The sequence below is a fragment of the Scophthalmus maximus genome, chromosome 21 (genome assembly GCF_022379125.1).
Source record: "Scophthalmus maximus strain ysfricsl-2021 chromosome 21, ASM2237912v1, whole genome shotgun sequence".
NCBI lineage: Eukaryota > Metazoa > Chordata > Actinopteri > Pleuronectiformes > Scophthalmidae > Scophthalmus > Scophthalmus maximus.
Window position 1 is genome coordinate 851,239 of NC_061535.1, and position 134,782 is coordinate 986,020.

At 40.6% G+C, this 134,782-nt stretch overlaps 5 protein-coding genes across 17 annotated transcripts; 2 read left to right on the forward strand and 3 right to left on the reverse strand.

Moving 5' to 3' along the window:
- Positions 1-25,061: 25,061 nt before the first annotated feature.
- shha (sonic hedgehog signaling molecule a) lies at positions 25,062-33,704 on the forward strand. Its single transcript, XM_035619771.2, has 3 exons — positions 25,062-25,626; positions 29,618-29,879; positions 31,927-33,704. Exons 1-3 carry the CDS (start codon positions 25,327-25,329, stop codon positions 32,613-32,615), a joined length of 1,251 nt encoding a protein of 416 aa, XP_035475664.1. The 5' UTR covers positions 25,062-25,326; the 3' UTR covers positions 32,616-33,704.
- Positions 33,705-36,589: 2,885 nt separating this feature from the next.
- rbm33a (RNA binding motif protein 33a) lies at positions 36,590-67,306 on the reverse strand. Of its 3 annotated transcripts, none has more exons than XM_035618823.2 (19): positions 67,089-67,306; positions 62,004-62,079; positions 59,654-59,702; positions 59,100-59,173; positions 58,642-58,948; positions 56,672-56,821; positions 55,969-56,113; positions 55,561-55,781; positions 54,431-54,743; positions 52,185-52,246; positions 49,576-49,705; positions 48,782-49,149; positions 47,667-47,948; positions 47,159-47,452; positions 46,021-46,800; positions 44,139-44,315; positions 43,106-43,285; positions 42,612-42,700; positions 36,590-42,414 (listed from the first exon to the last, which is right to left on the reverse strand). In XM_035618823.2, the coding sequence occupies exons 1-19, from the start codon at positions 67,105-67,107 to the stop codon at positions 42,366-42,368; spliced, it is 3,765 nt and encodes a 1,254-aa protein (XP_035474716.2). In that variant the 5' UTR covers positions 67,108-67,306; the 3' UTR covers positions 36,590-42,365. The 3 variants fall into 3 exon arrangements, with proteins under 3 accessions (XP_035474716.2, XP_035474717.2, XP_035474715.2); XM_035618824.2 differs by having other exon boundaries at positions 48,794-49,149; positions 54,431-54,746; XM_035618822.2 differs by having other exon boundaries at positions 54,431-54,746.
- A 474-nt stretch (positions 67,307-67,780) lies between these two features.
- On the forward strand, positions 67,781-91,723 carry LOC124849764. Of its 10 annotated transcripts, XR_007030301.1 has the most exons (9): positions 67,840-68,125; positions 69,896-70,332; positions 70,914-70,988; positions 72,748-72,809; positions 73,016-73,062; positions 73,700-73,755; positions 86,705-86,879; positions 90,785-90,866; positions 91,382-91,723. XR_007030301.1 is itself a non-coding variant. In XM_047329971.1 (4 exons), exons 1-4 carry the CDS (start codon positions 67,999-68,001, stop codon positions 72,763-72,765), a joined length of 657 nt encoding a protein of 218 aa, XP_047185927.1. In that variant the 5' UTR covers positions 67,781-67,998; the 3' UTR covers positions 72,766-73,003. The 10 variants fall into 10 exon arrangements, 1 of the variants encoding a protein (XP_047185927.1); XR_007030303.1 differs by lacking the exon at positions 72,748-72,809 and having other exon boundaries at positions 91,390-91,723; XR_007030302.1 differs by lacking the exon at positions 72,748-72,809 and having other exon boundaries at positions 67,841-68,125; positions 91,385-91,723.
- A 190-nt stretch (positions 91,724-91,913) lies between these two features.
- On the reverse strand, positions 91,914-96,543 carry en2a (engrailed homeobox 2a). Its single transcript, XM_035619768.2, has 2 exons — positions 95,699-96,543; positions 91,914-94,220 (listed from the first exon to the last, which is right to left on the reverse strand). Exons 1-2 carry the CDS (start codon positions 96,186-96,188, stop codon positions 93,898-93,900), a joined length of 813 nt encoding a protein of 270 aa, XP_035475661.1. The 5' UTR covers positions 96,189-96,543; the 3' UTR covers positions 91,914-93,897.
- A 12,162-nt stretch (positions 96,544-108,705) lies between these two features.
- Positions 108,706-116,781, reverse strand: insig1 (insulin induced gene 1). Of its 2 annotated transcripts, none has more exons than XM_035619337.2 (7): positions 116,625-116,781; positions 115,984-116,339; positions 115,463-115,813; positions 113,766-113,890; positions 113,361-113,527; positions 112,454-112,553; positions 108,706-110,808 (listed from the first exon to the last, which is right to left on the reverse strand). In XM_035619337.2, exons 3-7 carry the CDS (start codon positions 115,797-115,799, stop codon positions 110,779-110,781), a joined length of 759 nt encoding a protein of 252 aa, XP_035475230.1. In that variant the 5' UTR covers positions 115,800-115,813; positions 115,984-116,339; positions 116,625-116,781; the 3' UTR covers positions 108,706-110,778. The 2 variants fall into 2 exon arrangements, with proteins under 2 accessions (XP_035475230.1, XP_035475229.1); XM_035619336.2 differs by having other exon boundaries at positions 115,463-115,838.
- Between the last annotated feature and the right edge of the window lie 18,001 nt (positions 116,782-134,782).

Below are 134,782 nucleotides of genomic sequence, written 5' to 3' on the forward strand. Positions count from 1 at the left end.
TGGTCAGGAATTTCTGGATGTATAAATATACGAGGATCTAAGTATATGGTTTGATCTGTGTGACATTGAAGTTTGCAGTGTTTGTTTAAGGTTAAGCTCCTGGAGGCCAGTCCAAAAGTTCGTATCCCATCACTCAGGAAGCTTGTTATGTCTGCATTTGGAGGACTGGGCGGAGTGATCGCAGCACAGCTGGCAGGTACAATGCGTCTGGATCTATAAATTCCCTTTGGCTGCAATGCATGACATCCCTCACCTTTACCCAACCCCTCTGACAGAGCTGCCACAGGTAACAAACCTAACAAGATGCTTTTTTATCGCAGGAAAATGCTCCTGCTCACCTGCCGCTTGTCCTGATTTACATACTGATACTTGCTGCACATGTTTAACAGCATATATAACCAGCCTATAGCAGAGCACATTGTGCTTTCTTGTAGGGAAATCACAGGTGCTCCAAATCACTCTCTTGGTTTGAGGGAGTGTCATTTACACTTCTCCCACAGTCGGTTTCTTCTATGATGTGTTCAGCCTTTTGAAAAACACTCACCCTGGACCCGATCATGTGCACACATGCTGCTCCTGCAAGTTTATATTTGTCCCTCTTTTCACTTGTAAGAGTTGATATAAGAGGAGAAAAAAAAACAGTTGAATTTCATGACAATCTTGAAAAAGAGCACAAGTTTCTCTACATTGCTACGGCTTACTGGACAAAAGAGTGAGGGGATCCGTTTTTCCACAGGGTGAGCAGGGAAGAACTAGAAGCCTCTGCCACTTAATTTGGCGGCTGAGACTTACCCTGCGAAGTTTTGTTTTTCTAAGCCCTCCAACATAACAGAGTGTGCCTTGCCGTCAGCACCTTAAGCAAGTAAAAGCGCTTCCTTTATGGACTAAACCCGCCAGATATTTGCTTTGCGAAGCCCAGCAAGAAGAAAAGAGGAGGGTTTGCAGTGAATAACTTTTAAAACACAGTGTACGAAAGCGCAAAAAGCAGCAGGCGACATGAAAGAGAAGGAGAAATGAATTGAATGTTGTTTTTTTCCCCCAACTCTATGAAAAAGAGGGCGATGGGATCTGAAGGCTTCTTTTCCAAAAGCCGTAGCCAGGTGATTCATCACAGCGCTCTGTCAAAAGAACTTTCCACAACATGAGACGAACAATGACACTGTGATTGCAAGGACAGGAGAGCTCTTGATTGAAAGATATCAGCTATATGTTCAGCTTCCCAGAGAGAGAAGGCCAAATGCAAGACGATGGTTGAAGGAGGAGAGGGGTGGGGGGGGAATCAAAAATCTTAACCCTTCGACATGGGTGTCAAGAGAGCTTTTTAGGGAGATCTGCGTAACGAGACCTTCCAGATATAAATTAACCAAAACAATTTAACAGCTGCTTAACCATGAACAGAGGAGCTGCCAGGCAGATTGATTGGAGATGTAGCAAAGGAGAGTGACTTTCAGATTTGCAGTCTGCTGTTGTGTGACGGTGAGTCCTCAGCTGTGGAGCGATGCTGAACAGATCGTGGACCACTGCCAGATCTTAAGATCACACATTCAGCTGAACAGGAGACTCCAAACCAGGTTTGTGGTGAGTTTGTTGGACCAACACGCACATAAAAATATATTTCATTCTATTTTGCAGTTGCACATGCACAGTTCAACACCTTACTCAAATATTAACGATTGATAAACCAAAAAAAAGGCTGTGAGCCAATAACAGCATCTGCAGCCCCATGTCAAATTGTTAAAATGGAGAGTTATTATATGTACATAAAAAATATTTTTTTTGTGTGTAAGTCTTTTTTTGTGTGAATTTGTTTTTTCATAAGGGTTACCCAATAAACTTTATTATAATTATCTATACACATTGTAAAAAAATGACATTTGTGAAATGTTTAACAAACACTTAAAACAGATCAAAGATAGAAAATATACCAGAAAACAAGTTCAAATAAAGTATAAATTTGTTGTTAGCTAAATGTACTCAAAGTACATTATCCCAATAGGTGTTATTGGAATTTTTTAGGCAGCATTCTACTGCAGTGTTGAATTATGTGCATCCTGCTGCAGTTTCAGTTATAATAATGCATCATATATTACAACCCAGTCATATGTTTTGTAGATAAAATCATAAACTGTCAATCAACTCCAGGCCTCAAGGGAAAGAATGAAGCACCAGAAGCATGCTTACATACAGTACATGAATAAATATTACTTTTCACTGCCAGATATCGATGACACTAAATTTCATAATAAGCATTACTGATATACAGAAAATGATGTCCTTTCTTACGGCGAAGGAATATAATAAATACTAACAATGAAAGTGAAAATAATAAAAAATATATATTACAATTTTAGTTAATCATTTATTAATGTAAATTTCATCTGTTTAATTTCTCCTGTTAACTGACATCTTATCTGCACATTATATAACACAATAATGTTAGTTAATCGTAATGTTTCAATCACAGACCGAATCTGGCAACTAATAAAGTTGAAAAGATCAGGGTGAAACTAAACCAGCATTTCTTTCCTCAGATGTTGCCCTCTGTGTTAGATCTCACATTAGTTCCTTCCCCTGACTGCGTCTCCACCTTCACCCCCTCATGATAAAAGAGTAATCACCTTAGATACTATTTACACTCAGGGCCGAGCACTACCATTACCCTTCCATCAATATCAGCATTTAAAGTTCATAAATCTGTGAGGCAGACCTCTAGCCTGTAATTTTCGCACTCCCTAATTCACGGTGAGAAGAATAATATTACAGGGTATTCAGCTAAATAGTGATGACACTCAACACGTAATTGTGAGAGGCAACGAGAACTCTCACTCGTTACAAAAGCCACGATACATTGATGCCCATGCTGTATGAGGAAGTTTACGCGTCACAACAATATTGTTATGAAATTCCTCCTTAAGGAAAATACAGACGGGCTTTCCCTCTGTGCATTTACACACTGTGGCCACTTTATTAGGAACATCTTGCTGTTTGCACACACAGCTTGATCCTGCAGACAGTGAGTCAGCAGTTACTTTCTATTGGACTAAATGTGAGAATGTGAAAAGCATGTGATTTAGGCAGTTTTGAACATGATGTGATTGCTGATGGCAGACTGTCATGGTAGTTTGAATTTTGAAGACCTTTGGTTTCGCTGATGAGTGGACAGCAGCAGCACGGCGATGTGCAGAAGATCCACTTCAGGAAACACACTGGCGGGAATTACACTTCTACATAAGCAGAGGGAGAATTTGGCTGAAACAACACACACACACACACACACACACACACACACACATGAACACACGCATTCTTTGCCAAATAAATATTTCCATTGAATTAAAACTGTCATGTTTAATCCACTACCCTGTATCCGTTTTTCTTTTTTGGTATGGAACTAAATGTCTTTGAATGCTGAAGGCAATATTCTTATTACTATATCTAACGATTCTAAAAAATAACTTTGTCAGTGGAAATATCTCACTCAATACAGGTTCACCTACAAGATAAAGGGAGTCCAATAAATGTGTTGCATCTTGTTAGGTCCATCCATATTACTGTAAGATGTGCCAACTATCACAATTTGGACTCAAATTTTTCAGTTTGTAAACAGAGAAGGAGCTTTGATGCATACAGATGCGCAGCTCCTCTTCTTTCTAGCATCTGTTGGACACATTCTTACGTCTTACGGGTCTGAAATAAACTGGGGTGAAAAATGAATATGTTGCAGGCTCTGACAAATCTCACAGGAATGTGTCACTGATCTCAAAACTTGATGTGCTAATTAATAACAGCTCAGGTTACGCGGCATGCACTTTATGCAATATATTTTGATTTATGTTGTCCTATTGTATTTCAACTGCAACAGAAGTGGAGAGGAAGCTCCAGGAGGAAGCTGGCCGCGGGTGTGTGACCTGAGGCGATTCAAATCGTGCAAGGAAATGCTTTCTGCTCACTCACTGATCTGACTGATGTAATCCTAACATAATTTATAGCTTCTTCTAAATGTTATAGATTTATTCCTCAAGTGTGAATGGACTTTAGATCTAATTTTAACACATAGTACAGTTGTATTTGGTATTCTATAGTCACCATGTAAATTCATGCGTTTTGACATAAATATTGGCACAAATTTGTAAGGTCACAAAAACATTATACTTTGGATATTTTGGCTATTTTTGAATGCTTTTGATTTTTCTTTTATATACCACAGTTAAAAAGATTAACCTTGCCAATGTTTGGTATCTTTTTTCAGCACAACATTGCCTATATGACCATACAAATAATTTATCACTTTGACATAGCATATCAATATAGTGGACCCAAAAACACACAAGTCACATCACATGATTTGATCATGCGCTTGTGATTATAGACTTAAATATATGCAGGCAATTAGTATTGTTTAAAAACAAATTGAGTGACATTTTTTATTGATTTTAATCCCATCTCCTTGGGATACTCTAACACTGAGGTTCATCGTCAGATATGGGTTAAAAGCAATTTCTTGGAAGTCATAGAGTGTAATTGTACCTTGGCAGGCTCGTTAGCAGGGAGGAGTAAATATTTGCTGTCAGGGATGGCAGTATCTGGAAATTCATCCTTATCACTTGTGTAACCAAACCACATATGGCCATGCCTTTCCTCCTTCAGCTTCGGACCAGAAAAGATAAGCGCAGAGGAAACAAAGGCCAAGATTAAATATGACAGCAGACAAAAGCTGTTGTGCAGTGCTGCATGAGTCAACTTAGTTCAGATTTTATTGATATGTTATATCTTACCACAATGCGAAATCTCATTCTGGGTGACTGGAAATCTGAGAAACCTTATCCTCCATTTATTGATCCTTTTCTGTTTGTTGTCAAGTTTTTATGATTACAGACTTGACGTTACAGTATCTAATTATGAAAACACTTTGACATTTGAGCACTGACAGTGTTTAAAATGATTTTTTCGCACATCACAAGTAGCATTTATGTCTGTCAGCCTCTCACAGTTAACATGTAAGAACATGTCCAGAACATTTAATACCTTTAAGCAGATCATGAGAATAGAGGTTGATACTTTCTTCAGGCCAGTGTGAAAACAATCGTCCAACTGCAGCATTTCTCTCCACCATATTCAGTGATTTTCCAAAACATAACATTAATTATTGAGATGTGCTTTAGAGTAACTAATGGAACTCTTTTCCCCAGACAGATGTTGATATGGAGGATAGAGAAAATATATGTTGCACTATAAAACTGTCAAACAACTCTTCAGAGGATATAATTGCTTCTTCCTGCACCCTGGTCTTGTCAGTCCCACCCTGAGTGTAGACACATTGAAAGCTTCCTCATTTCCCCCAAAATCCACAAACTTACCAAACTCCTCCAGACTATCCTGAAATGCCCATTTCCCCCCACAGCGTTGCATGTGATTGAAAAGCATCTGCGAAATGATAAAAAGGCACTGTCGTTGCCAAATTAGCACCACATTCAAAAGTTCTGAAAGGCTGCTGAATGTCAACAATGCAGGCTGAGCAGCACAAGCTTAATTATCCAAAACGTGTGCGTGGGTGTGTGTGTGGTTGTGTGTGTGTGTGTGTGTGTGTGTGGTTGTGTGTGTTTGTGTGTGTGTGTGTGTGTGTGTGTGTGTGTGTGTGTGTGTGCTCTTTACCTAGGTTTTGTGCCGATGATGTAATATCATATATCTGTTTTTGTCTCTGGGTGAGCATTACATCACTGACACCTCTGGCTGGCAGCGAGGCAGAGATGCTCAGGCTACACTCACACCAGAGGCTGAAACAGTGACGGCAGCAGGAGAAGCCGTTCAGGCTGCAGCTTACACAGGGACCCTGAGTTATGTTTGCATACTACTCATCTGCATCGGTACATTTTCTAAAATATTATTATTATTATTATTATTATTATTATTATTATTATTATTATTATTATTATTATTATTATTATTGTTGTTGTTGTTGTTATTATTGGTAAAGCAGGACATGAACATAAAGTAAGAACAGATCAGTCAGTTGGTACATGAGAACCACTGGGTTTATATTTTACCAAAGCCTGGATTTTTCCTTCCTTGCAACGATTACAAATAACAAAAAAATTTAATTAGAAAAATATAATAATTTCCATAAATAGTTTCTGGAGGACAAGGTCAGACACAGCCATGCCAGAGGATCTTATAGTGGGACACAGTTCACCTTCTGTTAATTGTACACATTTGTAGTGTCATTGAAGCTCTGGGAACATTTTCATGGCGTCTTCCATCAGTCTGCAAAGCCACAGAAGAATTTGTGTCCATCAACTTTCTGTGCAATCATATAGCATCTAAAATTTGCTCTGCATTTCTGTCTGAATTCACCTCAAAAGACATTCACCCTAAAATATTGAGACAAAAAAAAATGCTATTGGCAAATTGATAACAAAAACCATAAGCAAAAAATATTTGGTTTTATACTCCTATGTTTTTAAATGATACATAAATTGCAAACTGCATTTACAATTGAGAAAACATCAATAAAAATTAGTTGTACATGTTACAGCAGCAGGTAAACATTAGGCTTTTCCTCCCGACAGATGTATGACTTTTAAGTGAAGGCGCATATGTAGCTCAGTCTTTGATCAACACTGGTGGAAAGAGGAACTAAAATGAGAAGACAACACCTCGATCATTCACATTTTCCTTTTCTCTGAGTTAATGCACACACAAAAAACATTATGTCCTCTTATAGGTTAGTCCCCCCCACAAGCTCAATTGGCTAATAAAACCAAAGCCATTTGTGTTGGAGGATGACTATTGCCTGTAGAGTGAATGTTCGCAGCTTGCAGGGGGTCAGTGATTTGACCAAAACTTTTGAATATTTGGGAGCATAAAAGATTTTGGTTCTGTGTTAAGTGTTAGTTCACTTTTGCTAGAGTAAGTACGTAAAGTTTATTTAATACAACGCCTTTCCCAGAGCAAGTCAAAAAGTTCTTTGCAAAATTACAAAAGTATAGAATGATGAAATTAAACAATGAAAGAACCAGATAACAAGCACTTGCACACGTACAGAAAAAAGAAAGAAAAGCTACACAAAGGCCAGTTTGAAAAATCTTTTTTTATGTCAGCGGGAAGATCCTTCCATAGTGACGGCGCCATGGCTTCAAATGCACGATCAGCTTTTGTTTTTAATCGTGTGCAAGGGACTACTAGTAAGCCCTGATCTGAAGACCTACTGTTAGTGACCTGCTGGTGATGTTAGCAGCAGGTACATAGGAGCCAGGCCGTGGTGTGCTCCATATGTTATAACCAGAACCGTGAAGTAAATTCTGAAATTAATTGGGAGCCAATTTAGAGAATATAGAATTGGTCTGATGTGGGTCACCTTGAGCTAAGGTTTGGTGTTGGGGACTGTGTTAGTGGCTTGTGTTTTTTAAAGGAAGTTTAAGCTGATTGTTGGTCAGTACTTATTCAGTTCAATATTAACGTTGAGTATTATCATAGTATTTGTTATCTATTTATCAGTAGTGAAAGGATATATGACTTTAACATCATTAGGTTTCAATAATTCCACTATGATGTTAGTTCTAGAAACTTGTTTTGTGATCAAAGTCTGATCAGTTACATAATTAACAATGTTTTTGTCCTTTTTTTCCAGTTTATTTCCAGTCGACAGTGTGGATGTATGTCTCATTTGATTCCTTTTGGAACTTTTTGGAAAGAAAGATAGTGACATGGACAATTTGGGGGAAAGTGGAGGAAAGAAACTATGTTGAGAAGTTGAAAACGTTCTCTCCAGCTTCTGAGACAACTCAACAAAGTCACAGGATGACTTTGTCCATTGGGTGTGTGTGAGGGGGGCAGCAGGAGACATGTCCTGACTCCTCTTCCTTTTTCACAGCTGCATTGATCCTCTGTCATGCACTCAATCACATTTACTATGGAGACAGTAAAAAGTACATATTTCCAAACATGAACACACACATGCGCAGGCAACACACACACACACACACACACATACATTTACATACACACACACACACACACACACACACACACACACACACACACACACACACACACACAACACACACACACACACAGGCACACACAGCCTCACACTCAGACGTATTCCTTTGCAAAAACTGCCTTGTCATTTATTATTTCCACAATTTATAATCCTTAATATAATTTCCTCTTTGGAAATGCAGAGCAATGAGTTCAACTGAGGCATTTCTGAATTATGAGCGGAGCAAGAAAGGTTTTAGAACTTGGCTTGATATAAGTTTGCTTCGATGACATCATTACACAATTTAAGTAATCACTGCAACTGAGTCACACACGCATTTAGTATAATGCAACTGGGACTGCAAAGTATTGATCTTTCATTTTCGTTATTTGGTAATGTTCCCTCAACGCAGTTTGACAGAGTGTGGATGAAAATGGCTATGCCCCGAGTTAATTACTTGACTTGGAAACACATCCTGTGTTCAAAGGTTGGAGCAGAGAACATAAAAAAATCAGGCATGATCATCTATGTAAAACTTCACAGTGGCCCTTCATCTTCGGCAGCAACCAGCTCTACTTAGAAAGCCACAAGAAAGTGTGGCTGACAGTGTGCAGGAGCCCGCCGGTAATTCTTGCTGATACCTGTGCATTAAGTCACCTCTCCTGCGTGGAAGAAAACATCAAAAGCAGATTAAAATTAAAACATGGTGATCCAATGTATGGTTAAGTCTGCAGATGATAAGCTCTATCCGGAAATTCAAAACGAAAACTGAGACTTGAAAATTACCATAATGGAAATGTACAAAACCATACTTAGATGTAGTGTGTGGGGGGGGGGGGGGAGGGATATTCCCAGCTGTGGACGACCACGAAATATCAAGTGACCCTATTATTACAATGTAGATAAGGACCAATACAGCATTCAGATGTGATGTCTGTCTGTTGTACAATGCCAGTCACCCAAACCAAAAGATCAGAGAGAAACGAGAGGAGGAGGGTCAGCAACAACATGTCCATGTGGCAGAGTAAAGTGATCACTGTGCCAATGTCACATAGATGGTGTTATCCCCTTTGGAGCCACAGACAGGGTCATTGTTGAGATGTGAATAAATGAATACAGATGTATGGCTTTCTTCAGGGGTTTTCATTAGACCCTGAATGCATCAATTCAGACCGTAAACGTGCCTGGTCCTGCGTCTGAGCTCAACCATACAGGAATTGTGAAGGGCAAAACTTTAAATGTTCTGCCACGCCGATACCCCCAGACACTATTCAACCACACTGCCATAATTAATACTTTATTTTTCAGCAGTTGCCTTCATGAGGAGCAGATGCAGGGAAGATGACCTGAAATTGGGAAACCACATGTGAGGAGTCAGCAAGGTATCATGTTTACTTTACTTTCATGAATATGGCAACCCTCCTCAAACGCACACGCACACCCACGAATGCGCGCTCGAGCATGCGCGTGTGTGCACCTAGCAATTAAATCCAGTTAGACATTACTCTCTTCAGCATCCCTATTTTCACAGGAGTCTCAGCCTCCAGCCTGGATTGATAATAACTAAGGTCTGCAGTCTTTCAGCCATTCATTTGATAAAGTGCTTTTCACCTTGCAGCTTTCATTACCCACACACCAGACTGTGTGTGTGCGTGTGCGTGTGTGTGTGTGCCTGTGTGTGTAAGTTTATCTGCTTGGCCTCGAGTGAGCTGATTAAACAAGTGTCATGTCATTATTTTGTAATCAATTTTTCAATTATGATTTAGGCTCTATAGTTCCGTAATGGAATGTGAACTCGGATCTATACGGGAGCAGTGAGGTGATTAGATGTTGCTGGAAGCTTTCCAGAAAAGGAAGGGAAAAAAAGGAGGAGAGACGTTTTTTCCGGATCGATCCTGCTGACTGAAACGGCTTTGGTTCATAACAGACCATGTCTGCTAGCAACAGCTTAGCTGGTCCACTGAGGCGTCTGTCCACACATCTTTTGGGACGTTCTTTAAAGAAGGAGAGTAAAGCAGTCTCTCTGAGCAAGAGGTAAAAAAAAGATGTTTATTGTGATAACCCTGCTTGACACTGTCAGGCTGCTTCCATGGTGAAAAAACATGCTACACCAAGGCTTGACTTTCCGACTATCTGCAAGTAAAGACCTCTGAAAATATATCGACATGACATGGAGTACGTAATCGGATTTATTGATTTGAACTCGTGAATTTTTTTGAACATCCTAGAACCATGTAAAGTGGTTCTCTTTCATGCTACAGCCAAGGTTACATTTTTTTATTATATGAACAGATCCTTATATATATATATATATATATATATATATATTCTATGATCAGTAGTATTAGAAAGAAATTATACCCAACAAGTTGAAGGTATCCAGTTGTGTTTTTGACCACTAGCAGTGCTACAGAAGCAGTGAGTCCTTGTTTTGTTTATATCATGCATGTGACTGCGAGCAGCAAGACAACAAACATGGGCTTAAATATTGCAGGGTTTGAATTAAAAAGCAAATGTTTTATGAGGAAGGAACCACATGCACATTTGTTAAGCCTCAAGGACACATTTAGTACAACATCCACAGGGTAATTTCAATTGCTGTGATCTGGGACCATAGCAGTGTCACAAAGAAGAAATTCTATATAGCAAGAATTATACGCAGCCAACCTGACAGTCATACAGGTTTTAGACAAAACATCATGTCAGCCAGAATTATTTGAATGAGAAAACAGAGGCAAACTAAAATTACTGCACAAATGGTAAGTTCAACTTTGGCAGGACCTTCCACACTTGTGTTGTCCATGTAGTTTCCAGTTCATCAAGAAATTTCAGGTTTACTCACTTTCAATGTAAGCATCATCCTTCAATGCTAAACCCCAAGACTTATATTTTCTGCTTTTCTTAAAAATCATGGCCTACGAATCATCTTTAAACCACATAAACATTCATATAATCTGCCAATGAGTAAGTTGGTCGCGGAAAGTAAGGTAAGAGATTTAATCACGTAAGGATCTGAGTGAAGGATTAAAACAGTGATAAGGACAAACAATTAAAAGACAAATTGAACAATACAGCACACGTTTATTCAACCAAACTGCAATTTGATGCTTTTAAAAGGATCTGAATCATTCTAGAGACTAGAAAGTAGACAGGTGCAAGCACATGTCCACACATGTCCACACACACACACACACACACACACACACAGGCAAGTCAACAGTTAAAGTCCAGACAGCTCAATTCTTGTCAATGGTGCAGTTAAACTTGGAGAAGATAAGGGCACAATTAGATTTGGCCAGAGGAGGAGAGACCATTAGGTCCTGCTTCTCTGCCTCCCCCTCGGAATATACAGTGCAAAGTCAATCTTGAAAGGATGAGATGGTGACATCACCTCCAAATTGAGAATACGTACTGCAGGAAAGAATGAAAAAAAGGAGAGGAAACAGAAACCAATTTGTTAGATTAAACATTTCTCATGCAGCCGCATGATTTAGAAGGTCTGCTGACCGCAGTCGCACAAGGTTTTACCTCCCCTAAGACGCAGCATTCTGTCAATCTGGCCCAGCCAGAATTTCTAATTATAGGCTGCAGACGCAAGAAGGTCAAAGCTTATTAAAAGTCAAGATTAAAATTCCCAATGCATATTATAAGCTACCTCCTCCCCTGACTAGCAATTATTTACTAACTCACACCAGTATAGTGAGCAATATTTTATGAGTTTTGTAAGTGTGATGTGAATGGCCTGTGTGTGTGTGTGTGAGTGTGCGTGTGTGTGTCTGTGTGTGTGTGTGTGTGTGTGTGTGTGTGTGTTTTTGCACAGTTACATATCATATCAAATTGAACCGTGCTTCTTTATATCTCTGACAGCACACAGGTAATATGGTTTGAACCTGCACTGACAGCGGCAGTTGCTGTCTTCCTGTGACCAAGTTAATAAGATGGAACTCTCTCTTCTTCTTTGGGCTTTTGCATTCTGTCAGGAAGCACTAAATTTAGCAACTGGCGTTTATTTACCTTATGTCCTTGCTGGTGTGTCCTTGCTAAATGAAGGCAAACAGGACTGTCACCGTCCAGAGGACAGCACTGCTCAGCCCCACAGGAGTTGATGGATAACGTGGGGATGTGTGCGCCTGTGTGTGTGTGTGTGTGTGTGTGTTTGTGTGTGTGTGTGCATGAACAAGAATATACATGTGTGCAAATAATCTATGAATGCACACGTGCACACAAAAAAATACCTCCTTTTGCACAATTACTGTTTGCAGTAATCCACTCAGATTATACAGTACAGGAAGCGGGGTGCATGACCAGCCATCACAACAGGCGTGTGTGCCTGCAGGTATTTGAGATTGCAGCCTGCAAAGGTATTCAGGCCTCCATGTGGCATAGTGGTATTTGCACCTTTGCTGTTTCAGTGTGTCAGTGTTGAGCGCTACACAGTCCTATGGATCAGTGCCTCTGTATGGATCCCCTGGAGCAGCCTCTTGTTCCTTTAACATTCCAGGTACATCCACACCAGCTCCTTCCTGTCGCTCCCCTTGTGTGGCGCTGATTGACAAGCGTCCGCTTCTCTCAGGCGCGTAATCAATCTGCTAATTGGTGTCGGAGGGTCGGTTGCTGCTGAAGCGTCACCCGCTCTTTCTTTGGCTAATTTGTCTTTGTCACCACCAGACTCACAAGGTACATTAGTTGAGAAAGTTCAGTCTCTGCAGAGCCTTGTCTCCCTCCCTCTCTCTCACACACACACACACACACACACACACACACACACACACACACACACACACACACACACACACACACTGTATGCTACTGTGCTTTGTCCCATCTTTTTTTCTTTTTTTACTGCCATACATCACACAAAAGAGTGAGGGTAAATGTTAGTCTTATACTGTTTCCATTGGTAACGGCGGCTCAGGAGGTAGAGGAGGACAGCAGGTCAGTCTCTCCATGCAGGATAATTGGTAGCAACAATGGATTGTATCACAATTCACTACAGCAAATACATCACAGAAGCACAGTATGGATATAATTAGTGGGAAGGCTTCTCCAAAATTTTGGAATTGGGTAAATAAAGTCTGATAATGAGCAGATTTTCTTCCAATGTTAAAAAAGGGCACACATTGAGAGTATGTGTAGAGAGAGGAGTATTACATGCATGTGATTCCTGAAAGTAGGCACAAACGGCAGCAGAGAATCGCCTGAGCCCTTGAAGCAGCACTTGGCGTCTGATTGATTTACAGGCTGTTTCTTCCCAGGGTGCCAATCAAGCCCTGATTAGACATCACTAACTCGCTGGTGGTGGTTCAGACAGCAGCCGTGGCAACGGTCTCAGCGAGCTCAGAAGATTGATTGCACGAGTCCGCTTTAACCCAGATTAATCTCGGAAAATGAAAAAAAGAGTCGTGACGTTTTTCCTTCTTTCTCGATTTCACAGCTCAAACCAGGTTCGGTGTAGCAGACAGTGATGAAGTAATGGGGAAAAGCATGTGTGTTAAACTACTGCTTGTGGATTAGGCCCCCAGTGCCCCCTATTGGCCCCCAAATCACCTGTTGATCCTCTCACACTCTGATCCTCCACATTCATGAGGAAAAGCAAGACGTCACTCTGAGAATGAACTGTGAAAATAAATGATTCAACGTTCATCATGACATATAGGCTTACATGCCTCTATTTAGTATTTCTATATGAGACAAACTATTTGTATGTATTGTCATTGTCCTCTCCCTGTTTTCCCTCTCTTAGAGTCTGCTCTTGCTTGTTACCTCTTTCTTTCTCCCTTTTCTCTGATGTAGAGATACAAAGGTGCAGAACAGAGGCAAGGTGCTCTGGTGGGAGGAAATTATGTCCAACAGCAGGGAGAGAAGTCTATATTCTAACCCTGCAAGCTTTCTCCCTCGCTCCATGACAAGAACAGCAGTTTCACACTGATCATACCCTCATTAAAGTTGTTCACTTTGTCCTTTACACTCTTTTTTTCCTCTTTCATGCACTCACTGCTCTTTAAGTGCTTTAAGCGCTGCGGCTGTTGCCTCAGTAAGAGTCTATATCCGATGCTATTAACAACCACATTTTCAACAATGACAAGACTATCAGAGGACGATTTTATGCAAACTTCTCAGGAGATTGATCCATTACCTCCATTGCTACAATTATATTAAAGGCATATATGTATTTTTAATGTCAGATAAGGCTCTTAACACACATTATTATTATTATTCGTCAATGTTACGAGACAGCCTTGTTTCCAGTTTTGTTGATTTTCAAGTTTTAATTTACTTGTCAGTTTTTGACTTTCACTTGTCACTTTTTGTACTAATGGAACCTTTTAAAAAACAGTTAGATGAAGGTACTTTCAGCCATTAAGTCTAAAAATTATTTTACATGATTCATAAAACAAATTCTCATTTTGGAGACTTTTTGTGAAATGTAACATCCAGTGATTTCTATCCGCAAATTGCATACATCTGATATGAGACCATGCTTGTTCCTGTTAAGCTATTGACATTCAGAATAATGAGGAAGGGGGAAGACGACATGTTTGTTTTATGGGTTTTACAGCCAAAGCTGAAAGTACAGAGTACAATAAGATAAGGCGGAGAATGGCTGTGTTTATAAGAATGTACTATTTGATTTTGGGGCAGAATTTGTGTCATTTTAATAAGAATGGATTTCAGTAGGAGATCAAGGTGACTCTTGTTAAACATCAAAAGACGTAAACTACCACAGATCTTCAACGGGTCATGATCAATGATATGTGAAGCCAAACAGCCCCAAGACACCTTTTTTCAGCCTATCTGCAGTGTTGGTTGATATATCAGCCTGCTGTGCGTCACACTGCACGTTGTTTCAACTCCGACCTGCAGACGGAGAAACACTGACAGAGACAAGATCAGTAGATGAGACCAAAACAGCAAACCACGTTTTTTATTACTTTTATGCATTTCTAATGATTTTGGGATTTTTTTGTTGCCCAGTGTGGATTCACATAAACTAAATTATGATAAGAAAACGTGCAAATACTGAGCTCTCACTAGTAAGTCTAAGTCTTATTGCTCGCTTGGATAATAACTTTTCTCTTTGTGTCTTGGAGACTTTTTATTTGAAGAAAAAGCATTCAGGGCAGTAAATTCAACACATTTTTGAGCGGCGAGCTCCTGTCTGGTCGGCAGCATACTCGATAATGTAGCGAGTGGGTGAGTTTTTACACACTGCCCTGTCAGTTTTCAGGGAGCTACGCAAGTGGAGGATGTGGCAAAGTCTCATACCGGCCCCGACCTTCCCAAAAAACTCCAGCGGTGGAAGCGGGCCTCTGATAGTTGGGTGAGATGATAGAGGAACAGAAGAGGGTCTAAACTGAACAAAAACATTTAACAAGCGGCAAAAACAGCAACGGATCCGTGCAGCTACAGAAAATATCCTATAATGTGATGTGGAATTTCCGCATGCGAAATAGAGGTGAGGTGAGGTTATTAGGGAAACAAAGGAGGATTTGAGGTGGGGAAACACCTTTTCTGTGAGACAAGAGTGTAAACATCAATTTGAGCAGTGCTAAACAATAATCAATATGTGCTACTATTAAATAATAAGAGCCTTGAGCATGATAATCTCTGTGAGATTGGCTGCACTGCAAGGTGCAACCACCATCCCCACTGTGAGCAAGTCCCTCTTCTGTGCTTTTGATCTGCGGATAGAACACGTCTTCCCAAAGCTGAAAGATAACATATGATATGATGTTCGGTTCATATGTACACAGCACTAAAACAGCCTTCCTCAAACACCTGCACTGTCTGCTCTGTGATCCCCTCACCTGTGAACTAAGCCTTTTATAAACCCCTGCACCCTGCATTAGCACAGTCCAAAAAACTTTCAACCTGTAAACTCCTCCCTCTGCTTCTGACAAGGCAGCCGTTCTCTGAGGCAATAAAGATAAAGGATGTGGAGTTTCCCACCTGTAGACAGGAAATAGGGGGAAGGTCACTTGCAACCAGTGCAGTCAGACACCAGGCTTGATCGTACTTTCACCTCTTAGACCTTATCCTGTCCGATTCAGAATATAAAGCAACATCCAGAACAACTGTGCGGCTAACATAAGGTCTGACCTTCTGTGATAACACAAAGAAATATGATGTTCAGGGGCATGCTCTGACATGCCCATGCAGCCCCATCTTCTCGGTACAGTATATTCCACCTAAAGCAATGTTCCAGGTTCTTGTTTGTATTGTTGGAACGTATTTAGCTGCTGCAGTGGCACTACAGGATTAGCCCCAGCTTACCGACACAGACACATCGAGAAGGAGAAGCAGTCGCTCTTTAGACTGCTTGAACCCTGGTGGAATGTGAAAGAATGTAACCCGACAGGGATATATATATATATATATATATATATATATATATATATATATATATATATATATATACACATGTAAATATATATATATAAACAGAGAGGGCTCAATGTACTGCAATGTAAAGGTGCACCAATTGATATCTTTTGTATAAGACAAAGGATAAGTTTAGTACGTGTAATGAGAAAAGAGTCAATTGTAGTTACCAACAAACCAAGAATTATTACCCGACTGCAGTTCTCAGCTCTACAGAACATTTTAGGATCTTTCAGCTCTCTGCTTTTACAATCCGCTGTGTTAGTTCACTCTCGAATGGCATCAGTTTTGGCCACAGCAGGCAGCTGTTTTGAGAGGAAAATCTTTGATGAACCCACTGTACACTCCCCGCTCAACACCAAACAGCAGGGAGGCACACTTAGCAACTAGCTGGTAAACATAAGGAAGAATTTAACAGTCACAGAGACAGACATTTGCTCAAAGGTTGGTGGAGAACAAAACAGAGGTTAAAAGCACAATGAATATTAGAGTTTCGGGATCATCTCAGTGTGTTGTCACCCAACATCTCTTCTGTTGTTCTTCTCTCCAGTTTCCCTGGTGTGTCAGAACAGTCCTCGTGTGTCACACGAGTGCTGACCCTCCAAGATTTTCCGACACACCTTAATCTACCAAAGCCATGCAGTAAGAGGTGGTTCTGTATTGTCAATAGACACATTTATCACATCTACAGCAGTTATCTGTCTCACTGTCTGTCTCTCTATCTGCTTTATTGTATTGTCCGTCAGATGAATCTGTCTGTCACTGATCAGACATCAAAGGAGTTTGAACGCAGGTCAGTGCCCCACATTTCCTCTCATGGGACAAAAACAGAAGCTTCTGCTACGTAAGACAATTAACCCGGAGCCCACACTACCACGCTTGCTAAACAAATAATAAAAATAGTTATGACCGCCTGATTGTTTGGCAGCTTTTAAGCTGCCATAAAAAGATTTGGACCATCCATGATTCATTTGAAGATATCTTAAGGTGGATTTTGTTATTCAGGGTGTCACAGTGTAAGCGGAAGGGGTCATCGGCAAGGTGCGAGTGAGAGGTGCAGTGCAGTCTGGGTGCTACTCAGACTCATCCTCCAGAGCAGCATTTGAGATTTCCCATAAACACCCACTCCCAGCTCGCGCTCTCTCCTCACCTGGACTCTCAGTCGCTCGGCTCCCAACCACACTCTCAGGCTGCTCCGTCAGTCACTCGCCTCATTAACCACTGTTGGGCTGTTATTCCCACATAGATGCACATGCTCTCGCATATGTACACACATATACAACCACAAAGTCAAAGTTTCCCTCTCCGAGGCAGTGGAGGGTTTGTCAATTTGCACATTTTTACATGTTTTGACATTTTGCTTCTTGTGTGAATGACTAGCTGCAGGTTCACGTTCTTACTGTCACCATCTGATCAGATGAATTGAATTTGGAGTGTGCTGACAGGATATTGTAAGTGTGCACTTTTTTCCTCTTCTGTTTGGATTAGAACTCAACAGATACATCAGTTTTCACTCCCACTTATATAAGGGACTGCATGGAAATTACATATATATTTATTATATATATATAATATCTGTCTTTGGTCCTGTTTGCATTGTGGGTGATGTAGACTCCAGGTTTTGACAATGAAACAAATGGATAAAAAAAAGGCAATATCTCTAGTTCTACTGCATATATCATCTATTCTCTTTTTTTTGCCTGTACAGTGAGTCTGACAATCAACGGAGGCTAAACTGAAGCATACCATAAAAATGCTTTGGACACTCAAGAGTGCTTCATTACTTTGAGATATTTGGGAAGGGTATACCATTTTTAATCTAAGTCAGATGGGTCCAGAGAAAAGGGATGAGCTTTGGGGCTTATTGTGTGAAACGTAGTGCTCTGTCCCCCTCCCCAATTCAATAATTTTCATTCAGTCCCTAAGTGAACCCTGCGAAATAGATTGCTTAGACTGAGTTATTTTGGGCTGCATATTAATCAGCAAAACTAGGTGCATTTAGAGTAAACCCTTTGATTTAAGTAGCTCGATGTGAATGATCCACATATTTCTCAATAAATCAACAGATACAATATCAATGCCAGTGGGAATATTTGTATGATTGGGTTTCTTTTTTTAGCATTTCTGGTACCCACAAACAGCATTGATCATTCAGACCACAATAACTGTTTTACACAAAATGTATTGCCACTATCACTTTGAAACGCCATCAAATATCCAGCTGAAAAGATCTGTCCATCCAAAGCCACAAATCATAATAAGATATGAGGCAGTGTCCCTTTTGTTCAGCTTCCTTGTTCCCTCCAGGCAACAGCTTTGATCAGTGGCAGCAATTTCCTGCATTAGTAAAGTTTGAATGGGCGCACGAAGCAGGAAGGATGTCGGTTGCTGTGTTGTGATTTCACACAAGCCATGACACCGCAGCGCATGCTAGCACTTCCCTCTCTGATAAACTGGGATATCTGCCGCAAATCAACTTCAAATTGGTTTAAATCAAAGGGTGAACTGTAATGCCACAACACAGGAGATCATATTTAGTAATGTTTATTACTGTGAAAATGTAAAGAACTATGTTTAACCAAGCAAATAAACAACTGGGCGTAAATTTGATGACAAACAGTGTTTTGCATACATCATCAAGGCAGATGAGAAAGAGCTGATTGAGGAGAGGAATGCCTGAGCAGCATGTTAGCATATCATAACTGACTATCAGACACACAGGTGGTCTGTGTGGTTGGCATGGATAGTGTAGTAGCCTGCTAACGGGGCGTGATTAAGCTTTCCTGCTGTTTGCTGTGTTCCTAAAAATCATTTTAGTCAGAAGGGAATTATAACCTCCATTTCATAGCCAGGGGTGAAATAGCACACACTCGAAGCAGCCATGGCTCATTACAGAGATAGAATCTGTGTCCTCACTTTAATGACGGCGAACGCTGAAGAGTTCTTATTGAAGCAGATTGCTCATCTCTAAGAAGTGTGTTTGCATTGCCGATATTCTCACACCAGGGTGATCAAGTTTGATACTTTAGACATGGACGGTTTCACAACTTTATTTCTTCGATCAGCAGTGGTGTTTGGGTCTAAACAGTTTCCAGTAATCTTGTTGATGAACACGTTTTTCCAAGAGGCGCTTAAAGGGGCAGTGAGCGATTTTGGAGAAAGCTTGTTTCTCTCTTTGTTGTTGTTGTGATTTCCCTGCTCTGGCCGCGAAACCCGCGACCTCGGGTATGGGAGTCCGACAGACAAACCACTAGGCCAACACCGCAGACTCGCAGCACTACTCGCTACGTCGAGTGATGTTTACAAACTGCACTTGCATTTTTGTGTGGTGCGGCCCGCAACATTTTTATTTATTTTTTGAGTTACAGAGCCAGGGCTCAGACAAAAACACAGATTTTTTTTTGGCGCAAACAAAGAAGCGACAGCTAACAATTTTTACAAAATATGTAATGCTTTAGAATCACTTACTGCCCCTTTAACAACTTAACAACAGGCACACAAAAAATCACAAAGGCATCTGAGCTCATAATCAAACTTTTAATTCTTCCAATGGTATGACATGATTTAGACACAGGTTTTCTAGAAATGATTTGCAACTTGGCTTATTTTTCATCCCTAGCCTCTGGGTGTACTACACACCCACAACAGTTGTATTGTGGCCTTTTTATCTTCAAACTGAGGTGTCAGAAATCTATGAAAATGACCTTGATGATGTCATGGTGATGTCATCAAGGTAATCTCTGATTAGCCTTGAAATTTTAAACTATTATCAAAATTCCGACGTTTGATAGATTTGGGCATTTATGCAGGTATGTCTCACAAATAATGCTGTTGAGAAGCTTTATGGGAATTGTAGGATTCACTGTTCTTGGAACTAAGCCTATTCCAGGACAAAATATGAAGATATTGTGGCCACTGCACATTAATTTGGACCAATTGCTTTATTTTAATTGGTCTCCTTTGCAATATCACTTAAAAGAAAGAAAAACTAATTTTTTACATCAGGGAATTGCTTGACATGTTGGGTATGTCAAGCAATAACAGGGTAACATAATGTAATAATTTGTTTCCCTTTCTTGCTGAGAATTAGATGAGAAGATTATTATCTCTCATATCTGTTCATTCCGTATGAAGCTGGAGAAAGTTAGCTTAGCTTAGCATAAATACTGGAAGCAGGGGGAAACAGCTAGCCTGGCTCTGCTCAAAGGTTAAGAAAATGCACTTACCATACACCTTAAGCTCATTAATTTCATGTTAACCATAGTGTTAAAAAATTTTCCTTTTCACATGCAGGATATTTTTTGTCCAAGTGCCTCTCAACCTCACAGTGAAAACAAGATTTTAGACAGCCAGGCTAGCTGTTTCCCTTTGTTTCTATTACATAATTCTATGATAGAATCATTTTGCATCATAGCTTCAAAATATAGCGTCCAGACACAACTCTTGGATAAAAAGAAAGTAAGAGTTTATCCCAAAATGCTGGAGATAATTTTTTACAATTATGGACTGAAAGGGAACTGTCTACTGATTAAATAATCTCTAGTGTTGAAGACATTAAGGAAGGTTCCAGGGCTCAGAAACAGACCAAGCAACTTGTTTGGATGTACATTCTTTACAGCGTTCCTGCAGAAAGCCTCAACCCAGTTAGATCTAAAAGTAAACGGCTATGCATACTTGTCAATACCACTGAGCCCTTCCCTTCTGTCACCATTGCCTAAGACTGCGATGGTGTTGCATGACGACCAGCACTGACTCACCTGGTGGAGTATCACGCGCACACACACACACACACCGGCCCCCTGCTCTCCACTCACTCACCTCCTTCCCCTCCCACTGTGTTCACCCTGCACTGGAGTTCAAAGTGGTTTTGCCTGTCTAGCCTTGGCGTTTAATGTTTAAGTATTGGGAGCGGCTGGAGAGTGCAAATAAAATGCCTTTACAGACTCTGGGGCACACTGAGGGCTGTGATTCCAGATACTGTATTGTGAAATTTCCATTGTGCTTGATGGCGTATAGCCTCGGGGCACCCAAATGAGTTCAGCTAAGTTTTGACTCTTTAATTCTTGATGCGTGTGGCTTAGATAAACCATTATTCAGAGTTTATTAGGCCGGCAAAAGAGTACACATGTTCCTTGGTATGGACGGCAACGTGTCTGCACCCTCAACTCTTTTTCAAAAGTACAGAAGGGATGAAGGTTTGAATGCAGACCCCACCTGTGAGAGAAAACCACGGTGAATCGGCGGTGTAAGGCAGCCTTCTGTCAGGCTGAAAGAAAGGACAACCTATTCACAGCCAGGGAAAACAACACAAAAAGCCTGACACTACTTATATGTTTGTGCGTGATTATTCTGTAGTCCTAATCCGTCTAACAATGTTACAAAACATTCAGACAGGAGGAGGCTTTAAAGCAGTAATTGGGGGGACTTAGACTGCTAAAACTCCACTCAACCACATTTAGTTGCATCTCGCTTGTGCTTGATCGAGACTGTGGCACAAAAAAATCAAACATGGGTGTGGATTTAGTATGATTTGAAGCATATCTCTTAATTCCCTTGAATATCAGGCCAAAGATGGAGCTTTTCAAAGAAGTGTAACAGGGTCGATGTAGACATTTCAGAGGAGGTAGAAAGTAAAGTGAGCGGATGTGAGGTCCGTGTTTTGGGGGGTACGGGTCTTGATGGGACATTATAAAGCCGAAAACTGGTGACTCATAGGCTGTTTTCACGCCTCACACTGGATTAGCCATCACATGCAACAGGCTTCTTAATGTGAGTTGTGTAATTGCCCCAATCCCTCCAGAATTATTTCATAAAACCAGCTTCAGTTTTGCTGTGTCACCTTCGTATGCAAAGTGGAAACACACTGGTACATGTTTGACTTTTTGGAGGCTTTGTCATTGGTTCAAAGTTACATTTTTGCAACTTTAGCTGCAACAGACTGCAAAAAAACTTGGATAATACTGTCCCAGTTTGCTTGTTCTAACCTAAATGGCAGGATTATGTGCTCCTTTGTGGTTGAGCTGTTGGGTTTATAAAATCCTTTCAAACCCCTTTTAGCAAACTGAAAATGGCTATTTTGAAGCTGAAGGGGAAATTCTAAATTGTCCATAAAGTTGTTGATATATTACTATATTGATCATGTGTTAGCCCGACAACAGTCCGGTGAGATGTTCTTTACATCTCAGCATGCATTCACCCGAAAGATTAGAAACCCTGTTTCTGAATCTTGCAGTGCAGGAAGTATTTTGGTGTTTTTTTAAGGGTGTTGGACTTTTTCAGACACTATCAGACAAGATCTGAATCAAACGTCCACAGACTAAATTGAGCTTAGATACTTGGATTTATTGTCCAAACTGTCTGCGGTGATTTCCATTGCCTTCAGTTGCGAACTCCACCCATCTGGCACTGGAGGAGGCCAAAACCAAACAACGAAGTGTAATGTTTGCAAATACTATTTGCCCCAGGTCTGGCTGATAGATGGTTGGTTTCCTCTGTGAGAAACTCAAGCTCAAATCTATTCTGTCACATCAGCACACCTTGCTTTTTAGGCTGAATTATTCATCGCAATCTCTGCATTATTCATTTCACTTAGCATCACATTTTGTCACTTGGTACATTTACAAAGAATCCCTTACAGCCTCCATTATTGTTGTTATTATTATTATTGAATGCTTATATCATTTGGAATGTGAGCACAATGTATGACCTCTGAGGACTGTCACTGCCTTCTCTCCCTCTGTCTGCGGTTTCGTGTGGCATGCCAGGTCTTATCTCAGACCTGTGACACCTTAACCAAGACTCTGACCTGGGGCCAAACCTCCGGTGTCCCTCAGGGCACTACCACTGCTGTCAGCTCCGTGTTTGAACAGCACCTCTGCAGAGACAGCTGCTGAAAGTCCGACCAAGACACCTCGAGAATGTCCATGACATTCAGCAAAAGCAGAAGCGATTCTCCAATGTGCAGACTGAAAGCCATCACTGGTAGTCGAGTATTTTGGTCGGGGTTACACAGCAGTGTGCCGAGTGCGAAAGCCACATTTTGGCCAAGAGTTGATGTTCATGGTCTCGGCGAATGGCAGGGAGTCTCACCTGTCCTGGCTGTGGTACCACAAGCCTGGCACAGACTGCACAACACCAGACTGGAGGTCAGCCAGAGGGAGGTTCAATGAAAGCCACACCAAAGACTGGCATATCTGTCCTCACTTCAGAGCACCTGTGCCACACTCTCGGTGTGATGAGAGCTAAAGTTGCATCAAAACAGTCCTTCTTCCTGTAATTACTCTTTGTTATCACACAAATAATTTTCCCTTCCTGAAACATTGAAGATATTTGTTTTGTTCTGAACTGATGTGGATACAGCGCCGTTTCATGTGCGATGGTCCCATGCAGTTTTAATCAACAACACAAAAAAGTTTCTTGAATGGCTCTGATCATAACTGTGTGTGTGGGTGTGTGTGTTGTGTGTGTGTGTGTTGGGCTCAAAACAACTCAGGAAGGCTGATGATTGAAATACAAATGTATTTTAACATCTAAAGCAAAATCATAATACATGTGGAGAATTCAATGAAGAATCGGTGGTCATCAAGGAAAGCCCTCTTTGGCCCTGTCCTTTAAAAGAACGTTAGAGTTATGCACAAACACGTCCGTCACTACCGGTAAATACAGCGGTTACCAAGGTTAAACCTGCCAATGAGAAGGACTTTGGAAAGAAAAGGGCGAAGAGAGAGAAGGGCAGCCTGTGGGTGATATTTGGCCCATAACAGATGTTGCAGAATGTATGCAGAACATTTTAGGCATTAAAAAGGATTTCAATCAAATTTGGCCTATATGTATAAAGCCTTTTGGCTAGGTTATGTCTAGTATGGCTATCCCCTTCCCACCCTCATTCTTAAGGAGTCAACTTTACAATGTGAGTCAGAATTTGAAATAAGTCGGACAGAAGAATAATTGAAAGAATAAAATGCATTTTAATGCGTAAAGGTGGATGGTTCAACGAGGGCACACAGTGTGCACACTGAATGGATATTAGAGCAGTTTTATTTTCATGTTCACTGAGTAGTTTCAAACTACGAGGCTAATTCCGTTTCATTTCTTTAGACTTTGATTTAATGAAACGTCTCCAAACTAATTTCCGTGCGTATATTCACTCTGGCATGCGGCTGTTTTATAAAGGAAACGAGGTTAGAAACAATTAGGAGATCAAATCCACCAATCTAATAATTAGAGCAGAAAGCAAACTACTCGTTGGATTTATTTATTTATTTATGGATTTTGTGGATATGAGGTCTCAGCAATATCATCCGGCGCATGCGTGCGCAGTGCGCGTCCATGAGCAGCTCTATTCTCCTGGCAAACGCATTGTGCGGAAAGTTCCTCCAGACGCACGCCAATTGCCCCACACACATTGAAATCCCTTCAACTCCGCTGCTTCAGTTTGAGCTCAGCACTATGCAAGTGCTCCTGTCTATCTCGCCTTCCCTGCGAAATCTGAAAAAAAAAATGGGAGGGTGAAAAAGACTGTATATAGTTGATGTTTTCCCATGGAACTGCCCCTCCTCCCCGCAACACAGACTAATCCTCAGGTGGAAGAAATCTTTTAAGATTTTTTTTTTTTTTTTTTTGTGGGAAAACATCAGGAGGGTTTGTCTAGGCGAGCCAATCAAGTCCCTCCCCTGCTATAGATCGGCTGCTATAATACAAAGCAGTAAAAGCGGTCGCCTCACACAAGCGGCTGCAGCTCGACTAGAGATCCCGTGGCTTTTAATTCCCTCACTACTTTTTTTTTTTTGAACCCTCCTTCGATGTGCCCCGTTATTGCCATTTGTCTGAGGCGCTCGTTTCCGCACCTGCCACGGTAGAGACCAGGCGAAGGCGAAGTCGAGGAGGAGACAAGGACATTGCGAGAGCCAGTAGAGGCAGACGGTAGAGAAGGCAGCGGCGACTCGCTTGAGATCTTAAAGGACAAAATGCTGCTCTGGACCAGAATCGTATTGGTCGGTCTCATCTGCTTGTCCTTGGTGTCCTCTGGGATGGGATGCGGGCCGGGCAGGGGCTACGGCAGGAGAAGACACCCGAAGAAGCTGACACCTCTTGCGTACAAGCAGTTCATCCCCAACGTGGCGGAGAAGACCCTCGGGGCGAGCGGCAGATACGAAGGCAAGATCACGAGAAACTCCGAGCGATTTAAAGAACTGACTCCCAATTATAACACAGACATCATATTCAAGGATGAGGAGAACACCGGTGCCGACAGGCTAATGACTCAGGTAAGGAGACAGAATAACCCTTTTCCTCTACTGGCCGTCTCCTAACGCACCATCACTGCGCACTGCAACAACCTCCTTGTCAGACAGATTGCGCACCTTAAGTGAAGTGTGCTTTACCCGCTGCTGAACTCTTCACACTGAGCCTTTTAACTTCACCGTACAAGCAGATGCGCTTTGTGCAGCAGCTTGGGAGTCTTCAGAGGCTGCAGGCTGGAAGCAAATGTAAAAATCCAGCTGGAGAAGTAATGTGCAGACACACAGTCAGGCCACTCGGCCTTCATGATTGTGACAGTGTATTTGAAATATTAATGTGCCCCTCTCTCCTCATATCTATATTTGTATCTCGGTGAAACAGTATTTGTTGCCTTATAGACGCACATCCATGCTGCCTTATATTTCATGAAGACATTCAGTATATGTTGCATATTTCAGATTTACATTACAGCTTGTTTAAAGCCCCGTCTCTTTATTCCAGCCCTGGGGATGCGCACATCCTCAAACAGCCGGGCTTATTCCGAAATGGCGTTGCTGATTCAGACATTTTTTCGCACAGGCTGCTTTAATTTTGCTTTTCGCGTGGTGCGCATCAGTGCATGGAAACAGTGACATTTCTTTGAGAGTGTTCGGGACTTCATAAATGGGTGGGACTCGGTCAATTGTAGGGGCAAGGCGCACAGGGGTGGTGGTGCCATTTACAGATGCACTTGCATGGATGGTGACATCCTTTTTAAATACACCTTCCTCAAGGAGGCAGTTAGTGTCCAAATCTCACGGCTCGTTCGGTACAGATATGAGGAGGCTCGCAATACATCAGAGAGATGTAACCTTGATTCCTCTCCAGGCTGCAGGATGCCGCGTCTCCTCTGCACTGACTTTTAGCACTCAGATGCTGGTGAATTATTAAAAGCGCTTGGGTGATATTGGCTCAGTAATAATAAAATGCCGGTGGTGATGGTGGTGGTGGTGCTGCTGGTGGTGATGATGCCGGGCGCGCGCCGGAGTCCCTGAACCCGTGCGTCGCACCATGCACGAGCACGAGCTTCGATGAAATATTCACAGTGCGTGCGGTCTCGGCGTCCCTCTCAGCCCTCCCCACGTCTCATGTGCCATAAACCTATAGGTTCTCATACACACAGATATTGAAATTACAGGTGCGTGGGGTGCGATGCGCAAAGTCGGGTGCGGGGACCCCGTTCGGGTTTCCTGTCGGAGGTTCCAGGATCGCCGGGGGTGGGGGGAAGAGGAACGGCTTACTGTTACTTTTACTTCATACATTTCGGAGAATGTAGAAGAACGCGTCTTCATTAAGCCTTTCAATCTGAGTAGAATGCCCCACCTGCTGTATAAACCGCTATGTTTGCAGGTCTGTAAATTATATCATATAGACAAGGTGGCAAAAGATTGAACTGATTTTGGGTAGCCTTAAAATAATATTTCAGGAGTAGCTTTCCATCATTTTATTTTTTACAGATTTCAATTTAAAACGATCTCAGTCGCTGTGGCTTCTGGTTCATCGTCCGTTTTCCTACAGCATCACAGCGTTTATAGAAAACACAACAACCTAAGTGTCAAATGTACATGAAAGGGCTTTTAAGCGCCCCTGACTGTGCTAGAGACGCAATTTGAATTTACGACCTATGGTCAGCGGGAGGCCATAGTAAGTTGAAACAGGTGAGATTGTCCTTATCGTTCATGCCCTTTGCAAAAACCATCAAATTAAGGCAAGCGCATTGAGAGGAATGACTGCAGTTGTTTTGTAGACTTCTCTGACAAAGGCATAAGCATTATCACATGGGGATTTACGCTGTGCCAACAGTCTAAGCGCTGTTTCACGGCTTTGCGCATGAACCCAGTGGGCTTTTACGCACGGACTTTCACGCACGACTGTAGCGAATGATGAGTGAAAATAGATGTATTCGTACACACAACACGGCACGTGCCAGCTGCAGAGCCCTAGGTATGTGCAATAAATGAATTAATCAATCAATCAATTCACTGATACTTGAAGGAGCACTTGAGCAAACTATTAAGACAGAGCTAAATCCTAGGATAGTTGCCAATAGAGGCGTTTTACAGACATTTACAGTCAGTGTTCTCTTGAGTGACGGGGCCTTAATTAAATGAGCGGGATCATCAGTTTGGAGGCTGAGCAGCCAAACTGCCCAACTTATCCACAAATCATTGATGCACTTTCAGTAGTAGAATGATATTTGAGTCTTGAAATGAGCGGGAATGTTCTCTTGTGGAGCAGTAGGGTTGCTCCATATCCTAAACTCCCTTTATTTCCAACAAGGATTTACTTGTTTCTCCAATTTTCCAGACCACTTGTAAAGCAGATTAAAGTGTTGAGTAGATTATGACACTGGATTATGATACATGACTTAAGATTCAAGGAAATCATTTATGTGACTTATGCAATCGTGCTACCTACAGTTGCAAATGTCACTTTGAACTTTTAAGAAAAGTTCCAACACTAGATTAAATGGCTTTTCAAAAGCTGATTCCTTTGGCAGTGTAGCAGGAGCCTGCAGTCTCTGCCCGCAGAGTCGGAAAAGAGAGATGAGCTGGCGGCTTGTTTGCACTGACAGGTAGCTGATAAGTGTTTCCTCTAACCAAATCATTTGTGAAAAGATTAATAGGGAGGCTGTTGAACAACTTTACCCCGAGCACAAAGCGCCGGGTCGGGGGCGCCCTGCTGGGCTTCACGGTAGCTGAGCAGAATTTGGCTTGATTTGCGGCACACGACCTAATGAATTAATAAATAGGTTAAGCTTTACGGCTCTTGACTCCGACAAACCCATTCAGAATGTGGGAGTTTTATGGAGATGTTATTTTATTCAACGCACTCTACAAGTGTGATATCCTCATAAAACAGCCACTGATATTCGAGGATCCCCCTTATTTTGTTATAAGAGTTTTGTGGCTCCGTGTGAACATTCTTGCTTTAGGACACACAGTCTGTCCATAAGGGGGAAAGGACAGTGGGTCGCACATAGACGCTCCTCTGTGCTGCTGCCGTACCATCCCTGCAATTTCACAAGTCTGTCAGTCAGCAGGCGGAACACAACGACTTAAGGAGGCATGTCACGTTTCCAAGACTTTGCAGGGGGAGAATAATGAAACTTTCCCTCCGTGGTCGGACTGAAAAGACCCTTTGTGATGTTTTATTTGACATATTGGTTGAGGGTTGAGAATAGTTGTCTTGGAGAAGGCCAAGCATCTTGATTGGGAGAGCGCGGAGAGGCTGGGGCACAACGATTTATATATAGGACAAACTGCAGATATTTTAGGGCTCCAGCTGCTCTTGGAGATCGTCTTCATATCATCTGCATATCAATTATTTATTTAAAGAAAACAGACAAGTTGCAATCAACAAACGACTCGCTCATTCCACGGCCCTAATATAACTCATGAATGTGTAATGTGCGCATGTTGCGTTCAATGCGACACTTATTTTTGATAGAAAGGGGCGCTACTTGCACCTCTCCAAGACCAAAGACCCATATGTTATAGGCCAGTGAAGCGAATGCGGTGCCTCATCAATATTTCATCAGCAGCTTTCTTATCCGACATGTGCCCTCTGACGCTGCTGCTCACACTGAGAAATGCAAGCCCACATTCAGGATCAGAGCTGCAGTTCAGTCCCAGTGTTTCAGGGGCGAAATGAGGGGGAATCGGGGGCGTCAGGTTTGGCTCGGTACAGCAGGGATCAAGCAAATATGGATCTGAGGTATATTCGTGGAGACGAACAGTGTGTGGCGCAGACGGTGTAGCCTAATATCTCTGACCGAGAGATGACATGTTTCAGACAGTTATAACCACCTGCTTCTTGGCAACATAAATGTGTGAATGAAAAAAGCTTTGGTGGCAGATGCTCTTCCAAACTCAGATTATCGCACACCTTACGCCTGGGGTCCGTTTATATCTGCGCGCTACGACCCAATCTAATGACACAACATGTGACTAATTGAATGATTTCTCCCTCCCGCAGAGATGTAAAGACAAGCTGAACTCTCTGGCCATCTCCGTGATGAACCAGTGGCCCGGGGTAAAGCTGCGGGTCACCGAGGGCTGGGACGAGGACGGACACCACTTTGAGGAGTCTCTCCACTACGAGGGCAGGGCCGTGGACATCACCACCTCAGACAGAGACAAGAGCAAATACGGCACCCTGTCCAGGCTGGCGGTGGAAGCCGGATTCGACTGGGTCTATTATGAATCCAAAGCCCACATCCACTGCTCTGTGAAAGCAGGTATGACTGGAGGCAGGGAGGGAGGGGGGGCACATTTGTTGTACCCTTTGAAAATCTGTCATGCGCACCGTGATGCTGGCTGGAGAAGTCTATCACCTGTGCTCATTCTCCATCGGGTGCGATTGTAATCGTCTGACAGGGCAGGTGCAGGTCGGGGAGACTGCAGCCCTGCTGTATCCTCTACAAAATGTTCCTACAAAAATCAGTGTTGCGCCAGTTGTCTGTAAGTGAAAGGTAGATTAGATGGAGTGAAGTTAACAGGGTCCAAAAAGAGAGAAACAAAGGTGATGCTTGTGTTATTTTAAAAGAATTCACATTCATTTCAGCGACCGCTCAGCCGACATCTGATTCATTAATAACGGGGGACTACATTTTACGCATGTTATGATCAGTAAGAAAAAGTATCATCTAAATGAATGATTGATAACAATATATGTCTATTTGATGAGGTGATAAGTCCAAAAACATATTCATTATGACGAGTTTTTTTTGTTATTTTTAGAACTGTATGAACTAGTAAAAGTCATATTTCCATGGTTGACATATGGTGGCGTTATGAGCGTTTCCCATGCAGCTTATTTCTTGATCTTAGATCGCCCCACACTGTCTCCTGGTGGGAACCACGGCCACAGTGTCACAAGTCTGCTCGCTGTGTATTCATGCACACCATGCTGCAACCAAACCAAGATACTGGAAGTTGTGCTATTGGTTCCAAACTACATCGTTTTGGATTTGGTCATAAAGGGGATGAAAAGAAAAAAAATGCCTGTTAAGCTCTCATATATGGATCTCATTTGTCCTGTTTAAGTTTTCATTTTTATTTTAAGACCTTAATTTGTGGGTTGGGGTAAATGATCTTCCTCTCGGGCCTTCACTTGGCGATTAAAATATTTCTTCACACTGATTGATGAAGCATGGCTCTTTCTCTCTCTGTCTCAGCTCAGACCTTATTGATAAATCCCTTATTTATCATTCAGAACACACGTTTTGAGATCACAGCAGGGCCAGGTCGACGTGTCAGTGGGGGTCATGCGACTTTACCAAAAGGATTTGGCTGAACAATGTTGAATTGCTCGGGGTAAATCTGGTTCTCAGTTGTCACCTTATTTCATGCTCGGGAATCTTGAAAGAAGATTAAAAGCCCCCAACTTCTGAAACCGCCTTTTCCTGCGTGTGTAGGACAGTGTGATCCCAGAGACTGGTATGTGGAGAGCTCCACCAAGGCCAAAATTATTGTTATCAGGACTGACAACAAGGCGGAGACGTGGTGGAAAGAGGGGACATTGGTGTTGCGCAACACAAAGCATTTAAGAGTCCGGGCCCTCATTTAAATTCAAATCTACAACTCGAGAGGCTTGGAAAAGTGGCTCCGCTGGGTAAATAGTAGTTGTGAGTCGCCTGTTTGTGTGAATTGTCACATGGAGGTTTCTGCACCTGAGTAAATATGGGACGAGTCGCTGGGAAAGGCGTGAGTGTTCTTTACCGAGAGCAGCTCGATCCACAAGCTGATTTAGAATATCAATGGCTGCTCTTTATTGTTGTTGTTTCGTTTTTTTTTTAATTAAGAAAAGATGAGCCAAGGCTTTGGGTTTTATCGCCTCAGACAACGTGGGCCGAGCCAATACGCATTTGGCACGGAGGAGCCGACAGGCATCATTATGCAAAATGCATATGTCCCACCATGGTGTGTGGAGGGTGTGGAGGCAGTGAAAAAAATACAAATACGAGCAAAATTCCTTGGGGGGGAAGCTTCTTTAATGGTCTTTTGAATGGACCAGTGGTTCTCAGCTGTAATGAGTCAAAGCACGTACGTCATTATCATTTTTTAAGCCATAAACTGCTTGAAAGTTTTAAATGTTTCCTCTTTAGGACACTGTGAGTGTTTTGAAGACGTATGTTTAATATTCTTGCAGTGCCACAATGCGTTCTGTTACGATGGATGACTAAACAATGATTTTCTGAGGGTATATATTTTGGCGAGATTTTATTTATTTTTTTAACATGATCTTTTTCCTTTTATTCTTCTTCTTCTTTTTTTTTTTTACAGAAAACTCAGTGGCAGCAAAATCCGGCGGCTGTTTCCCGGGCTCCTCCACCGTCACCATTCAGGATGGAACCAAGAAGGCGGTCAAAGACCTGCAAACAGGCGACAGAGTGCTGGCGGCGGACGCGGATGGACAGCCGGTTTACACCGACTTCATCATGTTCATAGACCAAGACCTGGCGACCAGGAGGCTCTTCTACGTCATCGAAACCGACTCGGGACAGAAGATCGCCCTCACCGCCGCGCACCTCCTCTTCGTCGGCCACAGCAACTCCACAGAAGAGTCGGACGGGCGGATGTCGGCGGTCTTCGCCAGCCACGTCCGATCTGGACAGAAGGTGTTCGTCTTTGACGCAGAGCGACGTCAACTCCAACCGGTGACCGTGAAACGGATTTACACGCAAGAGCACGAGGGCTCCTTCGCGCCGGTGACCGTGCAGGGAACCGTCGTGGTGGACCAGGTCCTTGCGTCTTGTTACGCAGTGATCGAAGACCACGACCTGGCGCACTGGGCCCTGGCACCTGTCAGGCTTGCCCACTGGGTGTCCTCGTTTCTTTTCAGTTCCCACCCTCAGGCCAGTGCGCAGAACGACGGAGTGCACTGGTACTCCAAGATTCTTTATCAATTAGGAACATGGCTCTTGGACAGCCACTCGATCCACCCACTGGGGATGTCAGTATACCCGAGTTGAAACCTCTACTGCAGGAGTAGAGTGGGACTAAAATGTAGGACACACAAACTATTCAGTAGATTAATAAATAAAAAAAATAATAATAATTGAAAAAGAAATAACGAACAAGCATACAAACAAGACAAACAGGCCCCAGCGGAGTTGGGATATTTATTTCAGTGACTTTTCCAAGATTTGTCCCCTTTCAAAGAATGAATGGAGCCTTAAAAAGTTTCTCTTTGAATAATTTATTCTCATGTGAACTCGCTGCTGTCTCACAAATGGATTCTGAAACGGCGTGAGCAGCAAACTGTGCATAATCTATTTTTGTATATCTCAAATGCAAAAAAAAAGGAGAAAAAAATGAAGAAAAAGAAAAAGAAAAAGAAACAAATAGCGCAAAGAGACAGAAGAACATGTAGAGAGGAGCTAACGTTGACAGGTTGTAATGTTCATATGTGCATATATGTGCAACTGACTGTTATATTTTGGGAGAACAAACTTCGCGGGGTTCCATAAATTATATTTTTATACACAGAATTGTAAATTAGATTTTGACAGATCGCTACCGAATCACATTTCGTTATTTGAAATAGTGTAAGATATGAGAATATATTTTAATTTAAATACTGTAGCTGGGAAAGTATTGGAAAAAATCTTGTACTGCTTGGTTAATTAAGAATTGTATTATTTTGGAAAACTGTTCGTTTAAGTTGTCGGAGAGGGACAGATATTCTGCCTCATGTCTGCATTCTCTTGCATTTTTCTTTTGTGTGTTTCCATTTTCTTTTATCCTGTTTTCTTCTGAGAAAAATATTAAATGCAGATTCTGACAATTCAGTGACAGTTCAAGTAGTACTGAGACGGCCTCGTTGAATAAATTAATAAGTAACTCCTGTAAATGTACTAAAATGTATTTTTTCTTTTCATATTTTGTAATAGGGAAATAGTTTTATAGAGATGACCTGCGGCAGATGCACAGTTTGGATAGTCTATATAGCCAGACCATACCAGTTAACTTTCATAACAGGGCGATGTGTCAAAAAAATGTCTAGAGTTTATTATTTATATGTTTATTACAAAATGAGATAAAGAAAATCTTCAAACTTGCAGTTGTTACATTTCTTTGTCTGACCGAGATCCACAGGAAACACAGGGGAGCAGGCCAAGGATATTATGAGATATTTTACAGCCACGTTAAGGCCTTAACTTAGATCTTAGGAAGATCTTATTTTCCACCGGTCCAGTTTTCTTTCACATCAAACAAATCCTGAATCGAAGGCGGTTTTAATTCAACTTCGACACAGTACGGTTGAGTTGATCCTGCCGGGAGAGAAAGCAAACAACGTTGCCCTCTTTGCTATATAGCTTTTCCAAAATGGCGAAAAAATATTGCGCTTTGAACTCCCTTTTGCGTGCTTGCGAAATGTTGAGAGTCGATGTCAAATTTAACGAGGTTTGCCCTCTGCAAATAACTTCCAACTTGCAGACAAATTAAACAGAAGCGTGTTTGTTGGCCCCTAAATCTGCTCCTCGGTGTCTGCTGGTTGGGGCCAGATTGCTCCGTCAGTGACTTGACAGTCGGGTCCGACAGGGGAAACAGACCCACTGTGGTCTGAATCACAGCTGAATAAAACATTTATTATTAATCTTGGCAAATCGCTATAATCCTCCAGTATTTTCACAGGGACTTATAGCGGGCATGTAGCACTTAATCGTGAGGTTTTAATCATCGTGAATCTTTGTCTTTTTGAGGAGTGCTACATACCTCTCAGAAGGAGTCTCCCCCCGGTGCCATTTAAAAAATGGTGCAAGCGCGACACCGTGTGGCGAATCACAGACAGTGCTGCCTAGAAATGCCTCCACGTCCTTCAGCTGGGACTTATAAATACATTCGTTGTAGATGTATAAATTAAGGGAAACTGACTATAACCAAAAGGAGGAAAGCAGCAAAACTTGCTATTTAAGTTCACTAGTACAGGCACTCAGTAGGACGATTACTTCCGCAGAGGCCGAACAATCCTACACATGATTGTCTAATTGTCATAAAACACAGTCCTCAACAGTGGAAACTCAAGTTCTGTGCATTATTCCCAGGAAATTGAACAGAAATCTTGAAAAAAAAACACCCCTATGTTGCAATGTTAAAGAAAGTTGAAAAATTCCTGGATCTGCACCACAATGTAATGGGTTCTTTACAGGTCCAGGTCCAATGTCTCGACCAAGTCTGCTAGAAGTTGGTTTAGCAATTTAGTTCATGCATAATCCTGCTAACAAATAAACCAACAATTCTAATGTTAATGTAGGCCCTGGGAGGTCGGGGTGGTTGTGGAACATCTTGCTTTGGTCGTTTAAAGGATTCAGCTGAGATGCTTCAAATAAACTATACAGGTCTAGAAAGAAGCATTCATTCATTTAAGAAATAAATGAAAATGCAAAATTCATTATGTGAAACTTTTTTCGAAATTTAAAATCACAACAAAAAAAAGACGATAAAGGCCAACCTTCACGCAGACTTATCAAAGGTAATAAAGGGGCCATTGAACCAGAGTTTCTGAACACTGTTGCAACACGAACAGGAATTCCATTTCCCCTCTCCCACATTGTGTTTTGTTGTTGATATTGTGAGGTGGAAACTTTGAGGAGGGACTCTCCCGGCGCTGTGACCTTGGGTCCCTGACAGATACAAAAGCGTCCGCGCAGGGCAGCATTCCTCAGAGCAGGTAAACAGAGCCCCCTCTAATCCCTCAGTCTGCCGGAGCTCAACGACGGCTTTTACAAATGTTGACATTTGCAAACATGAACAGTCTGGCATTCTGCATAACAAAATTCCCCTTAGTGTTTCCAAGAGCGTTGCAGCATGTGGCAGCGCTCGATTCCTCCAGGTAACATTGAGTCGACAGCAATCGGCGTTTAAGACGTAACTGGTTCACTTGGATGGAAGAGAAAACCCACAGGGGTCTGGTCCTCAACTAGCCGTCACATTTTCACTTCTGCCTCCACCTTAACTGTCAATAGGAAGACTAATAACACCGTTTTCAGATATTCATGATGGATAGACAAACGGTTCGATTAATGATACGATAAATGGGCAGACGAAGGATCCTGAGAGACGTACTCTGTACCTTATGCTTTTCTTTTTTTTTACCTAAATAAAGTTTTGTTTTAAATCAGGGTTGCCAGCAGGAGTCAATATAGAGCAAATGGAATCAATTTCGTCTTATTTTGGAATGCTCTCAAGACTTTCCCTGTTGTATCTGGATCTGAAAATGTGGTGGGTGCTCAAGTGAACATGGCGGGAAATCGCTGCTTCTGCATCACTGCTTCAACCTTTATGAAAGCATCACAGCCCTTTCTATTTCATTCACTCCTCTGTAAATTATGTCTCAGACATTAGCCTCCATTTGAATGTGAAGAAAACACACGACTAACATATAGTGAGCCACTTCAGCTTTTAGAAGATTAGAGATGTAGTATTATTGTGGTATTATTATTAGAATTAAACTACATTGCATGTCTACAAACCTGTATGCTAGTCATTTTTGTGATTTAGATGACTTTCCTTCAGATCAGTGGTTCCCACTCTGAGTCGGGACACCTTTAAAAAGTTTGTGAACTTATTAATAGGACAGGAAAGAAAAAAGTTTTCTTTTGTTCTGTTACTTGAGCAGAGATTTTTCTCCAATTAGAGTTTCTAAAAAAATGATCTTGTACAGGGTAGTTTGCCCTCTTCTGAAGTGTCACCGTCACTGACCTGCCAACAGATGATAAATAAAATTGACATGGGGACGAGAGTTCACGAGTAGGCAGTCCTTCATCTTTGAGGATTCATAAGCCATAAAAGTTTGGGAACAACTCCTTCAGCTGACGCCCATTCTAGTCTAGGAATTTACTCCTGACTTAACTACCTTGTTTGTTTTGGTCTGAAATTGAGTAAATTGATTATAAAATGCCAACCACTGCCCAATCCACAATGAAAACAAAAGCGGCCAAAGTGTGTGTCATAGAGTTTATTTCCCTTTAGTTTCTGGTATCAAATGTAAACAATTTCCACATCTTCAAAAAATACTTAGTTTCTTATAAAAATAATTTTGCCTTTTTACAAAAACCACAGTTTACAGTATCATGAATACTTTCATAGAGACTTTTTGAATATTCCAACATAAAACATGTTTACTTCATATGATACATCAGTGTGAAGGGTGGCAACACACGTTTGTCAACAGTTTCAGGCAAAGCTCAACAGGTTGGACTTTCAGTCATCACTTGCTGCACCATACTGTTCAAAGACGAGGAAACCACTGTAGCGTCTGTTTTGTTTTGTTTTGTTTTTTTAATCCAACCAAACAAAGAATGTCATGGAGCTGGGATGACCTTTGGTGCAGTGAACGCCATAAAGCGGCTTTAGAGTTACAGGGTCAGCTCTGTGAACCCGGCAGTCGTCACAGAGAGGGAAACCTCCAGCCACTGGGCTAACAAACAACGGTAATCCAGGTAGGCCACCCTGCTTGATACAGAAGTATTAAGTCTTAAGTTCAACAATGGCAGCATCAGGGAAAAGATGAGCGACTGTAAAAAAAAAAATATATATATGTATATATATATGCAAGCTGGAAGAAGAGCGATGGCGGGAAAAGCAGTAATGAGAGGGAATGTGATAGGCCCAAGAACTCTGAATGTAGCAACATCTGTTTAGTGAGGAAAGTAAGTTCAAGCAAAGTCTTCATCCCAGGGCCGCAGGCTGGGTCTCTGTGGAAGAGTCCAGAATGTGAAGTGAGTGAGTTAAAAGCAGGAAAACTGACAGAGCAGTTTAATGGATAAAGTGCTCTTCCCACCAGTGTGCTGCTGAAAAAGAAATCCGTTAAAACCAAGAGATCATTGTTTTGATGATGTGGTCACATTAAAGTGCGTTTTCATGAGACAAATCTCAATAGTGTCATCCAAACAAAACGTCTGTGCAGCTACAACCTTCAACAGCCCACAGTGCAGCACCACAAGTGGTTTAGCTTTCTGCTCAACCTATTTATACCTCTCATGTAATCAATACCTCTTTTATATAAAGATAAGATATTCCTTTGATGGTTACATTAATATTAACCGATTCAAATCACTGATTTCCTAAAATATTAATAAATGGCAAATTAGGGGGTGAAAAACTCTGTCATTTGACAACACATTATGCCAAATTTTGCTGGTACAAAGAATATTTTATCAACTATAATCTTAAATTAAAAGACAAAAGCACGATTGGAGTTGGAGTAAATAAAACAGATCAGCACCCTTTGAAAGTTTTGGTGATGTGTTGTATAATCATGCATCAGATTGAATATTTTCTATACCAACAGGATAGAAAAGTTAAGGTGGCCATCTGGAAATGTCTTAAAAACAGCAGTCAGTAATGTTGAATGACCTGCCATGGACGATTACATTAGAGGTAGAAACTGGAGCTAGTTTTAGCAAATCAACAATATACTGGCCAAATCAAATATCACGTGAAGTACAAGCATTATCATGAAATATGCATGAGTTTTAAGTGCTGGAAAAAAATGTTTCTCAAATTGTATTATTTGTAATACGGTCAGTAGCAAATCATTACTCATTTACAACCCACCTTGTTGATTTGCTAAAACATGCCAAGCACTTGGTGAAGCCGTTTGACTTCTACTACACTGATCACTGTTTGTGAAACCACTCTGTAGACATGGATGTGACCTGGAGGAAAAAGAAAGAATGAAATGATTATTAATTCAGCCACAGCCTGCGAGATCTCAGTGCCCGTTAATCACCAAATGGACCTGTTGAAGAAAAAGTTTGAAGTTAGTGTTGGGCAGATCTCAAACGAGCTGCATATTTGACCCCAAACCAGTAAAACATTTGGATACTAGTCTTCAGCAGCATTTATAAAGGTCCCTTATGCAGACACAAAGAAGCCCCGTACACATCTGACAGTGAGCACAGAAAACGGCATCATATCTAAAATCTCAAGGTGTATATATATATATATATAAAAATATATATATGTAAGAAAATTCTTAGCATTAAGTACAAATAGATTCAATATGAATCTGTTCTGGCATTACAAGACCGGATGTCTTATAACAATATCACTATGACTGGCATTGCCGATACGATTTCAAATCCACAGGATTTACCACAAGACTGAAAATCACGCATAACCCACAACATGGAAGACAGAAAATACATTTCATGAGAACAAAAAATTTCCACATCAGTTGAACTCAAAACAAAAGGATTAAAACATAAAGAAGTCAGTTTAGAACAACTGTACAACATAGAAAATACTCAAAACCCAACCAACCTTTTACAAGAAGAAAGAAAGAATTTTATGGCTTGAACATTTAGACACCGCGTCCGTCCAAATCCCTTTGGTAATTAAAAGCAAAGTGAGAATCTAGTGACCTTTACTGGCAAGGATCCCCAAGAGCAACTTCATAGATTTGGTATTATTTCAAGTATTAACTAACTCAGGGGAAATACCACTAAATTTATGAATTTGATTTACACATGCAGAAAACACAGGCAAATATAACTACTTGAGAACCACTGATGAACCATTACTTCATGAATCTCAAAACTAGCGAACTTAATCTGTGATGTCATCCAGATGCATAGCCAGGAGTTCATTTTTCGACGATAAATTAAAAACTTTAGGATTTCAACGTGTTGTGTGTCCAATTTTTCTTATGATATAATTTGCTCTAACCCCCAAACTCAAGTGAAGTCATAATTAACCAAACCTGTTCCTATATCTTCCTCATTCTCAGGAGCTGCACATCAGTATTAGCCTGGCGGAGCCACACTAATACTCAAATGCATATTAGTCTGGAAACTCTCGGTTCATTTTCGATTTCCAAGAGGCGTTACCAATGGACGAAGACGAATCGTGTGACGTCCGTTGAGCGATGCGAAAGTGTCAACAGAATAGAGAAGAGAGGAGATGTCTGTGATGATGATTCCACAACGTCTGTAAACCAGTGTTGCCATTTTTGTGGGAGAAATTTGAAGATATTGGGGACTTTTGGTCAAATGCTCGTTCATCAACGGCAGCCTTGGTTGTTTAGAAAAGTTGTTTCTCTCCACGTGTCAACCCCGCAAATTATCAGATAATTGGTTGTGATTGGACCGGCAAGTTTTCTGCCGGGGGAAATCACCTCCCAATGGAGGGGATCCAGACCGTATCCTGGCAGAGCAAATTTAAATGGGCTCCCAGAATTCGTCTGGGTCCCAGGCTACATCAGTATGACATCAAGGTTAAATTCGCAGGGCAAAATTTCTCGTTTATGATTAAAGCATAATTCAGTGGCATCCCCCTTAATTTTCATGAGGTAGCATTTCTTGCCATATTATTTATACAGTCTATAAATAAATAAATAAAATTAATTAGAATTAATCGTAAAAAAGAGTTGGGCATTGATCCCAGGTTGGTGAATAGTTTCAAAAGTATATATGAGATACGTCTCAAGGTGAATACCCAAGAACTAGAATATGGTAAAGTAGAAATTATTAAAATGTGGCACAAATTAGAAAGATACTTCATCATAAAGGCACCAGACACATGGACATCACACACAACCACACATCTTTGGGCTGTAGTTTGACCGGATTTACATACCTGCATGTTCACGGTATATTGGCCATGTTTTTATTTTCTTGTTTTTGCTTAAACTTAGTCAGATATCTTATAAACAGAAATGTGGTCCAGTCATTTAGGCTCTAAATTCAAAACAAAACACTTGTAAAATGACTTATGTCTGGACACATCAGCATATCCTACATATAAAAATGTTTTAACTCGATACAACATGAGTGAAGAAGAACTCAAAAAAAAAAAGATTAACAGGATAAATATTAGATTAAAGCTGGTCTACTTATGTACATGATCACTACACAGATAATGGTTGCCCCCTCACGTTCCTGCGTCAGATCCCGATCAAAAAAGTCACCACTGAACTTCAGTTATTAGTAAACAAGGATGTTTGAATATTTAGAGGACCAGCTTCAGTTTGACAAATATTAAACCGGGGAATAGGCAAATGTGGTGGGATTAAGAAAAAAAAAATCATGGAATTATGGAAAAGTTTAATTTCTAAGAGTCTAATTTACTACATCTAAACAAAAATGCCAGACATGGAAATTAGGTATTTAGGGAATTAAAGGTTTTCAGTGTTGTGGTAGCATTCCCTAAACAAGGACACGCTCAGAGAAAATCAAGAGTTGCATTAGTGATTGTACAACTTCCTGTATATTCTTTCTCCCACGTTTGGAAATATTTTTTTTTACCTTTATATAGTAATATTATTATTTTTACTATTATTATCATCATCATTCTACTTTAAAGCCGAGAATTTATAGCGAATGCCTACTATAAAAGGGAACATTCAACATGCGGGGTAGTTTCTTTTGGTGAATTTCTTTTACTTTTCTACTATTGTGCCAAACATCTGCGTTACCAATTGCTAAGTGCCAAGTGCTATTCCAGGTACCCAATTCAGCTCACTGATAAAGAATCAAATTATCAACAGACACAGATTCAGAACAGTTATGTCTGAAAGCGGGTCAAATGTATTTTTAGCTCAAATAATTTAAACAACCGTGTGTATATACTGAGAAAACTGTATGCAAGTCTTTCTGGTCTACCAAATAAGACAAATATTAAATTCCCAACAATATACATTCAACTCGTAATCATATAAAACCTAAAAAAACACACCGCCTCAAAGCACACTCAGCACATATTAGAAAGCTCACTCTAACTCAATAATCAGACATACAACTAAAATACGCACCCAAAACACATTCCAGGTGTTAATAGTTAAAAGATCCCTTAACATTCGGAACAAAGAGCAAAGCCAAACGACCAATGTTAATTAACTTTAGCTAGAGATTTGATCTGAACAGTTTGTCTGAGAAGCGGCACTGGAACTTAACACATCAGAAAATCTACACAGCCACAATTCCCAGAACTGCTGGGAATTAAGAAAAAACGAAACATTATTCATGTTACATCCTGTATTCATTTGGCTTTAGTCAATGCTACATGTCCATTGTTTCATCATCCACCTAGGCCGCATCTGTGCCTGTATGCAGGTTCTCCACTAGGTTGTGCTATTCACCCCAAAACTGCTCTGAGACTCATTTCTAACTGAAAGCGGGTTTGGGTTGGAAGGGGGAAAAAATTTAGATCTGATAGTGATGAAATACTGCCATCTAGAGAAGGGGAGATACACTGCAACGTGAATAAACTGGCCACAATCTACCACAACCATTCCCTGCATGTAAACCAAACACAGAGACACAAATAATAAGAATAAAAATATGATTTGTCGCACCAGAATTACAACGTTCCAAGTGTCCTTTTGCATTTTGTTGTAATTAACGTTACTGAGGAGGGGAGCAACCATTATCTCATGATATGTTTTACTAAGTGTCCGTGTAAGATGCACAAAAAGGTTCATCACAAACTACATCAAAGTAGGATTAACGGTCTAGTGTCTCTCCAGTGCCACGTTACAACAATAGACAATCGGTGGACATACATGTCATATACGGGCGGGCTCGCAGCACATGTCTGTGTTCATTGTTCCGAGTTGATAAGAGATGAATGATGCTTCCGTGCTGACGTTGATCGTGAGTGACCCCGAAATGGGTTGAGGAAATACTCCAATGCCAAGTTGGAGCCGTACACATGAAGCGCCCACGTCAGGAGAGAGTGACTTCTTGTAACAGGACTCCTGGGCTCAATTGTGCTCCTCATCCATCAATCAGCAACACGTCAATGTGGGACAAATCAATCATGTGCCTGTGTGGTAATTGCGATAATAATATTTGAGCCACTGTCTCGGAGGCTGAGATGCTGATAAACACTTATGTCACAATCTGTTCAGAGGCTAAATTTCTACACCGTCATAATGGCAAAATGTAAACACCTACCACAATATGTAATGATTTAACTGGCATGTGTAAAAGATGATGAAAAGAGGAGGGATTATTGATTACCTATGGAAGCTCATTTGAAAACTTTCTGCGTGCTGGGGACTGGAAAATTTGGCAATTGCTTTCCTCTGCTGTGGCATCATTTTGAACATCTGCAATAGACAGAAAATAATTCATTTAATATAACTCGACACTCCTATCATCCACAAGGGGGAGTGAGGGTGGTGAAGGAAAATTGATCAACTCATTCACTCTCTCTCTCGAACTATCTAATCACTACAACAGAGGGCGCTGTGGGATCACACTAGTCAAATTTTATTCCTGCCAAGCTGGTGGGTGCAAATACATATCTGTTATATCTGCTTTCCTCACAAGTTACAATGCTCAAATATAAACATGACATGTGAGTACATTAGTTACAGTTTTAACTTCTGCATGACTGCCAAGAATATTATTACTCTTTCTACAAACTGGAACCTATTAAGTCATCGGAAAGGAACTGAAGCACAATAAGTTTGCACACTAAAGTATTAAGTTGCAGAGCGCTTGGTACTCACCTCGATGGGGCCGATGGATCTGAGAAGGTTCTTCAGCTGAGCGTCAGTTGTGGATGAGGAGAGGCCCTCTATGGACACAGTGCAGCGTTCGCTCTCTGTAACTTTTTGGCTCTGTCTGGTGGACATTGGACGACCTCGACCCACTGGACCACCCGCTCTACCTCGGGCCGACACCACAACCTGCACCAACGCCAAGTGTGAGGAAAATTGCCAACATGAGAGAAAAAAATTTGGAAGAAGGGGGTAAGAAGAAAAGTGGCGAAAAGACCAACTGCATCCTATCCTGCCTAAACAGGCCTGTTGATGTTTTAATCCTGCATCAAACTGTGTGGAGAGGAACTATTCTGTTTGTCAGCGCAAAGGAAAATTTAAAAACCACTGTGTTTTCCTCTCGCATGTCTAAGACATGCAATGCTTCCACATGATTGACTTATCAAATTTGTACATTGAACATCAAGATCGCAACATGATGCATGGCATATCGTCATATGCGCTCGTGAGTGAGGGGTATGTTTCTTCAGCTGCTGAGGAAGAGGAGGGAGACACCCCGAAAAGAGAGGATGTAGACGGAGTGTGTGTGTGTGCGTGCGTGCGTGCGTGCGTGCGTTCGTTCGTTCGTTCGTTGGGGGTGGGGGAACATTAAGGGAGAGGAGCCATGCAAGCGTTATGGTGGCAGCCTTACCCTGTCAGCATCAGTGAGTATGGTAACTGTGACAGCAGCCTGGTGGTGACAGGCGTGCAGAGAGGCCAGGGGACCTTCTGTAGCCCCCCGTGTTACACTGCTTTAAGCTTGTCAATACTCCCGCACATGGCATACTGTCCCGTCTTATTACCACTGCTGCTCGATTGGTATGTCTACTGAATGCATGGGTAGCGCCAGCGGCACAGGACAACTCTACAGCAGACATTTTGGATTATTTTATATCAGAGCTGCCGTTACCTTACAGTCTGCACTATTAATACACGTGTTTCAGGTGAAAGGGTTGTTTATGTCCTCATCATAGAAGGCCATGAGTGTTCATTTATGACATACTCTGTTTTGCTGTGGGTTTCCCATGCCCCCTCGACAAGCCTGCGGTGTTCCGGCTGGTCCCTGTAGCTGCTGTCCTGTCATGGTAACCTTCCTTTGGACACCCTGGTTGAGAGCAGTTGGTGGCCAGGTGCCTTGTTGCTGCACTGTGCCGCCGGTGGCCTCAGGCCCCTTTGCACTCTGGATGATGATGGAGGACAATACTAAATTAAAAACTAAAAACATTTGCAGCATATATCATAGTTCACAGGCTTCACAAACTTGTGCTAACATTACGCATTTTGGGAAGATGTCAAGTTTATGGACAAAAGGGGGATATACAAGGCAAACTGAAAATGTGCCATCATTGGACCTGGATCCCTATCACACACGGGCTGTGGGGAATAAAGATCAGCCCAACAAGGTGATGTTCTCATTATCAAATAAAGTCACAGCTCAACTCTGTTGACATGCGGGGAGGAATTGAAGGTCGTCTCTTCCCTGACTCTGCGAGAGATGTGACAGATCAATACAGGGGAAGAAAAGAGACGATATCTCTGACCTGTCCCCAGTTGAGAGTAAATGGATTAATCCCTCCTATAGAAATCACAGCTCCTGATTGCATCCATCAAATGCTAAGCTGCATTACACTGGAACGACAGCAGCTCGATGTGTACCCCATCCCCCTTGCACCCCCCTTCTCCCCAGCTTTTGTGTCTTGCACTGCTTTGTATTATCCCTGATGAAAATATAATTTGCCTCTTATCTGTGTGCCTAAGCCATACAAATCCAAATCCTCAAAAGTGGCAACTTTCTTACACAGGTATTATGTTGCTCCCCCTTCAACCAAGAAAGATTAATTACAAAGCACTTGTATTGGCATTCTTTTGTTGCCTTGCACCTGAGAGATGGGTTGATGGAAAAAAAAGCAACTGAGGGATGACACAAGAAGAGAGAGAGAGCAAGGGGGAAAAAAATGAGAGGAGATAACATTGTAAAGCTCCCGTTGATGACAGCAGAACAATGTGGAAGAGGGAACATCTAGAGAATCTTATTTTCACCATGGCTATAGGCCTTAGCTGTGTCCTTCTGTTTCCATCTCTCTTTCACCACCTCACATCCCAGTCCCCTTTCCTCTCCAAGATGCGGTACATCAGATAGCTCTGCGCAGGTTTCCATTAAGGCACTGACACCAAGTTATCTTCATCTGCAGCCAGCCCGCAATTTTGTCTCTGCAGCTTGATCCTCTGGGATGGAGCCGGAAAGCGGCTTATTCCAAATACTCTCACATCCCACCAACATGTCTCATCAGTGACAAGTATGAATGTTTAACATGCATGCTTTTGTGGTTTTTCAATAAAGATTAATGTGTAATTAAGGCCACAGCATTATCAAGTGAGTTTAAAATAGCAGGCATTGGTAATTTTGGACTTTGTTGGTTTTACTGTCATTCTTATTTTATCCTCTCCACTGCCTCTTTTGATCAAAAGAATACTCCCGTGCCCTTAAAAAGAGGATACCAACCTTTAAGAGCAGTGATGAGGTGTCCCCATCTCTACAGTTAAATGTCATACCACTCTCTTTAATGCCTACAGCCTTTCCCAGGGTAAAATGTATGTTAAGGCATTGTGGCTTAAATACCAGGTATCAAAGCTTAAGAGAGGAAACTCTTAACAGATCAATTTTGCCAAAATGACACAGACATCATCTTGTCATTCCCATAGGTTAGAGATCTTTTAGACTTCAAAATATGTAGTGTGAGGACAATCTGTGGCATTTAAAACACGTACATTTCAAAACTATGTAGCTTCCCCAGTGGGTAAAAGCCGGTTGCAGAAGATAAAATAATTGTCGAAACAAAACACAAAAGAAACGTGTCAGATAAAAATTAAATGATGCTGCTCACCGCTCCAAGTTTGACGACTCTGACTTTTTGCGGCACCTGCTGACCTTCCACAGCAGAATTCTTGGCTCGCTGCATCACAGTTCTTTTAGCCCCAGGTTTAGGTCCTTGACTCTGACTCTGACCCTGAGCCGGGCCAGGGCCCGCCAAAGGAATTAAGGGGTTCTTCTGGATCTGAGCCACGGGTCTGTTTACATTCTGCAGAGCACTGTTCCTTTGTTGTTGTTGTTGTTGTTGTTGTTGTTGTTGTTGCAGCTGCAGCAGATTTTGTTGAGGTGGTTTCCACTGCTGGTCTGGAACAGGCCCGGGTGCCAGTGGCTGTGGGGTGCTACCTTTCATCATCTGCAGGCGTGTCTTGACATTGGGACGTGGTGTAAGGGTCTGAGAGGCACCATGCAGAGGGATGGGGATGCCTTGATTAGAATTATTTAATGACTGATTTAATGATTGTGGCATTCTCTGAGGAAATTGTCTTTGCTGTTCGGGCTGTGACTGTTGTTGTTGTTGCTGCTGCTGCTGTTGTGGTGGTGGTGGCGGCGGCTGTTGTTGTTGTACAGGGTGTGGTATTTGTTGATTTTGCTGTGCCGGTTGAATCTGCATAGGAGTGGGGCCTTGGGTTTGAGTGTTTGTCTGGGAATTAAGCCTGTCCATCAGCTCCTTCTTTCTGACGCCAGCTTGCATCTGCCTTCGCATCTCCTTCCTCCTTAGGATCTCCTCTCTCAGGCGCTTCTGCTCCTCAATCTTTCTACGATACTGCCGTGTCTCCTCGTCCTCATCAGGGTCCTGTGGCGCAAAACAAGGGGTGACAATATGACCGTCTGTCTCCACTAATGTGAAGGGGCACCCCTAAGCCACTGTGTCCAATTTAAACCATATTACTTGGCCTAAAACTGAGATGTAATTAAAGTCAAAACCCAAGAGAACAATGCAATAGTATCGATCTGTTCTTTCCGATGAAAGGAGACTGTTGTCATTAACAGCCTTATGATTAAGTTTTAATAAATGGGAGTTATCGAAAATTACCAAGTTTTCAGTTAACAAACAGTTATGATTAGATAGATATGAAATCATTTGTGCATTATGCAAACAACCTCAATGTCAACATGTCTTGTTTTTCTCTCTTGAGTGTTAAAAAACTGACCTGTGGCAGGGTGCTGGATGGTGGGCTCATTTCCTTGCAAACCACTGTCCTGCCTGCTCCCCCAGGCTGCAACTTACTACTGGCAACAACTTGGCCTCTTCCTCTACCACGGTTAGGGACTGGCTGGGCGTTCTGCCCAGGACGCACCCCCTGTGTTGCCTTGGCAACAGGCCTGACGTTGGCGGCGGGGGAGGAGGCCGGGCGGGCACAATTCATGTTTGTGTTGCCAGGTGCTACAGGGAGCTCCCGAAGGTTGCTGTTGCGCTGCTGCATTTGCTTGGAGACAGGTGTGTTCTGAAGAAAGGGCAAAATGTAAACATTTCATGTCAAGTTCAATATACATTTAGTTCTATACATTTTCACCATGGAAAATTTTGTTTACGAAAAAAAAATGCTGACAGAGTACTTTAAATGACATATTACAGACCCAAGGAAAATGCTTTTTCAGTTTGAGCAGAAAAAGGATAATATGCTAATATGCTAATAAAGTAATATGCAAATCTCTCACCATCCTCTGCCTGTTGTTCATGTTGCGTTGTTGGGGGTTCTGAGGACGGGGAGTCATCTGCCTGGGGCTACCATGTGTCTGCTGTTGATGGAAGGGATTCTGGCCATGGTGCATCATGGGGCGAGGCTCACTGAGATTTAGCTGTTGCTGCTGCTGATGATGATGATGATGGGATACCTCCTGCCTATGATGTTGCTGCTGTTGGTGCTGGTGCATGGGCTGATGGGGTGACAGTGAGTCGTGATGTGGAAGCTGGGAGACGGGAGGACCATGCATTAAGCCCTGAAATTACAGAAAAGCAGATCAACTACAACATGAGTAAAAGGCAGAATCAGTCAGAACCTACTATCACAAATAATGAAGTTAAGATTTTATATATATGTATATTTTTAAAAAAGGATGAAATTGCCCCCATTCATGTATTTTTAGATGATATGGCCTGTGCAGTCACCAGATCTCAACCCATCTGGACACCTATGGGAGATTTTGGACTGATATATTCGACAGCACCTTCCGCCACCACCATTAAAACACCAAATGAGGATATATATTTTGTAAGCATTATATTCTGTATTAAAACACTGTGTAGGTGTTCCCCCATTCCTATTTATTTTTCTAAATAATGGTAACTGTATCAGTTCTTCTGGCAACTATGTCAAATGTAGGATCAAACAAATTCTGCATTTAATTAACCTCCAATGTGTGCCCTCATGTAGCCACATGGTTCTACTACAATAGTGATTCAGTCAGTAGAGGGAGCTCGTGTATGTCTCGACAAAATGCTGAGATGCCTGAGTCTTTTCCTGTAATGCTTCAGTAGCAGTGAATATGATAACTAGTCTAGCTTATTTACGTGTACAGTACTCTAGTCATCGCTCTTGGCACAACCATATTAATAATCTAGAGTGAAGTCAGCATAAATTCATACATTCATGGCAAAGAAAGCATGTGAAATGTATGCCAGGATCCTTTACAAAGACAAGATACCAAAGAAAAAAAATATGAACAAATTACCACAATCAGCATGCTAATTCAGAAAAACAGTATCCAACTTTTGCACAACATACAGACACAATTGCACAGAAAATCTATTAGTTATTTAAAAAATCACTTACTCTCAGTCGTACCTGCATCCCAAACTGAACTTGTGGAGGGGGAAAAATGTTCCCCTGCTGACCAAATGGCTGACGAGGGCCCATGAATGGTCTGGGCTGGTGAGGGGGGCCACCTTGTTGATTCAAGCCGATCATTCCTTGGTGACCTTGGTGGGGAGGGTGGTTGGGTCTTGGGGGATCTCTCAAAAACAGTCCAAGCGGGCCCTGGCTGGGTTGGTTGAAAGCTGGCCCTGGTGGACCAAAGCCCATGTGACCCTGTCCAGGCAGCTGCTGCTGGTGGTGGATGTTGTTACTGCTGTTCATCAGAGGGCTGGGGCCCTGGTGATCAAACATGTGCTGCCCGGGAAAACGTGTTGACTCTGTGCGCTCTGTGCCCACGCAAGGAAGACCAAACAACAACACCACAACAGAGATGTCAGTTTTTTGCGCTGTGAGACAATTTCAAAACATCAGTAACTCACTCCCCAGATGTAAGGTGGTATAGAAAGGGAAATGAAAACAGACAACTCTATCAAGGTGAAATGGTAAACAACCATGTTGGTTTGTATTTAATTCTGCATAAACACTGGATGAAAAATCTCAAATATATATGTTTAATGCATGTTTCAAGTTTCCAAGACTCATTCAGATGTATATATATACACATGCATTTAACATGAGTGCTGCTAATAGAGCAGCACCAGAGAGCTAGCAGCATACCCTGTAGGTATACCGCCAGGGCTGATGTCAAATTGGGTTAAACATTATGGTAAGAGAGCTTTGTAATGCTTGTCAAGGGTGGGTGTGAGACTCACCTGTCATAAAGAGGGGCTCTCTGTCCTGGGGGCCTTGAGGTGGCTGGTTCCTAAAGGGCTCCATGTGATGAGGGGGCCGCTGAGGCTGACCAAAATTACCAGGCATGTGCTGCTGGAAGTCTCCCGGTCCCTGGGAAAACACAAAACTCATGAATTATAGGCCTTACTGGGAACTCAATAATCGCAAACAAATTAAACTAATGAAGACTGGGAATTTGCTGTGGAGTACTGCATTGGGTAGGAAGCGCTTGTAATTGAAGGGCCAGGGTCATTAAAAAAAACACAGAATCGGGAGTTGTAAACATCAATATGTATGCCAATATTAAAAGAAACCCGTTAGCCTGAATTTGTGAGCAAACCTGAATTAATGTTTTACTTGAAACCCTTCTTCAAGCTTTTCTCTAACAAGGAAAGGGTATTGCATGAGGGGATAAGTGCCCTCATCTTTGTTTCAACTTTGTTTTCTGTTGGCATGTTCAACAGCTTCCACTGCATGCACATTATTCCCCATCTATCTCCCAAAGAAAAGCAGATAACAACCCTTTAATACCTCCTTGGAATTCAAATCCCCCTCATAACTGTCTCCTTTATTCTTTTAAATATCCATCTGTTGAAAAATTAACCTGCTATTCAACACGTGACACTTCCACAAATGGGCCGCTTGCCTCCTCCAAGTCTATTGTAAATTACTTAAGATGCTATCAAGGCTTAATCCATCTTTATTCCACTGCTGTGTGGCGGTATTTAGAGAGGAGAGGTGTTAGAAAGCTAGAATGTCCCAAAAACTTGCTTAACAGAAAGTTAATCAAAGGGGCTTACATAGACAGGGGATCACAATGGGGGCGCAATCATACTGCTCTAAAAGGTCAGACAGGCAGGTTTGCACAATGAGGACTCTGGTGTCCATATAATTCCTCTAAAATAACATGGCTCATCCTCTCACCATCTAATCCTTGATAAAAAGGCTGCAGGCTGATCAACATGTAACTGATGCAAGGAAATCTGTTAGCAGTGAGCGGATAACCATGACAGATATAATAGAGGGGCCAATGGCCACATAAAGAATGGGAAATGTAGCTTTGTTTTGGGGTTTCATTTTAACTTCTTACAAGACATATTTTCGGCACTTAAGCATATTCTTTGTTTTTACTATACAATAGTGCTCACAAGAGTCAAGGAGCTGTGACTGATACCAACTGCCACCAAGGAAGAATTTAATTATCAAAATGCTGAATTTCCAAAAAGGTAGTGTATATAAGAAATTACAGCCTGAACTGAGAATATTTTCAAATTGTGTAATTGGTAGTCTCTATTCCATGGTTAAACTGAATGTCATTATCCAAACGGATTAAATATTATAATAACTTTAATTGGCACTGATATTAATATTTAAAAACCAGACTCTACTCGCAAAAAATTTAATGCATTAATACCAGAGGCAATAACCCCCCCATTCGCCAGGTCTTTTAACAATTAAATTTGATGGGATGATAATGTATGATAATCATGAGTAAGTGGGTGCCCACTGGTAAATGGATTGTTGCCGCCTGGTATGTCTTCTGCATTTCAAATTGTGTCCTTGGCAACAGCAGCCTAAATGCAATTGACAGCTGGGGAATCCAACACTATGTTGCTCATCAGGCCAAACCCTTCCAACCCCACCTTCTACTGTCTGATAAGAGCCAAAACAGCCCCCCGCTACCACGCTATCAATATCTAGCACCATCATAGACCTCAGGGAAGAGGAATCGCCTTATACTGACACTGAAGGATGAAAAAGACAAAGATTGACTCCTATGTGAAAGCCTGGCACATTTTGCAAAAGGGCTGTAAATCCAAATGAATGCAATTGGATGCAGCTATTTTGCTATGGCTAATTTGAATAAATCCATACAAAATGTACTTTACAGGAAAATGTCAGTCAGTACCAGCACCACCTGATGCCTGGGAATCATTAACTTGAAGGACGGAGTAACTTCAGGCACTTTGGCTGACTCACTGGCGAGCCATTTCCCTCAATACAGTAATTACTTTAAAGGAATTTCTGTCATCTCTCGGATGGGTTCTTTGTGAGTGAAATAAAGGACCTTTTCTAACAGGAAATCACTGACTTAAGATCCCTTCTCTCTGACATGAAATTCAGTCTTCGGAATATATAGTGCAAAAAGGCAAGAGGCTCAGAGCCCAGCTCCATCAAACCACCGCGATGTTTCATTAATTCAAATACCATTCAAAAAGGGTCTCCATGCCTTCGGGACACAAACTTTTGGAAAGTGAATTTTAACTGGCAATATATCCTGGTTTCACAATTCCATTATGTGCCAAGCTGGCTAGTCTGAGCCCCAGCCCATCCATGAAGAGTTGCTAACTAAGTAAGCCACTGTAGCCTCGACCTCCAAAAGTCTACTTGCCTAAAGCCCCTATCACGCATTTCCAGTTGTGCAGCAAGACTCGTATCAGTGTTTACAGATTTGCTTTAACAGTATTTGGCCAGGGCAGGACAGTCTAATTGCCATAGTGATATTACCCTCACAAAAAAGGGATGCTAACCATGTGGAAAGGGAGAGAAAGTGAGGCAAAAGAGAGAGAGGGGAGCAGCTGCTACTCACAGGGAACCTCTGAGGACCTGCAGCAGATCTGGTCTGGCTCTGAGCAGGAGGCATCAAGGGCACTGCAATGAGAGAGAGAGAGAGGGGGTGGGGGGGGTGGGGGGGGGGGGGTGAAAATGAAGGGCAGTAGGTAGAGAGAGGGTAAAAGGAGAAAGGGAGGAGACCATTAGACATCTCCATGCTACATCGTAAATGTTGTCTCAGAGTTGCTTGTTGTGTCTTTACAGAGCTGGGAACAGAGCAGGGAGCTGACAGTAATAATAAATACATGAGAATTATTTGCCAAATTCAACAAATTAACATTAATAAAACATTTGACATTTGACACATCACAATTAAATATCTGCAGTTTTATATTGCCGGCATAGTGCTTTAAAATAAGGGTTCTTGTAATTGTATATCAGCATCCACCACCTGAAAACATTGAATTAAATAAATATGTAAACAAACAGACATATACACAAACACACACACATTTTAAACATAACCAGAGGTAATCTGTGATCTTCCCGAACACGTCTTACACTCAGGAGCAAAACCCAAACATGCGCAGTTTCGCACAATGAGACACACACACACACACACACACACACACACACACACACACACACACACACACACACACACACACACACACACACACACACACACACACACACACACACACACACACACACACACACACACACACACACACACACACACACACACACACACACACACACACACACACACACACAATTTGCTAACAAAATTTCAATCTTGGCCTGGACAGACAGGCCAGATAAACCCATCTCCAGGAACAAAATGGTTATGCCGCCAGTAGAAAGAAAAAACGAGGGTAAACCCATTACTGGCTGAGAGAGCTATTCACTTGTCATCAAGCAAACAACAAAATTACATTCTAATCCAAACACCTTTCGGGACAGTGTGAGGATAACTGCCAAAACATGCACCTCAACTGAGGATTTTGCTGATATACCAAGACTGCACAATTTTGGATAAAATTATAATTTGGATTGTCATACTCAGGATAGTGAATGAGATAATTAATCAAAACTCAGTTCAAAATAAAAAAAAGATTATTGCATTTTTGTCTCTCTTCATGCAGTCTGAGCATTTTTGAATGGTACAGGACTATCACATCAACTTCTCACAGACCGTCATCTCAATCATCTACTTAACTTTAATGCTGAAAACCAAATTAATAAACTTGAGACACTGTAGGGCTGCACAATGAATGTTTTTTTAAATGCAATTCACGCCCCTCTAAAGTCTGACTCTTCAAGTGCTCCCTTTTTCTCTCTGAGTCATTAAACGAAATGACATATCTGTGTCACAACATGTGTTGATCTACACAAGACAACGGGAAAGACTTGACAACAAATCCAACATGTGTGTCATGGTGAAATAAAATGCAAAATTAAGGAGATACGATTATGATATCCTGCTGTGGTGTGTAACTTATAAACAGTTTGTCACTCATGTTTTTCTGTTACCGGAATATTTGTTGGTGGCACCACCACATGTGTAGTCTGGAGGAGGAATAAATAAATGTTTCTGTTTGAAGCCTCTCAAAGTTGATTTAGACAGTTGGTTAGCTAAAAAGGATTTAGGTTTACAATGGACTTGATCTGTGATATAAGATCATTCAACAGAGTATATCATTTACAATTACATTGTAAGAATCAGGCATTCTGGCTGCGCAAAGTCACGCACATTTCAGTGATTATCATATTTTTTCCCTTATTCCGAAAGAAAATATGTAATGCAATCATAAGAGAGAAATCTCCATGCTCGAAAACAACATATGCCCAACATTTATCTACAATTGTGCAGCCCTAAGTCGCAGAACACTAAATTTTTGACTCTTTAATTGCATTCTATAAAAATGAGAACAAATATTTTAGTTATCAATTATTTTTAACATCATCAACCTTGAATATCATCTTTGAATCCAAAAAGGTCCATGCAGCAGATATGAGCCCTTTTCTCTCTCTCACACAAAATGGCTTTGTATTGTTCATCATGTGGTGTAAATTTAGTCTTGTTAAGACAAATAGTGGATTTACTTGAGGATTTGGTTTGTTCACCTTGCTAATGCAAAGGTAGCGGAAATTGTTGATTGAGATTGGGATTAAAAGATTAGTTTTAATATCAGAGTAATGTGGTAAATTCAGAAAAACTGATGTATAGTCATCGAAGTGAAATAAGAAAAGCATTTGAGTGATAGTTAATTAAGTTACCTTGTACAGAGGAGGATGTGGGCCCTCTGAAATGGGGATTAATGTGGATGTTTTTAGGTTGTGGAGGTTGCTGCGGGTGATGCTGGGGGAAGTTAGGTGGTGGGGAGTTCATCATACGTGGCGGCGGCTCCATTTGAGGCCGCATCGGTGGGGAGCGGTGATGAGCCATGTGTGGGGGGATGAGGGGCTGGAGGGGCTGCTGGGCCAGTGGGCGCCCATGCTCTTGGAAGAGAGGATGCCCTCTTGCACGCGAACTGTGGTGCTGCTGGGACTGCAGTTGCTGCTGATGAGGAGGAGGCATTCGGGAGGACTGCTGCTAATTGGAAGGAGATGGGGAAACAGAGAGGAGGGGAAAAACCCAAACAACCTGTAAAAACATATTTCTTTCTGGGAAGATATCATTGCTTTTGGAACCTATTATCATTAATAATATGACCTAAAATAATGAAGGAGAAGAATGTCATAAAGGATTCGCTTTGGTAAACTTTTTGTTTTTATGTACTTTCACATAATCTAGGTTTATTGAAATGAAAAATTTGATTCAGAGATCAAATAATAATAAAAAAATGTTTTTTAATGAAAGGTGGTATCAAAACTAGTCAGTCAACTATCAGCCATATCCATATCTGATAACGTTCCCCTGTGTTACTGAAGATCATCATTGCGTGTACTTTCTGTTGAAGTGACTTAGATGTTTAAAAGGTCTTGTATAAACTAATGAGCCTTGTAAATCAAAGGATTAAATGGATTAAGTGATATCAAATAATGGAAGCCAGCAAGAAACTAAATCCTTGGAAAAGAACAAATTAAATTTGTTTAATACTGCCTAAACGGACTACTGCCAGATGTTTTGCTATAATCCATATAACAACATTGATACAGGGAAGCAGAGTGTTCTGACTTTTTTCATGCATAAATGACCACTGCATCTGAGGTATTGGACAGTAACGAGATCAGCAGTGAACAGAATTAATTTAATGTAAGTGTGACATGGGTGCCTTTGTAAATCATCTTAACCGGTAAAACCCTTATGCTCGCTTTAGCTGTTCTTTCAGATGAACTTTACTCTGTTAAACAAAATAGATTATCCACTTCATTTTGTTCAGGTGGGTGAGTGTTAAGTAGTTTACCTGCATGCCCATGTTTCCCATTAAGGGAAGTCTATGGTCATTCATTCTTCCTCTGTGTCCTCTAAAATCTGCCATTCCAAAGCCAGGGAAGCCCCCTCTTCCTCTGCTTCCTCGCATTCCTCCTCCTCCTCCTCTTCCTCTGCCTCCATAACGGTTTTGTCTCTTCTGCCGTTCTTGTTCCTCAAACTCCTTCAGATCTTGCTTGGCTTTCTCTGACAGTTCTGAAGACGATGAACAGGAAAACAGAGAAGATTAACTGTCAGGTAAATCTTTACTTGGGTTAAAAAAAATTAATGCAAACCTATTATTTAAGATTAGTCAATATCAGAAAATATGCAAATATGTGAGGATTTATTATGTTTGTCGAAGAATCCCAGACAAATGATGCCAAGCAGGAAACATGACTACCTAGTGTTTCAGGGATATTCCTCCGATTACTGCCTGCGTCAGCCAACCGCACAACAGCGCCATCCTTTCTCTCAGATTTGAACCGTATGCGTCCAGACTCTTCATCTTCCTCATCCTCCTCATCTGATTCCTCCTTTGTTTCAACCTGAGGACATTTTCAGAGGTTTAAAACAAACATCTACCATTCAAACACAAACCTGTCACCACTTTTACTGTGAGCACATTTGTGTACAACTTCAGGTTAGAGGTGGCACAGTTCAGTTGCTTGTGTTGAACTTCATCATGGTATGAAGTGCATTGCAAAATCTCCTCTCCTGTACCGTTGTCTAAAGCCAAAACCATGGACCAATTAATCCATTACCTGAAAGTAAATGCCAAACAATCCAATGGTTTCATCTTCTAAAATGTGGTTTGATGATGACAAAATCTTGTCATCATCAAACCAAATATATTTGGTTTTCCACCGCGTGACAGATTTAAATTTCACATAAATTAAAAAATACCACCAAATTAGTAAGTAAACTTTGAATGCCCCATAGCACAGATGTATCTTCATACATTCAGCAATGATGTAGGGTAAAACAATTAATCAGTGGTTTACTGTCTGCACCACATATTCTTGGATTTAACAGCCAATTCTGAAAATAAAATCCCATTAATCTATGGCAAATAAAAGGTGTTGTGTTAATGGTCTTAGCATTACCTCCTCTTTATCAAAGACCTGAGAACCCACTGCAGTGTCTTCCTCCTCTTCCTGCTCCTCTTCTCCCCCCTCCTCCTCTGGGGCCGCCCCCTGTTGGACTCCATGTTCATCCAGAGGCTCATCATCATAGGAGGTTTGATATTCATTATCCTTTAAAAGATCACATGGATAATACGTATTGATTTTTCAAAGTAATAACAAGGCTCAGATAAGGATCAGCAATGGCCGACTGCATTTCAGTTCTTGCTGGAAAACAATATCTCAGTGTTTCGGTTGAAATTAAAAACATCCATTTCTGCCGAGCAATGCTGTTACAATGTGGGGCAAATATATACAAGCATACAGAAAACATTATGAGTTTAATCAAAATCAACCAGCACATGTTATGATATACATTAATTATGTGGAGAAAAATAGAAATGCAAGGACAAAAATTAAACCGAGCATAAAGGCAAACATTAAAATGTTATTGAGGGGATTTTGGGGAGGCATCGTGGCCCCCCCCAAACCAAATTACCATAACAGTGGGAGCAAGGCTTCATTACTATTCCTGACAGCATTTGAAATTCAATGAGATGTAAATGTTTGACACGATATACAGAAATGTGGGCACAGATAAAAACACTCCTCCCCGCTTCAATGATGGTGAAAATATCATTGACTTAACTCCTCGCAAATCACTTTGTTATTGGCTGCACTGGAAGTTCATGACTCCGTGGCAAAAACATGGCACAGATGCAAACATTCCAGGAAATGACAAACCATCTTTTTCCCACTACATAACAAGATTCTAGTTTGAGTCATGATACAATCACTTCATATGAACCCAAATGCACATCTCAGTCATTCCAGAAAACCAACAAACAACTGGCCACATAACTGGTGCAGCAGTAGCTAGTTAATCAAAAAACCAATCTGCTCAACACCCTCTGACAAAAATCCATTGCTAAATAAGGTCAGACTGTAGGTCACACAATGGTGTTTGGTGTTTCGCTCCATTAACCGGAAAAACAGCAGCACATATTAATGCAGAAAAGAAGAAAAAAAACCTCAGTAAACCTGATAGATGGACAGGCCGCCCCAGGGGAACACAACAGCTTAATCCTTTAAACTGTTCCACATAGTACTCATTGAATACCACGGTGAGCAAAATGTCAAGGCCAGGCAGTTTGTGACCTTGTAAACAGTTATTACACAAAACACAAATATGCATCCACACATGCAGACATTTTCCAAAATTCAAAATAGACACCCACTTGTGATTTGCACCCTCAGTAAGAAGGTCAACATCTTATCTTTGTTTGGAGAAAGGAGGTAGGCTAATATATCTCTGTCAAGTGCCAAACACCATCACACTTTGGTAAATGGACCATAACAGACATTTGCACATGTATCTCGCCTTATCTTGATCCTCTAAGTCTGTGCTAAGAGGGAAGGGAAACGAATAAAAGGGAAACTCGCATCAATCATTAGAAAACTGTATGAGGTGTCCCCAGGAAGGTCAATAATCTTTTCACCTGCATGAGACTTTATCAGATCCAGTCTAAAGCCCGAGATAAAAGCCCCCCACATTAACCTCCGCCGATTGGCAGCACATCTCCTTGACACAAAGCAGCTTCCTACTCCTCCAAAGATACAGGGCCCAAGGTCACAATGGCACAGGTATTTTGAGGCGACAGCAGAGAATTACTTCACACCAAACAAGCTGTCATCACAACACTATGTCAGCAAGATGGAGAAATTAACTGGCAGGAAGCGATAATGAATCTAACCCCCCCCCCCCCCCCCCCCCCCGCCCAAACCTACATCTCCTTCTCCTGAATAGATTTTCAGTCCTGATTGTCCCCTTACTGACACTGACATTATCTCTTGGATACGATAGAGCTGGACAGAGAAAGAAGTGGGAGGACGGGTGTGTTTGTGTGTGCATCCACAGGTTTACATGTGAGGAGGCAATTGTGAAAACTCACTTGAAATTCACCATCTAAGGGCTCATTGATTTGGATGTCTAGCACTTCATCCTGGTAGCCATCTTCCCCCTCAGCGAGCTCTCCAGTGTAATCCATCTGGTCTTCAGGCATCTCAGCGTTGTTGTCCTGGCTGTATTCCTCTGTGTACTCTTCTTGCTGGTACCCCTCCTCCTCTACATTCCCTTCTTCACAGCCCTCTGCACCCAGGTTCACAACGTCATCTGTGTATTCTGCTTCCTGCGAGTTGACCTGCTGGTTATAGGATGTGCCCAAGCTGTATGTGGCATTGAGGCTCACATCCTGACCACTAAACAGAACAAACAAAACATTATACTTTCTGGGAAAACAAATCTGGCTTATGATGGGAACATATGCAAAACGTGGAACTTTATTGTGTGAACTTTAACTGTATTAGCTTTACAACTGAAACACACACGGCGCTGATGGATTTATCTTACCTCATAATTACATCATCATCATCACTTTGAAGAAGGTCATCATTCAGCTCTTCATCTGACACTTCTGAGGGATTCTGGAAAAAATATATATATATATACTATATACACATCAACATTTCTTCTGCTCTTTTAAAATTGTATTCCACTCTTCTTCTGTGGGGTGTGTGTGTGTGTGTGTGTGTGTGCGTGTGTGTGTGCATGCGCACGTGTGTACGTATAAAGTGTGGGGGTAGGGCACCACTTCCAACCCCAAGTGATGCTTTATTCCCATGTGGTGAAGGCAATCTGGGCAGGTCAACACAGTTCTTTTTTGTCCACTATACTTCCTCCTGGTTCACATCAACAATTCCCCCTGTGGAGGAGCCACCTGCTAAAGGTCCACTCCTCACTTCTATTTTCTAAATGTTCTACAAACAATAACGCCCAATGATCTGGATGTTATTGTCCATTTCCTGCTTGTGAGCAGAAAATAGTTTGTTGGTGCCTCGCATTAAAATCAACAGAAAAAAACAAACAAAAAATGTGAGATTCAAAGAGATTTTGTTTGATCTTACCTTTTTACCTGAGAGCCAATCATCCTCCAACAAATCCTCTTCCAAATCACTTTTAAGGAGAAAAGAAAAGCAATAACTGGTTAGCAGAGTCAGTAACTGGACAGAGTGTTAGGTGTTCTTCCAAATGATTATATGTAGCATTATACAATATTGTTACTACGTTACTGCTGGATTACATTCGCAGGAGGTTATTTTCACCCCTGTCTGTTTGTTGTTGGTTTGTTTGTTTGTCAGCAGGTGGAAGGATGGAACATGGGCAAATAAAGAACCCAGTAATTTTTGGGGCGGATCCAGGATTTTTTTTCTTTCCACTTTGTTTAACATTGCAAGATAGAACATGTTAGTTGGTACTGACATTCATTTTTGCCCCTTTTTTATTGGACATTGCGTCTATCTTGATGAAAAAAAAAGTGGCATATTTGGGGGACTGATATCTATATATAAGTGTGTGCAATTTGGTGCAGCTTGATTGAATTTAAAGGGACTGTTTGGCCTTGGTGTAGGCATGCATTCCAGTTTCCAAATAATTTTTTTTTAAATATACCAAGATCATTAATTCTGATATCGATGCTGTTATTTTAAATCTGAGATTTACCTTCAGCTATGGGTGGACGGTGTAAACGATACGGTAAGTACACCGGCATACTTTTCCTACTATATGGATTTTGACGATACCATGCTGCCCTCACAGATCCAAAGTGGCAATGATGCAACTACACCAGTTGGAGGCAGTAATGCACTGAACCTTACAGAGTCTCCCATAAAGAAGAAGAAAAAGATCTGCCGCACCCCATTTCCCATACAGAGGCTCTACTTGAGCCAAGGAAGTTAAAATGACAAATTTTCTAAATTGTTACAATGTATAGGCCTGTCGCGATAATGACGTAATCGATTTATCGTACGACACATGAAAATGAACTTGATAATTTATATTGACCTCGATAATCGCCGTTTGTTGACAGCTAGCTAGCTGTTTCAATCCTCTCCTCTCCTCTGTGTCGCAGCTCACCAACTGTGTCAACACTTTAAGATAACATTTCTCTCAGCAGCCTTGCTTTCCTCTAAGTTCATTTTGCAAAAATATTCCTGCCGCTACTTCAGAATTGTATTGAATTGAGCTTGCACTTAGCATGCATACTGACGTCCGACTAACGTCGAGTGAAACATATGGAGTTATTTTACTATCTTTATTCAAGAGCGTGGTCTTTCGGTTTGAGCCCATCATTTACTGATTTCACGTCTGGATTTGTCATTCTTTCCTTCAAACTCTGACATCACACTCAAATAGCTCTTTCTTGTGCTCAAATAGTTTCTTCTTGCATTCACATTTATATTGGAGCAGGGAGTCTGTTAGCGAATGGCTGGCTAATATGGACCGTCAAAGTCAAGGACCTCGCGTAAGTTTTTATTTTAATGGTGCTATTACTGGACTGGATCTAGCTTTTTGTGATATTATTTTATTTTACCATTAATTGTACGCTGGCAGGGATGCCGTGAACCAACCACGTCAGAAGCACCCGCAAAGAGACAGCAATCATTTCCTTGGACTTGGAGGATTTTTGATAGGGTTGTCACACAAAGAAGCGCGCAGCAGAAATCCGCAAGCAGACCACGCTCTTGAATAAAGATAGTAAAATAATTCAAACAGAAACAAACAGTGAACGGTCAAACGTCAGACGACGAAAAGGAAAGTGCAGTAAATGCGGGTAGTTTATTAGCTGCAAGTCTGGTCGCACGTTGAATCTGGACAAACAGCTCTGTCTGAGTATGTTTTATATTTACCGCAGTGTCTCTCACAAGATGTCTTTCAAATATTAACTAAATTCTGCAACTATGATACCTCAAGACAGCCTTCAGCTAACCATTGACTGTCCCGGCATGTCGAGATAAGATGACCTCGCATAGCGAACGGACACTCATCTTCACTGTCTCTCTGAGAGGAGCGAAATTCCTCAACACTATATACTACAATTTTAAGGAAAAAGAACATACTGTGATATGCACCGTTACATCCTTTTTATTATGAAAATATACATTTTAGACAGTAACATCAACCTTATAGATAGAATACATTTCAACGCTGATGCCACTATCCAATGAAAACCAGGCATCTACAAATTTTGTTGCTTTTGTCATTCGTCATTTGAGGATTAAGTCTTCCTTTATGGGATGAGAGATTTCATTTAGAGATTAACACATTGTTCAACAAATTGCCTTATCTGAAAGAGCCATTTTTCTTAACTTAAGTTGTTTTGAAGATACACGTTTTTGTCTTACTACTGTAGCAGACAGTATTACATACAGTACAGTACCCTACCTGTAGACGTGAGAACATAATAAAATGGTTTACCTCTCTAGATCATCTTCACCTCTCCTCCTGCGTGACCGCTCAGCACCCGGTTTCTCATATTCATCAAAGTCATAATCTGCAACAGAAAGGAAATTTTGATTACATATTTGTTACAGATAGATGGGCTATGCTAGTAATATGCAACATCCTCACAAGCTGATATCATTGTACCCAAATACACAAACACCATATGGTACAACAATACACAGTAGAGACCACTAAACTAATAGAAAAAAATGTTTCAATTGTATTTCCCCGGTATTTAAAAGTTATCAAAAATATAATTTAAGATTGGCAAATGGACTTAATTATATAGCGCTTTTCTAGTCTTAGTAGTAGTATCTTGCCCAAGGACACATGCGGACTAGGGGAAGCTGGGATCGAACTGCCAACCTTTGGGTTAGTGGACGACTGACTCTACCTCCTGAGCCAAAGCCGTCCTGCATCATTGTCCTGCTTCATAGTTGTATACGTTTAAGTGTTTATAATGTTGCCTAGGGATGGGACGATACGGTTATCTTATGATTCGGTTCAATATACGATATAAGGTTTGTGATTCCATATCACCACGATTCAATATTAACAGTTCAGTGATGTATGAATCAGAACTGATATTTAATTTTCAGCCATTTCAAATACAAAATAAATTCTAAGCCTAAATTTAACTGGAAACACCGAATCCACTGCTTGAGGCCACAGACACAAACACTGCTATAAGAAGTTATCACATGTAGTGGCAGCTTTACTTCACATCCTTAGCATCACGCCTTTTTGTGTGTGTGTGTGGGGGGGGGGGGGCAGGACAGTTGAGTGTAAAAGGGACGAGAGAGTGTGGAAGACACACAGCAAAGGTCTGGTGTCAAACCCACGGCTATTGCAGGAGGACTCAAGCCTCCAGAGGAGGGGTGCCAGTGCTACTAAGTGAGCTAACCGATGCCCCAGCATTGCGCATAATTTTGTTGAGAAAAAAATCAAATAATCCACATTTTCTGGAGACAGCAGAGACCTTTGGGAAATAGCAATTTCATCTGCGGTTGAAAAGATGCGTTGCTAGGCACATGTGTTGCAGAGATCGAAAAGTATATATATTTAAAATTTCCTTAATGTTGACCAACTTGTATTCACGTGTTTCAAGTTACACCTGATTCTCAACAAGAATTTTGTATCACAGATTCAGCCATACACCGCTGTTGTTTAATCCTCAACTGCTAAATATCAACATCAAACCTCATGTCTCACATGCGCTCATTTTAACAGGTAACCTTGCCATTACATAACATTTGGCATAACTGCTCTTCCAAAGGAAGCACAGCTCCTGGGAAAAAATAACAGATCAGGCAAACAGTTTACAGTCAAACATCTTTGAGAAAGATACAGGAAGAGCAACCAGAACAGTTACACTATGGATATTGCCTAAAAAAGTAATTTATGTCAAACAAAATAAGTTTCTCTATATAATAAGTTGGAAATAATCAGAAACTGAAAATATTTGAATCCAGAATGCATCCAGTGATATCACAAAGTTGATGGTTGAGCACTGATTTTGTGTTTTAATTCCTCCGTTTAGTTCTTGAGTAGGACCCGACCAATTAATCAGTTGGCAAATTAAATCAGCTGATATGAGCCTTTCAAGGACATATAGCTATCAGCCTTTCTGTTGTCAATATGAAAACATTCATTTTATAGGGGAAAAACATACTTTTCTACACACATTTCACACCAAGTGCAAATATGCGCACCTACACACAAACCTCCACAATTATATCATTGCGGCATGCCGACCCAACAAATATCACTTTCACATGCCTCGTTCCAAAATACACTGATAATTCAGAATACGAAAGAGGAAAGCAACACACATGCTGTACAGCGGTGAAACAAAGCCACTGTAACAGTTTTAACAAGGAACAATCAGCTACACAGCATTCTTCTTCTCCTGTATGCTTGCTTTAGACTTGCACACAGTGCCTACTACAGTGTAAGGGAACAATGGCAACTCCTGCTCAGATGAGAACGTGGCTTGTGTGAGAATGTACCCAATTATTTTTGTGAGCAATGTGAACACACCCTCAAAGGAGGTGGCACCGGGTTTCAACAGGGTGAGAGCCTAAGCCAAGACAGTGTGACAGTGAGCCAGCATGTGTGAGAAAAACATGTTACTGGCTTTAATGACACTAAGGATTTGGCCAAGATTTAGTCAAAGATTTAGATTTAGTCAACAACATCCAGACATGAGCCAGTCTAGTATCCATTTTCACCATTGGAGATGGATGTATGGTTGGATGGAGTTTATTGATCCCAAACTGGGATCAAACTGCAGTGTTACAGCAGCAGGTATCAGGCACACAACACCATACAAATATAACAAATATAAGAAATAAAATGTATAAGAAAAGCAAAATTACACAATTATGTCAACAGAATGCATATTGTTACCAATAATGTGCATAACAAGATGGTAACAGGAAGGTGCAAGGTTGCCGGGAGTTGTGTTATACAGAGTCCAACTTGTACATAACAGGCTAATAAAGCTGCCACACAATTCATCATGCATAGTGCTGGACAATAAAACGACAACAAAAATCTATTGCGTGTGTGTGTGTGTGTGTGTGTGTGTGTGTGTGTGTGTAAATATGAAATCCCCCTCACCATGCTAACACAATGCATAAGAAGCATATATACTTCTGCATGGTGAGCAGGTATATAATTTGTTTTAACGTTCTGCCTAAGATTTGTAAAATGTTAAGCTGTTTTGTAGTGTTTGTCATTCTCTACCTATAAAGAAGAATTTAAAAACAAAAAATACACTAAGAAGCAAAAATGTGTTTTCAAACTCAAAAGAAATAACCTGAAATTGATAGTGATAATTATCGACATCGACTGATATGCACATTTTAAACTTGATTATATTTTTGACCATATAACAGCATTTGGCGAACATTACATGACAATGTCATATTTACCAAGTTATTGCAGTCAACATGTCAAAGTTCATTGTGTAAACTGAGGTGTATTTTAGGTGTTCCCAATCGTTTTGGAACAAGTTTGTGGTAACAAACAACACTAATTATAAAACACAATGGAACAAAAAACACTGATAGATACACTGGTCATATACTTACGGTGGCCCTGAGACCTCACAGCTTAACACAACTTAAGAAAACACATGCAAATAGACAAAACACAAGCACATTAAGAAAACTTCTTCATCAATTTGACAACACATGCGCAGCATTTAGAAAACGCGCTGCAAAGACCACAACACAACACATTAAGAAAAAGCGCTGCAAAGACCACAACACATTAAGAAAACGCGCTGCAAAGACTGCAACACAAAAACAATTAAGAAAAGGCGCTGCCAATAGACCGCAACACAACACATTAAGAAAAAGTGCTGCAAATAGGCCGCAACACAACGGAAGTGTTTCCAGAGGACACTTTTTTTTCTTTCTTTTTTTGTTTCCAGAGGACACTTAAAAGTGATGCACACATCTGGACACGCTTGTTGTTGACGCGGATTTTGACTCACAGCGCTATTAAGGTTCTCTTTCCCTTCGGTGGTGTTGGAAAATGACATAAAAGTGTTTTTGATTTATTTTAACATTGTGATCGCATGATTCAGATATTAGCCTATTGCAGATATTTGCTGTTAAACTAGCGTTAGCCTTTTGCTTGTAATTAGCCTGCCAATTCAAATAACCTGATGAAATAAATACACGGTTAATTCATTGTGAAAACATAGACTGTATATAGTGTGAAGCACGCAATGTTAGCTGGCAACAGTTACTTACTACAGTTACTCAGAACGGTCATCAAGTAACGTTCAAGGACGAAAACAAATTCCAAAGATTTTCCAACACCACTGACGGAAAGAGAACCTTAATAGCGCTGTGAGTCAAAATCCGCGTCAACAACAAGAGTGTCCAGACGTGTGCATAACTTAAGTGTCCTCTGGAAACAAAAACAAAAAAAGTGTCCTCTGGAAACACTTCCGTTGTGTTGCGGTCTATTTGCAGCACTTTTTCTTAATGTGTTGTCGTCTATTTACAGCACTTTTTCTTAATGTGTTGTGTTGTGGTCCTTGCAGCGCGTTTTCTAAATGCTGAGCATGTGTTGTCAAATTGATGAAGATGTTTTCTAATTTGCTTGTGTTTTGTCTATTTGCATGTGTTTTCTTAAGTTGCAGTGCTGTGAGTTCTCAGGGCCACCGTATATACTGGCGCTGTGCACACATGTAGCCAGGCAACCTCGGCAACGAGGCCAGAAAATAAAAACACTGGCCACATAGCTTAAGTCTATAACAAAAACACCACCTGTAGTCAAAGAAATAAGTGTTCTTTTAAAACGACAGCCTGTAGTGGCGAAAGGTTAGCTAGCTAACTGGCATTATTGAGCCATAATTCGTTGCAGTCAACAGTCAACACATTAAGAGCACCTTTCTGTAGTATGTAAGCTGACTAGCTTGCTCTTGTGCTAAAAATATTTGCAAACACAGCTTCTTACAACCAAAAGCCGTAAATTTGAGATGAAAAAATTAAAATCTAACGTTAACATTGGCCCGCAAAATGGCCACGAATTCATTTGCTAAGACGTCGTCGACTGATATTAGACAATTTAAGTTCTAATAAATTTCGCTTCTCATGCTAAGCTGTTAATCCCTTAGCTGCCAGGCTAAGGCTGCCGTTCGTTGAAACTTGTTTCTGTATACCATTAAGACAGTGAATCATTGGTGGATACTGATGCGTGTTCAGTTTAAAGCTAATTAGCTAAAGATAGCCGTGGTCCGACTTGAGGCCTACAGTAGCGGCAGGCAGTGTTTTCATCTGCAGTTAGCACTAGCTAACCATGTTTAACATGGCTAACGTGACTGGTTAGCCAACTTATCTAGCTACATAGTTATTCGGGTATCAAAGGCCCACTGCTTGGTCAAGATTAGGCTAAATCGCTAACCATAACTGGGATCCAACTTGTGGCCTACAGTCACAAAAGTCAATTTTATGGCCAATCTACCTAGCCACATTAGCTAAGTCAGCGTGCTACATAGCCAAATTAGCATTATCGACAAAAGCCGATGACAGTACTCACCCTGAGCGTTGGTTGACATGGTGCGCTGCACGTCCCGCTTAGTCGGATTACAAAAGTTGGGATTGCATTTAACCTTTAGTATTTCACCCGTCGGCCAATACGAACCGTGATCCGAGCAACCAAACAGCGTCTATGCGACGGTAATTCCCATCCACGATCGGAGCACAGACATGGAAGAGCTGTGGTTGCTGTGATGATGCATTGTGGGTGGAAGACGACACCCCCGCCTCCTCCTTCTCCTCATCCACCACATCGACCACAAGATATATCGATATATCTGTATATCTGTATATCTGTATATCTAAACAGTATATATGTATATTTATTTTTTTCTGAATATATGCCTTACGCTCAAGTTTGGCATGGCCTTTGTTATAATAGTGGGTACAGTTAGTAGCTTCATATAAAATAATACAAACAATCAACAATTATAAAAAATCATGAATAAAAACAACACGTCTAGATTAAACACTGATTCACATATAGTATATGATGGTTATATTAAGATATGACTTATGTACTTCACACAAGTCAGCATTTTTATTGTACATGGACACATTATAGCTAGTTGTGCTTTATTTTGACTCTGCAGTTTTAGATTGGGATCATCATCATGTGGTGAGCATTCCTACATGAGACATACTGTAGATTGGTAATTGTATTAATCAAACCCTGAAAATTGGTCAAAGTTTAAAAGTATGACCATTCTTGTGTTCCATTGTAAGCGATAAAGCAAATATGCCACGTGTTAAAATGCTTGCCCTTTTCAAATCTTGGTCACTTTGGCTGAAGTTCAAAATGCTCCTTAATCTTTATTCAAGTCAACTCCTTTGATTTTTTTTTTCTTGCCTGTAAGGTCAAAGCCTTTTAAAAAAAATAAATCTCTGACCCAATTTTTTTCCCTCTTTCCATGCATAGGTCTGGGAGTCAAAGTTGTTGTCTGACTCTACAGCTTGACTACAGCAGAATTTCTAACCCTCCAAATTCCTCCTGGGCTGACAAATGTCAACAAAGACCCAGAGAAACACCAAAGAGAGGTGAGCAGTGAACTGAAGCCTCATTGTATTGGCTCATTATGGTGTCCCGCAGTGAGGAAGGACCTATTTTGTAGCACCACAAGGTCAATATCTGAAAGCCAGGGCGATGGAGGGGATCAGCCGTGAGATTTTTAATTTGAGAAAGCTTAAAGGGACTTTGCTGATGAAAGACAGTCTGTGAATTATAATAGAGTGTGGGGATTGTACAGACAAGGTGTCGAGTTGGCAAATGTTTTTCTCTTTTAAAGCTAAATGAAGTCCAATTTATCCACAGTATTGAAAGCTCCCAGACTTCTTTCCTAATGACATGTGCAGTTACTGCTGTATTCAAGTTTACAAAAGTGTACAAGTTTAAACAAAAATGAAAAATGACAAGGGCTGAGTGCTGGTACTCCTTTATAACATGTTTTCCAAACCTTTTAAAATAGGTTTAGAAATCAAATGTTGTACGTACGTGCACAAGCTCATGTATCAATTTTTCTACTTGTGTTGAAATGGGGTTCAAGTTCAGTTCATCTTAATATGTATTCTACAATATACTAAATAATCACTCCAAACAGCTGTTTCCAAAGCTGGATGAAATATTTCTGTGCTCCCTGGATCTACTTTCCCAGGAATTTTGATTTTACTTCCAAATAGATGTGAAAAGGGGAGCTGTCACACTCTATTATGGTGACCTCAATGATTCTGTGCCCTACCCAAATCCAGCGGTTTTCCATAACAATGCAAATTAAAGGGTGCAAAGCTGAAGGAGACAAGACTTGTTATTTGCCATCCAAAGGACAGAGGTTCTTTACAACAAACTTGTCTGTACGCCTTGAATGCCAACTTGGAAGTTGTTTTGTGCAAGACAATACATTTTTGCTGTCAATTCAGAAGGCTCGGCAACTGTCTTGAGAAAGTGATACTGAAGCTATGGAGTATAGGAGTATATAAGCCTGCAATAAATTATTTTGTAAAGATTCAAGAAATGTACAATTTTTAAAGATCATTATGGACTGTGTATCGCTGCAGACTAACTCTGAGATTTTCTGAGACTGATTTGTGTCAAATTTTGAGCATTTTTCTCAATGAAAGCATGTGAAAGGAATGTATTACCATCCAGCCATACCCAAGACCCATTAGCTTAATACACTCCAACAGGAAGATTTGCTTTTGGCAGATTTGTAAGTGTCTGGTTCAATTCCACATTGGTTTGAATCCCATATCTTTTCAGGGATTTGGGCTTCCTTTTTTGAATCTTTCATGCAGGGGATCCAGTTATTCCATTTTTGTATATCTAATAAACTAGACATACACTTTCATTTTTACTATATTTCATTTTTACACTATTGAGCAAGCATCAGTGAAATTCATGGCACTATTGCAGGAATTGCAGTCATACGATAAATGTAAAAAAAAATATTTTAAAAATTGAGACAATGGATGCAGCTGATACAGTATCAGCAGAACATTCACGTGGTAATCCCAGATTTAAAACAAAATATCATCAGTTGCTATGCCGCAGGAATATCTGTCTGATCACTTTATAATCTGAAGTCATATTTGTAGTCATATTGTACTGTCTATATTTTAAAGCAAATTTAGTGAATTTCTTCTAGGCCATATATTGTAAATTTAAAAATGCATGTATACGCCTGTGGTAATTATGTATGATATCCTTTCCCTGTAATATGCGTCTCTGCCACTTCACCAGACGGAATAGGCTGCAGTCAGTGACCCACATCTCAGTGCAATGAACTGCTTAACTCAGACTGTTGTTTTATTCAGTGCACTGTCAACAGACGGCGGAGGAGGAGGACGGGCGGGGATTCGTACTCATCGGCCGCAGCGATTGGGCGCGAGACTGGCCTCCTCTTCGCCATTGGCTGCTCGCGGTGTCTCTCCGCATCTGTTGTCGCCGCTTCCCGCGCCATTCAGCGTGCACGCGCCAGGCAAGGCAGGCATGTATCCGCCTGGAGACTGTCTGGAGTCTGTCTGAAATTGATAAATTTGAAGATGGGAGTTTTTTAGCATGTCTCTGCTGGTTCGCGAGAAAGCTGCCCGCTGAAAATGGGAATTCTTGCTCTCCTCCCCAGACGCCTTCGCGCACGAGTCGCCACGCTCAGCCAGAAATATATATATTTATATATTTTTCTCAGATAAATGCTGTGAAAGTTTTTTTTCTCCTGCAGTCTATCAGCAAACAGCTCTTTATGCACAGGCAGGTAAGGCAGACGCCAGATTGCAAGTTGTCTTACGTTGGAGCATTACACTATACCGCCAAAAAAAGCTGTTTATTTGTGATTGTTAGCTGTAAGAATTATTGGTGGGAAAAAAAACGGTTTCCTAGCTGTTAAATTGAATTTGCCCGTTTTACCGTAATGAACTGCAAGAAGCCCGATACTAATGTGTCGTACAATAATGCTTTTAATATGTATATTTCAAATTGGTGATGAATTCCACACAGTAGCTGTCGTCAGTACTTGACCTCATTCACACCACTTCAGGATGATGCGCAGGTGACGCACCTTTGCTGACGTGAGGTTCTTGGACGCACTTGTTACCCAGCTGACACCTGAGGGGGGAGGGGGGTGGGGGACTGTCCTCTGTGTGTGGACTTTTTAACGCCCCCCCTTTTGACGTAAACAGTTGTTATTATCAATATCAATATTGATAATAAAAATAATAATGTAATATATTTTTAATACACACGTCCAGTTTACGACAGCCACATGGTCCTGAATTGAGGTAATCTGAAATTCTGTCTGAAACGTTTGGTTTTTCCTGTCCTTGTTAATCTCTGCAGGGGACCAGACCCTCAGCCCCAGGAGTTCAAGAAGAGTCCACCATCCAGAAGGCAGCAAGCACCAGTACAAAAAAGGTTGGTTGCTGTACACACAACAGGCCTTTTTCCCCCCCACAGCAGACATTTTGCCATGACCCAGTAGGAAAAGCGCAGTTGTAGATTTATGAAATGAAGGATGGCTTAATTCCATTTAGCCGCTTCGGTTACAGGGTCCTGGTATTTTTTTGCATTCTGGGTCACTGTCACAAGGTCGTGCCTTATTGCATCACTTGAACTCACCATGGCCCTGCTTAATGTTATCAGTAACACCTGTGCTTTAACATGGCATGTTAAAATGTCTCCTGGGAGAAAGGCCTATGTAGGTTGAGACAGAAATAAGCATGTCCACGTTTAGGGGTTCAAGTGTTGTAAGGTAATTCTGTATATACTTGACAGGCTTCATCAAACCCCTGCATTTATATATTTGTCATGATAAATCTCCTATTGCATTCTTAAAAACCTTTGTAACTACCCTAAACCTCCAACAAGTAGCTTCAGAGTACAATAAAACATTTTTCAGACACCGTTTTACATCTTCACATAAAGTAGTCTTCTTTCTTTCACACTATATTGAACCTATAACTGTAACACAAATATATATGTAATTTTCTGGCTGCATCATCACTTGTTAAATGAGTGGTTTTCAGAATTTTTCTGATGTTTAGCCTGGCATATATGAGATATATTAAAATCTGCACTGTTGTTTTCGTATGAACAATGCTTTCTCATGTGTTTTCGAAGAATTTAATTATTTCCTACCCAAACCCAAAAATAAAGAGCTTTTGCTTCTCATTGGGCTGCTGCCTCTGACTTGTCTAGACGCTTTTGCTCTGTCACCGCAGTTGTCTGCAGACAGTGCAGTAATATGGCTTGGGGGAGCCTTTTCCCCCCTCCCAGTGTCTGCTTTTTTGGGGCAAGATGGCTGCCATAGCATTGTTGTTACCCATGACGTATATGAGATGGGAAAAAAAATGAATAAACGAATGTGAACTCTCTTACCTATATATTTTGTGTTTTATCAACCCAATGATTATTTATTCACCAGTCTCAATCTTTAGGTCAACGCAGCCCAGTAACGTAGGACTTCCAGTTTTTTCATACTGGAAGTGTTTTCCTGGAAAGTTTGTCTCTCGTTGTCTTTGTATCTGTTATTGGGGCTGCTTGGTAGCCATTTTGTCTGATTCATTGGTGCCAAATGCTTGTAGCGTATCCCCCCAAAAATTGTTGTGAACATTCATAATCTTTCTGCAATTTATGAAAATGGATTCTGGTTCATGTTGTTATAATTGTATGTACTTCTCCTTTTACAGAGTATCTTTGGAAAGCCACATTCTTATGAAGATTCCACTGTATCTGTGGAATATACTGACAAAATCAACTACTCGTTTACAATAGCTTTCGCTTCGATAATCACAGTATCTGAAAAACAGTCTGAAAGAAATACCTGTAACTTGGCGTTTATTTGCATGTGCACATTGTGAGGGCAACATATCATTTTTATTGCAGTGTGAACTGTGAATTAATAGTTGCGTTTGAATCAATTCACTGCTGTATTAGCAGCCAGTGAAACGTATCTCACGGACATCATTATCATCAAGTGGTATGCAAGATGATACAAGATAAGATCTCAAATTTTCTCAGGTGTAATATTAACAGGAACCCGACCATTTGGAAAATTAAATAATCGCATACAGTGAAGGACAGCTTATATATTAGATTATACTGCTTTTTTTGCACCATGCAAATATTTTTGTTTTTACAGTCTAAGTAACTGCAGTGTGCCTTTTTCCCCCAGAGTGCCCTCTCTCTGTGAGGGACCTCAAGCTTCACTTTGACATCACAAGTTACTTTCACTCAGTGAGTCTGTGATGTTTATCTGTTTGCCATATCAGTGACCAGCCTGGACGGATCTCTTCATTATCACCTACTTAGTACATACTTGTCTGCTGTCAGACAGCTACTTTAGTCTTGTCTAGTCATATTCCCTAATAGTTTTTGAGTGCTCGTTGGTTTGTTTTCATTGGAGCGTACAGCCACACTTTAAACGTGCAGTGTCTTTGCAGGCCTGTTCCAGTGTCTGACAAAAATGATCGGAATTACAATTACAAAGGTAAGAAAGACTTGCGAAGCAGCCTTTTAAGCAAAAAAAAATATTTTGCGGTAACTTACTGCAGTTTCCATTTAGTCAGGAATTTGATTAGAATATACCTTTGTTAAAACACAGTTTGGTCTGCAATTGTTTGTTGTTTCTGCAACACAACCTAAAACAGTGATCGGGTATCATGAGATAGTTTTTTGTTTGTGAATACAGTATGTTTATTTTCGGAAATTGATCGCTCGTCCCTATTGAGAATAGTGATTGCATTAATACGTTGATGAGAATTCGTGCAAGCACTAAAGTCAAGCATTACACCATACTACTATTTACAAAGTTATCTGTGTTTTATACATTTTGAATTAGATATCAGCTATTTTAAAATTAAAATAACAAATAACTACGGTAAACAGTTATTTTTTAGTAAATAATGGTTTACAGTATATTAATATAGTTCAACCTTTTGACCACAAATTTAGTAGGTATGTTTTATATGCCAAATATCCCCAAAAACCCAAAATGAAAAAGCATTTTAATTCAATGCTTGTCCTTATGTTTTATTTCTATTTTTTCTGTCTGTGACAACATGATGTGTAGATTTCCAAGCCACATAGTTGTTTACTTATGTTTTTTCTTCTTTTTTTCCCCACAGGAGATCCATGATTTCTTGCAGCCTGTCATGTCCTCAGCGTCCTTGACGCCCAAATGGTAAGATCTGTGTTGACTTGTGCATTAAAGCACATTTGGGCACGTTTAAAGTTGAGAAAAACAATTCTAGGAATGCTTTAAGGTGCTGCAGTGAGTGAATGTGATTGCCCGAGGGAAATATCAGTGGGCTGCACACCAGTATTTACAGAGGTTGAGCTTTGGCTTGCAATGCCAATTCTGCATGATATGATGCTGAGAAATGGCTGATAAAATTCGCTGCTGTCATTCACTCGTCAGCAGCAATCATTTTTTATTAACACAGATGTTTTGATCTCTTCATAAGATAATCATGGATATGGATCTCGTAACTTTCACTTGAGGCTTTGCCGGAAAATGCTGATGCAAGAAGGGCTCTGAATCTCCATCCCTTTTTCCCATTGGCTCATTGTCTCCTCCCACAGTGCAGTCACGAGGTCTAACATTATGATGATGTCTGGAGAAAACAGGCTTTCATCTCGGCTGTAATGCGTCTTGAGCTACAATGAAATGATATTCTGGGTTATTTCTGTTGCACACAGAGTCAATTTTGAGTAATGTTTCAAAGCATTGCTCTGTACAAGAGCATCACCTACCATTGTCTGTCGTAAACATTGGGTTGTTTGCCTCACCAGCCTCTGCTGCGTCATGACGCAGTTTTCCTTTGAGATTGATGTGGCATATTTTAAATGAAGGTCTTTCCTGTATTTCAAGGAGTCTCCTGGCAGTCTGCTAAAACATGGATCCATTTGCCTGTTCTCTCCTCAGAGCATAACTGCACAGCTGTGACCCTTGGCCGGTCCTAGCCACTGATAACTCAAAGCCGGCTGCGTCCATTTTAGGTTTAGGCAGTGGCGAAAGAGATGAACTGTAAAGTAGCTTGTAGGAAAAGGAATCAGGACTGTAAGCGTAAATCCCATTAGAAAATGGCACGATGTTGGAGGAGTAAACTAAAATTCAATGGAACAGATATTAGGGTTCATGTGAAAAATCTCCTACTGAATTGTCGTTTATGATTTATAGTTATACTTTTTGTAAATCGCAGTGCAACATTTTTTGGGATGTGCATTTTGATTTTATCAAAAAACTATTCCACTGTCCATGTATTTTAAACTATCCTATCCTCCTAATTGTCTTGATGCAATGTTTAATATGATTTATAAAAAAATTAACATCAACAAACTATTTAAACTAATCAATTCTGTATAATGTATAATAGCAGTTAAAATATATGCTATTAAATGTTGTTTGCGATGTACAGGTGCTATTATTTGTTTTATATTTTAAAATTAGCTTAAGTACATGTTCATCAAAAACATAAGATGAAGAGTAAGTCATTTAGTGTATTTCAATAAAAAAAATCAAAATCAATGACATTTTTTAAGGCGTATAGTTCTTTTCTTGTGTTTTGTAGCTTTGTTGCTGTAAAGATTAAGTTTGCACTTGATTAAGATTAGAACAATCCTAAATTCATGATATTATTAGATTATGTTTTAAAGTGATGCTAACAATTATATTTAAAGGACATACACACATTAAATAGTGTGTTTTTTTAGCGAATCGTGCATGAAGAACATTTAAGGCAATTGTTTTTTTAGTATTTCATGGCAGTCATTAATGACATTAAATAGCTATTTTGTTTCTGATTTGTTTCATATTATTATCGTCAATTATTTCAGTTTGCGATTGTGTTGTGTATTATGCACAATACCGTTTTAATAGTTAGAAATCTGATGAAATGTATACTTGCAAATATAGTTAATTAAATTATGTTTCTTTAAAATCAAAGCCATATACTGTTTTACTATTGGTTTGTTATATTGCATTAACTGAAAATGAAAAGTAATTTTAATATCTTTTTATCATGTAAATTCTATAAATGCACTTAAGAAATTAAAGTCCACCCATTGCAACAGTTATTTAAAAGCATTGTATATTGTGACGTTGAACTGCTTAAAGGTTTAGGTGACCTTAACCCTCTTGAATGCTCATTTTTCGTCCACTGTTCAGACCTCGTGAAAGCCAGACTGTGTTCTGATGCCACCCAACACAACAGTGGCTGTCAGTAACATATTAAGCTGGGCCTCTGCTCTGTTGCCTCGAACATGGAGGGAGAAAAGGCAGTTTGGGTTAATGCATGTGTTGTGGTGTTATGAGGAAACTAAGCAGGTTGGAATGATGGTGAAGTTTATCTCACCAATGTATTGCAAAATGTCCAAGCAGACAGTATGGACATTTTCTAGTTGTAATTATACACCTTCAAATAGACCATTTTATCTGTTGTCAGTCTGAAATGTCTAGTGTTGTTATTCATGTTGAACATAACCCCTTGATTTGTTTAGATACTTAGTTATTATTGAGTATCTTTCCTTTTATAGTATATCATTGTATTCATAATGATAATCGAACAATAACAACATAAGTCAAATGTTAATCGTGTGGATTTTGAAAAACCATCTTGTCTTCTGCTCAAACACAGTTTCTTAAGTTTGAAATTAATCTTTGGTCAACACCACAAGCTCTGCTTTGAGATAGCAGACCTTTGTTTATCATTAAAACAAACATTCGACACACCACTCACTGAGTGAGCAGATGAGTTGTAATGTCTCATATCATATATGCTCATTAGAGGGAGGCTGTCCACCTGAAATTGCACAGTGGCCACACTGTAAATGTCAGTGGTTAAACACTGTTATTTTTCCGCTGCGTGAGGGATGAATAAATAACTTGCATTCGTTGACTACAGTGTAAATGTTTGGCTGCGTTTGTCTTCACTGCTTGTGATTCAGCCAGTCTTAAGATGTGCACATGTAGCATGTCCATTCCCACTCAGCTGCATAGCCTTGACAGCTTCAGCAGTACTTCCTGTTTTCATTTGACTGCAAATCTACCACTGACTTTTAAATGGAGTGTGCTCGTCTATAACACCCTCATGAACATTACAAAGACGGCTGTAGGCCTGGGTGACCACTGTTTGACTGCAGTGCAAGGCTTTATGCCTGCTTAAATTGAACAGCAGACTGAACAAGTACTTAGTTACCGGGAAAAAACTCTGGGCCTCAAATGAACTTCTGCTTTTTTACTTGAGTCTTAACTTTCTCTGAGTCCGGAGCAGTCAGAAAGTAAAAAAAAAAAAAAGGTTGTATCGAGTGGGAAGAAGAGAAGTATTCATCTCCACTTTTCTCAATAAAGCCTTAATCATTCATTCAAATGACTGGATGAAATCGTATTGTAACATTATCAGATGTGTGTAAGCTTGGGCTTGATTTTCATCTAATAAAAAAAAACTTACACAAAACAAAAGAACCCATCTGTGCTGCATTGGTATGAAAGGTGGAACGTTAAGTACACTGTGTCCTTGTAACACTTTGCAGTTACTTTACGGAACGTCATTAATATTTTAGGGCCGCATAGTGATATTTAGATTTATTCTATGATCAATCAGCAGATACTTTGTGTATATTTTGCTCTAGACTCCTCTAAAATCAAAGGTTAGTTACAGTATAACAAGAAGATAATTGTTCATACCAGATGTTATTGTGTACTAACATCTGTTCAGACTGAATACTCTGAGAAGCAGGCTGAATTTTATTCCATATTGTAAATAATTAAGTATTATTGTATTAACTGTACATATTGACTTAAGAGAAACTACGAAACTATGCAGGTTTTGTCCCAGCTCTAGTTATAAATATTGCACCAACTGCTTTTAATAAACATAACAATTCTGTTAAGCATCAAACGGTAGATTTGCACTGGATCCTGAGTAAACGCAGTATTAATTTAACCTATAATGTGGTGTAAATATCATATCCATTGAGTTGTGTTGTTTAATCATCTCTCTATCATTCTAATTTCTGTCTACATATGTAAAACTAGTCACTAGTAGTAGGAGTAGTAGTCTGCATTACAATTTCCCCAGCTCAGAGGCTTTGCTGAATGTTTCCTTCAATGTCAGATATATGAGACTTGAGGGTGTGCTTGCATTTTTCCCTAATTGGGGCTTATTTTAGCGCACCTGGAATACCTGCTCTCACTTTGCCATTTGACCTATAGTGAATTAAGATGGCAGGGCAGAGTTAGAGCTCATCAACCCTGCGGTACATCAGGCTGCACCATGACTAAAAAGTAAATCTCGCCTCTCTCTAAGGTAAAAAATAAAATAAAATAAGGGGGCTTGTTGATGAGGAAAAAATAACACCTGCTGCCAGTTTCAGAAACCCAATAAGTCTCCCTGGAGTTTGAAAGTGAATATTTCATATTTCATTGAGTTTCATATTCAACTCTCCATAAGCTAAGGTGGGTAAATGGGAAACACAGACCGCAGGGTCTCTTTCCTGTCACACAATGGCATGGAAAGGTCAGGCCTAATGAAGTCGGGGTGTGACCCTTAGTATTCAGTGACTTTGCATGGGCCCCCATCCCACCGCTGCAACCATGCCGGTTAATCCCTTTTTGATCCTAATTGATAGGCATTAACATGATCCTTATCCAGGAGCTGTGTTTTGTCTTCTGCAGCCCGTCTCTCCGGGTGTCAGTGACACAAAGTGTGAAAGCGTTAAACCAAATGTGAAATTGATATTTTTTGTGTTTGTGTGCTTAAAATCTGGCTGTGTTTCAAAACACTCACACAAAAGTGCTCAGTGTTCGGCGTTTGCCCTTTGAGGCTCTTAACAGGACTTAGCACATGACCTCTAGAATCCGTCTGTCATGTGAATGGTACCAGCCCATTTCCCAGTTTGTTTTCCTTTGAGTCCTTTTATCTTCATCACTAGGTGATTACTGACTTTAACTGTTGACTAATTACCCTCATTAAAATGTTTGCATTGACTTAAAGTCAGGGCACATGTCACGTTCATGAAAGTGCAGACACTGCATGATTTCCAAAGTGCAGGTGTTGTGCAAGTTCCCTTGGGCTTTATTTAAGAAACTCAAAATAATATAAAATATGTGTTTAAATCACCATCATTTTAACCATTAAAACTAATTCAACTGAAATGCGAAATATGAGTGTCTATTGAAAGTCAATAATGATTGTCTTTAGACTGATAAAACCTGTTCATTGCTTCTTATAGTTATCCACTTATTAGCTTATCTGCTCATTATAGCAACTACAAGCTGTTGTCCACTTTGGTCAACTGTAGAACTCTTTCATGATGCAACATCTTAAATTAATAAATGGATTTTTTAAAATTTACACTCTAGCCAATAATTACCGTTTAATAAAAATAAAAAATAAAAACTTCTGTCTGAGCAGTGACAGTATGGCAAACAATGTGACAGATAAATAATAATAAAATTAAAACATACTTTTGTAAACTGTTTATATCCTACATAACTTTTGAAATCAAAGAAAATTAATATTTTAGGGTGTTGCATCTGTATCTATCTCGGTTTGATCTAAATTCTGTGATCACTTTATTTAGTATGCAAAGGTTTTGCATAAGCAAGTGTGTAGTGCATAAGGAGTACTTTTTAATTCAAAATACGTTCAAAGGGTTCAACAGGAAGTCATTCAACTAAACAGAGTAGCAGTAGCTTAGTCGTGTTCAACCTGAGCCATTTTTTGTTCAAAACGATTACTAGACTGATGGTTGGTGGCAGGTACCACCAACCATAAGTGAACCTTCAAAGTTTTTTTCCTTTCCATTTCACTCGCAAATCACAGTTGTTGTGGTATTCTTCCCCACACCTCAGACAATGCAGACCGGCAAGTTGTATACATATTTATTTACAGGATTAATTAATAGACACTAATAAAGGCGTTCAACTCAAAGGACAATATAATGATATGAATGTTGCTTACAAGGCTTGCTATGTGAGAAAAATAAAATTACAAAATTGTGACACACTGCTAAATTTTAGTAACTTAATTTTTTCGGAATAAGTATATCAACCCTAAATGTATTTTACATTAACTTGCTTACTCTCTGAATTTTCATGAAAAAATTTGCCACTTTTAAAACCATTTTATTCCTTTAAGGAAATAAAGGAACACACACACACACCTTTCAAAATATCAGATTTTACTTTTGTTTCTTTTTGAAAATTATACTGCTGAATGGTTTTGGGCATTCCCTCAAAATGAGTAACAGCTGTACGCTGACATCAAGATGAGATGCCTTTTTAAAAATATGTATTTATATCAAAACAGTTTTGAAACAAATATGTATGTATATCATTTTTGAGCAGTTCATGGACAACCATATGTGTAATTTTCTTTCTTTTTATTTCCCCCCCTTATTTCTCAGTATACCCGAACCTGCACAATTAAGAAGCATGCCTTGCTATTGTGCTCAGCAGTGTGCAACAGCCCACTTTAGCTGGAAAATGCCAGGTGTCGTGTCGGTTCTTGTTGGTTTCACACAGCGACTCAAGTCCCTCCATGGAAGTCAGTTCTCAGGTCTCCATAGGTTTGACTGTTATTTCCAGCTTGTTTGTCGCAGTGAATAATGAGTACTCTGTAAGGCCTGATGACATAATTTGGAGATTGCTATGGAAAAATAACCAATTACGGAGCTAAGAAACTACAGATTGGAACTATGCTAGTGTATTTCACTTGACTGGCACCACCTGCCCTCTATATGTCACACTCACTTCACTTATCCCACAGTTGTGAAACCGAGCTGGTGACTGCCAGTTGTGTGCAACCCCCAGCAGACACACAGACAATGAATCAGTTGTGGAATGGACTTTATGCTGCTGTTATTTAGATTTGCTCTGCCCATAAAAATAATTTGAAATGCTGGATTGACAATTTGGTGGAAGAAGGATTTAGTGATGGAAAAAGTAAAGGAACTACCTTTAGTGTTGCTGTCTTTACTGAGACGGCAGGAACGTTGGGAGTCAGAGCACTGGAGAGGAAGTTCTACAAACAGTTGTGTTTGTTTGTGTGCAACTATTGGAACGTGTGTTTCTTTGGACAGTATTTGTCAAATTTTGCAGTTTGACCTACTGGCGCTTTGGCTTCTTGCGTATAGTCTGGAACATTTTAAAAATGGGTTGGGAGTAGACATTTAGCAGGGCAGGAACATAGTGTTTGATCATATGCAAGTACTGTGTGAGGAGCTTGCCTCAGTTCTGGCTCTGGTTGTGAATCTCTATCCCCATGCGATATTTTCCTCTCTCTCTTCACACTTCCTGCTTGAAAAACTGGCAAAGTGGTTCATGGATGCAAAGCACTTTTCTGTTTGTAAGACTTCTGTGTAAGATCATCTAAGCTTATTGAAAAGCAAGTTTCAACATCTTTGCCAGTGTTGCACTGGTATATAGTTCAAATAAATTAGGTGGGTTTCATTGTCAGCTGTGTGAAAAATATTTGACTGACACCCACACTGTGCACCTGACTTCCAGACATAGAAAGTCATGATGTTACACACCAATATGTTGTTACCAGCAGCATGCTCTCCTCAACAAAACTCCACACTTTCTGGATTTTCTTTCTTTTTTTTTCTGGATTTAGATGCTGTGGATTTTTCTATTCTCTTTTGAAATGCAGGCCTTTCCTCTGACTGTTTTTTATTAATAATTGCAAGGCCAAAAATGTACAAAGAAAAATCAACGTCAGCCACACCTGTGTGTGCGCGTGTGTGCGTGCATGCGTGTGTGTGTGTGTGTGTGTGTGTGTGTGTGTGTGTGTGTGTGCGTGCGTGCGTGCGTGCGTGCGTGCGTGCGTGTGTGTGAGAGAGAGAAGTTTGACGGTCAGGGTAAAGGTACAGTACCAAAACAGTGTGATGTGTCAATGTATTAAGTATTAGCAATATAGAGTTGTTATTTCTTTACGTGCCAGTGCCACATCTTTGAAGTTTTCGAACATTAACTTTAATTTTGTCTGAGGAAAAATTAAATCTATCCTCTTGAGCTTTATCAGACAGATCGCAGCAACTTACCTGCTTTGTTGTAGTCTCTCCATATATTCTTAACGTTAACTTGTCCTAGAAATGCCACAGATGAAAAAAAATGTTGTTAAGTCACTCGCAGGATGTTGCTGCATCACGGCAGGGATGAGAGGATCTTGTTGTCATGTGTGAAGTAAGTGTTGTAAGTTATTGACTTCTGCAGTTATTTCCTCTTTCCTCAAGATATAGCTGTCAAAAATCATACCAGACTCTCATTCACTTTCACTTCATTTTGATGAATCGTCGTATTTATCTTTGCCATATCTTTATCTTTGGCTAAGTACTAAGTCACTAATCACAGTTGTTTTCTTTTTGTTCGTTTATTTATTTGTTTCAGTCACACATTTCATTTTTATTTTTATTTATTTATACAGTGATTAAGTTTCTGTATAAGAGATAAAAAAATTTGAATTAAGCAAAAAAAGTAGAAAATTAGGCGCCGTAGAAAATGAACAGTTGATGATTCATGGAGGTGCTGTTTTAGGCCTAATCCTGTATTTTAACAATAAAACTAAATTTAAGATATTAAAATTACATTAAATGACAGTACTTCAATTCTCTGTGGTTTAAAGCTAATAAATTAATGGGATATGATAAACATCTCATATCTCATAATTCATTTGTTCTGGCAGTACTTTTAATTTGGTTTTAATAAATCCCCAGTATTCAAAGTTAGGATGACACATCTCTCTGAAAATACATTCATGTAAAACAGAATTCTTTGTGTGTCTGGTAAACTGAGAGCCTGCTGTGTGCTTGTGGTCCAGACTTCTCTATCGTGACCGGTGGACAGTGTGACAGGCATATTGGACAAACCTCAAGGTTTTGAGAATGCTTGAATTTAAACTTGAAACACATTGTCTTTGTGATTTGTAGATGTTAGGGTTGTATAATGTGTGTCATTCTGTATGTTTTGGGGTTTGTGCCTGTACAGAATACAGGATCTCACATCATCGTAACTTGGCTCGTGCTAGTAAAGACATGAAGTTAGATTTGTAGCTTTGTTAGGAAATCAGTTTTCCTAACAGAAGCAGGTAGTCCCATATGGTCAGGCTGCTCCATCTAACTCTACTTCTCAATGCTGCACATTCACCTTCCTCCTGACAAAACCATTCAAGATCAAGGGCAGCATCACCTTTGCCGCTAATGAGATTGTTTATTTAACAAATTTCCTTGTGGACTTCAGCTGCGAGAGAAGAACAGGCCATGCATAGCAAAGCACATAATCAACATTAGCAAAACAGAGCTCCAGAACTCCCAACTTATACATTTTGCAACAGTATAACACAATATAGCTTATCTGCAGCATGTCATTATACCCTTAACAAAGTGGTACTGGATTTAAAGTTTGACATAATCTTCAAAAGGGAGCAATAAGGACGGGATAGCTATAACATGTTTTACTCATCTCATGTTAGGTTTCCAGAAACTCTGAAAACTGTTTTGCCAACAGACCAAACTGTTTCATAGTAAACATGCTCGGGTGTCTGACTAGTTTTACGTCAACAGTAATGTTCTTTTGAGTCTTTATCTGATCATAAAGGCTTGTCATCCTATGTTATCACTCGAATAGTTACACTTCATATGCACGAGCTGAACAAAATAGTGATTAACGATGATAAAGATTTTCTGGTTTTTTTTAAACAACAATGCAAAGGTCTGTGATATTATGTGTAATGCCAGTTATGACCTTTTTCAGCAGGTATACTTATCAACACTTGGGTTTCCAAGGCAACATTAGCTGCAGTTGTAATAAAAGTAAAAAAAAAAAGCTAAATTGGAGTCAGAGCCAAACTAACCAACAGGGTCAGGACCAACATACAGTGTGTAGTTTCCATGACAAATACTGATAAATCGGCTCCAAGTGTTTTTTTTCAGAGAAATACAGAATTATTGTTAGTTTTGGTTATGTATAGTGTAAAAACATTGATCTCCATTCTTATTTACTGTATTATATTGAAAACTCTGAACTATTACATATTTCAGTGTCTTTCTTCAAATTTCAAACACAAATCCATCCACGACGTATGACATAGATTACTTTAAACTAATGGAAGAGCCTCTGGGCATTGAGGTTTTGCAATAATGATGATGTATGTGTGGCACAGTTCTGTCTGGTGCACAGCAGAATTAAATTTCTGCTTAAATCCATCAATTATTTGCGGGCCTGCTCATCAGAGTCCATGTACACTGCATTATTTGCTGATGTAGATTGGGTTCCAGTCTCTGCGTAAATGTGTGAGGCTTTACTGTATGTTTGCTTATCAGCCCAGCCATCTAGCCCAGCCATTTATTCAAACAGCTTTCCTTTCATTTAAGGCTGTGTGCTGGCTGGGCTCGTTTTTTTTCTTCCTGGGACCTTTTCTGTTATTTTGGGACCAGATGGCGAGGGGCACGGAAGCGGCTCTTTTGTCCGGGCGCCCCTGTGAAAAGAAGCTGTCCTCCCTAATGTAATCAGCGGCACCGGAAGGGTCCATTTTGGGCTGTGAAAGAAGACAATCGGGTTTGGACACGTCTAGATTACAGAAACGCAGGGTTCATCTCCCGACCCTGCCCCCTTTGACCAAGGCTCTGGCATGGAGGATCCTCATCTTTGATCAGTGGAGGGTGGAGGTGCTGATCCGACCTTACGAGAGCCAAAGGCCACCCCCCCACCAACACCACCCCTCTCTGTTTACCCTGCACTTGGCTGCTGCTGACACCTCCTTCCGGAAAGAGCCAGGGGTGGTGGTTTGGTTTGGGCATGGGAGGGGGGTACCATGACCTGTCTAGACACCCTTGCTTGTTGCCCTGGTGTTGCCAAGGGGACATAATGAACTTTGACCTGAAATGTAGTTGGTAGGAGCCACTCTGGTTATCCAAGGAAGACATTTTTTTTTCTGTTTAATTGTCAGGGTTGGGGGTGGGGAGATGAAGCGGACATATGGATTTTACCCACATTGCATAGAATCTGCTTTGAGGAACCACAAGCATGAATTTGTTGTTAAAACTTCCTTTTTTGATTTGAATATTTGTGAGATTTTCAGTTTACAGATCGTAAGCACAGTCGAGCAAGGGCAATATTGCTGACTAATGACTTTGTCACTTTACTGAGAATTTTGTTTGTTTGCTTAAATTCATCTGACCCGTGATGACACTTCTTGGAGGGAGGACTGAATTTTTTAAAAACCTATTTTAACACCTACTGAGTTTTGCGGTTTTTAATGTAATTTTTGGACATTTTATTTTTCATTCACCGTAAGTAATCTTTGAATTTTGAATGATCTCTGTTGAATTCTATAAAATAGAAGAAGAATATTCTGACATTCACTCAGTAATTAATATTAACATTTCTGAGGGTGAATTGTAAGTCTGACCTGTTTTGATGTTGTGCCTCGTTGAGCCAAAAGCCAATTTCATTCAATATTTTTTCTGTTTTATCTTTATCGTGATTTTACATTCCAGTATATGAACGTAATTTGCACTTCTCAACATGCACTTTTCTCGTAACCTACAGTGTACTTACAAAAAACATGTACTTGTGTATGTGTAACATGTGTAATAACTCGGGACATTACTAAAGGAAAAATAAATATGCAGTCCACTTCTTTGTAAAAACAAAAAATTTGACATTAATACTGATTTACAATGTTGATGTATTTGGAGTTAAAACATGTAACTTCTGCTTATGAGTCGACAATGTCTGTGTACGATTCTGGAAAATATTAGGATGGATATTTCTCAATAACTTGTCAAAATGAGATAATTTGATTTATACTCGTATAGAAACATTTCCTCACATAATCAGTGAGCTGTTGATATTATTTCATTCATTGTGTGTCATACATCATTTTCCTTGCTTTTGGCCTAAACCACAACATATTCTAATGTGTGAATTGGATTGATTGTTGAGGCTGTTTCTCCGGAGAGGGTGTAGTGATTTCCCCCATCATGGCCGCCACTACCAACCCCGCCCTCTCGCTGCCACTCAGGAACGGTTAAAATGGCAGCATGCAGCAAAATGAGTGAGAGGGAGAAAGATAGGAACGCCCACTACTGTGTGCGAAGGCAAAGTCGAAAAAACATCAACTGAGATGATGTTTTTTGGTGTATTTGGCTTTTTGAGTATGATGTAGCATCTAAAGATGTCTAGACAGGTAGATACTGTTGAGACCAGTGAAGGGTTAACAGGGCCTTTTGTCGCAGATTTATCCAAAATCTGTATTTCACGACGGTGCTCTATTTTCGACCACAATCAGATATAGAACCAAATGTCGCTGTATATTCTCCTGTGAAACAATTTTAAATTATAAGTTTCAAAATTCATCCAAATATCATTAGCGAAACCACCGCCTCACTATTGTCTTATGCAGCCAAGTAGGAAATGGACTGTGCAAAAAATGCTTTTTGGTATTTATTCTGACACGGACTACATTTTTTTGTAGTCTTCACCCAGGTCTTTGGCGAGCTGCCATTTTATTCTCCAAATTATCTGTCGCTGCTTAGAAAGATGGGAGCGTCACTCGCTGGTTATCACAGAATTTTCTGCCCCATACAATCTAAGATATAAAAACTAAGCTCTATTTTTCATGGCATTTGTGTTTCTTAGTTGTAGCATGTTTTAGTTTGGGTTGTCAGCATTGGCCTAAGTATCATTTTTATTCTGAAATGGTGCAGTACAGTATTGTAGTGTATATTCATTTTTAATGTAGAAAGAACAAAGTGCTATGATCAGTGATTCTTTGAAACCCTTTGCTCTCGGTCAAACAGCTTGTGTGCATGTGCTTATTATGTCATATAACTAATACCAATTAAATGTTATACGCTACACCAACCCAGTACTATTGCGGTGAGCGCGAGGCCCATTAAAACTGAGCGTATATGTGTATATCAAGTCTCAATAAACCCACTGAAATTAACAATCACACCCAATCACTTGAAATCTTTGCAGGTCTGGCTGCTATTTCAGAAGAACTCCAAACTGCAGTGTGGAGAATTTTAGGAGCAAACATTCAAATCTTCTATTTTTAGGTCTTCCTGCTCACACTGAATGGCATTTTATAATTGGCTCTTGCTTTTTTCCTTCCCCTCAACAGTGTGGAGAGTTGGTGGTGCACTAGGAGGAAGATGTCATGCTAAGGATGGGTTTTTGGTGATGATGTCGCTGCTGTTGATGCAGCATCGAGCTCTCACTTTGTGCCTCTGTCAGCTATGATGCGTAACCACACAGTGAATGACAGGCCAGTCCCTGGGGAGAGCAAGGGGCCTGAGGTGAGTCAGATGTATCCTTGACCCTGTCTAGCTGTGTGTCAGCAAGCCACACAAACTCAGTAAAAAAGAGAAAAGACCAGAACTGGCATGACTGTACATTGTACATCTTAATATAGTAAAAGGACTGTAAGACAGAGTTTTTAAGAAACGCCTAGAAACACCAACTTAAATGCTTCTGCTCAAGAAAATCTAGATTTCATAACATAGACTCCCTTAAATTATGAATTATGAAATTATTATGCAGTTTATCACATTACAACTGATACCTTCGATACCATTTGTGTGCATTTGTAAATGTTATCAGTGACTGAACTTATCTTATTTGGAAGATGTTCAGCATTGTTTACTTATGTCCATTACAGATTCAACGTAAAACACAGGTTGGGACTTCATTATGGAGGTTTTGTTTTGTTGCATATATTATACCTATATTTCAAATTGCAAAGCTCTTTGGGTTAAAGTATACAAAAAGTAGATGCTATTTACATTTCCAGTACCTGTATTTATGACTGATATTCCAAAAAGATTAGAATAAATATTGTACAAGATACGTGGTCAAAAGACAGAATAATAATATGTGTTCTGTGATTTAACTGCAGAGGTACAGTTATGTGTATTTTAGAATAAGAAAAGTTCTGGGGGAAAAAAGAAAATCAATGCCTGGGCAAATCTTGTAAACACGAATGGCTAATCAGTACCTTATAAAACTTATTCAACCCACATAATATGTGGGGGGAAATAACATGCATGTATTTATTCATGCATCTTGTTTTTGATTTCCCACTCATACAACAAGGAAAAGAACCTAAAGTGAAATGTTATAAGCTTTATGTAGCCTGGCGTCGCCAGACTAATAATCAAATGCGTATTATTTTCGGACCTCTCAGTTAATTTTAGATTTCCAAGAGGCGTTACCAACGGACACAGGACAAAATGCCTCCGGACGCAATGGGCTACATGCACTAGGCCTTGTGACGTACTTCTGTTTCAAAATAATGCTGCTTGTCTGTTTTCCGTCTGTTTACCGATACTGTTTACTCACTACTTCATACAGAATTTTGTCACGAGTCTGCGCAGGAATATGTCCACAACGGGACATCTACAAAAACGTACTCAAAGCACTGCTGTGTCCCACTTTGTTCGGCGTCATCGAAATTTAATGGCGTTCTAAGTTTTCACGGGTTTCCGACCCATCCCGACCTGAGAAGACGACGGCTGGTAAACATACGCCGGGATCATTTCTCAGACACCTCTCACATAAAGGTCTGCAGCAGACACTTCATTACCGATCAGCGTAAAGAGCCAAACGGACCGAAACAGTTGAGCAGTACTAAGTAGAACCCGTAAATGGTTGTGCAAGTAGCCCATTGGATAGCATTGAATCATGTGACGTCTGTTGAGCGATGCGAAAACTTCAACAGACTAGAGCAGAGAGGAGATGTCTGTGATGATGATTTCACAATGTCTGTGAACCAGTGTTGCTGTTTGTGTGGAAGAAATTTGAAAATATCTGATACTTTTAGTCAAATACTCTTCATCAGCGGCAGCCTTAGTTGTTTACAAAAGTCGCTTCTCTCCGTGTTGTGGTATAAACCCCGCCCATTATCAGATAATCGGTTGTGATTGGACCGGCAAGGTTTCTGCTGGAGGAAATCACTTCCCGATGGAGGGGAACCTGACCGTATGCTGGCAGAGAAAATTTAAATGAGCTCCCAAAATTCGTCTGGGTCCGAGGGTAGATTTTATGCACATTATAGTTGTATTACACAACATTTTATTATATTTTGTTCTGAAACTGTTAGCCGAGCAATCGATTCGTAGATCAACAGACAGTATTTAACAATAATTCTGGTAAGAGATAATCAGTAATTTATTAAGAAAAGCTCCCAAACACTTGCAGCAAAAGGATCTGTTTACTGCTCAGTTATATATCATCCTACGTGAAATATCTTTTGGTGTTTCGTCTAAAAAATTTTAAAAATCACCTCATGCTGTGTGAAATTGTGACGGCCAATTTTTTAATTTTTCTGAAATTTCATAGACTAAATGATGACGACCAATGTAAATTATAAGGCAGCAGTGTCATCGATAGTAAAAATATTTTTTTTGTTTCAGCCTTTATAATGTTAAGAGTTAACAAAGTTAAAAATGGGACAAATGGGTCTGTATTTCTTGGATTCATGGGAATAAACGTCAAAATTCGGTGAAAGAAATCTTCACTTGCATGCTTCCCCTTGCCAAAGAGATTAAATCACGTCAGTGCATCATTTTGAAAGTGTTGGTTTTTAGAGTTTCAAAAGTACACACTGACCTATTCTCAGAATTCCTGAAATTTTACAGAAGCCATAGTCAATGTTGTATCAAATGCAACCGGCAAAAAAAAAGAAATCATGCTCAAAGTGGAACTGAAACAAATGATGCATCCTGTCGTTATTAGAAAAGTTGATTCTTACAAACATTAACTCCTAATTTTAGCTCTTCACCAGGGAGTGTTTCATATAGTGTTCTCTAATTGTTTCCTAATTTTGTCCATAAAGAAGATAAATCTTTTTTCCCCCACCCATGATTTTTCCATCCATGATTCAACCAATTTAGAGAAGAAGCACTGTTGGTCGAACTACCTTCTTAAGCAAGATTTCGTATTCTACTTCAGTCCCGCATCCACTCAAAAAAACAGATGTAGTGGCTACATGGGAAAGAGTACATGGCTACCACCCCCCTCCCCCCGCCTGAATTTCGTTTAGTGAACAAAAAGAATCTTTAGTGAAAAAGTCTTGCATCTTTTTTTTCAAGGGTCACTCAAACACAGTGTGTGAAATGAGAGTTGCCTGGGTGTGACTTTTCCAGAAAGCATCCGCTTGCTATTGTCTGCCTAGTCAACTTCTGCAGGCCCCAGTGCCCTGACTTCCATACATGAGAGATCAAGGGTTACCAAGGTGCTTTTGAGAAAGGAGTGCTCAATGTGAGAGGGGACAAACCAGTCCACAAAATACTCTTTTCCTTTGCGTGTTTGGTGTCCTAGTGGGGATTCAGAAGGGGTCACTGACACAGCTAGTGTTTTTTTTTTTCCCTCCATCGTTGTTCTTAATGAAAACCTGTGGGTTGTCTTTTCAGTGACTCGTGACTTCTATCGGCAGCCCGTGCAGTATATGTATAGTGTCTATGCATGTATGTTAATGATACACCGAATTTGCCCAGAAAAAGGTTTGATCAGCGTCTGGCTGTTTATCCGGTGCCAGACGGAGGCACCTCATGTAGAAAAGGTAAAAGTAGTTCTGTCCACCTCTCATTCTTGCCAAAAAGTTCAGTCACTGAGCCACGGCATTAACTTGTATTCTAACAAGATTAAAATATATTCGTCCTGGGGATTAGCATAGTTAGGTGTCCTTTTGCCTTTTTTTTTCCTGCACTGGTGCAGTGACAGTGGGCTTTGATCTGTGTTGCGAGGCAAGAGTCCTGGCTTGGACCTAACCATTCGAGTGCCAAGTGTGAAATTGGCCTGATGTCATCCCCATTCTTCACCTTTTACATCTTTCACCACTTTAATTATGTTTCCGCCACAAAGCCCAGGCACCTCAGAGCAGATTCCACTCAGGCCGAAGGAAGAATTCAGAAACTGTGGGTAAATGACACAGTAGGGGAGGGGGAGGATGGTAGGAGAGGTCATAGCAGGATGGGGCCCTTTTGTGTTTACAGATAGACATTGATACTCTCCTGATGTTTCCTGTGCTCACTTCCATTTTTACAGCAGGACAACTTTGTGAAGTGGTCATTGATTCTGGATAAATACTTTGATTCACTGCATTTGTACAGTTTCTACATCCTGCTCTGGATTAGATGCTTGTTTTTCTGTTATTTTTACAGATTACTGATGACTTATACTATCATTTATTATGTTTTGACAGCAATGAAAGACTTTTCAACAACCACTTGGCCTGACCTGACCACCTGGAACTCACTTTCAGAGACGGGACAATTTATTCTCAGGTAAAATCTTTTGTTCTAGGAGAATGTGCAGCCTTCCGGCTTCATTTGTGGTTCATGGAGTGGTGTCCCTATCTGAACTTCAGGGAGCTTCTCTGCCTGAGAATATTAAGATGAAGGTTCCTATTGATGCGCTGAATGATGGACCAAAACAACAGGAGCGCATGTGCGTATGCGAGGAGGAACACAAATCAGTGAGATGTGTTGTGTGTGGGGTATGCGCCAGGCGAGAATAAAACCAAGTGATAGTAGGATGTGTGTTTGCATGTGAGTGTGTGTGTTTGTCTTGATAAGTATGTGTGTGCGTGTGTGTGTGTTTGGGGGGGGGGGGGGTAATGTATGAGTTAGTGAGTGGGAAAGCTGTGTGGAGAATGGGTTACTGCTCGGTGGGAGGGGGGAAACCAGCCACCTGCAGCCATGACGGGCTTTGACCTTCATTGCTCTCCCCCTCTCTTTCTCCCCCTCTCTCGGCCCCCCCCCCCACTCTCCTTTCGTCTCCCATATCTGCCTTGTGATAGAAGCGCAGGCTCCCTTCAGAAGCAGCGAGGAGGACCGACCATCGTGAAGACACTGCTGGGAGCAGCCTTATCTGCTCTAATGGTAGTCACTGGTCGTTAGACGTGGCGTTCAAAGACTAGTGGTGCAAGTATGGAAATGCAGATAAAGCATTGTTGAGGAAACATGCCTGGGAATTGTTCAAGGCTTTCCTTTGCATAATGCTATATGCTCTTGCGAATGTTTTAATCTCAAAACCTATGAATTTGATCCTCCCTGACTCTGCCCATAGAATGAGTGGGTGTTTGTTATACCATGCAAATTAATAATTGTGATTAAATTTGTGAATTTTTGACTCACTGGAATATTTGTTTACATTGTTGTTGTATGCATTTCTCACCTAGGCAATTTTAGCCAGTAATACAGCAGAAAACTGCAGAAGATCAGCATCAATTGGTCCCATTTACTGCTTTAGCCAAGCCTCAGCTACTTTTCTGTGTTTTAAGAGCAGTATATGAACCATTTGCCTCATATAAACATGCCAGAAACTTTATGTATAATCTTCAAGCTTTATTTACTCTTCTTTTGCAGTTTTCAGGAGGCAGTTAATTACACAATTAATACATGATACAAATTATGTACATTTATACCAAAGAATACTTCCAACATAAAATAAAAAATAGCATTGTATTCTACAACTCTGTGTTGTAATTTTATTTAAACATGTTCATATATAGATAGATATACGCTGATGAGTAAATTCATAATGTCGTACCAGCAGTTTTCATAAAAGGCATTCAACTTGAATAGTCTGCATTTGAAGTAATACTGCTTCTCTGATTCGGCACAGTTCTGTTTCAGAAAAAGTTCACACGTGAACTTTAAGGCAAAGTGTGTCTCTGTTTGGTGGATTTTAATTCACACACACTTTTTGCAGGTACACAACAAAAAACATTGAAAGGCAAAAAGTCCACAATTTGGTATGGATACAGTCAAAAACTTAGCTCGATCATACTCAGTCAGTGAAGACCAAAGTTTATAAACACAGTTATTTGCCCAAGTACAACAAATTGCAGCTTTCATGCAAAGGCCCCATAAACTATTTTTCATTCACAAAAAAAAAAGGAAACAAACAAAAAAGAAGTTATTGCAAGATAAACAAGCAGTGTAAACACCTCAGATATCTACTCTAAAGCAACACTGGTCATTGGATAGATTTTTTTTCTCAATATAATCTATATAAATACACATGAAGTCCTTTCAACGAGATTTCCAACATTTGTAATACAGTCACTGACGGATTTGCCTTTCATTTATGATATATGGATATGCAATAAAAATGTATATAGAGAAAGATTCAACAAGAACATCCAATAACCTGCTTTTATATACTCAAGAGTGCGCAAAATGGTTGTCATCATTGTCTTTATGCTACAGAGTTGTTTCTGTGATTAAAGGCAGCATTATAGCCTTAAATTTGTTCAGCTACAAAACAATGATTTATATTGCTATTAAAAACTATAATAGCTGCTCTGATGCATTGGTATAACGAAAGGAATACGCACATAATAGTTGTTTAAAGGCTATGAGACGACCACATACATATAAACAAGGCTTAAGTCAGCATTTTAGTGAAGTGGCGTGTTAGAAAAAAGTTGCTACCTCTCAGTCACTTCTAATAATAAACCGTTCCTGTGAATAATTGTTTTTCTTTAATTAAACAAAGATTTAACAAAACAAAAAAAACAACATTAAAATTAATTTTCTGCTCAATCTGTCCATTTTACATAGAAACACAACCAAGGAAACCGACAAGCGTGGCAATAAAACCATGTTAGCATTTATTCAAAATTCACAGTAGCCTGGATGCAGCAGAAAAATATTCTTTGGATTTAAGTTTGTTCACCTCTCTGACAGATCGAAACGTCAAGTGCCAGTTAAAATGTAAAATGATGACAATCATGGATAGCAGTAGGCCAATATAAAAATGAAGGGCGTAAGCATTTGTACCTCCTGGGGGGTGGGGTGAGGGGAGGGGGGGGCGACAAACAATGAAAAACAACAACCTTTTATACAACATATTTCATAGACGTGATATTGCAGAAATATCTTCTTCTTTTTTTTTACAATTTATGCTGGTATACTACAGACTGGCCCTTTATTCGATGAAATTATTGCATTGTAGGCTCGATTAAACCTCCCACATCACGAAAAATCACTATAATATTCCTTTAGGAACACACAGATCATTAAATATTCCTGTGTTCATTTGTAGTATATTTTCTTTAAATTATGGTTTCCTGGACCCAGTATAGATCTGCAGTGGGTCAACGTTTTTTTTTTAAAGTGATAGAAATATTAATTTGTGATATTTTTTTTAATCTGCTGTGATGTCTTTAAATATTCCTGTAGAGTTTTACTGTGATATCTGTAAAAAAAAAAAAAAGAAGAAGAAAAAAAAACAACAACAACAAAAAACCCGATATAGGATTACTATAGGTTCTTTTTCGTCAGGGGGCTGCTGTTACTTCTCTGGAAATCAATCGCTGTCTGATTTTTCACCGTCCTTCGACGTGACGGTGGCGTGATTGTACAGTCCCTGTGCCATCAGGTGCAAGGCCAGGCTGTTTTTGGAGCCGGTGGCCTTCTTGATTTTGGCCCTCTTGTTCTGAAACCAGATCTTGATCTGGGACTCGTTCAGGCCCAGTTCCTGCGCCAGGTTCTGCCGCCTCTGCTCGGTCAGATACCGGTTTGTCTGAAACTCCGATTTTAGTCTTTGCAGCTGCTCTGCTGTGAAGGCCGTCCGTGGTCGCTTGTCCTCTTTGCTGGTCGTTTTCTTCTTTGGTTTGCGAGATCTTGGCCCTGCAGTGGAGGGGGTCACAGACACAGACGTTGGTTTGTCAGCGTCGATATTAAAACTGATATCCATCTTCAAAAAATGAGAAATAAGTAAACACGTGGTTGTTCAGACATCTGTTGCCATTAGATAAATGTATTTGGAAGCTTTTTTGTAGAAATCACACATATAATAAGCTTTTCTGATGCGCCCCCAAATTATGGACAAAATCGCGAAGAGCAAAAGCAAAGAAATAAAAATAAACGAGGAGCTGATTGTTACAATTTGACACATCCACTGGAGAAAACTCCCAACTACAACCTCCCCTCCCTCCCTGTTTCAAACCCTCTGCTTTGCTTGCACACATAGGCTACGTATATGCACACACACACACACACACACACTTTTTTGTTTCGAGTGCTGCTTGAAAAGCTCCTCAGTGGTCAAACGTAAACAGAATTTGAGCAGCACACATTCGAAACACTAATTTCCTATTTGCACATAGGCCTGTGCGGTGGAGCTGCGGGGTGAGTGTTTGGTTCCCTCCTCAAAACAGTGGGGGGGGGGGAAACATCAAAAAGAGAAGAAAAAAAAAACAGGCCGAACCATTTTCCCGATGAAGCAGCTTGTGTGCCGTTTTTTTCTCTCCAAGCTGCCCATATGAAGAGCGTGCAGCTCTCCAACTCGTAGTAGTCGCCTGCGCCACTCTATACACCATTACATAATGCATGAGAACAAATTGTACTCCACTTTGATGCACACAGGAAAAGCAAGATGCACTCGATATTAACCTCGTCGCGGGCTGAAAAGTTGAAGCTTCTCTTCCCTTATGGACAAAGATTAGAAATGATAGCAACAACAAAACGACACGCAGTCGCTAACGGGAGCGTCCATTGTGAAAACGTGCATTTTGAATTCATCCCGAACGCGACTCCGCCGCCACTAAGGCACATCTCAGCTCTGCCAAGCGCACCGTGCAGCCTGTCAGCGCGCTGGTGTTTACTACAAGGAGGACCCCGCTTTATCACCATGGTCATTACCCAAGGAGATGTGCACGAAACCTGCCTGCGCGAAGAAAGAGCTGTGCGTAATCGTTTCCAAATGTTTCCCGTTTATTAAGTCTTGGCGGGGTTTTTTTTTACGTGTAATTCAAATGTTAAGATTTTACATTACGTCAATGTGTTGAAATATTTTATTTTTAGTTTGCATTTATAATAGGCCAATTGGTTTATTTCCCCCCATCTGCTTTGTACGGGAACATATTGGCCACTGGCTTTGAGTTCTGCGTTCTAATTATTTCTTTAAACAAAAAATAAACAACAACAAAAAAAACCTTGATTTCTGTTTGGTTAATTCTCAGTTTGCTGCGCACTGTATATGCGGTTCGCTCTACGCTACTCGGCAGAAGTCGGTCAAGGCATCCGGGGTCAGTGTTACGGGGTATTTCAGGTTACCGAGAATACGGCAGGCCTGTGTAGTACAACGCATGCACGGGGCCACCAACCTGAAGAAGGCCTGTCCGAGTATCTGGTGCAGTAGACCCAGGCTGGCCACAGCATCTGCTGAGACGTGGCTGGGTTTGAGCTGGCTTGGGAACTGTCTGAGTCTGAGCTTAGGCACTGGTCTCCGTTCTCCCCGCGGGGTTGCAGGGGCTCATCGGCGGCTATGGTGGGCTTCTTGGACCCGGTAACCGTGTGTGGAGTGGAGGTCCCCTCCGCCGGCACCGTGCTCCCCACTGGCTCGGTCTGAGGGGCGGCGGGGCTGTCGTGGCTCTCCCGCGACGCAAGGCTATTACTCTCTTCGCGGTTCGCAGCCCCGTCCTTTCTCCTTCCGAAATCCGGCCGCAGGATGTTGTCGATGAAGAAATTGGTGACCCGGTGAGGGATCTGCGGGTTCCCCGGCGCCTGTAGCAGGGGAAGGATGGCTCTGTTTGATTCATTCGCCGACTCCTGCCGCTCCACCACGTCTCTGTTGCCGTGATCATTTTCTTCCATACTGATTCACTTTCCCCCGCTTTACTCTCTTTAACCCCTTTGTCGCTCTCTCCGCCGCAATACAATTCGCGAAGAACTTAAGGAAAATTGAATTGCAGGAAAGAAAAAAAAAAAAAGCACGCGTAAAATAAATAAAAAAATAAAACTTAAATACTAGTGAGTGCCTTGGACACCATGCAAAGCCTTGCGATAGTGTCCTCTGTGAAAAGCATACTTTTTTGACATGTACTCCCTCAATCTCGGGTTACAACTGATGTGCCATTTGCGCACCATCCAAATTAGCGTTATCCGTTTTCAGTGCGCTCAGTAATGCCTACACCTAAACTAAACTAAGGGTAAATAAAGAGGCTCCTAAACTGATGCTCTCATACTCTCACTCTGGAGTTTTGTTCTTATTTTCAATACGAGCCCCCCGAGTGACGTATTGCCACCGTCCTCCCTGACACGTGCCTTGGACCAATAGGATGGCGGAAAGCAGGTCACGTGACGCAGACTCCAGAGCAGCCGACAAACGCCCATCCTCGTTTCAGCAAAGGGGAAGAGTCCTGGAATATAACGGAGAAGACGCCTAATTTAAATCCAGTGCATGCTCCCAACTCCCAATGATTCATCTGCGCTTATGAACGGGCAACTTCAACAGTTTCAGTTTGGAAAGGAAAAGGATGCGTTAACAAACAAAAAACTACAACGACCCCACAACAACAATGGGAGATTGACGCGTTGGTTGTCAAAAGTGCGGGGATCCCCGGGGTTTCATGTTTGCGGGGCATGGAGGGATTCCCAAAAAAACGAGGAATTATATATGTTTCATTGTGCTGTAATAGGCTACACTATTACACTATTACATACCTTAGGTGTGACAAAAAGTAATTTTCAACGCGTTTAGATGCCTTCACAGTTTAACTGAACCAAAATCTGCTCAAATGAAGCCAAATGAAACAAAAAAGGGGGTAAAATGGCCTCATGCGGATGTTAATGTGAGGCTGCGGGACGTGAAAGTCTTTGAGGCAACATGTATTTCAACATCATTTGGTAATACATGTTTGAACCACGGTGAAAAAACGCTTATATGTTGGAAAATATGTCGGAATAAATATGCATTAAAGGTCACAAAAAACACCTGTAAGGTCAAATGGACTCCGACTACTAGTCCCTCTGTCCTGCCAAGGTTGTATGCGTACAGAACTGCAGCAGGTCTGTGTTGCGCTTTGAACGACCGGTGTTTTCTGGAAAATTTAATTTAATATCAAAACAGTAGATGTTAGTTTTCTTAACCCATTGCAGCAACACTTTCTTGGATTCACTATCATGACGTTTGACTAATACGATCTGCAGAATTGTCTGATGTGTCATGTTGCTTCTTAATTGGCAACAAAATGCATCCGAACTGAAACGTGGCAGCCAAAGATTGTTAGTTCAAACGAGGAGGGTATATGTTTTAAATATATATATATATATATATATATATATATATATATATATATATATAAAAACACATACCCATACCTATATATATATATATATAATTATTATTATCATCATCTTTTAATTGTTTTATTTATTTATTTTAGTTCGCCTGTCGTGACGCATGTGGTCGACCGAGAACTGGGTCTGTGTCCCTTTAAAGGAAATCAGTGATGCAAACGAACTGTTTTGTTCGCGGTGCTCGGGATACGGAGTCGCTCCAAAGACAAAACTTTGAGTAACTTTGCTGATAAGCTACTAAGTTTTGTCCCTCCTCCCCGGACGGCCCCGGGCAGTGGCAGGCGTGGCTCGGTCGGTTGTCCGCTGGCATTGGAGCCGCGGTGCTGTGCGTAAAAAAGCACGAAAAAAAAGAAGGGGGCACCGAGGAGGACCAGAGGAGCAGCGAGACTGAGACCTGAGTGAGGAGCCTTTGAAACAAATAATTTGGACAGTCAGCTGCTTTATATTTATCACGTGCATGCATGGTCTTTTTCTCTATACTGTGAGTGGGAGCAACTTTGATCTAAATTGAATAATGCTACACATTTAATATACTTAGTTGCTTCACAGGCCAGTCAGCCGTTATGACACATTGGTTAGTGGTTTCTTTGAACTCTGCACCATTGATATACAAACTGAGCCTCTTTGCTAAAAGGCTGGGTTCGTGGCCCACAACTGTTGTTTTCATTTGTATTTGTGCCACGATAAACTAGTCTAAGAGTCTAAGCCAGGTTTTGTCCTGCGGGGGGAAAAAAACATATCCATGACGTTTCACCTGTGAAATACAGGCTTTGTGCAAACTGCAAGGCAATTATTTTGAAGTGTTATTACATAAAATATTTATTTGGAGTTAATCTGGATTTGTGTTCATAGGCGCCTGGACAGCTCACATTCACACAGATTCACAAAGTACAACATCACAGGCATCCAAGTGGCTCATTATCACACGGTTCTTCAATTAGATTTGGAATAGTGCGATCTCTTTAATGCTGTAAAAGAAAAAAAGAAGATCTCAGCCCAGATCTACCTGATCGACTGCCCCCCCCCCACCCCGGTCCTATCTCACATGTCCCCATCACAAAGGGCCTATCCAGGCTCTCCCGTCGGCTGCTGAAGGGAAAGTTGGGGAGTGAAATATGTAATTAGACAGGCCACTCTCATGCTGCGATTGTTTCTCACTTGTGAGGGGAAGCGCAGATTAATGCTGAGCGCTAAATAAGCAGCGGACAATGGAGGCACAGACAGGCCGCTGCCGCCTGGGCTTGGCCTCTAACCTCACAGCAAAACATGGGATGTCTGGAGGAAATGACACCGTTTCAGGCTCTGAATTATAATAAGAGCTTGTGTGCACTGCAAAAAAATGCACACTCTGGCGCGCCATGCAGCCAGTCCTCTGCATGGTGAGTCCCCCAAAATCTTATTTTTCCTTCTTTTTTTTAAGTGACATATCTGACACCTCTCTCAGTAGTTTTTCAATTTTTATATATGGAGAAAAGAGATGTTGAGTATAACAGATCTTTAATCATGATGCTCGGTGCGCACAGCACCCAGATTTTTAAGGAAATTCTCCAAAATAGGTGAAACAGGAAAGAAGTCGTCTCACTCTGCTGCAATGTTTAGAGGGAAACAAGCTTTTTAAGCTTCAACACTAACCATGGGTGTATCTTTTTTTTTGCAGTGTGTGCTTCACAAAACCATTTTGAGTAACTATTGTCTCTTCACGTCGCCTGGTTTTGGTCTGCATCGTGCCCAAAACTCTTTATTATCCATTTCTGTGGTTTGACACATGAGAAAGATTATGGGATTGCTTTTCCTGGTTGGGAATTTAAAAAAAATCTAGGGTAGTTTGTCATGGTAGATTAAGGGTTAAAATATTGCTGTAGCATTCGGGGATTTGCATAATACGGTATTGCTGTTTTTAAGTTTTTTATTTATTAATTTATTAATTCTCGAAAAATCAGACACGATAGAGTAGGCTAATATAAAGCTATTAGTAAGTTAGTATTAGTATTTTATAAGCCTGTTTTCTCATTGTTTTTGTTGCCATATTTGCTTCCCAGTCTTTACTGGTATATTGGCTTGCTCTATATTGGCTATTTGGTGCTTAAAATGGTGAATACCCATTCATTTTTTAAATCTTTAGGTTGTTAACAGTTTCCCTCAAATGATTATTATTGTTTTGTACATAACATTATTGCAATTCTAGAAGGAAGCTTTTGTGGTGGCAGTTTTTTCTGATGTTGAATATATATATATATATATATATATACCCCCTCCCTCCCCCTCCTCTGCTTGTGAAATGATGAAAAAACGATGTAAATAAAGCTGTAATACCAATGTCCATTACGTGCACGTGCAGGCCTCATAGGGGTATAGGGGCCTGTTACGGGCGCATATATGTAGTTTTTGTGCAGCGCAGTCCACTTTCCACATCGTGACAGAACATGGAGCAGTGTTCAAACAGCCGTGCAGTCAGAGGGAGCTGTTTCTGCAGAGCACATCTCTTTTCTCCACCAGCTTCTCCACCCGAAGCGTTGGTCTGCCATCATGTCACACGTGGAATACATGTCGATCAAGCGCACTTTTCATATTCAGCTGTTATCTGCTTCAATCTGCTCGCCAGGACTCTTGTCGTGTAACCTCCACATAGCCGCAAGCAAATCAATAGCCAATGATGTGAAGTTGCAGAAAATCCGTGTTGCCATCTATTTGTCCCAACATAGGGACACTCAATTACCATTCTTTTTCATTCCTATTTCTTTTAAAGTGTACATTAAGAGGGCCGCCATATGGTTAAAGCAAAGGCTGGATTGAAGGATTGTTTGCCACGAATATATTCAGTTCTTGTTCAGGGAAGCAGGAAATATTGATTATCGCACATGTCATGTCTGTCAGGTTATACTATCTACTCTCTGGTCTTTTGTTTGTTTAAAAAAAAAAGGCACTAGAGCATCGCGTCAGCTTTGCAGTGCAGGGTTAATATTCCCAGTTCTCGTTTTAATTCAAAGCTGGTAGTGCACTGTTTGAACGCCTGGGTTTGTTACTATGCAGCCTGTAAATCCAGCAACTGCATGAATCTATTTCATATTCACTTATAGCTCAGCCCCCCCCCCCCCCCCCTCCTTGTCTCTCCCTCTCTCTCACACACACACACACACACACACACGCACGCACCCCTAGAACTACAACAAATCGCATGCATTGTGCGCATGTGCCCTGTCCTCGAGTTCCTATAACCTATTTCTTCCTCTGTATCTTCCTTGGTAGGATCGTCTCCCACGTCACCAGCGCGCGGTACTATAGAGTATACTACTACAAAAGGTGACGCGGAGAAGGAGGATTTGTGAATGGACGCCGTGATGTGTGCCAGCTCACAGATCAGAGGGCGGTGGGACCTCTGCAGATGCACCCTGAACCCCCCCCCCCCCCCCCCCCCATCTCTCTCTCTCTCTATCCTTCCAACCCTTACCCCAGCACCCCTCCCTCTCCCGGTCACCCTCACTCCCTCCAGATGAATGGGGGTCTCTAATATCACCATGCAGGGGTCGGACCAAATCCACCCCGCTTCCTGTTCCTTTCAAAACCTAAAAGCACGCTTCTCCTATATGACCCTGTATGATTTTTGTTTCTTGTTGTTTTTGTTGTTCTTTTGTGGGCCTAGAAGCTTGCCCCCCCCCCCCCAAAAAAAATATTGTTGTTTCATCCTGGGCATGTCAGTCATAGATAACATTTATCGGATACGGACTTCATTGCACGTAGTTATACCCTGCAAAAAGTCAATCAGTTTAGAAATACCATTCATTTCAAATGAATTTCAGGATTTGAGAAGGGAGTTCCAGCTGTTTCCTATGCCCCATTGTTTGCCAGTGATTTTCCAGAAACAAGGGGTCTCTGCCAGTGCGCGGAATATGGCAGAACACGGGCACATGACGACGATGCCTGTGTGGGTGGCTGTGGAAAAAGGGAGATTTGGATTAGAAACAAATGCCATTATTGTTATTTTTTCTTACACTTGCGTCAATATATGGATATTGTCGAAGTGTAATATGCAAACTCTGCCTGTTTGCTGCTGTTTTATTTCACCGTCAAATCTTGCTGAAATACTGTAGACTATATGTAAAGATAATTTCCATTAACACCCAAACTCCCTCTTATTCCTCTAAAAGTCATAATGGGATGTAAAACGTATTTGGATTTTAAATACTACGAAAAACATATTGTGACTGTATGTTTTTCCCGTTTTATTTATCGCCTATATTTGCACTCCAGTAGCCCACTATCTTATAGCCTAATTATTCATCACGTAGATGATGTCTATATACTTTTTTCCCCGTGGTGTGAATGTGTCTACTGAGAAATCCTCTGGAGTCGCGGCGGACTTCGGGGCAGCAGAGTCTTCTGGTTTCAGCCCTTTATAGGTTTTAATAACTCTTAATCCGTCTGATCGGTCTGGCGTAGATAAGTCTCATTTGAATTGGGATTGTTCTAAAGGAGAAGTCTCAAACGGAGCTTAGCACAAACAACTGCGCTCACCACCCTGAGCTAAATTACAGAAGACTAATTGAATGCAGCCGAGTTCCCAATATGAGGAAAAATGTTCAGGTGTTGTTGTTGAAAATCATAAAAATAATACAATTTAAAATATCGCTGAGGGACAAAGCTGCAGGACTCCAGTCTTTAATTTACATCGTTTTATAAAGGTACAATGATTTTTTTTATTTAAAGTTTTCTCATTGTTCATAAGAATGTTGTAGACCAATTTAAAAAGTTATCTGGAACTAATAATTTAAACGGTGGCCAGTTTAATAAATGTAATTTTGAATTCTGATCTTGCCGAACAGTCCCATGTGGCAAATGTATTTAGAACGAAGTTAGTGATTAGTATATAAATCCTATCAATGGGCTCATGACGATCTCATGTTGGTCTCCGTGAGGCTAACATCAAATGATTTGAACAGCACGAGCAGCCATTAGTTCAGTTTCTCGATATTTGAATGCAGAAGAAAAAAAGAAAATCCCACGACCCCCAACAAGAAATAAACATTGAAGCTTGAATTCCATCTGCAGCCAAACCTTGCCAAACAATGGATTTGTTTCATTTTGAAAAGATGAAATCCAAACGTGGAAGAAAACGTGTTTTAAAAGTGCGAGGTCCAGTGACACTTGACAGGGAAGGGTGCGAAGAAAAATCGGACTGTTAAGGGGAAGATGAAGAGGATCCACACGGGATGACTTCAGGGATGCTATAACAACTTTTAATAAGTGTTCGCGGGCACTTGAACGCCCCTGCGCCGCGTGTAAAGTTTTCCGCTTGATGCTCAACTGGTGTCAGGAGCACGGGATTCTTCACCGCGAGCAGTGGTGCAGCTGGTCTGCGGGAGTTTCGCGACGTCTTACTTGTGACAGCAAAGAATGAACTGCACGTGGTGGCTATTTCCGTAAGGTTAATGGGTTTACATTCTCAGTCGTACATAACAAATAGGCTGCCATGCAACATGGGGGGGGGGGGATGAGAAGGAGGAGAGGGTGGGTGGGGGGGCATTTATGAATGAAACTGTGCCGCTAAGAAGACCTCAAAGAAAAGCCAGTGTAATGTAAAAGACTCCACAGTCTACCTGATATTCACTGACCCCCCCCCCCCCCCCCATTCATTCGGTCAGTCATTCAGCCGAGCTCGGTGGCCCCTGACGTTCCTGCTCCTCGCTGCTCCGGTGGCGGATGCGCCAGGATGCGCCATGGATGGTTTTTGGATCGTCCGCATGCCTCGTGCACCTGTCTCGCGTTTATGAGGAGGGAGGAACAAGTGGGAGAGAAGGAGAGAGCGAGAGGGTTTGGGGGGGGCACTTGCAGGAGAATTTTGAACTCGTGTTTGTTCTCTGAGTGCAGGTTTCCTCTGCGCCGGCAATGCTGTTAAATATCTGTCCAGGTCGTCATAATGCGGCGAGCTACCACCACTCCAAAATCTATCTACAGATTTGGGCTTAAGTTTTATTTCGTTTCAAGATGATTCCATGTACATGTGGAAATCAAAAGGTGGGAGGGCAGTTTGCAGTCACGGCGTCCCTGCAGAGATGCAAGGTGCATTTTCCACAGAAATGTAAATATGCATTCTCCAAATCGTATTCATCTTCAATTTAATATACTCATAAAGCAGATCCAACCCGCAGCCGTATACAAACCGTGGCACATTTCAGTGGATTTCATGTGTCAATCATTTCACAACAACGCCTAAAATGATATAATGAAATATATTTTGAAAAATCCAGGATTGCCCTTCACCCATCCCCCCACCAGATTATTTCCGTTTTCAGAGCGGAGTTCATTCTAAAAGCGAGAAACAATTTCTATTATGTCTCCGGGTCCAGTTTGCAACTTTAATTATAGTGGGGAGAGGTCAGTCATATACGGGGTTACTCGACCCCTCTCCCTGTGTGGCATCGCGCCCTGTGCCGTTTGACTCGCCAAAATAGTGCCGGACTCCCTCGGAAGAGCCATGTGCGACGGGACGGACTCCCTTTCACCCCTCCACTGCACCTGAGTTGTTTTTACCCCCCCGGTCGCGAATATGTTGTGAATTTGTCACTTATCAGGGGGGCCGGTTTGTCCAGGGCCATTTTAGGCACAATAACTTTCCCAGATGGTCTCAGCCTGCCAACTTTGTGCATCTCTCAGCAGCGAGGAGAACAGGCCGCATTCCTGTTGCTCCCCAGAAATGTCTGTGGTAAACATACAGCTTCAGTGGATCCTGAGCAGTGCTGTGATCACGATGCAAATCTCTGACACTGTAGTATGTGACACAGGACTTATCCCTTACGTGTGTGCGTGTGTGTGTGTGTGTGTGTGTGTATGGGCGGGCGCGCGACCTTAAACAGATGTGTTTTGATGGATGGCTGTGGAGCTGTGTGGTTTCAGGGTTGTACAACCACAACAGGTGTCAGAGGTTTAGATTTTCAGCATACAGAGACAGTGACTGAATCATTATGATCAGTGTGTTTCATTTACACAATGCCTATAAGTCCACACACACATGCCTAGAAATATAACTTACCTTAAAAACAGAGTAAATGAGATGGAGTAAGATTGAAAGAGCCTGTTTTAAATCATTTTGTACAGAAAACTAAAGAATGAGCATCCTTGTAAACAATTTAGCCGACTGCCTGTTTTTGAGTTGATGCAGAGTTGTCGTTGTCTTCCTCTCAATGAAGAATGCTCGCCCTGATTTATTCCATTACCTTTAATTCAGCTGTTGTTATTGCCCCGGTCGATTTACAGAGTCTGATCTTGGCTGTAAGATGCATTGGGTGTGTTTAACTTAGGCTGGGAATGATTTTCTCTGGATGGCATGCATAGTGTGCCATCACCTGAGGAACTTTCGTTTTAATATTGTCCTGCAGAGGAATAGGGGCTATCAACAGGAATGGCACAGAAAGCTGAGCATGTAGACTGAACTGACTGAATCCCACTGAGACCTGGACTGTTGTTTACACTGTTGAAAATGGTGCCGTCTCCTTTGTGTGTGTGTGTGTGTGTGTGTGTGTGTGTGTGTGTGTGTGTGTGCGTGTGTGTGTTTTAAAATGTAGATATTTTTTTCCATTCCTTTGACTTATAGAGCTCTGAAGGAGACAGCACCCCCCAAAAAATCTGGAATCACAACTGGATACACGGGTAAATGAAGAAAGGGTGTGAGTGGATCATTTCACCCCCAGATAAAAACACGTAGAGGAGGCAGAGAGCAGCCCGAAACAACCATTTGAATGGGATCTGAGAGGTAATTTGAACTAAAATGGAGTCCACTTCTGAGCCACTCACTCAGCCCCCCATGGCATCCACAGAAATTCATTATTCCTGGCCAGCACAGGGAGAGGGCAGAGGACAGGGGTGGACCCAGCTCTGGTGTAATGAAGACTCAGTAGACCTAAACGACACACACACACACACACACACACACACACACACACACACACACACACACACACACACACACACACACACACACACACACACACACACACACACACACACACACACACACACACACACACACACACACACACACACACACACACACACACACACACACACACACAGAGAGTCTTTCATTATATATCACAGAGAGCAGGGCATTAATGCCACTGAAGACCTTTTGGCAGGGAAATAAGAGTGTGCAATGATTTTCTCCACACTCAATCCATTTCATTGACCTTTTCTATCATGCATGTGACTCTGCCCCGCTCACTGCAGTCTGAGATAAATATTCCAAGAATAATATTCCTGCCACTGTTTAATAAATGATCCTCCTGGATCTGAATTGTTATGTTCTATCAGTAGTTTTTAAAGAGGCTTCAGGAAAAATCTGCACTTAAAAAAAACCAAAACCATTTGCTGATATATAATTTTCTAGTTTTCTTCCTCTTTAGTGTGCACACCATGTGAACGTGCAGACCATGGTACCTCAGACCAGTAAAATACATTCTACCTGTGTGCTGTCTAAAGGCTCAGGAGATGTATGTTATTAAACGTAGTTCGATGAGTGGGTTACACCTATGGCCTGGATCCCCTCCAGTGCTTCCCCGGCAGAAAACTTGCTGGTCCAATCACAACCGATTATCTGAAAATGGGCGGAGTTTGACTCGGAGTGTAGCGACTTTTGTAAACCACCAAGGCTGAAGCTGATGAATCAGCATTTGATTAAAAGTACCAGATTTTTTTCAAAATTTCTACCACAAAAATTCATTGTGTAATCATCATCACAGGCATCTCCTCTCTGCTCTGGTCTGTTGACATTTTAAACAGACTTCGCGTGATTCGTCTGCGTCCGTTGGTAACGCCGCTTGGAAATCGAAAATGAATGGCGAGGTCCCAGACTACTAGGTCAACTCACCTGCATTGCAAGATGAGGCACTGCAGGACGTTGCTGTTCCGTGTGCTTCCACCAGGGGTCCACAGATGTCACCGTGATAAAGGCTGAGAGGATAAATACCGTCATCTGGTGGTAACAAAAGCCATCACCACGAATGTGCCTGTTAATGTCTTCTCATTCACCTCTCAGGTCTCTATTTTACTTTTCAACATGAAAACAAGCTGTATAAATTCCATTCAACCCAGTCCAGAAAGGCCAGGCATCAGTTTAGCACCAGTGCGGGTGCGAAACATCAAAGAGTCGAAGCGAACGCTTGTCAAGATGTTAATGCAACAGCACCTGAGAGACATTTCATGTTTGTGACAGGACGTTTACTACAGAGACTATGTTCAGAGGGTGGGGGGCGTGTCACCCACAACCAGCCAGAACAGAATCAGGAACTGTCAACGATAGAACAAGTAATACTCAAATCTTTTACCTCAGTAAAAGCGCAAGAATGACATTGTGAAAATGCTCCATTACAGGAAAAAGTCCTGCCTTCACAATTGTAATTGAGGAAAGTAAAAGTAGTCTAATCACATCCTCCCAAAGGAGAAGGAATGGCGATAAATACATGTAGTGGCAATATTTCATAGGAAATTTATTGGAGTAGAGTATAAAGACAATGGAAATACTCAAATATATGCAATTCCTTTCCATCAAAAGGAACAGAGACCTAAGTTGAAGATCAATTACAGTACGACGTGTGAGGAAGTCACTCAGTCTTTGTTTTGTTCATGCAAATCAGTAACACTATTGGCCCTCTTAGTTTTTTGAAATGTTGCCATCATAGTAAATTCCGAGAGCCAGTGTCAGTAAATAATCTACTGGTTTTTAGTATAGTATCATACTATATGTATAGTTAAAATAACATTGTTGTCTGTATATAGTATACATTTTTCTTTTACATACAATCTATGATGTGGATCATAAATGAATAAAGGGATGTATACTTTAAAAAAATACATGATTTTAAGACTATAAATGTGTAGTAAACAACTTCAAATAGCCACATCTGTGTGTGTGTTGTTGTAAAATGTTCACCGTCTTCATGCTCAATGACAGTAAACCCACTGCATCACATTAGAGGGAAAATAAGAGAGATTTTAAAGCACAATCAATGACACAAAGGTGCTGCAAGGAGATGAAATCGAACCTATAGATGGTGCAAATCAATAGATCAGATTGGCCAAGGCCCGTCTTCTGGCCTTGATGAGAGGACGAACAGGGTAGGAGGAAGAGAGGGAAGGGGGGGGGGGCTTTTGGCAATAAGTAGGTGCCCTAATGGAGTCTTTCGGTTTGCTGTGGCTGGAAATTAAAGGAGGTTGAAGCCCAGCCAATTATTCAGCCTGAGAAGAGGAAGAGACAGAAAGAGGAGGGAGAGAGAAGGCGTGTGGCGCTGGATCGCTGCTGTGTCAGATAGATAGACAGACAGACAGTGTACAGATACACAGATACATAGAAGTATCTGTTGTGACCCCTAGAATGAGGGTCTGATTCAGAGCAGCTCACAGATATTGGCACCGCTCCCAGAAATTTCCCCCAGTGCAAAAGGTTAACTGTCAGTCCCCCGCTAGGTATAAATAGAAGCCTACCGTCTAGAAGGGCGTGTTCTGAGAGGGGGTAGACAGAAGGGGGGGATGCAATGACAAACAGGGGTACAGGCTACTTTCAGGGGTTCTTTGGTGGGGGCGGGGAGGGGTCCTACAGAGGAAAGGGAGAGAGAGAGGGAGAGGAAGATGCAGCCGAGGACATTATAATGGCTGTGGAGACTGACAGAGAGCCCGGACAAAAGGGCGTTATGATCTATTCAACTTGCCTGTGACAGCAGACACAACACATACCACCATCAGCACCCGAGAACGCTCCTGTCCAATTGAGCTGCTGCTGCAACTGACACAAAGAAAAAATAAATAGTCGGGTGCTGTGGTTTTACCAAAGCTGTCGACATGTGTAATTAGGCTGGTGTCTAAATGAATGGCTAATACCCAGTTGAAGGATACATGTTGGTATCAGGTATCAATAAGTTCCAGTCTTTCTTTCTGGTTTTGCGGCCAATATCAGAACCATACAAATATTTATTTCCCATCATAAATTGGTTAAAAAATCTCTTTACCCAATCCCATGTGTGTGAGTAATGATTATACAAACACGTCCTTATCAGGCATTTTTATTTTACACTTGAATCCAAGGTAGCAAAAATGATACACAGCTGAAATATCAAGACACACACAGAAAGTCTAAAACATTAAAACAAAAGGTGCTTCACCACCTCGAAAAAATAAAGCTTCCTCTTCAGTTTAGTACACCTGAATATGAGCAGATGAACCTGAAGTGATCTGCCGTTAAAAGTCTTACAAAAATAAATCAGGTTTCCTTCAGTAATGCTACTAAATAAGATTTTTTTTTTGTTTTTTTTAACAGTTTGACACAGTATATACTTTCTTTAATGTCTCTCTGATGAGAATCATTGGTATTGACTCTAAAAGGCATGTAATCTCTGACAAAAAAAATCTTGTTCACAATAAACAAAAATGTTATTGCTTTTTTTAAGTATCCCCACTGCATATACTTAGAAGTTATACTTTTTTTTAAGCCTTTGTCAGAAATAATAATAAATAAGGAAGAATAATCGGCTTGTGTATATACTCTGATTGCACTTAATCCTGTAGACCCCCTGCACTAACATACTGTAGATCTAGTATGGTAATTTACCTGTCTGATTACATAGGCAAGCCGTTATACGTACAAGCAGTAATGTCGTTATGTTTGTACCAATGATAAAACTGACGTTATAGTGACAAAAGCACTACATTCTATAATACACAGGCAATCACAGATTGCAAATCCTAAGTAATAATGTCCTCCCCTCTCCTTCAGCTGGTGTATGTTCCCTAACGACTTTGAAGATGAAAATTCAAGTTGGAAAAGAGTAAAGAGTCTGTCTCAATGGGAATCAAAAGCTCCATCCTACAAGACATTTAACGTGTGGTCAAAAAGGTACAATTGCATCGGGAAGGATTTGAAACCGGTTTTACCAGGCTTGACCACGGATGCTGGCAAAAAGTGCCTGTAATATAATCCGAGTACATTCTTTCAGAACACAGTCCAGCTTAGAGGCTTTCCTCAATTTCTTAGTTGGCATTGTTTTCAGTCCATACAAATACTTTGTCGTCATACCTGCTCCTGATTTCTAATGAAGAGAATACAATCCACTGTCCGCCGGAAACTTCTCTGAAGCAAGACAAAACATCATACTGAAATTTTCAGAGAAGTTTTTTTCTAAAATAATACGAATGTGATCTTGCACTAAACGGCGGACGTGAATATGATACTGTTGGGGCCTAAATAGTTTGCATTTCTGCTCCAAGTATCTTCTCATTAAGTCCTCATACTCATGTGAATATTAGCCAGTACAGATTGGTAGTAAACTAATTGGCACTTCCATACGTGTATCATCTCACTCTTAATTCCAACTACCATCCTCTAATGTGTTCGCTGGAAAGAAAAAAGGTTCCCCTCGGATGAGAAGTCCGCTAGCTCTCAGTAAGAAAGTGAGCAAGAAGCGCATTTCCCCAAACATCAAACTATTCACTCCAAGGGTTCGAAAACTACCTCTTTCAAAATGGGAATCATCATTCATTATCAGGCATACAGTACATTTTGGTTTGGGGTCATTCAAAAGCCACAAAAATAAATACTTAATTTTGGTTTGATTGGGAACATACATCTCCCCTGTGCCACAGTGGCGCCACTGCAGCCGCTGAATACATTGCTATATGAGGGTGAAGACGGGTTTGTTTTGCCCATTCATACATTTCCCTTTTTCTGATCACATTAAGTCCAGGAAAAAAAAAAAGACCAAGCCCACGACACATCCTTGCTAGAGCACACAAGCACACGGGTCCATTCCATTAAATAGCGGGAGGACACACACTTCCAGCGTGAAATTAAAACCAGTCAACAGTTCACTTAAAATTTTTTTTAAAAAAAGCAAACAAAAGGCAAGGAATCCTTAATGCTGATTGAGTACAACAGAGGTGGGGGGAGGCTGTTTGGCCACGAGGAGGTGCAGAGGACATGGCACGATGGATGAGGGGCTTTTCTGACCTGTACTTTGTTGAATTCAGAACAATGAGTCTTCTCTCCTGTTATTTCTCCTTGTTCTTCACATAACTAGTCCGCTTTTACGTCGGGCGTCCAATTTTTTTTCTTTCTTTCCACTGCTCAGTCCATGTGGGGTTTCTCGACACCACCCTGAGAGAAGCCAGAGAAGAATGCCATTGTTAATAAGGTATAAAGTACCAATAATTACAATCAATCAATTAATGCAGCAATTACAAAAACAGTCAAAGGGATATGTACAACACAATATCTACATTTGGATACAGTAGAAATGTTGTTGTTCAAATCAAGCTTCTGTATTGTGTCCAGGTAGCAATTATCTATGAAGCAGTCAAACTACATAAGACCGGTTCAAACCAGAATCACAGATGGAGATGTCAGCTGAAACCAAACTCTGGACGATTTCCTGACTTTTATTTGTGGTTAGCAGCTTCAAGTAAATACAGTTGGGTTGCTGGTTCATTAAAGAATACAGACTAGTTCACATGTCCAGGTTAAAGTTTAAAAGAACAGAGAAAAAAAGTAAAACATTTCTTTCGGTTCCCTTTTTTGCTTTGATTTATTCTTTCCCCAAACGGCAGCTGTTCATTTTGTACAAAGAAGGGGAACAAAGGCTGGCTCAACACAATACTGTTTTTCTCATATCTCATTTTTTCTATTACAAGACATCTTAAAATATATTCAGACATCAGGTCTCAGCAGTTTGTGCACTCAGCTTTACTTTCCCCTCACTTATCCACGGATTCTAAAACTACACATCCGACTGTAAAAATAAAACTGAGCCATTCAGCTGATCTACAAAGCAGGAGTTTGACACAGCACAACTTGTTTTGTTTTTTTAATTAACAGATACTACATTGTATCTGCTGCCAAAGCGATTGCTTGCCGGTAACTATCTCGGACCTTAAATTAAAACCAACTAAAAAAAAATGTTTCTCCTGATGCTTCTAACAACTGACCCACTGGAGCGAAAGGGAGAAAACCCTGAACAAAACCACGAGCCTCGACTTGTGCCAACATTCTTCAGGCCTCACCACAAACAAAAACAACGAGTAGCAAATGACCCTCTGGTCGGCCGAGTCCTGACTGGCTCTGTGTTTCGCCGCGACTGTGAAAAACAACAGCTCTTAATCTGCTTTCACGCTTTCACTGAGTCAAACTGAGGGAGTGACGGGACTCTTACTTTACAGACAGAATGAGGTGAGGCTTCTGGGCAGAAGCTTAATGAAGACATCAGAGCCGACTTGATGGGATAATTATGAAGGGAAGTGGGCGTCTCGTACTATTTGCACAACTTTAACTCTCTTGACAATGTTATCTGCTGTTGTAGTTCAGCTAAATAATTGCATATAAAGCATACACAGTGAAAGGGAGTCTTTTGATGTCAGGATTTTCAGTTTAACCGTTGTTTAAGACAGAGTGCGTAGGAGTTTGGCGTATCAGGAGTACTGTGTGACTGGAAAACGATCCACCCGCACCAGCAGTGTAGTTCCCCCCCAATGACCCTAACCCGTTGACATTGTCAGCATTGTGGGTGAGCAGAACCTGACGCTAATCCACAAATATCAAATACATAATTGGTGAAAATGTTCTTGACCTCCAAAAAAACGTCTTCTAGTCATTCCTGTACAAACGACAACTTGCTCACTAAATTTTATATTTACAGGCAAACTTGACCAGTGTTTACAGCAAGTGTCATGACAAGAATTATAGACCAGAGCTGGAGTTTGACCCTTTAGTTACAACATTATAAAATATAAACGGTGCCAAACTTTACCATGGCAAGTTGGCGTCCTATGTTTCCCACGGTAACACCGCCCGAGAAGAATATACATGGGAGCCAGGAGCGTACGTACAAGAAATCTGGAGATGTGTATCTGAAAGAGAGAAAGAACAAACAAACCATCTTATGAAGTGTAATCCTTAAAAATGTTAAGCAGGTTCAGTGATGCTGTTCTGGGGCTTAGCATGACCTTTGGCCTCCGGGAAGGGTTGGATGAAACAATAACAGAATTCCCTCCAAAGCTAGACAAATTCTTCTTTAATAAGAAAATGATGGTGCTTTACTCCTTGGGCAAAATTTCAGAATGAGACATTCGTGAGTTCTGACGCCGAAAAAAAAAGCCCTGCAGTGTAAAGTCGAAGCTGGAAAGAGATGTGACAGATCTCAAGGTAGGAAAAATTTACAAAACCTATCCTGCTGGAAAATATTATCTTTCGTCATTGCTCACCCTGTGTTTTGACCTTATCAAATCGTCATGAGCTGCAGCTGCCTTTTTTTCCACCTCTTGTCATGCGCAACAGTCCCTTTTCTCAGCTGTGTATTTTTTATGGTATGCCACTGAAGCAGACTGGTCTGTTAATTGGCCTCCCAGAGATACAGGGAGTAGCAAAAACATACACACACATATATATATATATATATATCAGTAATTTGTGTTTTCTGGGACTTTTTTGGGCAACAGACGGATGTGAGTATTCCACGTGCTTCATTTACTTCCTTCACAAGAGGGTGGAGCCTACTCTCATGGCTGAGTAAACAACACTTAAACCAAGTAACATAGGTTATGCTGTGGGTATTTTATTAGTGATGACAAAGCACTTGGGATTAATCACTGAACACAGTATCAGTTTCCTTTCCTCAAAGAGTGGAAACTTTTGTTCGGCTTGAAGTGCTGACTTACTGGTAGACACCATTGTAGACAAGCAGCTGTGTGATCACAGTAGCTAGGAAGGCAGTGGTGATGCCCAGACCAAAGCCGCTCCTGGACCGGTCGAATGTCCACCACAGGCCCAAGGACAAGGCTGCCAGCGTCAGGGAGAGCTGCACGTTGTTGTCAAAGTCTAGTTTCTGTGTTACGGGGCAGTTAAGGACAAAGTAAAACAGTTCCGACACTAGCATGGGATTTGTTCTTATTTGCCCTTATCTCAAATATTTGTACGACCTTCACTTCTTAAAAGGTAAACCAGCACAGGAAAGACAGATTTCCCCCGTACTTTGGCTGGGAGTACAAAAGCCTTATTGAAAGACAACAGTAAAAACATAACGACTTATAAATCTACAACATGAGCTCTTTGTGAAAGGATACAACACTGGCGTGGTTGATACCGACGAACACTGCGATGCACCTCATGACACTGGCCCACTCCCTCTTGAACTTGTGTGGCTCTCCCAGATGGCTGTCGAGGCAGGGGTAGAGCAGGCCGACCACAGCTGCAGGAAGGGACAAACAGACGCAAATCAAAACAAGATAAGATAAGATTTTGACATTGAGCTGATGTGTTTTGGCATTTTGAATGTGCTTGTTTGACTGCATGCACGTTTGGTGTTATTGCTCATTATGTGTAATGTCAAGCTCTAGCACCGTTTTGTACAATTAATTCTGCATTTTCTCAATAAAAGGAAAAAAAAACACCATAGAAAGACACCAGATTAAATATACAGTATATGATATATATATATATAGATTTAGAGCTGAAACAATAAGTCAATTCATCGGTTAGTTGATTGACGGAAAATTAATCTGAATCGTATTGTTACTTTTCAAGCAAAAGTAATTCAGCTTAAGTTTGTCTTTGTCTACATAAAATATGTGGGATTTGGACTGATATAAGAAGCCAATTTGTTAACTACATTTTTCACTAGAAATTCCACAGACCAAACATTTAATTGTGAATTGATGTGTGATTACCCAAAACCAAACATTTGTTGTAGACGAGGAACATTATATCATATACCAGACCTGAATCTGGGGATAATCCTAATCCTTCTATGAAGTAGAAACTTTGAAACATTTGTTGGTTCCAGTTTTGACAAACTGAGAAAGTGCCGCTTTTCTCCACTTTTTAAATCGTGGACTGAATATCTTTCTATACCTGTTAACTGTTGGTCAGATAAAACCTCAGATCCAGGAAACAAGTCAATGACATTTTTGTGTAAATAATCACATTTTATAAATGGTTAAAAGTTTAATAAATAAAAAAACAGCCACAACTGAGTCTAGAGAATATAATAATTTACTATAAACTCAGTCTTCGTGGTAAAGGCACGTCGTTAACAAAATGAAGACCTTAAATAAGACCCCACATGACACATGAATCAGGTAACAGACAGTCAAACCACGCAGCTATACACCTCCACCTACTTTTGTTTCCAGCCCTGCAGCACATAGGGGGAGGAGCACAGCCAGTCTGTCTGCCAACTTCCTGATTCCTGGCCTTAACAGCACCTCCCCCTCAGCTCACCCGTTATGACACGGGCCAATGAGCGCGCAGCTCACCTCGTGTCTGTGCAGTTAGGTCCAATCGGAGCTCGAGTATCGCTACCATCCGTGCAAAGTCAGTTTTTTTCCTCAACTGACTACCACACAAAACCTTAAAGTCCGGTGCGGAAAGCTTGTATGACAGCCAACAAAAACAACCCCGGACAATGATTCATTGCTCCCTGATCATACACAAGCTGACTGCAGGGGCGATTATGTGAACTAATCGTTTTCACGCCCTATATTGTTTGAAATTGCCTCATTTTACTTCCCAACATGGCGGGTCATGCAAATAACATCACAGAGGTGATTTCCAGACTTTTCGCGACCATAGTTATTGGTCCAATAGATTATAATTGGTTTAGCTTTCCTTATCATCTTCTCTTTATATGGGGAAAAGGCAGCTGCACGATAACCCCTCCCCTCCCCACATTCCTTTGTCTCAAACTTAGCAACAAACCACAGACAGCCGAGGTCAAACTGCATCCCCACAACTATTACCAGGCAACTTAACGTCTACTCACCGGCCCCTGTGCCACAGCAAGGTGGGATCCACCAGGCAGACGAAAACAAAGTGGTCATCACCTCCTCGGGGAACAGGGTGACATGTCTTTGTATCTGCAGCAAGTTGAGCACCAGGGCGAGGATCACTCCCACCGTGAAGAGGACGAGACCCCGGCGGATCAGGTTGGCCGCCCGGACGTCGTGCAGCGAGCCATAGGCCTGGCTGAGCACCGAGGTGATGATGGACATCATTTCTTCGGCTCTGGACGCCAACCAGTTCGCTCCAGATGACGAGTGCTTCGTTTCCACGCTTGATGCACAGGAGCAGCTCCAGCAGTGGTCCTCTAGTCTGGGCATTTGGCACTTTGGGGCTAAAGGGACAAGGGAAACCGCCACCTGTCATTAAATAAATGCAGATTTATAACAATAAAAACCTTTTAGCGCACCAGTATAGAGATAAGCTGTTTGCAGAACGAGAGCTTCACAGTGATGTTGAAGAACTAAGTTCGACTGTGACGAGAAAAGGAAAGCTGCTCCATACCTTGATCTCCAGACGTCTTCGGTGCCTGGTCCGATCAGAAAGCCCCTCTCCTGTTCACTCACGCCTCGCAGACGATTCAAACAGGGGCGTCCTGCCGTGTTGCCCTGCTCTTAACAAGGACTGCCAATCACGTTGTTTGCTCACATCATCGTTAGCACACACACAAATAAACACTGCGCTGCCCCATTCCACCGCATGGACCTCACGCTAGGGACGAGCGCTTCCTCTGCAGAAAACAGTCACAGCTGAGTCGGGTGAGACTCGGCAGCCAATCGGAGCGCGGCGGCTGATATGACGTGGCGCCACCCCACCGCCCCCTCGTCCGGGACAGACGCACAAACCCCGAGGCTGGAGAGCTGAAGTGAAAGTAGAAACAAGGACTCAACCTTACATGGCAGCAAAACAAATGTAACTCTTAGTGCTCAAGAAGTGTTGAAGAGCTATAATAAGAAGTGCATGGATATAACATATAATAAGGCTACCATGGGCTATTATAAGAGCAAACATAGACATGCAGTTGTGGAAAACGATACAATAAAATAGCCATGAAGGTTATTATGAATTCAGGATTTAAATCCACAGTTGCAACATGTAGTCATGTTGAGAATGTTAGTTGTTTTCTAAGAGGAGAGACTGTTTACCAGCTTAAAATCAGAAGCTGAGCTCAGATCTTCTTGGATTAATACTCAAAATGGTCTCAGGTCAAATAAATGTCCAGTAGGTCTTCCTCTCAAACCATTCCAGCAAGCAACTCTTCCACAAACTAACCCCAGTCTGCCACACAGGCCCCTATATATACATGGAGAAATGGGGTTAGTGGCACACCTTTTTTCCCCTGTTGTTGTTAAAAAAGTTGTTGAACTTTGGGTGAGGTTAGAGGAGGTGGGGCTTTCGAGGAGGAGTGTGCAGGGAGGTTATGTAGGGCGCCTGCACGTCAGCCAGTTATAATGTTGATGGGGGGAAAAGGTTCAGTCCCAGAATGACACAGTCTTTGAAGGGCCGACAATAACATGGAAACGTGTTGCGCAAGAGCCTGTGCAATCCAGACGGGCGTCTATATGGCAGGGTGAAAACAAACTTTCCCCCCATTGCGTACGTGCAGTGAAAAACATACACCTACCGTATACGTACATGCTTAGCTTTTCTCTGTGACTGACATGCATAGGGATCATAGTTCATATTTGACAGTGAACTACTAAATAACAAGCGGGTTTTTGTGAAACTGCACCCTTTCTCCACAGTGATTAAAAAAACACATTGCCTTCATTTCAACTGAACTGTCAAAAGCCCCACACTAAATCATATTTTCTTAATTCCAGCTGCTGGCTCTTTGTAGAAAGTACCATGGATGAATCTCCTTTTTTGTTAATGCAAATTGTCTTGCAAAACTGAGTGATGCTTCATGACCTACAGCAAATTTGGGAAACAAAAACACAGAGCACCTAAATCAGATAGCTTTTCCTTTCAATTAAGTTTAATTAAAATCCATTCTTTGTGTGTAATTAACTGTGCTGCTGATTTATCAGGATATTGTGTTCGTTTTTTTTGTTTTTTCTGTTTCTGGTTGTCCCCCAGTATTCAGCTTCAAAGCATTAACCAAACTACTGAATTTATTTCCTCTTTTTCTGGCTGATTTGATATGCCATGTGGAGTAAAATGATGCCCCAATTACTGGGAATATTGGTAAAAATTGCCAATAACAATATTCATGGAATGGGCCTTGGAGACATTGCAGGCACATCTTGTTAGCCATGTTAGTGATATGGCTCTAGGGATGGCAGTGTCAGTTGGTTGGTCTGTTGGACCATCACTTTTGGCTAGACTGAAATGAAATTTAAAAAAATTGAATGACAAAGAATCCCAGTGACTTCAGTGAGTCTCTCATTCTTCCTTTTATACCAAACTTTCAAAGTTTTCACTAATCAAGAAAAATGTTTTTACTGCTTCATGAATTGGCACACAACTTCACACTGATGTCCATGGTTTCTACGTGATGTGATGACTTTTCCCTCAGCATTAACTTGGCCATTATCGGAAGCACTGCTGTGAAATTTAGTATTCATGCAACTCTCAGGATAAATTGTGATAACTTTGATGATCCCTTAGCGTGTCATCTAGGCCACCATAAGGTAAAAAAATATATATTTGTCCAGGATTTTTTGGTTTATGGTTATGTCCCATTTGCCTCAGATATACTCGTATGTAGTGCTAATTACAAAATATTACATTTTACCCTTTAGGGGTCAAGTACTGTACATGATGCACAATTCGCATATTCAGTAGGCTAATCCTTCATTCCAAGACACATCACTGAATATATATTTGCCAATTGTTCCTTGTTCAAGCACTTAGTGTGATACAAAAACGCAATAAAAGTCTATTTTCATTTGTTTACATTATTCTAATTTAATCAGGTCCTATGTTCTGTTTTTTTATTTTATCTCCATAGTTTTTACCTTGCTCCCTATTCTATGTTGTTATTGTTTGATATCACAGGTGTGTATTTTATCTTATGTAAAGCACAATATAACTATGTTTTTTAAAAAGTATATACAAAGGTATCCTTATCATTATTATCATCATGTCATAACTAAGAATGTAAGCACAGTTAACATTATTTCTGCCTAGCATCAGCCTGTTAGCATTGTCACTGTGAACACGTTAGCATCCTGATGTTAGCGTTTAGCTGAAAGCGCTGTTGTGCATCAGCACCCCCTTTCAGAGTCACCAGCATGATATCAGTCAATTTGTAACCACAAATAGGGAAGGGCAATGTAGTGGAGGTGCAACTACTTTATCGCATTGACTTTCAAATCAAAAGTAAAAAACCATGACATCACACCACTGAAAAGATAAAGCAGTTGCATAATGAGTTTTTGAATGTTAGTATTATATATGGGTACACAAGTCATCTTTTAGGCATTACAGTTGCCAGACAGCACATTCAAATTGACCAAGTATAAATTGATTCCACTTGAGTTGAATGAGAAAATGCCATTTATAAAATGGCAGGGATAACTGAATGGTTAGATATAAATGTCACAGTTGCACTCCACTGGAGCTGTTTTACCATTTAGTTCCAAGTATGTCAAGCATGAAGGCATATTGAGAGTTGAAAAGTTTGTCCTCCCATCACAGTTCTGAGTGCCCAGTATTGTGTTGGTGCATGGAGACGGCTGGAACAAATACAGCATGTCCTACAGGATGAGAAGACTGTCCGAGGAAATTCTGCTTATTAAATCTGAACAGGATTCTTTTTCTTCCCCACTTATTTCATAGTACTCTTAGAATACTTTTGAATATAATGGCATAGATCCCCACTCATGACCTCCCTACGCACATGCTGTCGGGGGCCTTACATGATATTCAGACACATGCTGCAATCCGTAACTTATGACATCAGTCATATTTACCCTATTCTAATTTCAGTGGACCATGTTGTGAACTCAGATAAATCACCACAGCAAGTTTCACAAAGGCGAGACAGGGGTCAAAAATAGAAGGGTGCACCGAGAGGGAGCTCCCGAAGGCCCCAAACTACTACTACATCCCAGTAAACCAACAACCGTATTCATCTCTGCCTCAGGAAAAAATGAATATGTTGAAGGCCTGTCTCTTGATAGGAGTGTGTATACCTAGTATATTCCCCAAATGAATACCCTTCTCTTTATGTAATTCTTGGCAATCCAGGTGCCTGAGGACAAAAACCTACAGCACCGAGAGTGTGTGTGTGTTGGTATCACTGTGTAAATATCTGTCTGTGCTTATGTATGTGTTAATCTACAAAGAAAAATATATATCATTGTTTACATGTATGTATTGTGATGCTTTTACTGACAGTAACATGTGCATCAATGTGGAGGCTGAGATCACAAGTTGTATGTTTACTAATGTAGCACCATAACAAGCATGAAAATGACTAGGTATATTGCAAATAGCTCCTAGCAACCAGCAGTGCTGGCACTGGCGTCGAAGAGGTCTCAGCCACATCAGAAGATAAAGCAGGATGCCACGACACTTCAAATGAATAGCAGATCAAGCGTGTCACAGATTATACTGTTAGACGGGGAGGGATTGAATTATAGCTGAAGGAACAGCCTTCTGGAACAGCTGCTAAATTGATCTATCAAACTCGAGCTTGACAATTTTGCGCCACAATCCTGTGTGAAATTATGAAGGGAAACATCCTAATCCGCCTTTTCGCATAGTTGATTAAGACCAAAACAGTTTTAGCTTCATCAAGTGAATTCCCTGTAGTTGAGGTGTCAAAAATGCTAAGGTACTGCACATTGAGAGAAGCTTTGAAATTGTGTAGCCCATTAATGAGAATATCTATTTATGTAAATCCACCAAAGGCAACTGTGACATCCACCCCTTTTTATCACTAGGTTAATAATCCACAGTTTGCTTAAAATTCTCCAACCCAATTTTTTCCTTTTATCCAATTCCTTTGCTTCAATGCTTTTTGGGTACTTTTCAGGACACACAACCTTCCTTCTCTGTCTCTGTCTCTCTCTGTCTCTCTCACTGTGCCATGGAAGATGAAAAGGGATTGTGGTGTATAGAGTGTATCGAGCAGCTTAACAAAAGGATACCATAAAGGCCCTGACTCTACACCCCAAGGGCGTGGCACCAGGATGCAATCTCACAGCTCCTTTGTTCTTTAGTGCTCAGCTCCAAAAAAAAATTCTCAGCAGCTCACCTTTTTCCATGGCCAGATCCAACACCCCTTTCTGTACAGCATGCTTATTTTTCTGGCTGTGTTATGCTTTTGCAGAAAGAATATGTTGGGTCTTAGGGGATGATAAACAGATCCTGAGTCAGCGCTACAAGCCAAATGAAGTCTGTTTTTTTGGAGGATTAAAAACCCTTATATTTCAGAGACAGTAACCTGGAATGTTGTTTTTTTTGCCAAAAGTAAAATACGAAAGTTGATTCCACTCTCACGTCTGCATGGTAAACATATAGCCAGAGTCAGCAGCTGGTTAGTTTAGCTTAGCATATAGGCATGAAACAATGTTGTTGTTCCTACTCCCCTCCTTTTTTTGTGTAGATAAAACAAATTAGTTATAGCTTGTTAATTAGTGACCATTACTGGTGCTGTTAAGTAGATTTTATTACCTCCTGACGGAGGTTCCACATGTTTCTAAGATAAGCTGTTTGACTGTTGGCTCGAGCTATATATTAACAGTATATACATGTGAGTGGTATCAATCTTCTTATCTCATTCTCGACAAAGAGGATTAGCCTAATTTCCAATATGTCAAACTATTCCTAAAGTTGATATATATTCTTTGCAATGTGTCACGATATGATAACCTACGCTACTTCTAATCAGCGGTGAGCTTCCTGCTGCTAAACTTTTTGCAGTTGTTGACCTTTTAATAGCCATTTGACTTTAAAGGAAGCCTCAGTTTGTTCTCCTTCCTTCAAGGAAATTGCATCAGGGTGATAAGTACTATAGTGCAGATGGTGGATGTATTCTTAATTACTATATGATTTTTGTGCAGTTCAGTAAACAAAGGATTTTTAGTCAACACTACATACGTGAGGCAACAATGGACAGATCAACTGTTTTTGCCCCAATGCACACCAACTCTGTTTACATATTTATATACATTTACATGTGTGTATGTATATCTGTTTTTTATTTTTTATTTTGTACTTAATATTTTAAATTATAATTTTAATTTTAACCTGTGTCATTGGAAGACTAGCAAAGTAAGAATTTAATTTCATGGTAAAACAGAACTTATGACTTATAATATTTAATAAACACCCTCCGACAATCTCACAAAACCTACACATTATTAGCTTTACCAAGATACTATTGTGTTGCAGAGCATCTATTAAATGTTTTTTAGAGCAGCACACAGCGTGGATGTTTGTGATATGGCTCCCGCGTGACTGTATATGTGGCATGTGTGCACAAAAGCTATATGCATGTCAGCCACACTCAGTGTTCATGAACAGCAGAGTTCCAGCAGCCAATGAACATATCCCCAGGCGTTTGCTCAGGTGTCCTTCTCGACCAATCACCGCTGCTGCCTCAGAGGGTACGTTTGTTTGTGCGTGTGAGAGACTGTGCAAGGGGAACGAGAGATCGACGAAGCAAGTTGGAGCAAGTTTTAAGTTGGTTAATGATCCTAAAACACCTCATGTTTTTGTTTTTTTCTGCAGTACTGTACAGTAGAGTTTTATTTGGTAAATCTTCTCCCCAAGCTGAACATCAGAGAGGCAGTATTTAAAGATGATGTAATCCACAGACAAATCCTGGAGCTGCTTTACAGACAGTGAGTAATAGGACAGCTCATGATGACAGCACCCATCCATGGTGATTTCACTGGGATGTGGGCATGTGACTTAAACTCAGTTGCTTGACATGAACTCAACAAAAACTCTGTCACTCAAAAACTCCAGGACGGGCCACAGTTTAACTGAATTAAATCAAGGCAAGGGGCACATATTTAGTTTATATTGCCCTTACTGTCCAAATCTATTCAACAGCATAATTTAAAGAAATGTATTTTAAAGAAATTATTTAGTAAAACATGAAAAATTTGCCCAGAGTTAGTTGGGAAAAATGACATGCCTGTGCACTAAATGTTTATGCAGAACCATCAGTTAGCTTAGGCTGGAAACATTGGAAAACAGCCGGACTCTTTTCAAAGGGAAACAGAATCTGCCTTCTAGCATCGCTAAAGCTCAACAATGAACACAATATTTTCCATTTGTTTAATCTGTACATATAAGCTAACAACTGCTGGCTTTCTACATATTTACCGTACGAGTATCACCATGCTGAAACAGCAAATTTTAGTTTTTACAATTTCAGTTTTTGCACATATTTTACAAACAAAAAGATAAAGAGTGTTGATGAATGAACCTTAGAGGTCCCAAGTGCATTTTGTTACGTTCAAACTGAACCAGATGAACTGTTTCCCTGTTCCCAGTTTTGTGCCAAAATAGGTCAAGCAAACTGGCTGCTATCCGTATCTTTACAGTTTATGGGCAGGTGATGATATGAGTCATCTCATGAAAGAAAAAAAAAAAAGTCACACTATTCCGTAACCTGTCCAAAGTTAATGCCATAACACAGTGTTGTCTTGTTTAATAACTCAGTTTGCCCTTTAAAAAGATGTTTCTGATCATAGTCACATCCTCTGTTGAAGCTTATTGGCAGATAATAAAGAACAAACATGGCATATTTACAGTCATTCACCCCAGTTCACCTTGCATTTAAAGACCCGTTGCTTTTGATCATGCCACCTTCACCTGAGGAAACTGCTTCCTGAGCGGACTCTGGCTACGTTTAATGTTAAACATAGTGTGGCCTCATATCAGGGGAAGCGCTGAAAAACACTGTTAGTGTGAGGAAAAAAGTAGGTAAAAGTGAATAGAATAAACTCCCCTTGATAACTCAGAGCATTTCCAGTAGATCCTGTTATTTTGAGAAAAACCATCATTGCATATTGCTTGGATCAACTATGACTTGCTACCGTGTTATAATAATAACCATGTGTAAGTGTGTCATAATTAAACAAAAGGAACTACAGCGTGCAAGTTGTCGTGACAAAATAGTGAAAGAGTCCTTTGGATTTCTCAACAAAACAAACACACACTAAAGAGAAATTAAAAGTTCAGTAAATGCAGTCAAACAGTCAAGAGTCTCCTGCTGTCCCAAACCTTGATTTCACTGTTCAATCATGCCACATTGAACACACAGGGATTCACTGACATCATGTGATTTTGAAAGTCACAGGGTCGGCTGGAGCGTTGAACAGTGTGTCCTTTAGAAGAACCATTGTCCTTGTTGGGCTGCCCTGCACTTGTCACAGATGAAGCCTTGATGCATTGTAAGCATGTGATTTTTCTTTTGTTCTGAATCGTTTCTTCAGCCTTGCATCATGGCAACGCATTTCAAGATAGGTCCGCACCGGGGAGCAGATTTTGAAGACCAAATTATTCATTCAGCTATTGAATAGACATGATTAAAGATGGCATTAAATGAGTATCATTCTCATTTATAGAGGAGAATCTCTGCTATCTTTATACCAGTGAATATAAGGATCGGTGCATAGGTTTAGTTTTCAATTTCTTCATTCTTAATCTCAAGTGACTTTATTATCAGCTTATTATTAGGCCACTATGATTTCAAAATACTCTATATTCTCCTTATGTAGCCATGATGTGATGACTGCATTATTTAATCTAGGAATTAATTGTATATGTGGATTGTAATACTGTAAATGCTTATAACACTTTGACATGTTATCCATGTCTGTTTAACATTGTTGTAATGAGTACAGTCTTGACCAGCTCCATATGAAAACAGCCCAGAGATAACATCTGTTATGATTTGCTGGTATAAAAATAAAGTTGGCCTGACAGTCAAGTTTATTATCCACAAGTACATGCTGTTATTGTACTTTTTATCACTGATAAAGAATGACAGTTATAGCTAGGTCACTATTGGACAGAAGCAAACAAACTGCATGACTGATCCATATCTCTCACAACTTAGAGTGGGGCATGGGTGGCCTTATCTGTGAGATGAAAACAAAAACAAAGCACAACTTTATCAGAGAAAAAATGTTACAAAATATTTTAGGATGTGGCATTTTTCGGTTAAGGAGTTTTACATTCATGAAAGCCTTCAAATGTCACCTAACACATGTAATTGTACAGTATCCTCCTAGTGGTAGGTTAGGGTAAAGTGCAGAGTTGACACTTATTACAAGAATAACCAGCAGATGGCACCCACATGACAGCCAATAAAGGATTTATGAACCATTTCCCCTCTGTTTTTCTTTTGCATTTTCATTATTCTTCCACATACATAAATTAGCTTATCATTGCACGTTTGCATTGTGTTTCAGATCAGACAGGAGAAGAGAGAAAAAGTACAGAGTACACCACTTTCTTAGCATTTTAAATTCACTGTAGAACTGGGTCTGCTTGACGCATTTCCTCTTCTAAATAGATATAAGACCGTGTTGCTATGGCACCACAACAATAACACGTGTCCTATTTATAGAGAAAAAAATGGCATTCATATTATTTCAATGTGACAACATGCTGTTAACTTTCTGACACTGACTGTATTTCAATTACACGAGGCACTTTAACATTTGTATGCTCACTGCCGCACTATCTATTGTAAAATAGAAAAGGGCAAGAAATGTCACTTGAGGACAGTTATTATCCAAAGCTTGTTTATTTTTTCAATGTAAGTGGAAGCAGACATTGAACCAAGAATCCCTCAGCTCATTTTAAAGATGCCAGCAGGAACCACAGAGGTGACAGACTGGTGGAGACAAGTGACTCTTCATTCCTGTTCTGGCTGTGAGTGTATATTACCTGTGAATGAATTTCACATGACAGGGATCACATGTTTTAAAGATATACTTATATTGGCCACTGTTATTGTTAAAATGTAATATTTTCCTCACATTTTTTTTTAATTGATGTATGTTCAGTCACATGAACATTATTTTGTTTGATTTACCCAGAGTCCCACATTGGAAAATAAGTCTGTGTCCTCTTTCCCTCTTGAAGCGATGCAGCCACAATTGTGCTCTTGTCGCAGGTTTCAGGTTTAAATTGTTTTGTACTTAGTCTGTCATTATCGTCCCTTTAAAGGTAATTGTCCCTCGTAGATCTATTGGAGTTGGGGCTTTACAGGGCACTTTTAAATCATGAAACAAGCGAAATGCTAATGAGCTCCGGCTATCGAATAATTGCAGGCAATTATTACAAAATGTCTCTTGTCATTTAATTGCAGATAATGAAATCACGAGATAGTTAAACAAGGATAATAATTTCGGTGAATATACACATCAAAACCCACACTTTGACCGTCAAGTGGGTCTGCTTGACGTCACTATACTTTGAGTTGGAAAATATCCCATCTCAACAGGACCAGACTGTAATATTGAGTGAGACTCTGAATGGGGCGCTACTTTCATCAGTGCCTGAATGCTTTTTGAGTCAAACTCGAGGAGAGGAGGAGTAAACCCCCAAAGGTGAAACCAGCAATCCAGCAAATCAAATAGAAACTCAGATGTATTACATTTGACACCCACTTGAGGCATCTGGATGTACATGAGGAGAAATGTAAGAGCTTAGGCTCAGAGGGTTGTTATATGTGTGTGTGTGTTGTCTTTCATTAATCACTCTGAGCTAACAGAAAATGGAAAATTAGCTGAAAATATATAAAGGTATTTTCAAATACAATTGAGACCGAGAAAAGTTTTAGTACATGTATGATATTGCTTTAATAGTTTAAAGAGGAATAAAGATGATTATGCTTTTTAATCAATTCACAGGTTATTAGCAGATTGGGGAGATTAAATGTGTTAGGAACAATCAATGGAAAATTGAAAATGAAGTCCTGCGGGATTTGGAAGCTCTGCTCATTGAAACTTTCGAAGCGCTGACAATAATATTTCCTTTCACAATTCAATTGTGTTGCCTCAAAGCAGGCCTGGTGCTGTTTTGAGAGTTGAGTGTGCAGTGGTGCCACGGAGGTCAGCCCAGCAGGATGAACTACACACAGAAAATCCTGTGCTGAAGTGTTATGAACCAAGTGCTCTTGTGTTTAGGAGTTCTACAGAACATGCGATTATGTTGTAATGAGACAAGGTCAGTTTGCTCAGCAGGGATGTGATTAGTAGGTCTGGACATTATTCATCTTTGCTGACATTTAATTCGGCCTCTGTTTTCCCACTATGAGACTATAACCCACCTTATATTTGAACTTTTTTATTTTTTATTACCCTTTTTAATTTGTATGAATCATAACCAAAATGAATATGCACTTTTCTGTCACAAAAGTATTTTGTATGAATAAAATACAACACAATAAAGGTTTACTTTGCTTTTTTGTTGCAGTGGTTAGTAGTGAGATACAAGCAAACTGTGTGTAGCTCCTTTTAAATTAGATGAACTTACAAATAACTATATAACTATATAACTTTTTTCTTCTCTCTCTCTCTCTCTCTCTCTCTCTATATATATATATACACACACACACACATATATGTACATATATACATATATATATATATACAATAGCTGCCCCTTACCTATGAATAGTTATGTATCTTTTACAAATCAATCTTGTAGTCTGCAAAAATGTGTATCAGTCTTTCCTCATACAAAAACAATAAGCGACAGGGTTTTGGCCTTTGCGCATGAAATTCCCATGTGGCAAAATCAGGTTGCGGTGAGTTCATGTGAAAGGACCCTTTCAATCTCACAGTTTGGACTTGCCCAATTGTGCGATCGGGATGTAAGACATCACACTCTTCGGATGAAACGCTTCAACACATCAGCTCAGCAAATAATGTACGTTTTCACTCGCATATGTAGCCCTCTGAGTCTCACATCACCCTGGACCTGGGAAAACATGATGCTCACAAATCAGACATGAGAAATCCGTCCTGACGTGAGTCATCAGTCATTCAGTGTTTGTGTTACAGCCCGTTCAGCCAACCCTGAAACACACCACGCAGACACCGGCAGGTGCAGAAGCATTCTACTTTTGATCTCTCCACAGAGTGCCCTGCTATGATTATTTCAGACTGACTGCCTTTGATTCATTGTGGAATACGACTATTTTAGTTTATTTCAGTCTATTTTAGTCCTTCTATTTCATGGTGTTTCTTGTGTTCTCAGATCACATGGTGGGAGCAGGCAGCACAGCATGCCAGCAAAAGAATTACACCTACTCTCCTACATCCAAAGCCACAGTATATATACACTGGGAATTGCAAACAGCCATTCACGAAGGCCTTTGTGATCACTGTTGTGTTTGTATGCAAGGGTTGTGAACCTTTCAAAAACATAAATTTTACAGACAGGTTAAAGGCAACCTCTTAGCCAATCAGGATCTAGTATTGTCACTGTTCTGCACAGAATCGGTTTTCAAATTAATTCAATACATTTCATCAACTACACGATTTTGTTTTAATGTAGTGAAGAAGAAGCAGAATCAGGTGAAAGAGCTTTTATGAAATTGATCACATAACAAGAACAGACTGTGTCTTCTTTTTTTTTTGGCATCTGAATCTGGTGCGAACCAAATATATATTTGGACGACGACTTTGGTTGGATTTTTGGCGACGTGAAGAAGCTGCCAGAACCGAATACAGCCACAGCTGTGGAGGAGGCACCGCATTGGACCTTTTTCACTTAGTGCTGTTGGCAGTGGTGGGTAGTGTGTTCATGTCTGAATAATAATTTTAAACTCATCCCGCTGAGTGACTTTGTCAGCAAAGTTAAAGCTTTAGAATGATTAATCATTCAACACACAAAGCTGATTTTTATTTACTGTGCTTTAATTTGTCCAGTCAAGACAATAGCAAAAAAAAAGTGACGTGAAAATATACTAGGCAAAAGTAAAAATCGAAAATATATCCAGCACTTCATTATAGATATGTGTCTGCCATATAATTCCAGCCTCTGGTAAAGATCAATAATTGCCCTGCAGTTGATCACATCAAAGGGCCTCATTAGAATTGACACACACATATTGGCTTTATGAAGCTCCTTGGATCTTTCAGTCTCTCTGTGTCCGGAATTTTTTGGTAGGATGGAACAATCTCGACGTAAAAACAGAAAAGTTGATCCCTTTTAGTCATTTCTGATTTGTGAAATTGACAGTGAAGGAGTGTATTTTTAAACATTCCATTCCAATTCAAAGTCAGGCGTAATAAGTTGTCAAAAAATCCTATCTTTTCATCTTCAAATGGTTAATCTTTCTCACTTCGCTCTTCTAACTACTGCATGCTTTGGCCTAGGCTTATATCAAAAAAAACTTTTTTGAAAGGCCAAATAAAAAAACTCATCTTTGTGAACACTAGCAGAAAATGTTCATTATGATCCATTTTGTATTCATCCTTGTTACTGTGTTCGTAGAACAAAGACATTCTGCTACCTTCAGGGTCTGTGATTTCTGTTTTGTTTGAAAAACAAATTCAAAAAGGAAATGGCCAGACAATTCCAGATGTTAACCAGAGCAGTTGAGTAGTATTTCAGATTGTGTCATCAAACATTTATCTTTTTTTTTTACACACACATTTAAAATGAATGACAAGAAAGCAAAATTCAATTTCTCCACAGAAAGCTTGTTTGTGTGGCATTTGCTCTGTGCAAAAGTTATATCGCTTATCGGTTATACCTGCTCTCTCCATTTTTAACATCCCTCTGTGCACAGTGGGGAATCAAATTTGCCCTGCCACCTTAAAGAAATATGGGTCTGGGTTGTAAATCAATACTAATAAATAAAGACACACACACACACACACACACACACACACATAAATGACCATGACTGAGAAGCCCGCAGACTCTGGAGACACACACATGGATCCACATATGGTAAATAAATTACACTGTGAATCTTAATTAAGCTACACAGCTGGGTCTTTTTAAGTCATGCAGCACACACCATGTTGGACTAGTTTGAACATGTCGGTACAGCAACATAGGAACTGGCAGATGGAGGAGGGCTAAGAAAACTATATACAGTGACACATAAACAGCAAACGGGACGGAGCATTTGAAGATTCTTGCTTTTATGTTGAAGCTTTTCATGACAATAGCTATGTTATCATCACCACACATGAAGTAGAGATTTCTCTAGGAATACCTTCCAAATGTTACACACTCACAAGTTTATTACAATAAGGGGAGAAGAAGAAGACACAGAGGACGTGGCTCCTCTGATTGTTGTCGACACCGTAACTGGTTTCAAACTGGGCTTGGAAAGGAAAATGCATAGCAGGTAAAAGGGAATGGTAATGTGGTCACAGTAACGTAATATCACTTATGTGTTATACTTTATATGAGGGAGAGGCCTAATATGGTCATAAATCTGTGACAGAAGAATGAACGTCCACTTTATCAATGCAGTTTATCTCATATTCACAAGTACCAGTGGCTGATGTGATGAAATAATAATGCATGCCAGGAGCATAAAGTACAGTATATCTCTCTGGAGCCCTTGCACGTGGCCTGAACTGGTTTCATACACTGATCACTCTGAAGTTTATCGTGATCTGGTCCCCGCTGTGTTGCCTCGTGCATACATTTCCTGTGAATGAGAGGGCTGTAATCAAGGTTGATTAGCCTATGTCTGGCAGCTCCACCCTGTCTTGATAATGGCAAATCACTCACACACACACACACACACACACACACACACACACACACACACACACACACACACGGTCATCATGGAAAAACAATTCCAGTCATGACACAACTTGTAGTTATTTATTCATTGCAGTAGTTTATTTAAATATTTGTTTCTGCATTTCTTTATTGTGATCAACCGTTTTCTTAAAAAAAATGACAACGTTTTTTTAAAGGGGCAGTTAGTAATTTTAATCCAATACACTTTTTTGTGGCACTCCTGGCTCTGTAAATTGAAATTCACTTACCGTCCCTTTAACTGTATGATTGATTTTATTCATTGAATCAGATGCCAATTACAACGACTGTAATTAGCTCAACAAACCTTTCAAGCTTTGGAGTTGGTGTTACTGTAATTGGCTTTAAAGTGACTCATAAAGGTAGTCAGTGTTTGAAGGTTTGGTTATACATTTTTCAGCCTCTCCAAAATCCAAAGTGTAAGTATTTGTAGCTCTAACTTTTAAGCAGCAATTGTTGAAATGTGCGATCAACTATCTTACGCGCCAAGGCCAAAACAGCTTGTTTCTCCAACAAGCTGTTTTCTAGGAAGTTTAAACTCCAGCATTTGCAGCTAACATTACCCACGACACCAAGATGAGGACCAAATGATATTATTGAAAATGTCTCTTTTATTATGTAAGCTAGCAGCCAAACAGGGTTGTGTTGAGATGAAGAAGTAACGATCTGATCATACATTTAATACTAGGACTAAATCGCTCTGCCTGGGACAGCAGTTTTTAGTACTATATTATAAATGTGGCCATTGTGTGCATATTTGAGACCCTTTTACAAGATCATGAGTTAAAATGAGTTGCTGTCACAGCCGATAAAAGACATTATTTCCACCTGCAAAATGTCAGTGAGATGTGTAACCTGCTTTAGTTTGAAAAAAGGAGGAGCCACTGAGTCAACAATGACTGCAACGTTTGAGTGGTAAATCTGTGCAATGCAAAAACTGTCTGACCAACAACCACTAAAGGAGTTAGTTAATTTATTTGCTAGGGTGCCCGATACCATGAATTAGAGGGAGTGCATCAACGTAGGGTTGCATGTAATTTGCTTAAAATAATTCTACACATGAATGTCGTTGATGTTAGTGGAACATTTTAATGACATTTTTTCAATTAATGCTAGAGGAGGAGCTGTATGATTTCCTCTGCATGTCCTTCTATATAATGACACCCATTTTTAATTTGATACTGTTCCCAGTGGTCAGAGCTACACCCACCTGCACAGCACAGTTTGTTTTAACTAATGGGACAGGTCACTCCTCTGGAATCTGCCCACTCAGCACATTGGATCTTCCAAATTGAATAATCAATAATCGGATGAGCACTGCAGGCTACATTTAGAAATTGCTGAAACAATATGTATGAGCAGATACAGAGAGATCTAACGGTTGGTGATGGAGCCACTCGTGTTAACACCCTTAATATATCATGACATGTTAATATTCTTTTTTTTATTGTGGTTCTTTGGGGATTCATTCAATCCCACTCCTTTCTCTATCGTAATGTCACTTGTAATTCAGTTTCTAAAACATTTTATAGTGACTACTGTCCATTCCTACTACATATCCAAAAAGTGCATGAATTGTGTTTCCTGTAGTCAATTTGCTGTTCGCTTGAAGTTCCGCTCATATCTCTTTCATGATTTAGGTGGTATTGAGTCTGCCTGGGTTTGCAGAGTGAGAACATGTTGCTAAGTGCTGCAGCCCAAGAGGACATTTTAAGTGAGAGGTGGGCTGTGTAGAGAGGAGTTGGCATGGACCAAAGGCAGCTCTAAATAAAAAGGAAAAGGTAAACAACGGTGGGTGCTAGATTTTAACACTGTAGTTTGCCAGCAGTCAAATATTTCCACAAAACTGCAATCGGAATCATCTTTGAATCATGATGCAAAGATGATTAAAAGAATGATTTTTTAAAATTATGATTTAGGATGCTGGAGATGAGCTAAGACCTCACACTATATAATGATCTTGATCATATACTGTAAATTCACGTTTTGTAGATGTTACAGAGCATTTGCTGGTGTAACATCTATCTGAAGTGAGAAAAGAAGAAATCTGAGGTGAGATATAATTTAATTGTTATTTGCATCTTACCAGACATCAATATTATGCTAATTTCAACATTTCCTCGTGTTGTTTGAATCTCTCAGAAACAGCAACAGCAGAAGAGGACAGAAACAGGCAACCTGCTTGCCAGAAAAGGTTAAAACTGATGGCATTTCAGAAGAGCACAAATTTGTCAAAGATTCTAATGAAATTGCTACATTGGCAGACAGAAATGTTTATGCATCTTTTTGGACACTTTCAGCTCTGGTGTGAGTACAAACATGTTAAATGGATCAAATGGAGCTAAAACTGTTTGTAAGGTGAACATTTAATCCATTTTAGCTGATGATAAACTAAAACAAGAATTTATGGATGTTAGTGCAGCTAATGCAGTAGTTACTTCGATATAATACAAATAAAGCTAAATAAAATTATACCGTTTTTCAACAATACTCATCATGGGAAAACAACAAAAAATAGGAATGTGTTCAATGTCTCAAGATGAAGTAATGGGCAATGCAATTTGTTTAGTGTCTTCAAGAGCACCAAAAGCATCCCCTGAATATGAATGCACTGTAATAATGAAATAAAACAAAAGCTGTTTTCCCCCCTGGGGCTTGTTGTGTTATAACATATGAGCTGGATTGTTTGCTCCTATTCTATCTGCAGAGTTTGGGTCAACATATTTTCTAAGGCACATCTAAATCCTTGTTAAAAGGGGATTTTCATTATAAAATCCTGAGCGGGCACAAGAAAGCCACAGACGCTCGTGGACACGTTGTTTTCACCGGCATTGTGATCATCACGGCAATCAACCACATTGTGTTCCCATGCAACAGATCTCATTCATATTGTAATGTTTCTTCAAGGGAATTCAAACCCGAAGCTCTGACACTGGGTGTGTATAATGTGAGTCATGATAAAAACAGCACCTACACGCACATCAGCAGACATCACGGTGGTGCGTTCAAACATCGTCGGAGCTGCTTGAGGTGGAGGGCATTGGTGTGGACTAAATCAGATGAAAGAATTATCAGTAGGAAAGACAATATACAAGCTTGTCCTCACAAAAGCACCACACACAAAACAAACAGGACTTCACCCCTTTCTCAGTCCTTCCGTCAGATCGGCTTCCTCGCCAAGTGAAGTGCCCTCACCCAGCCTTAACATAGCTGTTCCTCTGAACTCTGCTGAATCAAACATTTCAAGCCAAACACTGTAAACCACACAAGGCAAATATCTGAAAAGGATGAAAGTATGCACAAGCTGCTTTCTCTTTACATATTTTTCTGACTGGAAGCCATTTTCTAAGAGTGGGGCAAAGGCGAGCAGACTTGTTGAAAATGTTTCAGGACCTTCTTGGAGGAAAAACAACATCTTTCTTTGACTTAGCACTTACAGACATCCTATATGACCCGGGTGACTGAGATTCTTCACAGACCTGTACAGAGCTTCCTCTCTCTGTCCTGGTGCCATAGCAACAGAGCACGAGACTGTGATGGTTTATCTTCATTGTCCCGAGGAAACATTGCGGAACAGAGGAATCACCTGTCTCTGCTGTGACTCTCCTGCTATTGAATGAACCAGCGGGTTAAATTTCTTTATGACTGTGTTTGCATACAAGAGTATGTTTCTGTGTGTGTGTGTGTGTGTGTCTGTCTACCTAACGAACACATGGTGGGATTTCCCACATCTTTCCAGTCTGAGCAGTCAACTCGGCAATTAGCTTGCTCGATTACTTTCCAGCAATCTTGAAATTTAAACACCACTTGCCAAGTCTCACCAGGATCAAGCCTTCTTGTGACTGCATTTAGACCCATCTATCTGTGCAACAGCTTTTTTCTTTTATACGTCTACTAAACTTTAGGTCTTTCTGCCCTCTCTCCATGTCTGCATTGGTTTAACCAGGCCAACTGGGGTGTGAATTTGGAACAAAGAGCCAGACAACACGAAAGATAACACTGTTTTCTTTTGCGGGGTTTTCTACTGCAACCCAATAAAAACATTGTTTCTTTAAAAAAACAACTAATTGAAACACACAAACTGTAGCATGTCACTGTTATCACAGGATGGCATTACTTCTGAGAGAGGCTTTAGCGGCTGATAAAGGTGTTTCCATTTAGAATGTCATAGGCCTATCCTAATTCATCCTCTCTGAGTCTGTTTGGGATGCTTCTCACATACATTGTATCAACTATTCATGGCCTGGCAGAGTGAGTTATTATGGTGATTGACAGCGCCGGGGTCAGACAAGTGAGGAAAAATAGCAGAACATAAGCAAAGAATCAATTTTCCGAGCAAACATGATATAAGTTATGTTTGCAATCTCCAAGAAAAGGCTGATGACAGCGTTTCCCTCAGGTTTCAAATCCTACCTTGTTTTTTGTTTTGATGCTAAAAGGAAACTGCAGCAGTGTTTTATAATCACGTCATTTGCCTGAGACCCTTACTCATAACGATTTTTATCATACGATGTACAGCTGTTTGTTTGAAAGTATGGGTACATTGGCTGTATTTATTAATGTATGTCTGGAAAAGTTCAAA

What these genes read in the sequence shown, in the direction of transcription:
- insig1 (XM_035619337.2), bottom strand. Translation starts at nt 115,799, where the DNA reads ATGCCCAGACTAGAGGACCACTGCTGGAGCTGCTCCTGTGCATCAAGC. An exon ending in TTGCTGTGGCACAGGGGCCG is followed by an intron (nt 113,891 to 115,462) that starts GTGAGTAGACGT and finishes CCCTTCCTGCAG; the next exon opens with CTGTGGTCGGCCTGCTCTAC. An exon ending in GTCTACAATGGTGTCTACCA is followed by an intron (nt 112,554 to 113,360) that starts GTAAGTCAGCAC and finishes TCTCTCTTTCAG; the next exon opens with ATACACATCTCCAGATTTCT.
- en2a (XM_035619768.2), bottom strand. Translation starts at nt 96,188, where the DNA reads ATGGAAGAAAATGATCACGGCAACAGAGACGTGGTGGAGCGGCAGGAG. An exon ending in CTCGGACAGGCCTTCTTCAG is followed by an intron (nt 94,221 to 95,698) that starts GTTGGTGGCCCC and finishes CCTCCACTGCAG; the next exon opens with GGCCAAGATCTCGCAAACCA.
- shha (XM_035619771.2), top strand. Translation starts at nt 25,327, where the DNA reads ATGCTGCTCTGGACCAGAATCGTATTGGTCGGTCTCATCTGCTTGTCC. An exon ending in CCGACAGGCTAATGACTCAG is followed by an intron (nt 25,627 to 29,617) that starts GTAAGGAGACAG and finishes TCCCTCCCGCAG; the next exon opens with AGATGTAAAGACAAGCTGAA. An exon ending in CCACTGCTCTGTGAAAGCAG is followed by an intron (nt 29,880 to 31,926) that starts GTATGACTGGAG and finishes TTTTTTTTACAG; the next exon opens with AAAACTCAGTGGCAGCAAAA.
- rbm33a (XM_035618822.2), bottom strand. An exon ending in CACATCCTCCTCTGTACAAG is followed by an intron (nt 52,247 to 54,430) that starts GTAACTTAATTA and finishes CTCTCATTGCAG; the next exon opens with TGCCCTTGATGCCTCCTGCT. An exon ending in GATCCATCGGCCCCATCGAG is followed by an intron (nt 42,701 to 43,105) that starts GTGAGTACCAAG and finishes TGTCTATTGCAG; the next exon opens with ATGTTCAAAATGATGCCACA.
- LOC124849764 (XM_047329971.1), top strand. Translation starts at nt 67,999, where the DNA reads ATGCATAGGTCTGGGAGTCAAAGTTGTTGTCTGACTCTACAGCTTGAC. An exon ending in CAGAGAAACACCAAAGAGAG is followed by an intron (nt 68,126 to 69,895) that starts GTGAGCAGTGAA and finishes TGTTTTATTCAG; the next exon opens with TGCACTGTCAACAGACGGCG. An exon ending in AGCTCTTTATGCACAGGCAG is followed by an intron (nt 70,333 to 70,913) that starts GTAAGGCAGACG and finishes TAATCTCTGCAG; the next exon opens with GGGACCAGACCCTCAGCCCC.